At 49.9% G+C, this 142,609-nt stretch overlaps 1 protein-coding gene across 4 annotated transcripts; it reads left to right on the top strand.

Moving 5' to 3' along the window:
- The first annotated feature begins 35,052 nt into the window (after positions 1-35,052).
- On the top strand, positions 35,053-108,086 carry CNPY1 (canopy FGF signaling regulator 1). 4 transcript variants are annotated; one of them, XM_077995226.1, is made up of 5 exons: positions 35,053-35,274; positions 59,975-60,087; positions 97,430-97,633; positions 99,421-99,517; positions 103,389-108,086. In XM_077995226.1, exons 1-5 carry the CDS (start codon positions 35,181-35,183, stop codon positions 103,424-103,426), a joined length of 546 nt encoding a protein of 181 aa, XP_077851352.1. In that variant the 5' UTR covers positions 35,053-35,180; the 3' UTR covers positions 103,427-108,086. The 4 variants fall into 4 exon arrangements, 3 of the variants coding, with proteins under 3 accessions (XP_077851352.1, XP_077851351.1, NP_001180311.1); XM_077995225.1 differs by lacking the exons at positions 35,053-35,274; positions 59,975-60,087 and adding an exon at positions 71,935-72,135; NM_001193382.1 differs by lacking the exons at positions 35,053-35,274; positions 59,975-60,087 and having other exon boundaries at positions 97,490-97,633; positions 103,389-103,426.
- The last annotated feature ends 34,523 nt before the right edge of the window (positions 108,087-142,609 follow it).

The following is a 142,609-nucleotide window of genomic DNA, read 5'->3' as shown; positions in this document are numbered from 1 at the left end:
GTCTGATATGGGGGAAAGGTAAAAGATTAGACAGCTGGTCAGCCCACGTGGCCTGAGCTGTGATGCCTGGGCTCTCTTTCTCCAGTAGCAGAGGCGGGTGCCATGGGGTGATTCCAGGGATAGAGGTGGGTGCCAAGGGGTGATTCGAGGCTCCCAGGCCTCCAGAGGCCTCGGCTCAGAACTGGCTTGCTGTCCTGACCACCAGTCACAGGAACCACCCACATTTAAGGGATGGGGAACAGGGGCATGGATCCAAGAGAAGGGTGGAACATTGAGCCTCCTTTTGGCGATGAATCTAGTGCACACCCATGAGTTTCCCACCCCTGCCGTAACAAGTCACCACAGTGCACTTGCTTAAACAACACAGACCCATTCCCTTACAGCTCTGGAGGCCAGAAGTCTACAGTGAAGGTGTTGGGAGGTCGTGGAGGCTGGAGGCTGCCTGTGTTCCTGAGGCCCGGAACCCCTCCTCGCATCACTCCACCCTCTCACTTCCATCCTCACAGCTCGCAGTACTGACTCCTGCCTCTCTCCTAAAAGGACCCCCGAGATCACCTGGGATGATCTGCCCATGCCCAGATCCTTCACTTAGTCACGTTGCAAAGTCCCTTCTTCTGCCACGTAAGGTAACATATTCACAGGTTCTGGGGATTAGGAGGCGAACATCTTGGGCGGGGGCGGGGGCCCACGATTCAGGCTACCTCAAAACATGAAAAGTTAATTTTTCCTTTTTGTAGGTCCAAAGAGGCCAGATACAGCTCAGCCCAACACTAACATTCACACCCTGGCTGTCCATTGGAACACTGGGATGTCAACCCTCTCCCCTGTCCCTTGCAGTTTTTGGACTGCAGCATGACCCTGGGGTGGGTGGAGGGGTTCCTAGAGGAGTCAGGGTGACCTTGAGTGGGTGGGCCGAGAAGCCAGGGTGCCCCCAAGGGGACAGCTGCCTTTGGCTGGTGTTTCTGAGTTAAGGCCAAGTATACACAGAGGAGGATTCTGGCTCCCACGAGCAAAGTAGGAATTCCACCCAATTCGTTTGTTTGATGACATTGTTCTGCATTTTGAAAACCTGTGGTGGTAGTTTCTTTCCCTTAACTATGGAGCCATCACCAGGAGATGAGACTGGGGTGGATTCCCATTGGATGCCCCTTATGTTTCGCTGGGTATTTTCTTTTCCTTAACTGTGGAGCTATCACGTGGAGATGAATCTAGTGCAGGCAGATGAGTTTCCCACCGCTGCAGTAGCAAGACTGGGGTGGATTCCCATTGGATGCCCCTTATGTTTCGCTGGTGTCCTGTGTTATTGTGCACCCAGGACCTTTCCCATTTTCCCTCCTGGGCACGTGACAGCCTGGGTGGTTGATGCTTCTCCAGCTCCTTCCTTTGCTGCTGTCAGCTCAGCTCACGTTTGGAGCACAGAGCTCCCGGGAACTCACAAGCCATAGTGGGCAATTTCCTGGCTGGGGTTCCTATTTACCTAGGGGTGCTCCAAACAGTGGCGTGAATGTCTCCCATGATCTGGGAAGCTCTGCCACAGAACGAGAGAAGCAGACGGTCCCTGGGCAGCGTCAGACACACCCTCCCTCTCAGTCTGCCCTGGACACCGTGGTCACAATTCCATGCTGTTAGCAGGCCAAGGCTGCAGGCCATGTGCCCTGCTTGAATGCGAAGAAACAAGCTGGGAGATAACGTCTTCGAAGGAAGGTGGAAGAGAGACGGCTACTGGAATTTTAACCCCACGCTTTAAAGGTGTCCCTCAAAAAACATCCACATCACCAGGGGTGGTCTCCGGAGAGTGGAGGGGAGGAGGACATGGTTTCCCTCCCCCAGTAAGCAGGAAGTGCCAGGAGGCAGCAAGAAGGTGCTTCTGTCAGTCAAGGAAAGCCGCATCTTGGGGAATTTGGAAATTACCATTGCCTGGGAAGTGAGTCCGTGGAGCTCCTGGGGGCTCCCGAGTGTGGAGCACCAGCACGGGCATCCTGGAGGGCTGCTTCCAGACTTGAGCCATGGGGGCAACTCTCCCAGGAACCAGGAGACTCAAGCCACCTGCAGTGCAGCCTCCCCTGGGGCTTCCCAGACAGAAGGGAGGAAGTGCAGGGAAACCCAAACCTGCTCTGTGCAGTCAACGGAAACTTAACAAAATCCATCCCCTTGATGAATTCCTACTTGATTTCATTTGACCTAGTTGCAGATTTTTTTTTTTTTTTGGTCTAATGATGAGAAAAATAAGATTTTTTTTTTTTTTTTTTTTTTTTTTGAGACGGAGTTTCACTCTTGTTGCTCAGGCTGGAGTGCAACGGTGCGATCTCGGCTCACTGCAACTTCCTCCTCCCAGGTTCAAGCAATTCTCCTGCCTCAGCCTCCCAAGTAGCTGGAATTACAGGCGCCCACCATGATGCTGAGCTAATGTTCTGTATTTTTAGTAGAGATGGGGTTTCAGCATGTTGTCCAGGCTGGTCTTGAACTCCTGACCTCAGGTGATCCACCTGCCTCGGACTCCCAAAGTGCTGGAATTACAGGCGTGAGCCACTGTGGCCAGCCAGATTATTTTTTATTTGAAAGAAACAGCAGTTTGAATCACACTGAAGGCCATGAACAGAATGACGTGAAGTAGCAGTGTGGTCAGGAAAGCCGCCAGCTACCACTGGCTGCCGGAAGCCCATGGCCTCAGGGAGCCACAGTCGGTAATGAGGCTTTGAAGCGTTGTGCGGCCAGGCTCACTGGGTTGTGGTTTTCACATCATGGATCACTCTACTCCTTCTTGAGGGATGGAGTTTTTAGAGGGTCTCGACCAGCGCTTTAATAAATGAAACGTGCGGTAGAGAACAGAATGAAAACTAGCAGAAGACACTGCACCTGCTCAAGTGTTTCCCCAGGAAATTTTGTTCCCTATGTGTAGAGCGTACGTGTTCCATGTCACCAGGCAAAGTGTAAAAGTCCTTGGAAGTCACAGTTTGAAGAAAAAGAAGGCGACTGTGCTAGAGTTGCTTGGAAGTTTGTTGGGAGGGCAATTTGTACTTCAGCTCATCATTACTGGGCATAGTAAAAAGGGAAACCCAGAGTTTAGGGAAGCAGAGGCTTTCTGAGAATGCAAACTTGAGCAGCATCTTTAAAAAATGCAATTCATTTCACTCTTTCCACAGAGCTCTGTATATTCTGTTGTCTGTATGCAGGAAGGACCATTGATTGTACCAAATCACTTTGGATGGAAAGTAATTTCCAATATTGCTGTCATTCTACTTCCTGGTTCCTTCCTGGGACACTGGGGATAAAGGAGAATTCCTTTGTTGCTAGGGCAGCAACAAAGCCTAAAAAAGATCCTCAAATAACAAGATAAAGGCACACTTTTCTTCTCCATATGGGGGACCTGAAATGAAAATTAATGAAACAGAGGTATGTATTAAAAGTAAGTTTTAAATCTGATTGACTGGAACCTCTGCTTGCGCTACTAAATGAAATTAATTAGTGACCTAATTGGCCTTGTTTCCAAAAATCCACACCTAGATTCAGGCAACAACCCTGTGTTGCTCAAGCACGAGAATCGCTTGAACCTGAGTGGCAAATTTTGCAGTGAGCCGAGATTGCGCCAGTTCGCTCCAGCCTGGGCGACAGAGAGAGACTCGGTCTCAAAATACATACATACATACCTACATACATAAGTGCTATAAACCTTTGTATATGGGTTTCGTGTGGACCTAAGTTTTCATTTTTCTTGGGTGAATACCGAGCAGTGAAATTTGTGGGTAATAAGGAAGCTTATGTTTACCGATAAAAAGCTGCCAGTCGGTTTCCAAGGTGCCTGTGCCACTTGCACCAGCAGAATGTGGCAGAAGCTGCTCTAAATCCCTGTCAGTACTTGGTATTGCCAGGTTTTTAAAAAAATTAGCCTGGTGCAGTGGCTCACGTCTGTAATCCCAGCATTTTGGGAGGCCAAGGCGGGCAGATTGCCTGATCTCAGGAGTTCGAGACTAGCCTGGGCAACACAGTAAAACCCCGTCTCTATTAAAATGCAGAAAAAAAAAAAAAAAAAAGCCTGGCATGGCAGCGGGTGCCTGTAGTCCCAGCTATTCGGGAGGCTGAGGCAGAAGAACTGCTTGAACCTGGGAGGCGGAGATTGCTGTGAGTCGAGATTGTGCCACTGCATTCCAGCCTGGGCAACAGAGCGAGACTCCAAAAAAAAAATCAGCCATTCTAATAGATGGGTTGCAGTATTTCATTGTGGCTCAATTTGTTTCTCCCGAATGATAACTGGGACGTTGAGCTCTTCCATGAGCGCTGTTGCCCTCCATATACTCTCTTTGGTGACAAGTCTGTTCGAACCTTCTGCCCATTTTTTAAATTGGGTTTTCTTATGATCAAGTTTTCATCATTCTTTTTATAAAGTGAATACAAGTCCTTATCAGATCTGTGCTTTGCAAATTATTTCCTTCCAGTCCCTGGCTTGTCTGTTCGTATTCCTAAGTGTCTTTCAAAAGCAGAAGTTTTAAATTTCGATGAAGTCCAGGTTTTCAATTTCTCGTGTGGGTTGTATTTTTAGTGTCCTGAGTAATCTTTGTCTAACCCAAGGTTGCCAAGATTTTTTTCTATGTTTCCTTCAAGAAGTTTTATGATTTTAGGTTTTACATTTAAGTATGGATGATCTATTTTGAGTTAATTTTTATTATGGATCACAGTTCAAATTTTCATTAAAATTATTATTTTCTGACATAAAAGATAATGTAGGCTCATTGTAGAAAACATAAAATGGAGAAAGTAATAAAATTACCCATAGCCCCACCGTAAGTGAGAACCACTTTTGGTTTATCTCCCTCTTTTATGTACAGTGTATGGTCTCACATAGTTCAGACCAGACTGTGTAGACAATTTGTATCTCCCTTTTATCCACTTAATACTTTATTATAAATACTTGCTCCTATGCTGTCAGTAAACTGATTTTTTAAATGAAGTCTCTTTTACTGGTTTTCTTCCTCCTAAAACAGGTTTGTTGCATAAAACTTAAAAACATAGAAGAGCAAAAGAATAGCATGAAACGATCATTAATCCTACTATTTAGAGGCAGCTTGTCTATATCCTTTCAGATGCTTAGCTCTGAAAGTATGTATGGGCATTACTTCATTGACTAAATATATACAGACATATAAATATAATTGAGTTACTATTCTGTTGCAATATTTAGAATGCGTCCTGCGTTTTACTGTTACACGTACCGTTAGAGTGAAAAATCTTGACTCCGTATTTTGGATTTCAGATTTTTTTCTTGGGCTAGAGTCCCAAGACGGTTGCTAATAAAGTCAAAGACTATGAATATTTTTAAAGCTCCTGAGTCTCTGGCTCCAATTCCCTCCAGAAAGGTTGGATCAATTTATTTTCTCTCATGTAGGACTCATTATTAATACATTTTGATGTGCAATAATTTGATAGTGAATCATGATATCTTGGTGGGTTTTTTTTTTTTTTTGAATTTGATTGCTAGTGAGGTTAAACATTTTTTCCAATGTTTACTATCCTTGTGATGACTTATTTTGTGATTTCTCTGCTCTTCCTTTTACTTATAAGTGAGCATCTCTATCGGGGCACACTCAGGCATATTCACCTTTAGAGAGAAAACATCAGAAAGTCCTGGCAGTTTGACATTACCACTTAGTATAATATGCGGAAGAGACAAGGAAAATGTATTTCCATCAATCTTGGCGTTGTTGGCTTCTTGATTTTCTGAAAAATAAGAGAGACAAAGTAGATTTTTTGACCTTTGAATTCTTCAATTATCATGCCAAGCTTTCAAGACAATTAAGACATAAAAATTCTTTATATAGGATCTTAGCCTTCTTAATCCCCGATTGAGACCTTGTGCTGCAGGAGCGTGGTGGTGTGCAAAAGCATTTTCTCAGAGGATGCAGACGTGTTAATAAAAGGTGGGTTGTCAAATGTGTTTAGAAAGAAAATAAGGGAGAAAGAACATAATTTGCCTTTCTCAGGTGTCCTGACGATATCACAGTGGGCATCGAACGCCCCTTGAGCTCCCGCTTGGTTTCCGCTCTGTCTGAGCCTTGGTGCTGCCATCTGCTGGCCGTCCTCGGCACTGCGTGTGAACGGCTCCTGAGAAAGGACCAGTCTTAGAGTATGGGGCTGAAATGGTTGAGGGTTTAAGCCTGTTTTATATTTCTGGATAATATGTAATATGAGCATGTGTTGTTTAATATGGCCTGTCAATTCATTCAAAATTGAACACATGCTCCGAAACAATCCAGATTTACAGTTTGATGCTCCCATATTGGCTCTCATTTGATGGTGATGGAGATGGTGATGGTGATGGTGGTGGTGACGATAAGGAAACGCTAGAGATCTTGTTGACGTTATATAAAGGGTCCTTGAACAGCAGAGTTGCTATAGGATTTTAGAGAATGCGTGAGTAACTGGAACTCCTTAGGGAAGCCATCGCATTGAAGGTTGCAGACTTTCTTTGTTTCGTCTGCTCAAAGGGAAATCGGGGCGGGGGATAGGACATTCAAACCAGGCTGGGTAGGTCTATTCTGCTTTAGAAAAATGAGATTTTCAAAACTCGAATTCATAAGGTGAATAATTTAAAAGTAGCACTTGATTAATTGCATTACAAAGGAATTCTTCTGTTTGGGAAAATATGCTATTTCTTTCAAATATATTTTATTCACTTAAAATACTTGGGTTAACACATTATTCATAACATCATTCATTTTGGGGGGTGCAGAAACACCAGTACCTTAAAACTACTAAATCTTGAAATGCGAGATCTTATTCATCTTTATTACGCTTAGATGCAAATTTTGCATGGGTTACATGGTAAGAGTAAAAGAAGACTCATCTGCAAGTCAGTTTCAAACTGAAATATGACTCATCAAATAACTTTTAGTATTTGATGAAAGACGCCCTTTTTTCTTTTCCTTTTGAGTCAGAACATTTTCTTTCACAATCAATTTCCTGCTGGGAGAGCATGAGGACTGATCTATGGGAGCAGAACAAACCCATTTAGGCCACTTCAAAAATGCAGTGCACTTGGCAAGGCCAGACTGAGACCCAGGTAATGACTCACAGTTTAGGAAGATATGCCTGCTGGTCGATCCAAGTTCTCAACTTAGCAGTTTATTTAGTCTAAGTTTGTGTTCTCATTTGGAGCTCTCAGTCCATCAGATGGCTATTAGGAAAGAAAACAGAACAAAATCAAAGTGAGTTTTGGGAACCAAACCTCAATGCAGGTCTGGGTTGTCACTCTCCACCCCACATTGCCATGTTTATGTGTTTTTAATGAGTGAGGAGCCTTTCTCATAGGGGCCAGCCCCAGACAGCTTGGATGGGACACTGAGACACAGGATGTTCAGCACAGACACCCTCCATCTGCTCAGTGCTGAGGAGGCATTTGTGAGCTTGCTGCTGTGGTTTGGAAGAACCCCAAAGCTAGACACCCTGTTGGTAGACGGTTGTGTGATGTGTCCAGTTGGGCGAGGCTTGGGACTAAGGTGATCCAGGTGGCCTTTAAGAGATTTGCAGTTGAGGAATATTTTTGGCTGATGAGTAAGTCTCAGGAATCCTGCCTGCTTTGGGCAGCAAAAAGAACATTCCCCGCCTTCCAGGTCAGGTGGATGGCTCACACCTGTAATCCCAGCACTTTGGGAGGCCGAGGTGGGAGGCCAATCATGAGGTCAGGAAATGGAGACCATCCTGGCTAAAACGGTGAAACCCCATCTCTACTAAAAATACAAAATAGTAGCCGGATGTGGTGACACATGCCTGTAGTCGCAGCTACTCGGGAGGCTGAGGTGGGAGAACCTGGGAGGCAGAGGTTGCAGTGAGCCGAGATTGTGCCACTGCACTCCAGCCTGGGTGACAGAGCAAGACTCCATCTAAAAAAACAAAAACAAAACAAAACATTCCCCACCTTCTGGAGATGAGGCATCAACACTGCAAACCGAAGGGAAAACTGGCAACTTCAGAAGGCATCATTTTAGCAATTTGAAGGTAAATGAATATGTACGTATTTCCAGATGCAAAATGTGTTTGGATGATTTGAGAACCGTTTTGCATCTCCACTGCTTTTGAAGCTCCCACAGGTACAAAATGCAGCCGTTTTCCTAAACACCTGCTTAGTTTCTTGATCTAGTTGGATAAAAGAGCAGAACTATGAAAAATTACTCCGACAAGCATTCCTTTCATCTTCAGGCAGTAAACCATCTTTAAAATCTGATGAAAACACTTTGAAACAAATAAAATAGCTGGATGTGGGATTCCCTGGAGAGAAACTAGGCATTTTCCCATATTCCTCAGATGTTTTGGAGTCAGAACACTGTGGTTTTAAAATCTAAAGCCTAAATTCTTGAATTCTCTGCCCTCCTGTAACCATTGTTTTAATGTATGCAATTTATTTCTAATAATTAATCGTTTCTCTTGTTTCCCCTCCTAGGTTCTGTGGTTTTTCTGGGGTCCAGGCACAGGTTGCTCTGGGGCTCCCAGGCATCTCTGCAATCAAGGAAATTGGTGCCAATTGTGAGCAGACAGGGTGGAGCGGGACAGGGACCAGGTGAAAGGGAGGGAGGGCTGGGGATGTTGATACAGGAGTTAGAAAGAAATTATTTTAGGTAGGTAGTGACGGTAAAGGAGTCCTTGGCAAGGTTTTCTTTTTAACAAGAAGCAGTCCCCAGATCATTTCTTTTCTTTTCTTTTCTTTTTTTTTTTTTTTTGAGACAGAGTCTCACTCTGTTGCCCAGGCTGGAGTGCAGTGGCCGGATCTCAGCTCACTGCAAGCTCCGCCTCCCGGGTTCACGCCATTCTCCTGCCTCAGCCTCCCGAGTAGCTGGGACTACAGGTGCCCGCCACCTCGCCCAGCTAGTTTTTTGTATTTTTTTAGTAGAGACGGGGTTTCACCGTGTTAGCCAGGATGGTCTCGATTTCCTGACCTCGTGATCCGCCCATCTCGGCCTCCCAAAGTGCTGGGATTACAGGCTTGAGCCACCGCGCCCGGCCAATTTCTTTTCTAACAAACAAAGAGCAGCCTGAAAAATAGAGCTGAAAACATGAATAAGCAAGCTGGAAGTTTTCGTGGGTGAATGCCAGCAGTTGTGCCAACAGAAAAGGGCTTCCTGAGGGCCGGGCATGTTCAGCATGGAGGCGCCATCTTCCCTTCCTTTGTCACCACTTGTACAGTAACGAAGCAGGCAACATGGCGCCAGCCAGGTAGAGAACCCACCTACATAATAAAAGATTGGGGTGGCAGGCCAGGAGCGGTGGCTCACACCTGTAGTGCCAGCACTTTGGGAGGCCAAGGCAGGTGGATCACTTGAGATCAGGAGTTCAAGACTGGCCTGGCCAACATGGTGAAACCCCATCTCTACTAAAAGTGCAAAAATTGGTCAGGTGTGGTGGTGGGCACCTGTAATCCCAGCTACTTGGGAGGCTGAGGCAGGAGAATCGCTTGATCCCGAGAGGCGGAGGCTGCAGTGAGCTGAGATGGCACCCACTGCCCTCCAGCCTGGGTGACAGAGACTCTGTGTCTCAAAGAAAAAAAAAAAAAAAAAAAGACTGGGGCGGTCAGCTTCTTCATGAGCGATGCAAATGGCACACATGGTCCTAACCAGTTATTTGCACACCATGCATATGGTACACCTGAGCGACCAATCTTTTGTGCTTTATGTACATCAGACAGTGCTGCCTCAAGTTCATTTAAAAAACCTCCTGCACTTCACCTCAGACCAGAAGACCAGCTTAGGACCCTCCCTCTCTTCAGGAGAGTGCTTTTCTCTTCCTTTTGCCTATTACACTTTCGCTCTTAACCTCACTCCTTATGTGTCCACGTCCTTGATTTCCTTGGCATGAGGCAGTGAACCTCAGGTATTACCCCAGATGAACAACGCCACTTTCATGTCTCAGTTTGTTTGGGTTGCTGGAAGAATGTATCAGGCCGGGTGGCCAATAAACAACAGGCATTTATTGAGGCTGCAAGTCTGAGGCCAGGGTGGCAGCGCAGCATGGCCAGGTTCTGGGGAGGGCCCTATTCCGGGTTGCAGAGGGCCATCTTCTTGCTCTGACCTCAGTGGTGGAAAGGCTCCAAGGGTTCCATCCTCATGATCTCATCACCTCCCAAAGGCCCCACCTCCAAATACTTTCGTCTTGGGGGTTAGGGTTTCAACATAGGAAATCTGGGGTTACAACGTTCAGTCAAGCAAAGGGAACTGGTAGTGGATGGAAACAACACCCTTGCCCTCCAGGGAGTGTATCCACTGGTCTCCATGCCTTCCTCCTTCCCCTCCTGCCTCTGTGTGACTTCCCTTCCCTTTCAGCCATCCCAGATGTTAATTTAAACCTGATCTCTCCCATGTAGTTTAGTCTTTGAGCACGCTATTCTCCACCTGTTTGCTGGATTACAGCTTTTGTGGCGGGGGAGGGATTCATGGTGAAATATGAAGGGAGGTGGTCTCCGTTTCAATCTAAACAGTTGTGGGCATTGTGGCCTGACTGTGGAACAACAAAGGTGAGGGCACTAGCTGAAGAAGGAGCAGGAGTCCTAAGCCTGGCGTGATAAGGATGTCTTGGGTTGAGGGTCTTAACCTGGCTCACAGCAGAGTCTCCTGGGAGCTTTGAAAATGCCTGTGCAGGGGCCCAGCCCCCAGGGTGCTACTGCAGTTAGTCTGGGTGCTGCTGGTCTGGGTGCTGCTGGTCTGGGTGTAGCTGGTCTGGGTGCAGCAGCTGATCTGGGCACAGCTGGTCTGGGCACTGCTGGTCTGTTTGCCGCTGGTCTGGGTGCCACTGGTCTGGGTGCCGCTGGTCTGGTTATGGCAGCTGGTCTGGCTACAGCAGTTGATCTAGGTGCAGGAGCTGGTCTGGGCACTGCTAGTCTGGATGGTGCTGGTCTGGGTGGTTCTGGTCTGGGTGGTTCTGGTCTGGTTGGTTCTGGTCTGGATGGTGCTGGTCTGGGTGCTGCTGGTCTGGGTGCTGCTGGTCTGGGTGGTGCTGGTCTGGGTGGTGCTGGTCTGGATGGTGCTGGTCTGGGTGGTTCTGGTCTGGGTGGTTCTGGTCTGGATGGTGCTGGTCTGGATGGTGCTGGTCTGGGTGGTGCTGGTCTGGATGGTGCTGGTCTGGGTGCTGTTGGTCTGGGTGCTGCTGGTCTGGATGGTGCTGGTCTGGGTGGTGCTGGTCTGGGTGGTGCTGGTTTGGATGGTGCTGGTCTGGGTGGTTCTGGTCTGGGTGGTGCTGGTCTGGGTGGTTCTGGTCTGGGTGGTGCTGGTCTGGGTGCTGCTGGTCTGGGTGGTTCTGGTCTGGATGGTGCTGGTCTGGGTGCTGCTGGTCTGGGTGGTTCTGGTCTGGATGGTGCTGGTCTGGGTGGTTCTGGTCTGGGTGCTGCTGGTCTGGGTGGTTCTGGTCTGGGTGGTGCTGGTCTGGGTGCTGCTGGTCTGGGTGGTTCTGGTCTGGATGGTGCTGGTCTGGGTGCTGCTGGTCTGGGTGCTGCTGGTCTGGATGGTGCTGGTCTGGGTGGTGCTGGTCTGGATGGTTCTGGTCTGGATGGTTCTGGTCTGGATGGTGTTGGTCTGGGTGGTGCTGGTCTGGGTGCTGCTGGTCTGGGTGCTGCTGGTCTGGGCGCTGCTGGTCTGGGTGCTGCTGGTCTGGTTGGTTCTGGTCTGGATGGTGCTGGTCTGGGTGGTTCTGGTCTGGGTGGTTCTGGTCTGGATGGTTCTGGTCTGGGTGGTGCTGGTCTGGGTGGTGCTGGTCTGGGTGGTTCTGGTCTGGATGGTGCTGGTCTGGGTGCTGCTGGTCTGGGTGGTTCTGGTCTGGTTGATTCTGGTCTGGGTGCTGCTGCTCTGGGTGCTGCTGGTCTGGTTGGTTCTGGTCTGGATGGTGCTGGTCTGGGTGGTGCTGGTCTGGGTGGTTCTGGTCTGGGTGGTGCTGGTCTGGGTGCAGCTGGTCTGGGTGCTGCTGGTCTGGGTGGTGCTGGTCTGGGTGGTGCTGGTCTGGGTGGTTCTGGTCTGGATGGTGCTGGTCTGGGTGCTGCTGGTCTGGTTGGTTCTGGTCTGGGTGGTGCTGGTCTGGGTGCTGCTGGTCTGGATGGTTCTGGTCTGGGTGGTTCTGGTCTGGATGCTGCTGGTCTGGGTGCAGCTGGTCTGGGTGGTTCTGGTCTGGATGGTGCTGGTCTGGGTGGTGCTGGTCTGGGTGCTGCTGGTCTGGGTGGTTCTGGTCTGGTTGATTCTGGTCTGGGTGCTGCTGCTCTGGGTGCTGCTGGTCTGGTTGGTTCTGGTCTGGATGGTGCTGGTCTGGGTGGTGCTGGTCTGGGTGGTTCTGGTCTGGGTGGTGCTGGTCTGGGTGCAGCTGGTCTGGGTGCTGCTGGTCTGGGTGGTGCTGGTCTGGGTGGTGCTGGTCTGGGTGGTTCTGGTCTGGATGGTGCTGATCTGGGTGCAGCTGGTCTGGTTGGTTCTGGTCTGGGTGGTGCTGGTCTGGGTGCTGCTGGTCTGGATGGTTCTGGTCTGGGTGGTTCTGGTCTGGATGCTGCTGGTCTGGGTGCAGCTGGTCTGGGTGCTGCTGGTCTGGGTGGTTCTGGTCTGGATGGTGCTGGTCTGGGTGGTGCTGGTCTGGGTGCTGCTGGTCTGGATGGTGCTGGTCTGGGTGGTTCTGGTCTGGGTGGTGCTGGTCTGGGTGGTGCTGGTCTAGGTGCTGCTGGTCTGGTTGGTTCTGGTCTGGGTGGTGCTGGTCTGGGTGGTGCTGGTCTGGGTGCTGCTGGTCTGGGTGGTGCTGGTCTGGGTGGTTCTGGTCTGGGTGCAGCTGGTCTGGATGGTGCTGGTCTGGTTGGTTCTGGTCTGGATGGTGCTGGTCTGGGTGGTGCTGGTCTGGGTGCTGCTGGTCTGGATGGTGCTGGTCTGGGTGGTTCTGGTCTGGGTGGTGCTGGTCTGGGTGGTGCTGGTCTAGGTGCTGCTGGTCTGGTTGGTTCTGGTCTGGGTGGTGCTGGTCTGGGTGGTGCTGGTCTGGATGGTGCTGGTCTGGGTGCAGCTGGAATGTTTAAGCTTTGCAGGTAGTTCTCATGTATAGCGAGTCTGAGAGCCTGGCCTCAGTGTGGAAAGGGCAGGGGTGATCCTGGGGTCACCACGGTGTCTGTCCTTGGGGCTGGCTCTTGGCTCTGCCTTGGGTGGGCTCCCATGAGTCCTGTGGAGAGCCGGGCTCTTGGGAGGTGGAGGCAGCAGGTTGACACAGTACCACCAGAGAGCCTCGAGGAGCTGTGTTGTCTGGGGAGCCATTTGATCCCCACCCTGTGCTAGGTAGTGAGCGAGGTCTGAGAACACAACAGCCAGTGAGATGCAGGTCCGAGTGCCCTGCAGAAGGATGCGTTAAGCTGACCAGCTGCCCTTGGCCTAGTGGAAGCTCTGACTCTGCTGGCCACTGGTTGGTGCAGGAGTGGCCACACAAGTCGGGGAGCTGGGTGCACCCCAGAGCTGGCAGAGCAGTGGCAGCACCAGCCAGAGGCCTCAGGAGCTCAGCTTTGTGGGGACATTTTCCTTTAAGGGCAGGGCATAGGAAGAAGTGGCTGGATGGTGTAATACTAAGTTAGATTATGAAATATCCTGTGATTTGATGCTTTTTGTGGGGACACGGGACAGAGGTACTACAAACACCTCTGCACTTTCCTGCCTCATCAGTTCTCCTGGGGGCAAGCTCACGGGGCTTAGGGGGGTAAGGAGACTTCTAAGGTATTGGGTGGGGCTTGGCTGTGGTGAAGGGTGCTAGGAGCTGATGCAAACGATGACGCCCTCCCTCAGGCAAGTCTGCTGGCCACCAGGCCCTGTTTCCTCTTCTCCAGTGCTGCTTCATTTGCTTTCCTATTCAGCAGTCTCAGATGTTAATTTTAACCCGATGTCATGGATTGGGTGTGTTTTAAGGAGACTCTTTTTTTTTTTTTTTGAGATAGAGTTTTGCTCTTGTTGCCCAGGCTGGAGTGAAACGGCACAATCTCAGCTCACAGCAACCTCCACCTCCTGGGTTCAAGTGATTCTCCTGCCTCAGCCTCCTGAGTAGCTGGAATTACAGGCACCCGCCACCATACCCAGCTATTTATTTTTGTATTTTTAGTAGAGATGGGGTTTCACCATGTTGGCCAGGCTGGTCTTGAACTCCTGACCTCAAGTGATCCACCTGCCTCGGACTCCCAAAGTGCTGGGATTACAGGCATGAGCCACCGCACCCGGCCAAGGACATGTTTTATCCAGAGCACCCACGTGATTTGTTCCCATGCTTTGACAGTAGAGAAACAGCCAGTGGGTCTGTCTACGGTTCCTGGGTATTTCTGAAGAGTTCTTGACTTGAGATTGTCTGGCCTGCCCTCCCCTGGAGAAGGACCAGAGACCTAAGCTTCTGGGTTTTGCAAAGGCTCCAGTATTGAATCCAATCCCCTATTCCCCGGGCCTCACTTGAGAACCAGTGCTGTCATTCATAACAAACCTGAGTGCAAGTGTGTGCTTGGTAAGCTTCTCTTGCAGTGTGGGTTGTAGTGTGGCAGAGAAGGGAGCTATCAGTTTGGAAAACCAGGGTTCGCAGAGAGGAAGGCCAGTGTGCTGGGTGGGATGGAATTCCAAATGAGCAGGAGAAAAGCACTCCACATTCCCAGGAGTGCACCTGAGCCCAGCCGGACAACTGAGCTAGAAAAGGGTCATTCACGGGGGCAGGTGATTGGTCAGGATCAAAGTCAATCATCCTGTGCCCTCCTTCCCACGTTTCGGCTTTGCGGGGTGGCCACAGAGAACCCCCAAGTCCCTCGGATCGTGGGAACTTTCTCTCACAAATCACAATCAAAGTAGATGTTTTGTACTTTTTTTTTTCTTCCTCTGAGGTTCATTCCCTGAAATATCTGTTTTTAGGAGGAATTTGGGTTTAGGATTGTAAACTGCATTGTTTCTTTAAACCTGTTTTTCAATGGACCACATTGTAAACCTGGGGGAGTTTTCATATTAAAATGATGCGAAAGGTTTCTGCACCCATCTGACTTAGCTGAGTCAGTTGTGTTTTCGACTGTCACGCTGCACAGTGACTGAAAAAAGATTCAAACTAGGCACGGCCTCTCAGGGAATTTAACGTGTGCTTATGTCTGGGGATGTGCAACTGGAGTACAGAAACGCTCTTGAGGCATCTCAGCCTCCATGAGGAAACTGGGTGGCCAAACCCAGACCGTGCAGAGGTGGTAGGAGTCGGGCCCATTTTCGAATCTGTGTGACAGCAAGTAAGAGATGTGACCCCAAAATAGAGGCGGATGACTGTGGGTTCATGCAGCCGGCTAGTGCCATGTTAGAGAAAACAATTCTAGAAGTCTAGTGGTCAACTGATTGTCTGGGCCTTATAATGCATGTCACCAAAGGAACGTCGCGAAAACTGCCGGGGGCCTCCCAGCCGCCCTCTGAGGCCCAGTCACTAGCTAACAGCAGCCATGACTTACTTGTCAAAACTACCCATATTTTCCTTCTGGGCAGTGTGGCTATCGAGAGAGCTTGGCAAAAGGACCCAGAGGCCTGGCATCTAATCCCCGCTTCACTGCTGTGGGAACAACTGAAGACCAGGCAAGGGACAGTGAGCAGAGGGAAGGGACAGTGAGCACTGGGCTCATTGGAGAGGTACAGGAGGTGAGGCCACTGTCTCTAGCAGCCACTCAGGAAGCCAGACCATAACCCCTCTAACCATTGGCCCCAAATGGTCCGGGTTTGGTTCATAACTGCCGCTTCCCTAATTGTTGTCCCCACTAACAACTCAGGAACTTCTCCAGCAAGGGGGCCGCTCCCTCACCTGTATTTGGCAGAGTCCCCAATGTCGGCAGGGGATGGGTAGGCCTCAGTGTGAGAAAAGAAGGCTCCTGCCTGAGCACCAGGCCGGTTCCCTGGCTGAAGGCTGCTGTCGTGGGAACCTGGAGGTGGCTCAGAAGCAGCATGTCCCAGTGATACAGAAGGGCTGGGCTCCCGGCAAACCCCCACCCTTAAGCCTGGAACCGTGGCCCTAAGTGAAAACAGCTGACTCATTTTTCCACCTGAACGTTAACTTTTTGGCCTGCCCCGCCCCATGCTCTGCCCATAAAAGACTTCAGCTGGCAGAGCAACACAAGCAGCTGAGCATCAGAGACTGTGGCTAGATGTGGCTAACTTCAGACAGTGTGGCTTCAGAGAGGGCCGGGCTTCAGGGAGAGATCACCTTCCCACCCCCTTTCCAGCCTTCTTTTCTGCTGAGAGCCACCCACCACTTAGTAAAGTCTTCCGCATTCATCACCTTTCAAACAGCTCGCGTGGCCTGATCCTTCCTGGACACTGGACAAGAGCCCGGGTGTCGAGAGGGCAGGGGCTGCCACCCTGACCCTCCACTGAGCTGGTTGGTACTTGGCTGTCCCTGGACCGCAGAGCTAAAAGAGCTCTGGTTGTAACATGCTTGGACGCTGCTGCGGGGCCCTCCCAGAGCCAGCTCCTGCCAGAGAGGAGCCACGGGCAGCTTCAAGTGCTTGTTTGCTGCAGTTCCCTGACGCACTCACTTGCATGCTCCCTCCTGCAAGGAGTGGCCAGCTTCTTCGGCGGGGGCGGGGCGGTGCCAAACCAGGCACTCCAGTTGCCATCCTCAAAGGAGTCAAGAGATCATGTCCTGTCTCACCAGGAGATTGGCTGGGGGCACATTTGGCTTTCTCTGGTTGGTCCTGAGTTGCAAGTGGGGACAACAATTAGGGAAGCGGCAGTTATGAACCAAGCCCGGGCCATTTGGGGCCGATGGTTACAAGGGTTATGGTTTGGCTTCCTGAGTGGCTGTTAGAGACAGTGGCCTCACTTCCCGTACCTCTCCAAAGAGCCCAAGAGCCGGCCTGTAAATAGCAGGGCTGGTTGCTGTGGAGACAGTGCTCTCGCTTCTCACAAGCCTGGCTTATAGATAGCAGGCCGGCTCCCGGGCTGGTTGCTGTAGAGACAGCGGCCTCACTTCCCGTACCTCTCCAATGAGCCCAGGAGCTAACCTGTAAATAGCAGGGCTGGTTGCTGTAGAGACAGTGGCCTCACTTCCCACAGCCTGGCTTGTAGATAGCGGGCCGGCTCCCAGGCTGGGTCCTGTGGAGACAGTGCTCTCGCTTCTCACAAGCCTGGCTTGTAGAAAGTGGGCCGGCTCCTGGGTTGGTTGCTGCAGGGACAATGGCCTCACTTCCTGTACCCCTGACTTGTAGACAGTGGGCCAGCTCCCGGACTGGTGGCTGCAGCTTGTATCTCCAGGCTCTGTGTCCACAGCTGGTCTGGCTGTTGTCCATTTAGATATCCAGGCTCTCACCCCTGCCGATAGCTTCTCTGGCCTCCCATAAGCCACATGACCGATGTGGCCCTCCGTTCTTTCATATGTAAAAATCAAGGGTGCAATGTGCATGATCTCTGAGATATCTGCCAGTTCTAAAATTCTATAAAAAATTAAGTTGCAAGAAATCACAACTTTATGTCCACTTAGGTCCCGGGTGGGCCCCTGCACAGACACAAATGTTTGCAGGCTCTACTTACTCTGTTCGGAGCCTCCTTCAATTAATTGCAGACCGTCAGGGTCTGGGAAAACAGCTTGGACAGACTCTTACCTCCCACAGAAGGATGCTGAGATCCAGAGAGGGGAGGGGGTTGCAGGTGCACCCTGTGCCATGTGACTCCCAGCCCAGGGCCAGCACTTCCCAGACTGGAAGCTGTGTGCGAAGTCCAGGCCGGGCTCCTGTCTGTGCAGAACCTCCTACAGCGGGGCCTGCGCATCTGCATTTCTTGGTGCCCAGTCGATGCTGGTGCTGCTGGTGTCCCACCAGGCTTCGAGGAGCCAGAGACTGGTTGCTCTGGCAGGTCCTCACCCTGTGCCCCCATGGAGGCTGGTGCCAGGCAGTACGGGGCTCTGCAACCAAGGGGAGTACACCCCTCTGCGTGGAGGTAAACACTGTAAGGAAACAGACCCAGTTACTGAACTTGAAGCCACTGAGGACTAATTAAGCGCCTGTGTGAAGATTGTAAGCACAGTGGGAGTTAGAAGGATGCGGTCTGTGAGCTCATCGTCCCGCGGGAAGCACTGCCTGGCTGTGCTTGTGCCTCTGGACACCTGACTTTATCACAGACACTCTGACCTCTCAGAAACACGAGTGACACGTCACATGCCTGTGCTCACAGCACACACCGTGTCTCTGCATCATGAGGGCCGGTTCCAGGTGGAGTGGCGACTTTCCCACAGCCCTCCCACTCCCATGTCCCCTGCATCCCTGTCCCCATCTTCAGGCACTGGGAGTGAGCCACACCTGCCTGCCTCTCTGTGGCACCAACACAGGCTTTTCAGCCCTCTTTTCTTCCCCAGTCCCCTAAACTGCTTCCGCCACGATCCCCCCTTACTTTGGGGCCTTCTGACCCAGTGGCCGCTGGATCCCCAGGGGCCGATGAGGCTGATGTCCCGTGGTGAGCTGAGGCACGCTGCAGCTTGGCTCTGCTTCCATTCTGAGGTCCAGCACAGCCCCTGCGGCACTGGTGGTCGGTTGGATGTCATAGCCCCTGGGCTCTGCCCCACCTGCTCAGCAAATGGACCCAAAAGAGCTGCCCTCCTAAGTGAGGGAACACATATAAAACCATGCAGACAGGAACACCTAAAACACACACAGACACACGAACACATAAAACAGACAGGAACACATAAAACACACACAGACACGCATGTGAACACATAAAACACATGTGAAGACAAAACACAGGAACACACAAAACAGGAACACAAAACAGACATGTGTGAACACAACCGACAGGAACACACAAAACAAAACAGACACACATGTGAACACATAAAACACAGGAACACAAAAGAGACACACATGTGAACACATAAGACAAACGTAAAACAGACACACATGTGGACACAAAACAGGAACACACAAAACACAGGAACACAAAACAGACATGTGAACACATAAAACAGGAACATATAAAACAGACAGGAACACATAAAACACACAGGAACGGATATGAGCACACAGAAACAGATGTGAACACATATAGACAGGAATGGATAGATATGAACACACACAGAGGAACGCATACGAACACATGCAGACAGGAACATACAAAGCAGACAGACAGGAACGGATATGAACACATAGAAACAGATGTGAACACTTATAGACAGGAACACATAAAACATATACAGATAAAACAAAATAAAGCAAACAACCCCAGCAGGGGTCATAAAAAGGAAACCAACAAGGAGTCGGGATGGCTGAAACCTATCCCCTGTGGAGGTGAGAGTGGGGCTGGGTCCGAAACAAGCTCAGGATGCCCTGCCAGTGACAGCACAGGACGGCAGAGTGTTCACATTTCAATAGCTCCACACATGCTAAAGACATTTCCCAGCTAGCATGGTGGTGAGTGCCCCGAAATCCCAGCTACTCGGGGGGCCAAGGTGGGAGGATTGCTCAAGTCTAGGAGTTTGAGACCCTCACCTCTAAAAACAACGACAAAAAGATGTTTCCCAGGAAAAAAAGGACAAAGCATTTAAAAATACATGAAAAAGACGAGCACATCAGAAGCTCACTGTGGCAGCCCCACATCCAACAAGTGGGAACTCCCAAAAGTGAGGCTGGAGCCCACGGTGGGTGGAAGGACCTGAGTTTCCAAATCGAAGGGACCCTGGCATGTGTTGAATTGTGTCCCCTGCTCCACATTCATACACTGAAATGCTAACCCCAGGGTGACCTTATTAGGAAACAGGGTTTTGTAGATGTGATTAGTTAGGTTTAGATGAAGTCCTGCTGGAGCAGGGTGGGCCCCCAGTCTAATATGACTGGTATCCTTGTAAGGGGACATTTGGACAGAGATGGTTGCAGAGGGATAGCACCATGTGAAGATAGGAGTGAAGCAGCCACAAACCAGGGAGTGCCACGGCTGGACAGCCACCCGAGGCAGGAGGAGGCCCGGACAGATCCTCCCCAGGGACCTCCAAGAGGAGCCAACCTCGCTGGCACCTTGTTCTGGGACTCCCAGCCCCAGAGTTGGGAGGCAATGCATTTCGGATGTTTATGAGCCCCAGCCCACGGTGCTGCATTTCAGCAGCCACGGGAAATAAACACAGGCCCCTTGAATGCCCAGACCCATAAGGGAGGAAAAACTCACACGAAAGCATATTGTCACAACGTTTCAGGACACCAGTAATGAAGTGAAGCTTCTAAAAGCTGCCAGAGAAAAAGCACATCAAACAAATAATCAAAGGAAAATGACATTTTGACTTTTGGGTTCACCTGGTTCCTGTGAGAAGCAGATGAGAAGACAGAACTGCACGTGCACGGATCCCACAGGGCAACACGGCTGCAGGACAGAAATTGGAGGGGGCGGGAAAAGTTCTTGGGCCTCAGAGGAGGACACCCCAGTGATGGAGATGGGAGGAAGGATGGGGGAGAGCCGTGGCCTGCAGCAGCCCAAGGTCATGAGGATCCTCATGCCTTCACGGCCATCAGAGGAGACGAGGGTCCTCCAAGAACAGCGCTGCCTTGGAACCCTGTCATGTGCCTCCCTGGCTGCACAGATGTGGCCACAGATTTCAGAGCGGTGCAGCTGGGACTCTGAGCTATTCCATGCTCCTGATAGCTGGAAATGCGAGGTGCAGATGGAAGTGTGGGGGCAGAAGGAGGCATGTGTGGGAGGATGAAGGCGCAGGTGGTGGGTGGAGGAGCAGGTGTGGGGGTGGAGGCATTGGGGGACATTATCATGCCTCCACACCTTTTCAAGCACAAGCTAGAAGGTCACATTCCATGATAAGCATTTGGAATTTAGGAGGAACATGACTTCCCACCAGGAATCCCATACCCAGTAAATCATCAATCAGGTATGTGAGTGGAATAAAGATATTTATAATTTTATAAGGTCTCAAAAAGTGTCTTCACTGTGGTGTGGTGTTGCGTGCCTGTAGTCCCAGCTACTCGGGAGGCTGGGGCAGGAGGATTGCTTGAGCCCAGGAATTTGAGTCCAGCCTGCGCAACACAGTGAAACCTGCCTCAAAACAAAAACAAAAACAAAAACAAAAACAAAAAACAGCCTCAAAACACCCTCTTTTTGAAGCTCGTGGAGATTTTGTTCCATTTAAAGAGGGGAGTAAACAAGAAGGGAGGCATGGAATCCAGGACGTGGGGGAGCTGATAGGGAAGGGCCTGGTTCAGTTAATCAAGGGGTGCTTTACCACGCTGAGAGGGAGGTTGAGCTCTGCCCGAAAAGCTGGCTATGAATTTAAGGTGGGTGTAGAAAATTAAGTGAAAGAGGAAAAAAGTCAGTTAACTCCAAGATATGCAAAATTTGTACAAGAAAGGAAATACAATCAAGTGCAGGGGCTCGGTGGTGAGAGGCAGCTTCACAATAAGAATGTCAATGCTAGACACAGATTTAACAAAAACGACCACATGCCCAGGCTCGGGGAACGCACAGCGGGCATGAGAATATGTGTGTGCAACAGTGCATGTGTGTGCAGCTTCGTGTGTGTGCAGCTCTGTGTGTGTGTGCAGCTCTGTGTGTGTGCAACTCGGGGTATGTGTGTGCAACTCAGGGTGTGTGTGTGTGCAGCTCTGTGTGTGTGCGTCGGGGGCAGTTACTAAGCTAACTCCTCATCCTAAATAGGAAGTTCAGTGAGTGCAACATTGAAATGCTAAGAGATGGCAGTACATGGCTATTTGGAAATGTGGAACTCAGCAGGAAACAATTTGCAAAGCTGGAAGTGTTGCTTCTGGGGAGTGAGCCCTGCAGGTGTGATGGGGGCCAGGTTTACATGTGCTGCTTTGGGAAACATTGAAAGGAAACCTGATATCCCCCAAAAGCACTGCAGTATGAACACACACATACAAACACACATACATAAACACACACATAAACACACATGCATAAACACACACATAAACACACACATGTAAACACACATACACACAAACACACACAAACACACATAAACATACATGCATAAACACGTACACACATAAACACACATATACACATAAACACACACAAACATACATAAACACACACATAAACACACACATATACACATACACACACACACACACTCTCTCCCCTGTGTGTAGCCTGAAACGTCGAAGAATCGGCCGAGAGAAAAGGTGAGCCCCCTGGAGTGGAGGGTTGACGGGCCATGTTGCAGGAGGAGTCTGGCTGATCTGAAGTTCCTCGTTCCCGCCCTGGTCTGGGTGCTTGCAGTCATTTCTGAGGCATGTGCTTTTGACCGGAGCCCCAGGTACAGCTCGGATGTGCTCGGATTAACAGGGTCCATCAGACAGGAGGAGGTTTTTCTCACCGTGTGCTTCTGGAAAAACAGGCTGGATGTGTTTTGGGGAAGGATGAACCAAATGCATACAGCTTTTCTTATGATGAGAGGAAACAGGGAAAAACATTCACGATGCAAATGCAATATTGTTTATGATCCGTTGGAACATTATTTCCCTAGCGTGAGCCCTGTTAAACACAGCCTTACTGTGCCTCAGGCAACGAGGCACATATGGCTCTAAACTCCTATTACAACTGAGAGCAGAATTGAGGTCTGATCCGATCATCGCCCTGCTGCTGGGGAAGTTTAATGATAGCTAGACATGCTTAGTGTCTAATCTGTTGTGTCAGAATTGTGGTTCCCAAGGTCACAAATGCTGCAGCATTGCAGCCTGCAGAATATGGCGTGTCACGTGGCATGATAGATCATGAGAGCAGCTATGTTCCATCTAAGAAAGACCCTCTTATACCAGGCTTTGTTTTCAGTGGCTTTAGTTCAAGGACAATTGGTGCAATACTAGGGTTGGAAGTGGACTTGTAGGTCACTGCATAATATCCCCTCACTTGGTGGAAAAGTGGAGTCCTGGGGTCATTGTGACTTGCTTCACATCAGTCCGTTATTGATGTGTCAGACACACTTTTTACTGGCTGTCCACTGTGTGCCAGACTGGAAGTTATGTTCAGTGCCAAGGTCCACGGAGAGTGGTGCCCAACCCAGCCCAGGGAGCCCCTCTATGGAGGGTTGGTGGGTGCGGGGTTCCGATAGAGGCTGGAGGTGCTGGAGCAGGGCTCAGACTCACACAGAGGGGCAGGACAGCGCTCTGGGAAGTCTTCCTGGAGGAGCTAATCTTGACTGAGTCTTGAAGGACTAGGAACTGCTGGGAAGGGTGGCTCAGCCTTTCAGACTGAGGGCAGCCTGTGCGCAGAGGTGCAGTGCATGTATGGAGCTCTGAGCAAGGTGCCCAGAGGATGGTGCTGCTGTGCTGCAGCCAGGGGCCCCTCGTGCAGGGCTTTTTTGCCAATGCATAGGATAACCCTTGGGGTCCCTCTTCCACTGTCCTGGTAAGTAGCATTCGGCTTCCTTCTTTCCATATGAATCTCCTTTAACCTCAAGGCAATGTGGGAACCCTTGGTGGAACTTAGCCTTTGGATCTTTGGGTCACATTTGGGTTGGTTTTTAGCAGCATCACTGTGGAGAAAGTTCTGGAGAGTCTGGAGTGGGGAGAGGAGCCTGGAAGATGGGTCTGCAGTTGTTCAGAGGAGGGAGGAAGATGGGGGGTGAAGAGGAGGTGAGTTGGGAGGTATTGAAAGATTCAGTGGTTGAATGGAGGGGTCGCGGAGGGTGTGGTATATGGTCACTCCCGAAGCTCTCCCGGGTTGCAGCTCCATGCCTGCTGCCCTCCCAGGCTGGGGCTGCTGGCTCTACTGTACTGGAGTCTCGTGGGCACTCCTGCCCTCAGAACCCCACTGGACATTGCCCTGGTGGGAACTCTCTGAGGTGGCCCCACCTCTGTGTCAGTTCTCTCCCTGGGTGCTGGGGCTCTCCAGGTCATCCTGTGAAATCTGGATGGAGGGAGCCATGTCCCCACAGCTCCTATGGAGAGGGCACTGCATAGATGCTGCCAGAGTTTACTGCTTGTGACTTCCAGAGGGGTGGGCTGAGCCACCCCTGGGCCTGCTTGAGCCACACCTGGGGTGGCCAAGGAGCACTGCATTGGAGTGTGGGCAGCAGAGCCTTGAAATCATTCTATCCCCAAGGCCCTAGCACTCTGGGCCTGTGACAGGCAAAGCAGCCCTGAGGAGCTCAGAAGTTCTTGGGGTCACTCTTCCACTGTCTTGATGAGCAGCATCCAGCTTCCTTTTCTCCATACCAATCTCCTTATCAGTGGTTGTTTGGCTACACCCTTGATTTTTTCTCCTAAACATGCTTTTTTGCTCTGTACATGGCCAGGCTAATTTTCCAAATCTTTAGGTTCTCTTCCCTTTTGATTATAAACTTCATCTTTAATTCATTTCTCTCTTCTTTCATTTTACTATAAGCAAGTAAGAGAAGCCAGGCTGCACCTCCAACACTTTGCTTAGTTATTTCTTCTGCTGAATACCTTATTTCATTGTTCACAAATCCATCCTTCCACAAAGCACTAGGAATGAACACAATTCAGCCAAATTCTTTGCCACTTTATAGCAAAGATGGCCTTTCCTCCAGTTTCCAATAACACGTTCCTCACTTCCTTCTGAAACTGCACCAAAATGGCCTTTACTAACCGTATTCCTACCAACATTCTCATTCTGACCTCTTATCAATCTTGAGGAACATTGAGGTTTTCTCAGAGGCCCTCCTCCTCTTCTTCTGAGCTCATACCTGAATTGTCCTTAATGTTCTGTTCACAGCAATGTAGGCTTTTTCTAGCAGGCACCTCCAAACTCTTCCAGCCTCTACCCGTTACCTAGCTGCAAAGCAGCTTTCACATTTTTAGGTATTTGTTATAGCAATATCCCCACTCCTGGTACCAATTTCTTTCTTAGTCTCTTCAGGCTGCTATAACAACATACCTTAGATTGGGTAACTTAAAAACAATAGATATTTAATGCTCACTATTCTAGAGACTGGGAAGTCCAAGATCAAGAGCCATGAAGCTTCAGCATCTGGTGAGGGTTGGTTTCTCATAAATAACGTCTTCGATGTGCTCTCCCATGGTGGGAGGGGTGAATACGTTCTCTTGGGCCTCTTTCATAAGGGCACTAATTCCACCAGTGCTTTGCCCTCATGAGTAATCACCTCCCAAAGGCCCCACTTCTTAATACCATCACATTTGGGCTTAAGTTTCACCATGTGGATTTTGGGGGGATACAAACATTCAGACCCTCATAGTCACCTTCCCTGAAGTGCAGCCTTTTCTACACCTGTCCTCTGCAAGTGCCCGTTTCCTGGTCTGTCCCTCCTTATGCCAAAAGGGGAAGATTGCTCCTTCGCCTTCTCAGTTGAATTCATTCTCCAGGGCTTTGCTATTCCATGGGCCCCCTTCAAGCCTGGCCGTCACCTGTGCAAATGGGGCATGGTGAGACCTCCCTGCACTCTTCTTGGCCAGCCCAGGCACCCAATTTGCCTGAGGACCACCTCAGGAAAAGGGGCTCACTTCTTGTCCGCACAAGGAAGGCAACACGGAACAGAAGGGAGGCCGCGGCGTTTCTCTGCACTTGCACAGATGTTGGCGTAGCTACTAGACACACAGGCCTTCACTCTTACACTCATTTATTTAAAGCGAGTGATTATTGTTGGTTATGCTCGGGGGTAAAAGGGCCACGTGATCCTGCCCACGAGGTTTTCAATCTAAGTAAAAGAGACAAAACAATTCAATGAAAGAGAAATATATATCCCGGGAAATGAGCCGGTGGTTTAAACCTCAGAGGGGTGAGGTTATTGGCTTTTTCTCTTCTTATTCATTCTTTTTTGCCCGGAGGGTAAACTTTCAACACTGCCTTTCCTCAAAAACTCCTTAAATGTGAGATGCCACGTTAATACAAATTTACGGTATCCATTTAAGATGGGATCTAGCAACATCACGTGGAAAAGGCTGCCCAGCATTGAGACTGGTTTGGCCTGAGAATCTGAGGCTCTGGCCGCCCTGTCTTGGTGGATTTCAGGGGCCAGCTCTGAGGCTGCAGGTGGTTGTGGACTCTGGCCCGGTGCCGCTAGCGTGTCCAGTACCCACTGCCGCCCTTGCTGTCTGTTGCTTCTGGGCAGTTGTGACTCCTGCCCTGGGAAGCTGAGGCATCAGATTCTTTGCTTTGGAATTTCAGACCCTCCCTCTGTGTTGCCTCCTCCCACCCACAGGTTGCATCAGAATGTCGGGCTCTGCAGGTGCCAGCACACTGGAACACACGCTTGGGTTGGCGGGTGGTTGGAGGAGAGTGAGCTGTGCTTTTTCATCCCCGCATCCCCAGCGCCCAGCATGGAGAAGGGATGTGATCAATATCTGTTGGAAATGGAACAAGCCTCGGGATAAACAGCCACATCCTGGGATGCACCAGACAGTGGTCATTGTTCTAAAGGCTCAGTGAGTGCAGTCAGGTTATCCTTACCTTGAAAGTTACTTACCCAGTACAGAAAAGCAGACTTTCCCCCAGTACAGAAAAGCAGACTTTCCTTCCTGCGCCCCCTCCCAGAACAATAGGCAGGTGCCCGGTAGTGCAGTTAGCAGAAAGCAGTTCTGCGGTTCCCCAGGAGCGACCCATCTCTCTCCCCAAGTTAGCAGTTTTATCCTCACCAGCTCCTGGACATCTGGCCAGAATGACGCCCAGGAATTTTCATCTTGCACAATATTCAGGTCAATTATTTGGGGTCATGGGCTCTAATATGCCTCCAGACAAGCTTGCTGGAGTCTTTCCTTGGGTGGACAACTCAGGCTGAATGAAAGAGGCCTTCATTTAGCCTGTTCCCTGTGACTGCATGCACAGCAGAATGTGAGCAAATACCACCCCAGGAAAATGACTGCTGATGGCGGGTGTGGTCCTGGGCTCTCGTCTGGTGGATAGAGGACCCTGGCTTGTGTTTGTGTGTTGATCTCTGTGTTATGCAGTAGTTCTGGTACAGGATCCTAAGTACCCCTTGCACCACCCTGCAGATGGAAAGCGTTGTTAGTCCACTTACAGGTGAGCAAATGGAGGACTGTGGAGACTTGGTGACTTATCCTTGGCCGCACAGCCTACACACGGGTGGAGCTGAGTCTTGAGTCTTGGTCTTCTAATGCCAGATATTCCTCCCCTCTGAAACCACATGCATAGAATAACCATGATGATGACTGTAAATGTCATCGCAATGTGCCTGGGCCTCTTTGGAAGGGGTAGAGACTATAGTTTTATATTCAGGAACTTGAGTACATGAACAGTGCCCTTGTTTGAGATGTTTATGAAACTTTCTCCATGCATGAGTTCCTGTTCTCGACCCTGAAAGGCAGCTGGTCCCAGTGGCTTTTACCAAGCAGGTGCAAGAGCCCCAGGTCCGCCTGGAGGAGTCATCTCCATGGGAGTTTGGGTGTCTGAGGCTTTGCTGGGATGGGAGTGCAGACTGCAGGCCCCCCACCATCCTGGGAATCAGCCTTACAGTCTCTTCCTCTCTGTGCCACAGAGGATCGGGGCTTCCCCAGAGTTCCCAGCCCGACACATAACCTGATTCTGTTCTCCCAGGCTGCTCCTAAACATGCCTGGGACACAGGTGTCCCCTTGGGCTGCATCCTAAGCATCCCTGGGAGGAAGGCGCACTGGGCCTGGCTCTCTGCTTGGAACTTGGGAAAGGGAAAATGCAGAGAGCACAGGGTCCCTTCGCCCTCCACCACCTGCTCTGCTGCAGAGGTTGCAGCTCCACGTCGTGGAGCCTGGCAAAGTCATCGTGCGCCACCCAGCTCCACAAGTGTAGTTGAGAGTGGCAGTGGCTGGGGGCTCTCCACGGAGCCCCCAAACCAGGCCTTGTCACGGGACTGATGGGCGCCCCTTGGCTGCCACCTTACTTCCTGGCCCTGTTCTGCCCTGGCCTCCTCAGTCTCTCTCCTCTTCAAACCGCCTTTCAGTGGCCACCGCTCTTTCCTCCGCCCACTTTTGCCATTCAGCAGAGGCCCCGCCAACCCCAGGCAAGCTCGGGGTGGGGGTCCCAGAGCCCAAGAGCCAGAGAGCCTGGAGTGTGATGTCCGGAGGCAGGAGAAGGGGCCCCAGCCCAGGAGGGAGCGGGAGCAATACGCTTGTGCTCGGCCTTGTGTGCTATGGGCCCGCAGCGGCTGGGTGGCACCGGCCCAGGCTGGGGACTGAGCGTCCTTCCTCAGTCACTGATTCCAACGCCAGTCTCTCCTGGAAACACCCTCCAGACACACCCAGACCTGAGGCCTCACCAGCTACCCAGGCCTGCCTTCCCCAGTCAAGTCATCACCTAAAGTTCACCTTCACATCCTGTTTTACAGATCGGGGAAACTGAGTCTCAGAAGGGCTAAGTCACGGACCCAGTTGGTCTCTATCAGGAGCTGGCAGGCCTGCATGGCCAGGCGGCTGGGGCCAGGTGCTGCTTCTCCCTCCATCCTTATTGCAGGGAGTAGGTCAGAGGCGTTGGACCAGCCTCGTCGGGAACTGGGGCTCATGCTTATCTTGCTGGCAGGTGGGCTTGAGAGGAGGGATGTGAAGGGGACAGTCCAGCATTTTCCTCAGAGCTGGGTGCCCTGCCGGCCCCACCAGGCCCTGGAGTCACTATCGGCAGACAGAAGGGACCATGGCTATTTAAACTCTACGTTCATCCCGGCCCAAATGATGCTGCACTGATGCTCAGGTAAAGGGTTGGCTAAGAAGGGGGACAGGCCACTCACAGTGCCACATGGTGTGGCTTGGACGCACCTGTCATTCTGAGGACCCTGCCCCTCCTCAGCCCTGCAGAGCCTCATCATGCTGCCCCAAGCAGAGGAAGCAGCGGCCAGAGTCCCTAAGGGGCTGTTCAGTGGCGTCAGTGGATGCTGGGATGGGGTCTGTCTGGGCAGTATAGGGGTTCCCCTGGCCTTCCTGTGGTGTCTCAGCCTGGATCTGCCCAGGGGGCTGAAGCTTGGAACGGCCACCAGGGTAGGTGCTCCACAGTGCTGGGCAGGACTGAGCCTGTCTCTGGGGAGGACCACAGACAACCAGGGGACAGCGAAAGCCTAAAAGATTGGGCCAGCAGATGGGGAAGAGTCGGTGACACCAGTGCCTCCAGGTAGCGTCAGCTGTGCGACTCACTTGACGCAGGCCATGGACTTGGAGTGCCTGCCCAGGCTGACCCTGGTGAATTGCAGAGTTTTGTAGAATGCAAGCCCAGCCCAGCAGTTCACGCCTTCTTGCTAAGCTGCTCTGTACACCGAATGAGAGGGCTGGAGTCGCTCAGCTCCTTCCACATTTAGTCCCCTCTGATTTCCTGTGGCCACAGAATAAAACAATCTGTCAAAGTGTTTTTTTTTCTGTTTTGTGCAACAGAAAAGCCCAGAGGAGAAATGAGGATGCAAAGAGAAAGAAAACAAAACCCCAAAAACCCCAACCAGAGAGCTGCAAGGATGCCAGGGGGAGGGAGTGTCTGGGACAGAGCGGAGCGCACTTTTCCGAACGCCTTTCTCCGGGCTGAGGCCGTTTTCTGCAAGCCCGTGCAGTGCACGTGAGGAGGCTTTTCCTGCGGTGGTGAAATCAAACACACCTAAGGCGTGAGTCCTCCAGACTCTCCTCACCTGGGCAGCTTGGCACCGGCCACCTGTGCCTTGCCCGGAGAAACTCCAAGTGTTCCTGACTTCCAGGGTCGGAGGTCTGTTTGCTCAGGGCTGGTTGGTAAAATCGAACGGAGAACGAAACACATGAAGCAGGCGGAAAGCTTTAGACTCCCCTCTGGAAGGAGAGGGCTCCCTGTCCGCGGGAAGAAAGTCTTTTTCTAAGCTCTGTCAGTAGCTCAAAATTAGGCCATGTTTTAGTCGGCTTCATGTTTGCACCATGGCTTTCGTATAAAACTGTTTGTTTTTCCTACAATTAAAAATACCTTTCTTTTCATTTGTTTGTAAATAGGAAATATATTCAAAAAAGGTACAAAATGTCTATAGCAAAAATTCATTTCCCTTTTTTTGTTTCCACTTTGGAACTGCCACCCAATGAGCATCAGACCCCACAGGTTTAACCTATTTATGCCTAGTGTTCCATTATTGGAACGCTAAGCTTGTGGGACTTACTTATAGCCTACTGCTCAAAGTCATTGTCAAGGTCTGATTTTTCACACACACACACAAAAACCTCGTGACCTCTGGCATAAATGGGTTAAGGGTAGGGTCCCAACAAGATGGCCCCTGCTTCAGATGCCACCCCCAAGTGGGGTCCCCAGGCCACCTGCACCTCTGACCAACTTGCTACAAATCCGGGGGCTCCCCTGATGACCTCAGGTTTTATAATTTACTGGAACACTCCCAGAGCCTACGAAAGTGTTGCACTTACAATCCTTATTTTTTTTTTAGACTGAATCTGACTGGGTGCTTTGTCGCCCAGGCTAGAGTGCAGTGGCACGATCTCGGCTTGCTACAACCTTTGCCTGCTGGGTTCAAGCAATTCTCCCACCTCAGCCTCCTGAGGAGCTGGAATCCCAGCATGATGACACCAGCCATCATATCCAACTAATTTTTGTATTTTTGCAGAGACGGGGTTTCACTATGTTGGCCAGGTTGGTCTTGAATTCCTGACCTCAGGTGATCCACCCGCCTTGGCCTCCCAAAGTGCTGGGATTACAGGCATACGCCACTGTGCCTGGCCACAGTCCCATTTTCTTTCTTTTTTTTTGGAGACGGAGTCTCGCTCTGTCACCCAGGCTGGAGTGTAGTGGCCAGATCTCCGCTCACTGCAAGCTCCACCTCCTGGGTTTACGCCATTCTCCTGCCTCAGCCTCCCGAGTAGCTGGGAATACAGGCGCTTGCCACCTCGCCCGGCTAGTTTTTTGTATTTTTTATTAGACACGGGGTTTCACCATGTTAACCAGGATGGTCTCGATCTCCTGACCTCGTGATCTGCCCGTCTCGGCCTCCCAAAGTGCTGGGATTACAGGCTTGAACCACCGCGCCCAGCCACAATCCCATTTTCATAATAAAGAACACACATCAGACCAGCCAAATGAAGAGACACGTGGGGCAAGGGCTGGTTGGGTCCCGAATGCAGAGCTTCCATGTCCTGCCCTATGGATCAGCACACGTCATCTTCCAGGCACATTGGGGCCTTCCACGGAGCCCCACCGTCAGAGCTTTTATTGGCATCTCATTCCATAAACACGATTGGTTGAGTGATCGGCCAAGCTGGGGAAAACTCAGTCTCCAGCTCCTCCACCGCCTCCCAGAGGTCAGCAGGTTGGGCTGACAGCCCTGCGCCCAAAGTCTTAGTCCTCTAATCACATGATTGGGTTTGCTAGTGGCCACCTCCCATCCTGCAGGTATCCAGGGGCCACGCTGGCTCACCTCATCAGTACAAGCTACCAGGGCCCACCATGAGTCATGTGAACAATGAAGACAGTTTAACCACTTGGGAAGTTCCCAAGACTTAGAGTCTCCCACCCAGGAACCAGGGACAAAGGCCAGATTTTGTATTATCCAAGGGCCCTCAGCCACTAGGTTTTCTACCCAGAGGAGACTGATCTTGGTATCCTTCCAGAAATATTTTATTTTACTCAAAGAGTAGCATATTACATTACAGACGCTCCTCATCTTAGGATGACATCACATCCCAGTAAACCCATCATACGTCGGAAGTATTTTAAGTCAAAATGCATTTAATACACCCAACCAAGGGAACATCGCAGCGTAGCCTCGCCTACCTTAACCATGCTCAGAACACTCGCATCAGCCCACAGCTGGCAGCATCACTGGGCAGCACAGCCCACTGCAGAGGGCAGGTTGCTCACCCTCATGGTCTCAGGGCTGACTGGGGGCTGTGGCTGCCCCTGCCCAGGTTTGAGAGAGTTCGTGATGCATATCCTAGCCTGGGAAAGATCAAATCTCAAAATTTGAAGTATGGTTTCTATAGACTGCATGTCACTTTCACATCCTTATAAAGTCAAAAAATTACAAGTCAAACCATCACAAGTCAAGGACCTGCTATATACACACTGTTTGGAATCTTTTTTTTTTTTTTTTAAACTTAAAAATACGTTTTGGAGATTATACCATAGCATTCCATAAAGAAATTTCCCTTTCTTTTCCCTGACACGGTAGTTCATTGCACCATACTTTAAACACGTTTCCTACTGAAAGCAGATTTTTTTTTTTTTTTAAATCTCTGGCTGTTTCAAACAATGCTGCAATGAGTAACTTCAGACACAAACCACTGTGCACCTGTGCGAGTGTATGTGTGGAGTGAATTCCTGCAGGAGGAATCACTGGGTCACCCAGGATGCCTGCTTAGAATTTAAATGATTATTTGACTACTACCAGGTAACCCTCACTGGAGGCGGTACCCACTTACACTCCCACAAGTGATATGAGACTGATGTTTCATCAGACCACTACCAACTCCTTGTGTTATCAAATTCTTAATTTTGCTATTCTTTTTGCTCACATCCTTACTCAGTTTTCTTTTTTTTTTTGAGATGGAGTTTCACTCTTGTTGCCCAGGTCGGAGTGCAATGGCTCAATCTTGGCTCACTGCAACCTCCACCTCCTGGGTTCAAGTGCTTCTCCTGCCTCAGCCTCCTGAGTAGCTGGGATTACAGGCGCCTGCCACCACACCGGCTAATTTTTATATTTTTATTAGAGACAGGGTTTCACCATGTTAGCCAGGCTTGAACTCCTGACCTCAGGTGATCTGCCTGCCTCAGCCTCCCAAAGTGTTGGGATTACAGGCATGAACCACCACGCCCGGCCAGTCTTCCCACTTTCAACAAACTTTTCAGAGGCCCCACCAACAGCCTCTACTTACATCTCACAGGCCAGAGCTTCGTCTCCTAGACGTACCTAGGAGCAAGGTGACCAGGAACTGAGCACACTGCTGCCCTGGCTAAAAATAAAATGATGTCACTAACCATACGAGCAAGTGTACTTGAGCAAATGACTACATCTTCCTTAGGCTCGGTTTCCTATCTACAGGTTGGGGATATTGAGTGAATTAAAGATGAATCCCTGCATAAAGCACAGATCCTGGCATGCGGCAAACTGTCCATAAAGATCCCACAAGGCTGTTATTTATGGAGCCCATTCTTTGGGGCCTGGTAAATGACATAGCTTAGGGAGAGGAGCAAGTGACATGAGGAAGTGGCGGCGGCTGGGGAGATATGCAGAGAATGGAGCAAATACCCCTTTCCAGGAAGACAGGAGCCCGGTTTCTTGCTGTCGGAGAAGGGCCTACTAATGTTGGAAAGCGAGAAAATGAGAAAGAACCGGAGGTGGCCAGACTGGGGCTGGGGTCTCAGTGTCAACTGACAGGTTCAGTAAAATGTACACATAGACCCAACAACAGTCAGCGAGACATACACATGTGTGTTGGGGTGAGCATGTCTGTCTATATATACAGGTATTTCCTCCTTCTGTTCCCTGAGAACCTGGGAGCCATGACACCCCTGCAGCAATGAATGCAGTGAGCACCCCGGGCTTGGTTTCCAGATGCTGTTCTGCACTAAAAGGTGCCAGGGTCCTCAGAGGGATGCAGAGTCCGTATGGAACAGTGGTTACCAGGAGATCCTGGGGCATCTTCCCTCCCTTGCCTTCCCTCCCTTCCTCTCTCCTTCCTTCTTCCATCCTTCCTTCCTCCCTCCTTCCTCCCTTCCCCCACTCCTTCCTCCTTCCTCCCTTTCCCCCTCCCTCCTTCCTCCCTTCCCCCCTCCTTGCTTCCTCCCTCCCTCCTTCCTCCCTCCCTCCTCCCTTCCCCCTCCTTCCTTCCTCCCTTCTTCCTCCCTTCCTGCCTCCTTCTTTCCTCCCTCCCTCCTTTCTCCCTTCCTCCCTTCTTCCTTCCTCCCTCCCTCCTTCCTCTCTTTCTCCTTCTTTCCTCCCTTCTATCTTTCCTCCTTCCTTCCTTTCTCCCCACACCCCTGTTCTTCCTCACCTCCATTTTCTTCTAAATGTCACTCCCTGTTGTCATCTTCAATGGGGCCAGCATTATTTTAGGGACCAAGTGCTCAGAAGCAAACAGAGCACCATGGAAAATGCAGATGAGATGAATGTGGAGACAATCACTCAGAATAGCATTCTCCTCCCTGCACTAAACACTTAGCCTTCCCTCTCCACCACCTGTGCTCCACAGGGCCCTCTGGATCCACAGCAGGGTATTCTAGGGAGGTCACCAGTGCAGGCTCTGAGTCAACCCCCGTGGAGGCTCCGCCAGGGGAGGTGGCTGGGGGGCGCCCTGCTTTTTATGCCCTGCTCCTCTGCGAAGGGGCCGCTGCTTTCAAGGCAAGGTCCTGTCAGAGTGCACACGCATCCCCTCCTCCCACTCAGAGGCTTATGGGGTGTGCGGGGATAAAGTGGGGAAAGGGGGGCCATGGGAGGGTACAAAGGAGAAAGAGAGTGGCATGGGGGTGGGAAGGTCCCCAGGAAGATAAAGGCGGGGTCCCCGACAGGAGGAGCTTCTCAGAACCCTGGAGGATGTCCCCCCACCCAGAGGGGCCCAGGGACCTCACACCTTTACCTGCTGGGAGAGGGTTTGCCCTCAGGGCTTTGAGTGGCAGGGCCTGAGCTCCAGGGCTCATACCTGTGGTCCACAGAGGATGGTAAAATGACCCTGGCAGATGGGGGCTGCAGGGGGTGGGGACAGGACAGGGGTGGGTTGGAGACAGGGACATGGGTGTGAAGACCTCAGCTGGTTGTGGAGATCATGGGATAGGGCTGGGGACCGACCAAAGCGTGGGGACTTGGCCTTGGAGTGGGGACTAGGGATGGGGTGGGGATGTGAAGGGGTGAAGGAGGAGGGCCGGGATGGGGAACTAGGGGTGAGGGTAGGCACAGGGTGCTGACCAACTGGGCCGAGGCTGCTGAGCACCTGAAGTGGGCCCAGGTGCAGCACGAGCTGCTGCAGGGCAAGGTAGGGGCGGAGAGGGAGGCGAGGGTGGTGGGATGGGGATGAGGGTGTGGGAACCTGAGACAGGTGTGAGAACCTTAGACAGGTGTGGGGATGTGGGGTGGGGGTGATTGGGTACTGAGGGAAGGGCAGACAGGGCAGGTTTGGGGTGGGGGTGGGGGTGGGGGTGGGGGTGGGCGGGGACCAGGAGAGGACCAGCTGTGTGGTGCAGGTGCAGCTGGCTCACTGGGAAGGGGCCCAGGTGCAGCACCTGCAGGGTGGGGCAGGTATCTAGGGCAGTGCGGCCCAGGGACTTTGTATGCCATTTCTCTGCTGCATGCCCAGCACTGGCGGAAGGACCCAGGAGGGGCCTGGGAGGAGGCCAGTGTGAGGCAGCACAGTCGGTCGGCTGGCATGGGGCCCATGCTGCTGCCCCTGGCTCTGCTGGCCCTGCTGCTGGGGCCTGCGCTGGCCCGGGGTGCCCGGGACCCGGAGGTGTTCTGTGGAGGTGAGTGTGTATGAAGGGGGGTGCCACAGGGGTCCAGGGGCTTCCAGAGAGCCCAGCAAACCCTTCCCCAAGGGGGCCAGGCTGCTGGGCCACCGCCTTTCCCTGTTACCTGGCTCCTGGGTACTCAAAGAGAAGCCCTTTGGGGGTCCTTCTCAGCACCTCCAGTCCAGGCCCTGTGTCCAGTCTCGAGGGCAGCTGCTTTGGGGTCCCCTGGGTTCCAGCCTTGCCCCTGCTGTGCCCTGGCTCCGTGAACTTGGACAGGCATTTCACCTCTCTGAGCTCACTTGGGGTGGGCTGGGGTCATGGCTCAGCCTGGCGGCCAGGGAAGGCATGCACCTGTCCCTGAGCCTCGGATGACATCTCTCACACGCCTGCTGGTTACAAGACACCAGTTAGCTACAATTGATTTAAAAACACACTCTCAGGTCTCCTGGCTGAAGCTTGCCCTCTCAATGCAGGAATTCATGGGTGGCTTTTAGCTGATCAGAGAACAGAGGAAGAGCAGGCGGCCTCCATCGCGTCGGTTACAGTGGGCGGTGTAAGAGCCTTGAGAGAATCGGTGGCCCCAGCGAGGAGGACAGGGCCCGCTGTGGCAGGGACTGGGCACATGGGAAGAAGAGGCTCTGAAGGCTGGGACCGAGCCCCTGATGCCTCTGCTGGCTCTGACCTCGGCTGGGTCTGGGTTGGGGGGCCTCTGCTCTTTGCCTCTGCCTGTGCTTCTCCTGGACGGCTGCTGGCTCCATGGTTGCAGGCAGGAGTGAACGAGCTCTGCCTGGGCAGTTCGAGGCTGGCTCTCTTACTGGCGCTGGCTTCTCCAGCCTGGTTTTGGGACCAAGAGGGGGACAGGACAGGGGCGGTGGCTTCAGGTGTCCTGCTTGGGCACCAGGGGCTGGGGACAGGGTGTGGAGGGGAAGGCAGGGCTGGGAGCCCACAGAGACTGTCTGAAACAAGGGCCCATCCCATGGGAGCTGCTAGAGAGGGAGTGGGCTGGGGCTGAGGTGTGAGGGTGGAGGGACTGATGACGGAGGAGGTGTGAGTCAGGGTCTCCACAGGGGCTGTCGTGTCACTGGTGGGTGTCAGTTGAACCCTTTCCAAGAACCTTCCCAGAGTCAGTCCCCACGTCCACTCCACACACCATCAGCAGGCACCCCCTGGGGTTTGGGTGATTGGAGATGAAGTAGAAGATACCATCACCCAAAATACATTCTCTTTGTCCAGACCCAGGGCCTGCTTTTCACTCTAAGGAATTGTTTCCAGGAAGCTGCTGCTCAAATGCAAATGCGTAACCCAGGCTGGGGGCCCTAGCAGTGCCTCTGGAAGAGACCAAGATGAGCTTGTCAGCGCTCTGGGACAGACCAAGGCGAGCGCGCTGTGTGTTCTGGGACAGAGCAGGGCTCTGGGGGGATGAGCTTTAGGGAAGATGCTCTGGAAAGGCCTAAAAGGTTTTCAAAATCGTTCTGGCAATGGATCCCTCCCATACTTGAGAGTGGTGTGAAGAGCAGATGCAGGCAGGGCCGCTTGCTGGCCTCAGGTTTAGAGTGTGGTATGTGCATTGCAGGGTGCAAGCCAAGAGGAGGCCATGAGCCCCTGAGGGCTGAAATGTTAGAACTCCTGGTCATGTTTATCTCAAAACTGGACATAGTCCCTAATAGGGTTTTGCAGCATGTGCATGTAATTGCAAATAGACATGTATTCGGGCATTGGGACATTTTGACTTGCTGATGAGTTTTGAACAGACCAGGTGCAGGGCTGGAGCACATCAGGTGGGTGCAAAGGTGGAGCTTGGAGAAGTGGGGTGAGGAGTCAGGAAGCCAGCAAGCCCCAGGGCCAGGGCATGGGAGGTAGAGAGGACGAGCTGAACAGAGAAATGGAGACCCCCGGGAAAGGGGGTGCGGTGGCACGGGCCCCTCTTGGATCTCACTGTTTCACCTGGTCCAGCTCCAACTCCATGATGAGATCTCCTGTCTTAGGGGTTTCTTCTTCTCTTTTTCTGTCTCACTATGCATTGCTCTTTTACAATCTCTTTCAGTATTTTCTTCCACTTGAAGCCAACCCATTTGGGGAGACCTGGGCAGGGACATCTCGTCTCCTTCAATTTGGTTGAATTCTGTCTCTCTGGCACGAACGGCCCTGAGTACTCACGGTGAACGCAGAGGCGGCAGCGCTGCTGCTCCATGTCCTGAAGCGATTCTCCTGATTCTGCCTCGTAAAACAGAAAACCCAACCTACTCGGGGGAAGTGAGTGTCCTGCCTGCCCTCCTTCCAGGAGTCATATTAGTAATAAAATGCATGAAACCAGCATTCTTTCTCACCTTATTGCTAATCGTTGCTATGTTGTCAGAGGGAGGCTCTTGGCAAAGCACACAGCCCTGGACTTGGTTTCCCTTCCTGGAGGATTTGGGTAGTGACATTGCAGCTGAGCCCCTTCCGTGGGGTTCTGTGGTGTTGGGCTGTTCTTCGTAAGTCCTGTGGGAAGAGGCTAATGCTATTGAGAACTGAAATCATGCTAACGTTGGCACCTGCCATCTCTGAGCAGTGGTGAAGGGTTTTGTGTGGATTGCCTCCCTCCGAGGTAAAGGGGTCACCAGCCTGTTGGTGCCCTGCTGACACCTCCTAGCACCCACTTGCTGCCTGATGTGGGCACCTAAGAGCTTCCTCTGGCCTCCAGCAGATTACTGACCTCCTCTGCTGAATGCAAAGAAGGCTGGAAATGCCAGGGAGTTAGCGCCCCCAGGAACAGCCCTCAACAACCATGGGCCAACGTCCAAGTGGGTCACTAAAGCCCTGGCTCTCTCCCTACCACGCGTGGTATGACTCTGAACGTGGCTCTGTGGCCACCTGTTTTTGTGAAGGGTCAGCTGGTAAGTATTTCCATCTCCGCAGGCCGTGCCGTCTCTGTTGTAACTATTGAACTTTGTCGTTGGAGCACAACAACAGTCATAGAAAATCAGTAAACAACTCGGCATGTCTGTGTTCACCCTCCGCCACGACTGAAAGTTTCCTGAGGCCTCCCCAGCCGTGCTTCCTGTACAGCCTGCAGAACCATGAGCCAGTGACACCTCTTTTCTTCATAAATTACCCAGCCTCAGGTAGCTCTTTATAGCAATGTGAGAATGGACCAATACAGGCCAATGGGCCATCCGATTTAGCTGGGGCTGGCAGAGCCAACACTTCTTCTTTTAAAATTTTGTGTTAATTGACACCTAATCATTGTACCTATCTATGAGGTGCACTGTGACTTTTCAGTGTATCTCTTTGACATAGGGACTTCATTCCCTTTGGGTCTGTACTCGGTAGTGGGGTTGCTAGATCATAGGGAAGTTCTATTCTTAATTTTTTGAGGAACTTCCTTACTGTTTTCCATAATGGCTGTACCAATTAGCATTCCCACCAATGGTATACGGGGTCTGCTTTCCTCCTCAACCTCACCAACACTTGCCATCTTTGGTTTTGTTTGGTTTGAGTCATTCTAACAGGTGTGCAGTGCTCTCTCACTCTGGCTTTGATTTGCACTTCCCTGGTGATTAGTGATGTTGAGCATTTTTTCATATACCTGGTGGCCATTTTAAAATAGGATCATTTGATTTGTGCTGTTGAGTTGAGTTCCTTATTCACTTTGGTTATTAGTCCCTTATCAGATGTATGGCTTGCAAATACTTTCTCCCATTCCACAGGCTTTCCCTTCACTCTGTTGATTGCTTCCTTTGCTGTACAGAAGTTTTTTAGTTTGGTGGAATCCCGTTTGTCTATGTTTGCTTTTATTAACTGTGCTTTTGAGGTCTTACCCCCCAAATTCTTGCCCAGACCAATGTCATAAAGTGTTTCTCCTATGTTTTCTTCTTGTAGTTTTTATAGTTTCCAGTCTCACATTTAAGTCTTTAATCTGTTTTGAGTTGACCTTTGTATGTGGTGAGAGACGGGGGCCCAGCCTCATGGCCCTTGCCCCTCCAGGCGCCTCTTGCTTTCATGGCCAATCCTCGGGTCCTCCTTTCCAGCCTCCCCTGCTGGCTGCTCCACCTCTGCCCGCCCCTGCATGTTGGGCACCACCAACCACTGCCCATCCTCCACCAGGGCACCCCTGAGGGTGACCAGGGTCTCGGTATAAGGCCCCTGCTTAGACCCCCCCCGTCGTGGTACCTGACCCTGGAAGGACAAGACCCTTTGGACCTTGTTCCTTTGCTTTCCCGACACCAGCTATTGTGGTTTTACTGCCATCCCACAGTCTGGAGGGTCAAGGTGGGCTCTGACTGGGAAGTGTGCCCCATGCTGCAGGATTCTGCCTGTCGACCCTGGGGCTGGCACCTCCAGGGGCCCTTGCAGACCTCCAGTGATCTGCTGGTGGCCTCTGAAACGGGCCGGACCTGAGGCCGTTGTCAGTTCCCCTTTGGCAGGGTGTGGCAGGAACGGGCTAGGAAGGGGCACGACGGCCTTCAAGAACAAGCGGCCTCCTTCATGACCTCGCCACGGATGCTCATCGACCGGCCTCCGCCCTGTGGGCCGGGCTTGTCTCTAGGCCACCTGTCCCCCTAAAGGATCCACGTGGGACTGCTGAGGTGGTGCCATCTCCCTGCTGTGTCTCACTGTGTCTCCTCTGTGCCTGGCCCAGCGCTGGCATGCCTCGGGGCCCACACCCTAGTGATGGAATAAGCATGACAATGCTGGGAAGAGCATGTGGGTGCTACTCCTGGCCTCAAGCTCAGGAAATGCAGGCTCCGGCTCCCCAGGGAGGCTGCAGGGAGCAGGTGTGGACAGAGGGCTGCTGGAGCCTGCCCCAAGAGGGCCCTGCCCAGTGGTGGGGTCTCCGCTGAGTGTCATGCCTCGGTTGTGGGCTTTTTCCGGCTGCCGTTCCTCTCGCAGATGTCAGATCATTTTCTTCCTCCTTTTAAATTACGAAGAGTGGGCTGGGTGTGGCTGCTCACACTTGTAATCCCAGCACTTTGGGAGGCCAAGGCGGGCAGACCACCTGAAGTCAGGGGTTTGAGACCAGCCTGGCCAACATGGCAAAACCTCATCTCTACTAAAACTACAAAAATTAGTCAGGCGTGGTGGTGGACACCTGTAATCCCAGCTACTTGGGAGGCTGAGGCAGGAGAATCGCTTGAACGTGGGAGGTGGAGGTGGAAGTGCGCCGAGATTATGCCACTGCACTCTAGCCTGGGCGACAGAGCAAGACTCCATCTCAATGGTAATAATAATAATAACAATGACAAAATCTGTACATGCTTGCTGTGGAAAATGTAGGTGCCACTCCTCTCCACCCCTACTTGCCCACTCCTGGGCTTGAACCAAAGCTGCAGCCAGTTACACTTGCCCACCCCAGGGTAGGCGAACCTTGACAGTGTCTCTGGTGCAACTGTGTGAATGCTACCTGATCCGTGAGGCTCGGGTCTCATTTCTAATTGCAGTGACATGCACGTAACCTACAATTTTCCATCTTAACCGTCTAAACGTACAGTTAGTTCCATGGCGTTACGGGCAATCACATTCCTGAGCATCCATCACTTGCCTCCATCATCTCCAGAACTTTCCATCTTCCCAAACTGGAGTTCTGTCCCCATGAAGCACGAACTCCCCGCTCTGTCACCCCCCAGCCCCTGGCACCCATGGTTCTACTTTCTGTCTCTGTGGGTTTGACCACTTGAGGGATTTTAGGTAAGCGGAATCTGCTGTATTTGTCGTTTGGCAACTGGCTTATTTCACTCAGCAAAATATCCTTGAGGTCCATCAGGTTGTGTCACACATCGGGATTCCCTTCCTTTTTAAGGCTGAGTAATATCCCATCACACGTACAGACCACATTGTTTGTCCATTCATCTGTGGATGGGCGTTTGGTTTGCATCCATGTTTTAGCTGCTGTGAATCCTGCTGCTATGAACACAGGAGTGCAAATATCTCCTTGAGATCCTTCTTTCAATTCTCTGTCTATGTGCAGATGGGATGTGCTGGGTCCTGTGGGAGTTCTTATTTTAACTTGCTGGGAAACTGCCGCTCTGTATTTCACTGCAGCTGCCCCGTTTTACACCCCCAGCAGCAGCGTCCAGGAGTCCAGGTTCTCCACTTCCTCGCCAACATATGGTTTTCAGATATTTTGATAGTAGCTATCCTCTTACTAGTAAGGTCTGAGGTGCTGGGTTTTTGTTTTTTAAACATGAATTACATGCTATACACAGAATTACTTAACTGTATTTTTTACTAACAGGGTTTTAGAGCTCTTTTCTTGACAGTTTTTGTGGACTTCCTATCGTTTCTGCCAGTTCACTACCTAACACTTAGTATGTGATGGTTTGTGCACATTCTTCAATCAACTCTGCTTCAATCAACTCTGCATATTTTCAATTTTTGCCAATCTGATAAAAGAAAGTCATCACTTAATTTTATTAGCATTTCTTTTTTCTTCTCTTTTCTTTCTTTGTTTCTTTTTTTTTTTTTTGAGACAGAGTTTTGTTCTTGTTGCCCAAGCTGGAGTGCAATGGCACAATCTTGGTTCACTGCAACCTCTGCCTCCCCAGTTCAAGGCAGGATTCTCCTGCCTCAGCCTCCCGAGTCACTGGGATTACAGGCTCCCACAATCACGCCCGGCTAATTTTTGTATTTTTAGTAGAGACAGAGTTTCACCGTGTTGGCCAGGCTGGCCTCAAACTCCTGACCTCCGGTGATCTGCCCTCCTTGGCCTCCCAAAGTGCTGGGATTACAGGAGTGAGCCACCGCACCTGGCCCTAGCATTTCTAAAATTATGTGTAAGATTGATATGTTTTCACCTGACCATTCTTCTTAGAATAAAAAATAAATAGTATTTAATGAGCATAGTATAAATAGCATAAAATGAGCAAAGAGAAGAGGCAGGCTTATAATTATTTATTATTCTAAGCCTGTTTTGCTCATTTAAAAAAATTAGGCTGTTATTTTTTCCTTAATAATTTATAAGAGCCTTTTAAGCAAAATTAAAATAGTTCTTCTCATAGGTATTGCATGCTTCTGGGTTTTCATTTATCTTTTGAATTTGCTTTTGGTGCTTTTTCTCTACAAATTTTTGATGTAACATAATTTATTAATATTTTTCCTTATGACTTCTTGGTTTCATCTCATATTTATAAAAACAAGGCACACATTTTTGTTTGTTACTTTGTTTGTTTTCTTTTTGAGTCGGAGTTTCGCTCTTGTTGCCCAGGCTGGAGTGCAATGGCATGATCTCTGCTCACTGCAACCTCCGCCTCCTGGGTTCAAGCGATTCTTCTGCTTCACCCTCCTGAGCAGTTGGAATTACAGGCATGCACCACCACGACCAGCTAACTTTTGTATTTTTAGTAGAGTCAGGGTTTCTCCATATTGGTCAGGCTGGTCTCGAACTCCTGACCTCAGGCGATCTGCCCGCCTCGGCCTCCCAAAGTGCTGAGATTACAGGTGTGAGCCACCACGCCTGGCCTGTTTCTTTATTTTTAAGAGTTGGGGATTTTGCTCTGTCCCCCAGGCTGGAGTGTAGCAGAACTCCTGGGCTCAAGCCATCCTCCCACCTCAACTTTCCAAGTAGCTGTGACCACAGGCATGAACAATCCCACCTGGCAAAACTGAGCACACTTGAAGATTACCTCAAAGAATCATATTGAATCCACCTGGAATTAATTTTGGTGTAAAGGGTTGTGGTAGAAATTGAGGCTAATGAGTGGACCTTTGGCATACAATATACACTCATTAAGTCTTTGCTTAGTACCTTACTGTTATTATTTTAAATAATATCTTGTAATCAATTCCCATGCACATTAGAGTCTGGACTCCATGGAAGTTTCTAGACTCTTGGCTGTTTTTAACTATTTCTGCACCACTATTATAGATATTTCCTATTATACATTTATATTTTAATATCACATATTACTCATATTTTCTACTAACTTTCAGGTTATTTTATAAAGGTCCAAAAGGTTATTATTTGATCTTTATCTCATTAGATGTATATAGATGCATGTTTATATCTTTACCATGCTTAGCCTTCCTATCTAAGAACAATCTCCTTTGCTTGAATCTTTTTACTATTTCCCAGTAGAGTTCAAGGTTTTCTTCAAATGCATCCTGTAAATTTCCTCCTTTAACTAGACTTTATTCTGTTATGTGGTTTTAGCTATACAGTATAACTGAGTGGCAAGTGCAGAGATTTTCCATGGGCCCCTTGTTCCCCCCACCGTCCCCCACTATCAACGTTCCCCACCAGAGTGGCACAGTGGTCAGGATTGCTGACCCCACGTGGACGTCGTCTCCTCCCCTGAAGTCCAGCTCCACATGGGTGCCCGGCTTCCAGCACTGTGCGTTCTGTGGGCTGTCTAATATCTAACTAACCGCTCTCCTTACTGTAGAGGTGGACAAAGTCATTTCAATGCCCTAAGGCACCAGTGCTTCATTTATTTCTGGCTACCCTGTCTTGTTGGTGTTAACATAACATTTTCTTCTTTCATTTTCTTTTCTTTTCTTTTTTTTTTTTTTTTTTTTTTTTTTTTTGCGTGATCTTGGCTCACTGCAACCTCTGCCTCCCACGTTCAAGCAATTCTCCTGCCTCAGCCTCCCAGGTAGCTGGGATCACAGGCGCCCACCACCACGCCAAGCTAATTTTTTTTTTTTTTTTAAGTAGAGATGGGTTTTCACCATATTGGCCAGGTTGGTCTTAAACTCACCTTAGGTGATCCACCTGCCTCTGCCTCCCAAAGTGCTAGGATTACAGGCGTGAGCCACCACACCCGGCCTCTTCTTTTGTTTTCTAACTGGCTGTTGTCTGTACACTTCATCATCACTTGGCTGACTTCTCCAAGTGCTCTGCTGTCTTTTCTGTGGACTGTCTACATTCTCCAGGACTGTCTGCAGAAACCCACACTGGGCTCAACCTTGCCAGTGGCTTTCCTCTCTAGTGTGTTCTACTTCCCCAGCCGGATCTTTTCCCATGCTGACGGGGACCCCAGACTTTCACCCCCGCATCTGCCGGTTTCTGCAGGCCCCACAGCTGCTGGGCCCCCCAGGCTCACCCACAGAAGCCACACTGCTGAGCTCCTCTCCTTGTCCTCTGTGCTTCTGTCTAAGGTCTGGTGGTGAACTCAAGTCCATCTCAGATGCTGCCCACATGGCGTGTGTGTGCATGTGCATGAGCATGTGTGTGTGCATGTGCGTGTGTGTATGTGTGTGTGTCTGTGTCCACACATGTATATGCATATATTGGAGAGTTACGGTTATAATGCTTCTGGGTGCACACATCGGTGTGCTGAACAGCTGTTCTCATCGTCCCATCCCCGTTCCCCTTTCTCTTAGTACAGATCCCTTCTTAGAAAGCCGAAAACATGAGGCCACGAGGCTTCCAGGCCCAGTGTACGCATTCTCGAAACCCACACTTCCTGGGGGACGTGTTTAGCCGCTGCCTGCGGAGGCCTGTCCTGAGCGGCGGGGCCCCATGTTCCCTTTCCTGGCTTCCCATCGAGGTTACTCCCAGCGCTCACCCTGGGCGTCTTTTATAGGATTTACTTCTGCCCCTACTCTCCCCCTCTCCCCGTCCCTCTCTTTGGTCTGTGGGACTCATTTGGAGCGACGATGAAGGAGTGTGTAGTGGGAATCCTAGTGGTGCACGCACTGCAGACACTGTAAGAACCTGCTTGGTTCCTGCTGAAACAGCCACCCGTGCAGGTGCGCTCTCAGCGAGCCGCTGCCATGGTCACCCTGCTCTTCTCCAGGGCACCTGCAACCTTGACACAATCCTGTCTGTCCTCTCTTTTCAAGGTGCTTCAGATGGAGATTTTTATCTCTCCCGGCCCCCTCCCTCACCCCATCGCTGTGGAGGGCACTGTGTGACTCTCATTGTGAGCCGACCTTCCTGCGCGCGTCAGCTGTCAGCGTGATGGACCACCCGGGCTATCGATTTAATGACAACAGTCCCTGCTAGGGATTGATCTAATGTTTTCATTACACTAAAAATGCGTTAACAAGTTCATTGGGAATTAGGCGATGGTAAAGATCCTCTCGGTTCTGATGGTGTTCTTTACAGGAGAGAGCCCTTCGCAGGTAGAGGTGCCCCACGACTCCGGGACGCACAGCCTGACACTGTGGAGCCGCCTCCCGGAAGAAGCTCCTCTTCCAGCCCCTTGCCTCATCTGCCAGGGCTTTGGGCTCAGAAGCCCTGGGTGGCTGCTGTGACAAAGGGCTCCCCTGTTTCCAGGGCCCTACCTCCTCTTCACCACTCCTCCAGCACACGGCCCACAGCCATGCTGTGCAGAGTCTCAGCCTCTTCGTCTGTCCTTCTATATGTCTGTCCATTGGGAGCTCAGCCATTTCTACTAGGTTTCCCTCCATTTTCTAGAACTTTAACAAGTTCATTGGGAATTAGGCGGCGGTAAAGATCCTCTTGGTTCTAATGGTGTTCCCTACAGGAGGGTGACCACCTGAGCCCCAGCTGCTTCCTGGCTGTGGGTCCCCGGGCAAATGACTGACATTGTCTGTGCCTCAAGGCCCCATGTGTAAAGTACCGGTGATGCCGCTTATTCATAGGGAGCTGTGGATAATACACATGAAGCACTGTGGCTGGCACAGGGGCAGCACCCAGGCACTGATGTGGGAGGTCCTGCACGTGCCAGCTGTGGGGCTGTGGGTTACCTGCTGCTGCTCTCACGGAGTCAGGCTGCTCTGACTGAGCCAGGCCACCTGCACCTCAGCCTTGGCACCCCCTTTCCCCAGGCCCAGGTTCCCTGCATGCAGGTGCAGTGCAGGGGGCTAACTGCTGTGGTCCGAATGTTCATGTCCCCTCATATTCAGATGTTGAAGGCCTAGGGGATGGTGTTGGGAGGCGGGGCCTTTGGGAGGTGATTAGAACAGGAGGGTGGAGGCTCATGAATGGGGCTAGTGCCCTTAGAGCCTCCAGAGGGGCCCCCACCCCTCCTACCACGGGAGGACACAGTGAGACTTCTGTGAGCCAGGAACTGGTTCCTCCCCAGACACTGAATCTGCCAGCACCTGGATCTTGGGCTTCCAGTCTCCGGAATGGTGAGAAACACATTTCTGTTATTTCTGAGCCGCCCAGTCTTTGGTATTTTGTTATAGTGGCCAGGGTGGACTCAGACATTGCCGTGTTCTGAGCTGCTGGTCAGCTCTCAGTTACGTAGTCCCCCGTGACCAGACTGGCTGTATAATTGTTTGGGCCCAGTGCAAAATGAAAATGGTGTGAAGCATCAGTAAGAATTTCACGATGGCGATAGCAGAGTGCTGCCCCGGGCGCAGGGCCCTTCTGAGAGCGGGCTCTGGGCACAGGTCACTGGTCATGAAGCCGCCCCTTGCAAGTCTTTCCCAGGACGCAGACGGTCTGTGTGCCTGGACTTAGAAGTGTCTCCTTCCCTAATGACGGAACCACACGGTGCTTCGCAGGACCCTGACATGTGCCGTTTGCCCAGCCACACCTGGAGCCCCTCGTTCTGGGGGCTCTCTCTGCCTCCCATGGCTGGGTCCCTTCCATTGGCCAAGCCGAAAATCAAACCCAAAGGCCTCCTGCCAGCTCCACGCCACAGCGAACTCCGGGTCACATGATTGCTGGTTTGTTTCGTGTCTGCCTCTTGGGTTGATGGTTCTCACCATGATTTTTTCGTACAACAGGTGAAGTTATGTACCTCACTGTCCCTTCTACCACGCTCCCCTGGCAGGCCACATGGCCGAGCCCAATGTCAGTGGCAAGTTGGGAAGAACTGCAAAGTTACACAGCAAAGGCCTTGAGATGGAGGGGTAAAAAAAATTGGGGACATTTGGACAATAACCCAGTAGGCCACATGACTCACCCCTTTTCTTTAAATATCCTTCATAAATGGAGTTCAGCCCTCTCTGCCTCTGACAGTTAAGCCAGGCTTTGCAAGCAAGGGTGGCGTCTTCCCCACGGTCTCTTCCTCAGGGATGGCCTCTCTCCTTGGAAACCTGGCTCAGTCCCTCTCTAAGTAAAACAAGATCCTGGCTTGACGTGTACCTTCTGCACCCTTTGGTAAAGGCGAGGGCTGGCTTTGTGTTCGGGGAACCATCACTGCAGGTCCCCACTCGAACGGTGCCATGGATGGTGACGACCATGGTTCGGGTGGGCCTTTCCCCGAGTCCTCTGCACTTGATTTTAAAATGTAAACCATGCACAAAATGCCTGCTTTTCAAGTATTTTTTCTCTGAGATTCAAATCTGTACTCAGATGCATAGAGATGGCATTGAAAACATGGAGACAGGAGAATGGTTATTTACCTGCTTAAAAAGAATGCCACGGCTCTGCTTTGGCTTTGCTTTGTCCTCCGAGACGGGGGTTGTTGGGGGACTCGGCTGTTCCCCAGGCTCCTGTGTCAGGGGATGTCCTGGGAGGGGCTGGCTTGGTTGGTGCTTGGCTTTCGGCCTGTGTGTCCCTGTCATCTTTCACTCCCTGAATCCTTGTTTCAGCTCCGAGTGCCCGAGATTGGCCAACTTGTCCACAGTGGATGAGGGAGGCTTTGGACTGTCTTGGAGCACATGGTGGCCTTTGACCTGGAGCTGACCTGGAAATTAGTGGTTTGCCTGAACAGGCAGCAGACACCATGTGCCTCGCTGGCCTCGCCTGGGTTCTGCACTAGGACGTTGCCAGAGGCACAGCACTTGTTAGAGCCGGTGGCGCCACAGAGCAGTGAGCAGTATGGGGGCTGGGAGGGGCTTCTCCCATCATCCTTCTACAGGTGGGGCCCTTTCCATGGAGGATACCAAGCCGCCCCTTCTAAGAGGAGTTGATGCCACAGCTCTCAAAATGTGGTTTCCTAACAAAGCGACAGGAACTGTGTGACCTCATCCCAAGTGGGACTGGCTGTGTACACACCTGCCCCCCGGCTTCCTCAGCCCCAGGACAGGCTGGACAGCTGTGAGCTTAGCTAGAACTCACTCTGCTGTCTTTAGATGCTTTCTTGGGAAATTATTTTCCTCCTAGGCCAGCAAGTGCCTGAGTCTGCTGGGAAAGGTGGGATTCCTTTAGATGGGACTGAAGGGGCTGCGAGGTGGCAGAGGTGGCCGGGCTCACTGTATGAGAGATGAGGTCGGCCTCATCATTCCTCGTCAGTTTATCAGAACTCACACAAGTTGTACGTGTAAGGTTCTTTCTATAACAAAACTTTCCTCATTGGTAATGAGGGACCCTGTGATGTGCATGGAGCCTGGTGTGGGGTGCTCTGGCTTTAGAAACACGCCTCCACACTGCTCTCGGACCACACTCTCCTGCCAGCTCTCTCACCATCAGTGTTCGCTTCAGGGCCTCTCTATTGCACAGACGGCACCTGGGTGATGGGTGGCTGAGTTCTGGAGACAGACTTGCTTTTGAATCTTGGCTGTGCAGCCAGGGACAACCTGAAGCACTGTGCTTATCCGCTGTAAGCCTCAGTTTCCCCTGTCCATTAAATGGGCTCGATAAGAACAGTATCCGCCCCAGAGAGTCTACCCCTGACTTCACGATGGCACCCGCGGCATTCTCAGCGGGTGTCTGGTGTGTGTGCGGGAAGCATTGCTTCAGGGCCCCTGCTCCCCCGGCTCGCTGTAGACGTGACTGCCCCCAAGCCTCTTTAATCACATAGTGGGTAACTTTCACTGGCAAGAACCCAGGGGACAGGAGTCAACACAAAAATAGCTCTGCTGGGTGCCTTGGGAAAACAGTTAACAATAAGCAACTTGGTTTGCGTTTTTTTCTAGACTTTTCTTCACATTATCAAATATTGTACAGAAGATAAATTTGGTACTCAAGAAACTTGGCATAAAAACTTTAAAAGAGTAATCAGGCCTGTTAATCCCAGCACTTTGTGAGGCTGGGGCGGGTGGATCAGTTGAGGTCGGGAGTTCGAGATCAGCCTGGCCAAAATGGCAAAACCCTGTCTCTACTAAAAATACAAAAATTTAGCCCGGCGTGGTGGCTCATGCCTGTAGTCCCAGCTACTCGGGAGGGTGAGGCAGGAGAGTCATTTGAACCCCGGAAGTGAAGGCTGCAGTGAGTAGAGATTATGCCACCAAACTCCAGCCAGGGCAATAGAGTGAGACTCTGTCTCAAAAACAAACAAACAAACAAAAAAAGCAAAAAACAAACAAACAAAAAAGATTTACTGGAATAAAAGAAAGATAAAAAGTGAGATTTAAACAACGTGCATTCGGCCAGGTGCGATGGCTCACGCCTGTAATCCCAGCACTTTGGGAGGCCGAAGTGGGTGGATCACCTGAGGTCAGGAGTTCGAGACCAGCCTGACCAACATGGTGAAACCCCATCTCTACTAAAAATACACACATGCACACAAATTAGCTGGGTGTGGTGGCATGTGCCTGTAGTCCCAGCTACTTGGGAGGCTGAGGCAGGAGAATTGCTTGAACCCAGGAGGCAGAGGTTGCAGTGAGCTGAGATTGCACCATTGCACTCCAGCCTGGGAGACAGAGCAAGACTCTGTCTCAACAGATCAATCAATCAATCAATAAGATGTGGATTGGATTTCTGGTTGACAGAGCAAGATTCTGTCTCAATAAATAAATAAATAAACAAATAAATAAATAAGACATGGATTGGATTTCTGGTTACCTGGAGGCTAACCCAAGACCCTTTTCTGTTAGGATCAAAAATCTCTCCACTGTGGATTTGTCCGCATTTCCCCCAGAGGAAACAGCGTTTGCTGGTCACATGATTAAAGGCCATTCTCCTGCACGTCAAAGGTAACTGAGTAAGACCGTAGGTAAATAGAATTACACTGAAACTACAATATTCCCTGAAAACAAACAGCAACACCACAACCTCCTACGTTGCCTCTTTTCTCTAAAGGAGCACAGCAGCGCACTGCAGTTTGGGCCCCGAGCGGCCGGGGCTTGCTGCTCCATTTAAAATCCTGTTTCCCGGCTCTTGCTTCCCCGCTGGTCCTCACACGCAGAGCATCTCCAAACTGTTACCATGAGCACTTCCTTCCACAGTGGCTCTGATTTTAGACCTGGAAAATATAATTTGGGTTAAAACTCAATGGGGAGTCCCTCCTGCAGACGGGTTGCCGTGGAGATTGTGTTGGGGCGCGCGGCCTGAGGAGCCTCGGGGCTCGATCTGCCTCCGCGCCAGCTGGCCGCGCGCCCCTGCCCAGCACCCTCCCGCCGGCTGCCGCCCTGAATCGCTGCCCGGCGCTCTGAGCATCGTAGCATGTCCTGGGGTGTCTGGGCCAGGAGTAGTTTTGCTGAGAGAAACCCTGATTTTGTTCAGCTTTGCCAAGAGCTGCAGAGGACTGGTTGGGCCTTCCCAGCCCCCGAGAGTGCAGCTCCATCGGCCTCAGCCAAACACCATCATTGCGTCTCCACGCCAGGGCGGGGGCTGCGCCAGGCTGCGGGACAGCTTTGGCCAATGGAAGCGGGAAGGGGCTTGCGGGGGTGTCTGGCAACGTTTTCCTTACAAATGGAAGTTGACAGGTGAGGAGTGATCCTCCACACCTCCAGATGTAGGGCTCTGAGGGTTTGAAGCTTAGAACTGCGGACACCATCTGGCATCCCTGTGGGAAAACCAAGAACCTTGCAGAGAGGTGGAGCCAGAGTCAGGAGGTCCCTGGTGGGCTGAGGCCACCAACGCTGACCGGCCAACCTGTGGACGTCTTGCCATGTGGACATGAGATTTCCTGGTATTGCTAGTTATGGCTTAATCGTGTCCCCCAAAATTCATGTGGAAGCCCTAACCCCTAATGTGGCTGTATGTGGAGATGGGCCCAGTGACCTTTAAGGAGGCCATTAAGGTAACATGAGATTTTGGGCTGGACCCTTTAGACAAGGCCCATAGTAAACTTATGACTGGTGTCCTTATAAGAAGAGAAGATTAGGACACAGACACACACAGAGGGACGGCCATGCGAGGACACAGGGAAAAGACGGCCGTCTGCAAGTCAAGGAGGGACCTCAGAAGGAACCAACCCTCCTGACACCTTGATCTTGGACTTCGAGCAGCAGAACGGTGAGTAGTAAGTCTCTGTGGTTTAAACCCCCAGCTCTGGTACTTTGTTATGGTGGCCTGAGCAGGCCAATACCATGCTGAAGCCCACATAGGCTTAGGGAGTGAGGAACATAGTCCCTAACTCAAAATGGCTTAGACAATTAGGAGAAAACAGACAAAAGCACATGTATGAAGCCAGGAGGTCAAGCAGCCCATGGAGGTTCAGCAGTGTCACCAGAGCTCAAGTGTCATCCACATGTCCACCCTGCCCAACTCAGCCTGTTGCTGTGAACCTCAGGCCAACTCCCTCATGGTGCCAGAATGGCTGCCATATTTCCAGCGATCACTTGCAGATGATGTCATCCAGAGGCAGGAACGAGGTGTTAGGATGTTCCTACATGTCTCCACTTTGTAAAAGAGAAGAATGATGCCTGTCTAGAAGCCTGCCAACCACCCCTTCTCCCACCCGTCTCTGCAATTATGACACACACCCATCCCAAACCAGCAGTTGGCAAGATGCATGGAATTGCTGTGGTTGAATTGAACTTGGAATGAACCTGTTTCTTTGACACATACGGATGACAATCACTGGAAAGGGAGGGTACTTTATTAATTGAGAAGAGAGTGGGAGGGGGATGTTGGTTAGGAAGCAACCAGCAGTGTCCGCCCAAACCTTCACATCCAACCCATCACTAGTCTTATTGCTTTTACCTCCCCAAAAGCTTTGAATTCATCCACATCTCTGCGTCTCCTCCACCGTGCAGTAATCTCTTGCCTGGATCATTGCAGTTGCTCAATAACTGCCTTACCAGCATGCGTCCCTGTCCTCTCCTGTCTGCTGTCCTGGCTTGCAGCCTAAACGGTCTTTGAAAAATGCACATCTTGGGGCTGGGTGAGGTGGCTTATGCCTATAATTCGAGCACTTTGGGAGGCCAAGGTGGGCAGATTGCTTGAGCCTAGGAGTTGAGACCAGCCTGGGCAATATGGCAAAACCCTGTCTCTACAAAAAACGCAAACATTAGATAGGCATGCTGGGAGTCCCAGGTACTTGGGAGGCTCAGGTGGGAGGATCACTTGATCCCAGGAAGTCGAGGCTGCAGTAAGCTGACATCATACCACTGCACTCCAGCCTGGGAGACAGAGCAAGACCCTCTCAAAAACAAAACAAAACAAAACAACAACAAAAAAAAAGAAAGAAAAAACCAAAAATCCAATCTCATCAAATCTCACCTTACTCAAAATACTGCAGTAGTTCCACTTGGCTGAGAATAGATACATAATTCCCTACCTGTATCTTCAGGGCTCTGCCTGGCCCCCAACCTCTGTAACCTTAGCACAGAACACACTTCTCCCTCTCTTTTCTCCCCGGGTATCTGAGCTACTGGTTTCTTGTTTGTTTGTTTGTTTTTGTTTTGAGATGGAGTCTTGCTCTGTCACCCTGGTTGGAGCACAGTGGCATGATTTTGACTCACTGCAACTTCCACCTCCCGGGTTCAAGCAGATCTCCTGCTTTTTAGCCTCCTGAGTAGTTGGGATTACAGGCGCCCACCACCATGCCCGGCTAAGTTTTGTATTTTTACTAGAAACAGGGTTTCACCTTGTTGGCCAGGCTTGTCTGAAACTCCTGACCTCAAGTGATCTGCCCACCTCAGCCACCCAAAGTTCTGGGATTACAGGAGTGAGCCACCATGGGCTGCTGTTTTTTCTTGTGCATCAAACTCACCTTTCACTTTTCCACTAGGGTGTTTTTGCAAATACAGCTTCATCTGCTCTTCACCTGGTAAATGCCTGACCATCTTTCAGGTCTTACTTGTCATTCTGTTAGGGAAGCCTCCTGTGTTCTTTGACAAGGTCCAGCTCACTTGTGCTGAGTAACTCACCCCAAGCCAGAGGCTGAAGATATCAGCTGACTGTTTCTCCCAGGCTGAGAATAGACTGGGAGGTTCGTGGGCTGGTGATGCCTCCGGAGGCTGGCATGTCACTTCTGCCACAGGTACTGGCCAAAGCAGGTCTCAGGTCCAGCCCAGACTTGGGTGGGGCAATAGACACCACCTCTTCTTGGAAGATGGCAAAACGCTGCAGTCTTCTTTCGGTCTTTTTTTCTAACCTGCCACCCTATCCATGTAGGTTTGCTTAGCACATTGCATTTCTCCTTTCTGGAACTTGTAGATGCTACTCTTTCATCTGCAAACTCCATGAGTGATGGTGGCTCCTCCCACTCATCGTTACATCTCCAGCACCGTGGGACACAGTACTCAGAAGAGAAGCGTTTAAAGTTTGTTGAAATGACCAAATGAAATGCAACCATGCTCTAGGTTAACCTGAAAAGACAGCTATGTTTCAAATGAGGATGGGTTACAAGCCTAAATTATCCATCTTGTAAGCCTTTGAAACAACCTAACACGCACAAATAGAAAAGCTTAGGAAATGATGGTGCATCTGCTTGATTGGATGTTACGTAACAGTTTTTAAAATGGCAACAACCACACTCAAGTTGGGAAAATCCTTATGATAGAAAAATGAATAAGAAGCAGTGAGGAAGATGGAGCATAAAGAATGCATTCCCATGGCTCAGACACCCAGTGCTATGGCTGGGCCCTCCCGGGAGTGCACACTCTTTGCCCCAGGCGCTGTGCTCTCTGGTTTCCTTCCTGGAAACTCCTGCTTGTCCTTGGAGGCCTTACCCAGGACCCGAGTGACTGTGCATTCCTGTAACTTTCTCTTTCTCTGCAGCAATACTCAGCTCGCCGAGCTTGTTCATGGGGTCTTTGCGGCTGGGTTGGGACCCTCGAGGATGGGGCTGCGGCCTCCCTCACTGCTGCGCCTCCCACATCTGGCCCGGAGCAGCACAACGTTCAGAGAATGTGTGAGTGTCCTGAGCCTGCTGCGTAATCCCCACACACAACCCCCATTGTTATTGGCTTCAATAGCAGAAGTAGAGCCTCCCTGTTCTGGGGGCCCAAAGTCTATCATCAAGGCATGGGCAGGGCTGCGTCCCCTCTGAAACCTGGAGGGGTGGATCTATGCCTGACTCTTCCAGCTCTAGTGTTGCTGGTGGTCCTGGACCTTCCTTGGCTTGTAGACAGCAACGCAGTCCCTGCCTCTGTCATCATGTGGCCTTCTCCCGTGTTGTGAGGTCACCTCCCTGCATCTCTCCTCTTCTAGAAGGTCCCGTCCTTGGATTAAGGCCCTCCCTACTCCAGTATGACTTCATCTGAATCAATCCCATCTGCAAAGACCCTATTTCCAAATAAGGCCACATCCACAGGTACTGGGGGTTGGGATGTCAGCATATCTTTTTGGGGGACAGAAGCAGCCAACAGGGCAAGTAAGGAGAGGAGGAAGGTAGGAAGGAAGGAAGGAAGGAAAGAGGGAGGGAGGCAGGGAGGGAAGGAAGGAAGGAGGGAAGGAAGGAAGGAAAGAAAGAAGGAAGGAGGGAAGGGTAGCTGCTTTTGGGTGTGGTGAAGCTGAGATTGGATTCCAAAGCCCTGCCCCTTCCTGCACCTGCCTGAGCCACGGGCACCACGGCGGGCCTGGAGGATGCTGCGAGTCCATCGTGGGCCCTGATATTCTGTGGGTGGTGGGAGATGCTCTTGAGTTAGTCAGGCCTGAGGTGCCCAGGAGGCCGTGCACAGCTGCATCCAGCTCACCCCGGCCTCTGCGCGGGCGCAGCTCGCCATTGGGTTTCAGCCTCTTCTCATGGCTTCCTCGTAGCACAGAGCGGGGCCCGCCACGCTTTTGGATGTCTAGAGACCAGGCTTGAAGAAAGACTGTGGCATCAGTCATTTCTACTCTGGGGAGCAGGAGCTGGGGGAGGGCTCCTCCGGCACGTTTGCCTTGCTGGCCTCCTGCAACTGTGGGAGTCAGGGCTTCGTCTTCCCTCAAAGGAGTGTGGGCACAGCCATGCAGGAGATGCAATGTGGGTGGAAGGAATTGTGTGAGCACTTTAATCACCACCATCATAGTACCGGGGGCTCCTGCCTTGCTCATAGAAACTGCTAGAAAGTTGTTTGTTCTGGAGATGAGCCATGTTCTCTGAGGTACCAGAGAAAGTGGCCCCTGTACCCCTCTTTGCCGGCCAGCAGCACCCGCTCCAGAGAGGCTCAGGGTGCAGGAGAGCTGCTGCTAGCTGGTGCACCTTGGGACAGGGAGGCCCCCATTGCAGAGCACACTGACCTCTTGCATGTCAAAGACATTTGCAGATCTAAGGCCTAACCCAGACCCCGACTCAGAGTCTCCAAGGCTGGGACCTGGGTCTGTACTTCTAGCAGCTCCCCGCGTGGTTCTGACGTCACCTCTGCTTGTGGCGTAAAGGCCACTGGAGGAAAATCCACATTGCCCACAGCTCTTGATGGCTTGGTTCCCATAGCCACTCCTGCTGGTGGGGAGAGTGGCCCAGACACCCTGGAGGAATGGAGGCATGGCATCCATCACACATGAGCTCTCTGGGGCGCACGAGCTGGGACTTAGACCTCGGTGGCTTCCTGGCATCTTGCTCATAACCTTGAAAATGGCAAATGCTTGGACATTCATTGATCCCTTCACCTCTAGGGACATGCAGCCCCTGTGGGCATGTGCAGAGTGTGGGCAGGAGTGTTGTGGTGGCGGGGCCCTGATTTGTAGCATCTGCCTATTCCTGTTGTGTAAATGCTCCCACCCCTGTTGATCCGGGCTACCTGTGTGGTGTCACTAACTGTGGAGTTGGGAAGCAGCGCGCACGCCACCTGCTCTTGCAAGCCCCTTGAGATGGCTCTGGTTCCTGAGCCACCGGGGGCTCATCTGAATCTGTCGTGACATCTACCTCCATCTCTTTCCCATTTCCAAATCTTCCAAGACAGAAAGGGAGGGAGAAGGAAGGAGGCAGCCAGAAAGGCAGGGGCTGGTGGGCCCAGCGGGAGGGGGCTTGCCCTCTGGCAGGCAACGTGACCTGCCAATCCCCCCATGAGGCCCCACTCCCGCCGCCTGCTCTAATAAACTCTAAACTCCTGTGATTTAAGTGAAGGTTTCAGATTAACATTTAAATTAATGCCGGACTGGAAATCTGGAGCCCAGGTCGCTGATGTGACTCTGTTAACTTGTTCTGTGACCTGGGGCGGAAATTTAAAATGATCTTTTCTCGTGGAGCGGCCCCTCCGAGGGGAGGTCAGGGATGGCAGGCCTGGGGGCCCTCCTGTCCTGTTGGAAGCCCGGCACCTTCCCTTGCTGACGGGGCCACCCTGACCCCAAGAAGCCCTGCGTGGCCTGGGTGGGGGAGCGTGCCCTGGTCCTGCCACTGCCACACCTATGCTTAGGACATTAGGGGCTGCTGCATGACAGGTGTGCACTCCAAGGGGCTCTGCCTTTACATGGCCTGTCTTGGTGCTTGTGAAATGTGGGTCTGAAATGAAGGCAGCAGAACATTAAAATATGGACCCAGAGAGCCCTGCGAGCTGAGCCCACTCGCTGGCCCCTTTCCACTTCTGCCAGCAAGTCCAGCCTTGGGGGCTCCAGGGAGCCAAGGACACCCACAGTGATCACAGCACAGGGAGCATCCGGGCTCAGGCTGGGGCAGCTGGGCAGGAGCCTGGGCACAGGTCTGCAGGCACAGAAAGCAGAGAGATGCTGAGGAGAGACGGGGTCCCCAGCTTGTCACTGGGCCCAAGTTAGGGATTCCAAGCAGCCAGTGGGGTCAGGAAGGGGACAGCAGGCGTGGAGTGGCCATGTGTGGGGCCAGGAAGGCGACAGCAGGCGTGGAGTGGCCTACAGACTTGTGCAACCCCCTCCCTATGATGGGAGAGACTCTGGGTAAAGCCGGGTGATGCTCACCCACAGCCCAGCAGGGTTTGACGCTGGGCACTTGATGGCAAGGCCACATTCTTTCTGTTGGCCAGCACTGTCTTCTGCCAGCCAGGCGGTGAGGATGCACCATCTCCAGCTCCTGGGTCCACCAGGAAGGGCTGGAGGTGGCTGTCAGGGCAGAGGCCACCTGGGCCCCTGGAAATGCTGGACTGGGCCCACCCTGGTTCTCAGGGAACCTTCACACCTGGCTGACGGCCACCCTCTTGGGCTGTGCATGGCTCCTCTGAAGTTGGCCTGGAGGCCAGGGGCCACCCCTCCTTTGTGCTGACCGCTTTGGCCTCTACTTCCAAGACACCATTTCCCACCATCTTCCCTCTCCCAGGAGCCAGGGTAGAGGACATCAGACAATCCCATCCCTTCTCCTCCTACTCTCGTCTGAAAGCTGTGCTCCTGCTGTCCTCAGGGGTCCTAGGCGGCCCCATTCTCAGCAGTAACATGGTCACCACCGACTCTTCCTAGAGGACTCCTCATCTGAGCCTACTGGGCTGTCCACCACCTGCGGGCCCAGGATTCTGGGCCCACACTCCCCTGGCAGCCTTGGCCCTGCCTGGCTAAGATCCCCCACTGGGGAGCACTGGCCACGGAGGATCCTTTCTTTTTCCATCCCAGAGGTAGAAGGTGATGCTCGTCTGTGTGAGTGTAGTAAACTTAAAATAGCAGTGGCTTAGACAACCTGGACACTCGTCTCCCTCTCGTAAGGGTGGAGGGTGCTGTCCCAGTCAGCACAGAGTCTCCCCTTGCAGGACCCAGGACCCGCCTTTGAGTTCCTCACCCTGACATCTCCCAGGGCACCCTGGTTCTGGGGCCTGAGCTGAGATCCAACCTTTAGTGGGTCAGAGAGGGCGTAGGGCGAGCACTGGCTCTTCAGGAAGATTCCAGAACACATGGTTGTAGAACCAAGTTACAGGCCCTGGCCTAGCTGCAAGGGAGCCAGAAAGGAAGTGTTTATTCTTGGAGCTGTAAGTCCTGCTCCTAGAGAAGAGGGGCTTGGCTGTGGTCAGTAGCTTTGAGCCCCTGTGCACTGTGTCAAGTACAAACAGTAAGTGCTAATGGGGACACCTGAGACACAGGTTTTCATGCCTCTGCCATGAAAACTTCCTTCTCCTCCTAGAAGCCTCAGAGAGACAGGCTACTCTGTCAGAGACCTCCAGGCCCCAGAGGAGCCCAGTGACACTCGTTAGATGTACTGCTCAATAACAGGTAATCATAGTGATCAATGATCTCTCACATCGATTGAAGGTCACTGACCCCTAAGAGCAGGGTTGGGAGGGAACGCAGGCTGTGGGCCTCTGAGGACTGAGTGCCATCTGTGTCCTCAAACAGTGGCTCTGCTGACTTCTATAGCACACTGGGTAGGGGAGACACCTGGGAAAGTCCCTCCATCTCTCCAAGCCATGTCCGTGAAATGGGGATAGTGCTGGAATCACCACCACAACGTCCTGGAGTGTACCAGGGCATGACACGTGGAATGCAATACCCAGCAACTAAAGGCAGTGAGCATGCTGGTGTTCCAGCTTCACGCTCACAACTGGCCTTTGACCTCGTCCACACAGCCTGTGCCCTCAGTGCCAGCATTCGGACACAGGATGAGAAGGGAGCACTAAACGCGGTATCAACTGTGCCCAAGTCATGTGCTGGGCAGAGAAAGGCTATGCTGTTCTAACAGGGACCAAAACACAGACAGAGGGAGAGTGACTCAGATGGAAGCTTTGGGTCTCATTTCACAGCCAGGGGAGCGGTCCACACGGGCGGGCAGCCTCTGCTCGTGGCCGTCAGGACACTGACATCGCTGTCTCTTTTCTCCCACATCCCTTTGGGCTGGCTCTGACATGCTGACTTCCATCCACAGACAGGAAAGCCAGAATCCGTTTTTGGTTCAGCAAATGAGGCTGACGTTGGACACATCACTTCATTTATCTTTTATTTGTGAGAGTTCAGACCCAAGGGCACAGCTCAGCTGTCTCCACTGGGCAGCCATGGCCTGGGGAGAAGGGATTTTAGGGGACAAAGCCAGCTGCATTTCCCATAAAAATAAATTTCAGAGAGTCCCCTTTGACTTCAAATCCAGCAAAAATGTATCTTTTGGAGAAAGGCCTAGTTTCGACCAACTTTTCTCACAGTGCAGAAGCTACTTGGGTGTAATTATTGCAACCCAGAGGGGCTTCCAGGTCCCATGGACTCAGTGGATGAGCGTCTGCTGTATTTAAGGAAAGGACCTGTAGTCCCAGCTACTCGGGAAGCTGAGGCAGGAGAATTGCTTGAACCTGAGAGGCAGAGGTTGCAGTGAGCCAAGATTGTGCCACTGTACTCCAGCCTGGGTGACAGAGCGAGACTCTGTCTCAATAAATAAATAAATAGGAAAGCACATTTTAAGGCTGGACATGGTGGCTCATACTTGTAATCCCAGAACTTTAGGAGGCTGAGGTAGCAGGATGTCTTGAGTTCAAGACCTACCTAGGCAACATAGTGAGACCCTGTCTCTAAAAAAAAAAAAAAAAAAAAAAAAAATGAGCTGGGTATGGCAATGTGTGCCTGTAGTCCAAGCTACTCAGAGGTGGAAATGGGAGGATGGCTTGAGTGTGGGAGGTTGAGGCTGCAGTGAGCTGAGATAGTGCCACTGCACTCCAGCCTGGGCAACAGAGTGAGACCCTGTCTCAAAAACAAAAAAGCACATTTTAAATGTAAAAGTAGATTGTATATGGTTTTGAAAACACAAAATACAAAAGGGAACATAAAAAAAAGTCTGTCTTGCTGTGTTTGAAAACTCTGCAGAGGACGAGAGTCCTCCCCAGGTCCTGGGCACATCGGCACTGTCCCTGTTCTAGCTGGAGGATGGCACAGAGGAAGTCACTCTGCCCCTCCCAGAGAGGCCACCTGCACAGGCCTGGCTTCGGCTCTCTTCCTCCTCTGATCACAGCTGTTTTGTGTCTTGTTTAGCTTGCAGGGCCCTGATGGACGAGGTAGAGCACGACATCACCAAGGCTCGGCAAAAGAAGGCCAAGGTGGGCTCCTTCCGAATCAATCCTGATGGGACGCAGGAGAGGAGAAAGGTAGCGGAAAAGATATTATGTGCCAGTGTATAATTGCGGATATGGGCAATTACCAACCATTTATCCAAACAGCAGTTGGTCTTAATCTTCTAACCTTTCTCTTGTTCGGGGTATCAGCTCTAAATTGCTTCTGAGTCCTGGGGGACCCAAAGTAATCTTTAAGCTTGAAATTGAAGTATCTCTCTCAGCACCTAAATTTTGTGTCTCGTCAAGTCGAAAGACGTTTCGGCACTGTTCTTCATCAGAATAAAAATAGCGCATCCATGGTTCTTGGTGAGGCCAGCAGGGGGCCCAGAAGAGGCCAAAGGGGTGGCCTAGAGATGCTCGAAGCAGAACGGCCCCCTCCTGGGTACCACACTCCCTCCCCTTCCAAGAGCTGCAGATTTCTAGTTGGGGGTGCAGGTTGTAAGACCCACTTTCTGTAACAGATGGGACACTTGGCTATGGAGAAAGAAGAAATGTTCTTGCACAACCTAGAGAGGGGCTCCCCCTGAGGATCAGAGGTGGTGAGTGGGGTGCTGGAAGGATGGAATCTAAGACACCAGGAGGGACCCATTAGGGGACACCTTCCCCTCTGAGCCCTCAGGTACTAGGTGCCCAGAGCACATAAGCCAATTTCAGCATCATTCTAGGAGAAATATTAACAGAAAGGTGTTCCCCAATATATCCCAACTCACTCAAAGCTAAACAGAAGTGGGTCTGAATTTCTTGCAGCTTTCCTTTGTCCTGGTGCACTGCACCTGCCTTAAATAATGCAAGCCAGGCCGTCTGTGTGGGGTCCATGTCTTCCCGGAGCTGTGCGCCCAGCCAAAGAGGACAGGGCAGGAAAGGAGAGTCACCGACGGGTGCCGTGGTTGAACTGTGGGGCTGTGACAGGCAGCCCTTACCGAAAGTGCCTCAGGCTTCTAATGCGCCTCAGTTATGAATGAGGGAGGAATTTCCATCCACAGGTCAGTACCTCTAAAGGAGAGTGCTGGGCTCTCAGGGGTCCCTGTTGGGTTCGTTGCCTCCCCAAAGGCACACTCAAGGATGAATCCTTCAAGAGGCATGTCTGGCAAGTCCACCGGAGGGACCCCGTGCAGGCCCACTGGCTGCTCTGCTGCAGGTCTGACGCCTGCACCCAGGAATCTCAAGGTCCTTTGTGGTCACCTGAATGCAGGACATGTGCCTCCACAAAACCCAGAACAGTACTGGTCCCCGATACCCGGCCGGGAGCTGATTCCCACTGTCAAGCAGGGCCAGGGAAGATGTGAGTCCCTGTCCGTGTGTGCATTGTGTCCATATGTGTAGGTGTGGGGGTCTGTGCCAGCTAGCATGGCTTTGAAGATAAGTTGAGTCTCAATACTTCAATAACTCCAATCTGGGCTATCAGACCCATCATTAGTGCTCCTGGGCCAGCAGAAAGGAAGTCTTTCTCTACCGGGCCGACAAAGGAGAACCAAGGAAATGACTGCAGAGCCCTGAGGAAGGGGCTGGAAGGGGAGGAGCCGGGTAGCCCTTCTTTATTGACAGCTGCTGGGCGACAGTCTTTAAGTGATTTTCTAGTCCTGACACTGACCCTGCAGAAAGAATAGCGTCTCTGCATTACTGATGAGAACAGGGGGAATCAGGCTGAGTGGCCACAGCTCTCACAGTGGATGGAGGGCCATGTGGGGATTGGGATGGCACCAAATTGTACCTTCCACCCTCCTCGAATTCGCACCTCATCCTTGAGTGATGTGACCCAGGAGTCCACGTATGGGAGTCCTAAGCCTTTCCAATGTGTCTAATACCAGAATGGAATTAAATTTGCCTGGAGAAAATGGGCCACACCCTCCCCTGCTTTCTGTTGTCTTGAAGGATGTTCCACTTCAAGGCGATCAAGTTGAAATGACTTTTCTGATTTTGTCAGGAACACTCAGTCTGCAAAGCAATTTGAAAGCAGCTCGGCTGCTACATTCACCAGTGTGCCCAGGGCAATCTCAGAGTCGCAGCTACAAGGAGCTGGTGCTGATCTCAGGCGATCTTTCTGCCTGGGGCTCCTGCTCAGTCAGAAGTAGCCCAGGCCAGCATTACACACAGACTTCTCTCTGCAAACATGGCGCACCCTGTAGGCGTGCATGTGGGTTCCTCGTGCTGGAGAACTCGTCTTTAAAGCCCTCGTGTTGGGGAACAGCGTGGCCTGGCGGTGGGGGTGTGGCTCAGCAGTTCCTGCCTCTGGCTAACTCACAACGCAGTGACCCCATCACGTCCCACCACTCCCATGCTTCAAAGAGCTGCACCATCTTTCCCAGGAAACTTCTAGAAGGTCTCTCATCCTTCCCACTTAGAAAACCCTTCCTTGCTGTGATTGACATTCCTGTGGCATTGTTTTCTTCTGCCAGCAGGCTACTTGGCCAAACTCGAAAGCAGGGGATCTGGCAGTGTGAAGTCAGCTCTGCCCTTGCCCCGCTTGGACTGGGATGGGGGCCAGGCTGGTGTTACTGCGGGGGCCACTCTCTTCCTTCCACCCAGCACCTCACAGAGCCCGTGCTCAGCTTGGCCTTCAGTGAAGAACAAAAGAAGGTACACAGCTGCCAAATGAGAGGGTCTCGGGCCTCCGTCATCCTGCCTGGAGGAGCCTCGAAGCCAGAGGTGTTCCCAGCCCGGTCCGGCTGGCCACAGGGTGGCCGGACACCCTGCCTGCATTTTCCTCCTTTCTGGACTTCAGTCAGGATGGAATGAAACACAGGCCGTGTCCTCAGAGCTGAGGGTGCTGATGCCACAGGGTCCTTGGAGAGGCTGTTCCTCTGTGAGAGGGATGAGGCGGGTTCCCCCGAGAACCCGAGTTCCTAAGGGGAGTCAGGGGAAGAAGCAAAGCGAGTGAGTGGCCTCTCGGGCACTGTGCAGACCCTATGGGTGCAAAGTGGCCTGTGTCCATACCGGGCTATTCTCTCCGTCTAGCCTCAGGCTGGGGTGGCTCTGCGGAGGGCAGTGTGGACAGAGGAGATGTGCAAACCAGCTTCTCTCAGGTCAGGCATCCCTTGCTTAGAAGAAGAGTCAAAGGAGGCCCCCAGAGAGCGGCAAGTCAGAGGGCTGTGGCTGCAGGCAGGCCTCTGCCCACACTGGCTCAGTCCCCGGTGTGGATGTGGGGCTTGGACAGACACAGATGAGGGCCAGGTGCCCATGAGGGTCTGCGTGTCCTCCCAGCAGCAGGCGGGTCTTTGGGTCTGGCTGCGCCGCAGGAGCCCCGGGATATGTGGGGATCCCGCTTTTTTTCTACTCTGTGTACTTTGCTACTAGCCCCATTGCAGCTCAGACAGAAACCCCCCAGCCCCAGGGGTGTGCAGTGGCTCTTTCCACGTGAGGCCCAGCAGTGAGGCCCCAGCATCGGTCAGGAAGCTCAGGTGAGCCCCGAGGAGCAAGCAGAGGTCTCCACGAAGAGGATTTCCACGCCCACGTCCAGGGCTGCAGGAATCGCGCCCCCAGCCTCACCCCTGTTCTGACCTTCCTCACTTGGCTCCCTATGCCCGCCCATGGGCAAGAGGTGCCCTGACCATGGTTAGGGGGTCACTCCCTGGAGCCTGGTGACTCCCAGACCCCTAGGTCCAGAGAGCAGCTGGCAGAACCAAGCAGGACTTGCTCTCCCTCTGGCTCCCCTGACTCCCCTACCCAGCTCCGCCTTCCCTGCCTGACAGTACTCAGCCTGGCAGGGAGGGAGTCAGCTCTCAGGCCCTAGGGCAGGGGTTGTGAATACTCGCCAGGGAGCATCCCACTGCACGTTCCACACCGGCTTCTAGGATTTTCCCGGCAGAATTCTCTCCCCCCACCCTGCCCCCGCCACGGCAGCCGGCTTGCAAACGCAGCATTCATTGGCTGCCTTCCAGTAGAACTTCCCCTCCACTCCAGTGTTTCCAGAACCTTCCCGATAAACAGCCCTGGGAGAATCCCAACAAAGACAGTACTGAAAGGTCCCGTCAAGCAAAGCGTTCCCTCCGTAGGGCTGCCGTGGTTTCTGAGCACCAGGGCTGCTTACCTGCCTTTGAGTGACGGTTACGGAGGCCCATGTGAGGCTGGAAGACTTTCCTTCCTGGAAAGGACCTCAGGGCGTGTGGCTCCATCCACACTCTACTCCTGGCCAGCTAGGCAGCAAGACCCTCGAGGAACCGTGCCTCAGCTTCCCTTGAGTTAGACAGAGCAAGACCCACTGGACGGTCGCCCCACACTCAGCAGACTGGGGGTGCTCTGGGGAGCCTCAAAGCCAAGCCCGGTTGGCCTCCCTTCCCATCATCTGAGGCTGACCCTCCAAGCAGGCTAGAAGGGAGGAAGCTGTGGGTCGTATGGTGCGGGGAATGATTAGAAAATAATGCATATTATTCTAATCAACATCATTCTCAAGCTAGCTCAGAAGCCTTCAATGTTACCAACTTTATGGGACAGCCTGTAAAAGTACAGCGGACGGAAGCTGTTTAGTAATACACGATGTACATAGATCTCAGGGGATTGATTGCCTTGCTCCATTGGAAACATTCTCCCTAGTCAAGGATTTTAGTGCTGTTCTCCTTGAGAAACGAAATTCACGTGCCCCGTCTTGCTCGATGTTCGTGATACGCAGGGAGCGCGTGCTCCGCTCGCAGAGGTCTCCGTCTTCAGAACAGCGGGAACGGCGAGGCTCTCTCTGCGGGGGAGCGCTCACTAAAGTCGAGTTCAGAGAGCTGCCTCCTCGGGCCCCAGGCTGTTGGTGACAGGTGGGAGACCACCCCCGCTGCCACAGTAGGTGGGGCGTCTTCACTTGATAGCTCCTCAGCACTGGCACAAAGCCTCGTCTTTTCAGCAAAATGCAGCCAGCATCTCAGCACTGCGGTTATTTCCCTATTATTTATTTGTTTATTAAACAGATTGGATTAATGGCACTTTTTCCTGAAACAGAGCAACACAGCAGAAGACAATTTGGAGGCAGTTACTTCTCATTTGCTTACCCGCCTCCTTTCCCAGTGACGAAAGGCCGGCCTCCTGAATGAGGGTACGCACGCACTGCTGCTCTCAGGGCGGCACCCAGGGTCGGGGGGCACCCAGGGTCAGGGAGCTGGAGTCGAGGGGCTCACATTTGCTTTTAGATTTTGAGCCTCCGAACTCCAGTCACTGGATTCAGGATCACCAGCACAAGGTGTGTGTTACCCACAGGGACCCAGGAAATGTGTGTTCACCGAGGGTATCGTAAATGATGAAGCAGAGCTCAGGGGCATCCTCTGCCTTGGCTGAGTGTGAGAGCAAGGCCTCGCTCTCTACGAAAGTTGGAAAGTTCAATCAGAAAGCACCAACAGCAGCAGTGAGGACAAGGCCAATATCGGGTTTGTACCAACGCCTCATGCTTCTTTAACTGAAGTTTTAAAAAACAACTCTGGGAAGTAAACAGGGCCGCTATAATTAACTTCATTTTAGAAATGCAGATGAGGCCCAGAAAGCTTTAGTGACTCACTTCATTTCGACAAATTAGTATTAATTTAATTTGCTGATAAGTTAATTTAGACAAATTCCAATCCCATTTGCTAGCGCTAGGATGAGGAGAACGAGACCCCAACGCACGGTGCTTTGGCAAGCTGAGCACTTGAATTAAAGGACGTTGGAAGCCCTTTGAAGTTTTCTCAGAATCCTGAACTTTCTAACCTTGTTTCCTCCTCCAGCCCCCAAGTGCAGAGAGACTCTCCCTGAAATTTCCTTATCCGACTTAGGAAACTTCTTTCCAAAAGAAATACAATTGTCAAGATCTCTTCCCGAGCAATTTGATCAAATAACCAGGAAAGATTTAGCCACCAGAGGAGAGAAAAGCCTAAAGGTTGCCACCACCCCCAGACAGACTTTTCGTCTGTTCTTCTGAGGGCAGCTCAAAGTGATGACCTGGGAGGCTTTGTCACATGAGAAGCAAATCTTTGTTCACGGTGCAGTTCTACCCCTCACCTTCCCGTAACTTGTTGGTCCTATTCAGTTTCCTAAGAGAATCATTGACAAGATAATATCTGCCTCCTGGGTCCATTCATTTCTCCTAAGAATCACTGGCTATCCCTCTAAAATGGCCCATGGCCCCCCACTTCCTTCTCCTTCATGAAAAGGATATTTAAGTCTCAACCATCTTGCCCTTGTTGGAGTCTCATATTTCATATGGCTCCCATGCTAACACACATTAACGTTTGTCTGCTTTTTTCCCCTATTAATCTGTTTTTCAGTCATTTCAACAAACCTTCACAGGGAGCAGAAGGGAAGCTTTCCCACTGCCCCCACACTATTGACAGAGCTACCCCATCCCATTAGGTACTACGAAACAACAGGGTACTATAACATCCTGGAGCTGTGCAGTGCGCAACCTGCACAACTGTACATGGACAAAATGAGAGGGCGGGCTATTCTAACAGGCCAGTCAGGAGGTGCAGGGGAATTCAGCCCATCAGCAATTTTCCTACTCACTAGAGGGCCATGAAATCTGTGTAGTGGCATACAAGAATGTAGAAATATATGTTAAATATCAGAGTACATCTTATATAAAAGGAAAGTATGTTTTGTGACACTTTATGTAATGAGTTTTGGTGTAAGAAGTGGGTCATGTCCAAAAAATTGCAAGCTACTATAGCAGATGGCTGTCCCCAGCATGATACAGTAGCCTAAAGGTATTTCATTTGGGAAGATTATTAATACCCAAACAATGCTGCAACCATTCCTGACTCCTGCTGCAGAAAGAAAATCAGAACATCTCTGAATCCTGATAGTACAGCAGTGACAGCTTTGGTTTAGCGGCCTACACTTTCTATGGACCAAGGAACCACAGCTGGGCAGGATGGGGTGGGGAGGGGGACAAAGAAAGGCGCCTGAAGCCGGCTCCTGGACCCTGGTGGCAGCAGCCTTGGGGCTCAGATTCCTACCGATGTGCCCTGGCACTGGTCTCCTTTGGATCAGCACTCCGGGTCTGTGTGTGGTGTGGACTAGGGGAGGAATTCTTGCCCGATAGGAGCTAACACTCTGACCCAGAGACCTCAGCAACCGCCAGTGTGAACGCCACGTCTTAGAGAGTGAAGGGTGGATGGTGTGGGGTGGGCAGGAAGTGAATAGGCGGGGGCGCGAGTCAGCCCACAGTGGTGCTCAGAGCAAAAACGTGAGCAGCTTTGCATGGGGCCTCTTTTTTAACAAGGAGGATATTTGTCCAGCAGCCCCGACCCCAGCCCCCAGAACTCCCCCTCATAGCTCATGGGTCAGGAGGGCCTCTAACGCCTGTGGCTAGACCAACTGTGGGGCAAGTGGGGCATCCGCAGACGCCCCTCAGATCAGTCCAGACCCAAGCTTGGGGCCTTGTAGGGGCGCGACCTGTCCTGGGCACGTGAGGAGGGGCGGAGTCTGGGATTAGCAGGAAGCGGGTGGGAGGGCTCTTTGGTGGGCGGTCCCCAGATCTGCCACAGTTCAGGGTCACACGCGGGCGAAAGCAGAGAGCTCAGAAGACAGTGAGACCAGCCTGCAGTGTCTGAAAATTAGGTTGGTGACAACAGTCCCTAGTACTTACTTGCATTTTCTTGCAAGCACAAGAGAAAGGGATGGTGTGCAGATGGGCAGCAGGGCTGGAGGCCACACTTAGCAACCAGGAGTTTCAGGGACTACTCCTAAATTGTTTCACAAGGGTTGTTGGCCTATGGATACCACTGTAATATGTAAATTACTTCAGCAACAATTGAGAAACATGATGCTGCAAGAAAATGTTGTTCACAGGAACCTGTAAATTGCCATGTGAAAAAGTCAGAAGGGTATTTTCCTGTTATTAAGTGCAAAAAAGAGGTTATTAACCTGTACATACTGATGCCCTCTTACGTGTCTGTATCTGTTCGCTGCAGGAGGGAGCCTCAGGAAATACACTGCAGTAGTCACAGTTCTTGTCTCTCGGTATTACTGCTGAGCTTCTTTCTTTCTTTTTTTGTTTATCTTTAAAAATTTTTTCTATAATAAACATATTACTTATGAATTTTAAAACATAAAGTTTTGAAGTTGTTGTTGTTGTTTTTAGAAATCAAAAGAATTCCATGATAATGTAGAAATTCCTATTCTAAAAAGTAGCATTGTTCTTAATAAGATGGAAAGCTATGCACAGACACATGATTTTGTTTTGTTTAAAATATTCAACAGAGGCTGGACGCGGTGGCTTACGCCTGTAATCCTGGCACTTTGGGAGGCCAAGACGGGTAGATCATCTGAGGTCAGGAGTTTGAGATCAACCTGGACAACATGATGAAACCCTGTCTCTACTAAAAATACAAAAAAAAAAAGTAGTCGGGTGTGATGGCGCATGCCTGTAGCCCCAGCTACCTGGGATGCTGAGGCAGGAGAATCGCTTGAATTCGGGAGGCAGAGGTCGCAGTGAGCCAAGATCGTGCCACTGCTCTCCAGCCTGGGCAACAAGAGCGAAACTCCGTCTCAAACAAACAAACAAACAAACAAAAACCACAGAAAGCTGTGATGTGGCCCTCACTTGATTTGTCCAGCTTCACTCCTGGTGGTGTCACTGGCCCTGGAGCAACCTCAGGAACTGATGCAATCCTCTATTTTTGCTCCTTGCATGTGTCCTTTGATGCTTTGAGAGTCCTCGGAAGGAGGGGCTGGAGGGGAGGTAGCTTCCCCCTTTATCTCTGCTGCTACTCTCTCTTCTTTCCATAACTCTCATTGGCCAAGGACCTGCTCTTCTGAGACACGTGGGTCTCATCTCTCAGCCATGTAGAGGACATGAGCAGATGTTAGCATGCTGAGTAATAAATAGCCCTGGCTCCTTTACTTACAGTCCTCATGTTCCTTTCCTCTCAAAGAAGAGCAAGAAGCATGAACAGATGGATGCTCTGGTCCTTGTGTCCCTAGGACTCAGGGTTGTATACATTTTTAATTTGTTTGGTGGCTTTGATTGTGTACCATCTTCTATTTTATTTCTTTTTTATCTTGTTTAAAAAGAGAAACACCATCACTCATTTTTATTTAAATTGCTGGCATCATTCTTTACTGAGTGTGTTTGTCAGGATAGTTTAAGAACCATAACACCGCCTGGTGTCAGTGTCAACGAGAGTTGAGAGTTGACTTCTTGCTTATGTTGTAGTCTAGTGTCAGTTGGCAGGGGGCTCTGCTCCACTTGGTCATTCAGGGACCCAGGCTCTTCTGTCTTGTGGCTCCTCCTCCTGTAAGCCCCACAGTCCTCTTCATCCAGCAGGTAGATGGGGAGAGAGAGCATGGAGGATTCTGTGGGAAATGTTTACAGGCAGGGCCAACAATAAGGGGCCTTGCTTCTACCCACGTTCCATGGCTGGGACTCCAGCACATGTCCTCACTTAGTTGGAAGAGGGGCTGGAAACAGTTGAGCTGTGTCCAGGAGGAGGATGAAGTGGAGTGTGGTGACCATACAGCAGGTCACTGGTCACTGGAGAGAAGCCTGGTAGCATGGGACAAAGAAAGGCACCTCACTATGGCCCTGGATGCATTTGGTAATCTGAGAAGTTTCCTGAAACCTGTAACTATAGGTTTCAAGCACAGAGCAGCCCGTAGGCTTGCTAACCTCCCAGTACTGCAGAAATAACCTGCCCCACCCAGGACCTGTCTGCTGCAGTGGGTGATCAGTCATCCACAGCCTCCCCTTCCCTGGGGACTTCACTCCAGGTGACCACAGGTAATGCTGCAAGTCCCTGTTTTGCCACTGCATGCCATGGATTTACAGCATGCCATTTCAAATGGCACCTGGACCTCACTGCCTCTGACCCTTCCAGGTGAGGCCAGCCCAGCCCAGAATCTCATCCTGGAGGGTTTACTACCTACAGCCAAATCTTGCACCAAATAATGTACCTGCCAGCCTCCAGTTGCAAATCTCAGAAACACCTGAGCTCTTTTAAATGGAAAGGAATTTACCTGCCTCTTCATATCACAACACCCTCTCCATACTGATTCCCATGAGAAGATGTTGTAGACTTCTCCAGAAAATCCCGATGACCGTAAACCATGCTTACCAGAGAACAGCAGAATCGGTGAGAAGTCGGGCTCTCCGTCCACCACCTTCTAAATCACAGAGGAATGCATCCGACGACATGGCCCCAATCCTATAGAGCCCTCCAGGTGCAAACGAGTCTTGGAAGCGTAGGGTTTTGCTTTCCAGCCTCTGCAGCCCCGTGGAAGGCAGGATGGGCCCTGAATGTCACCTCCCTATTCGAAGCCTTCTGGGATTAAATCAGGCCCCGTCTGTGGGCAAGGAAGGGAGAAGGCGTTTTGGGGAGGCAGCCGGTTGGACCTGTCTCATGGTATGTGCTCTGCTCATTCCCGGCTTCCTTCATGTCCTTCAGTAAAGCTTTTCCGTCTTATTCCTGTGGATTCTGTACATTTCTTGAGTGTATCCTTATGCCTTATGTGTTTGGCTGCCATTGTGCCTGAGTGTGTGCACCTACCTGTAAGCTCTTGGCTTCTCCCATCTCTGGATCATGATTCATCTGCCGTTGAAATGCTCCCTTCCTCCTCTCCCAAGTGATCAAACATTAGCAGAGAGAAGGCTCTCCCCTGAAGCTTCTGCTGCTGGTCCGGCACAGCTCACCTTCCCGGAGGCAGGGCACATGGGAACAGCTGGCATTCATAGTCCATGATGATTGGAGCCCTGGCACCAATGCTGGGTCCATCCCAGAAGTATTTGCATGCTGACCAGGCACAAAGGCAGGAGCCCCACAGATGTTGGATTGACATTAGGGAATTCGGGATGCAGGAGTGTTTTGCCACTTGTTTGTTTTTGAGCGGAGCCTTCTCCCTGCCCTTTGCAATGTGCTGCGCATCCAGCCGCCTTTTCTGCTGAACACAGTCCCGCTCTCACATCAGCCAGGCCACCACTGGGCTGTCGCAACCTCCCTTTCCCCGAGCTGAGGTCCTGTGCCCACCAGAGCCACAGAACCACCGACCTCCTCAGTCATATCCTCCCAGGAAGATAGGTGATGCCCTCCAGTGTCCCTTGCCCATAGACACCGGGCCGAGGCCGAGCTCTGACTCCCCAGCCTGATCTTTCCTGCCCAGGAGCTGCCCAGTGCCCACTCCCTCAGTGCCCAGAAAGCCCTGTGCTCTGCATGTTAGTTGTGGCCTGACTGTGGCCTTCACTAGAGGCTGGCGTCCCATCACGTTCCAGTCTCCACGCCAGCCCCTTGCTGCTGTGGGGGCAGTAGGGGGCGTTCAGGACCCAATTCTATGAATTGCCCAGACCTGCCACCAGGGCTGCCTGGCTCAGCGCAGTTGGCCAACCCCCGACGCTGTGAGTGGAGCAGGCTGAGACAGCGGCCCCTGCCTGCGGCCGATCCGCCCCGCATGCTAAGGTCTGACGTCATCAGAAAGGCCAGGGTGGAAATTCAAACCTGGGGGAACAGGAGCAAGTGTTTGCATCGTGTGTGTGTGTCTGTGTGCACACAGGCAAGTGCACATGTGTGTTTGTGTCTGTGCACGTATGTACACTTGTCTGTGTGTCTATGCATGCACGGTGTGTGTGTGCACATGTGTGTGCATGTGTGTGTGTCTGTGTGCATGCGCGTGTGCGTGTGTGTTTGAGCTCAAAGAGCAGAGACAGGGAAGGCGTGGAGCAGCTGTGTGGCCGGCAGCCTATCTGGGCACCAGGGGAGGCACTTGAGGCCATCAGGAGACTGTGCCTGGGTCAGGGGAAAGGAAGGGCAGCTTCTCCTGTTTACCTGTTTCGGGCCCCTAACCCGCTGGCCTGGGCAGTGCACACACACGGCGGGCATCGTCAGAGTCCTGGGGGCACGCAGTGCTCTTCCCGGCGGGGCCAGCAGGGGGACCTTTCCCCCCGGGCTTCCAGGCCTCGGGCGCCACCTCCACAAGGGGTTAACACCCCCTCCCCCGCTCAAACCTCAGGGATTAAAAATTCATGCCGTCCCCAGGGGCTGTGGGGAGGAGGAGGGGATGTGGGGGACACAAAATTAAAAGGGAAAGAGATTATTTTTAATCCTCTTGGTGGGTGCTGAAACAATGCCGGGAGAGCAAAGCCGCCGAGGGTTTGTCCGGTTAGAGCCAGGCATGGAGGACGGACTGTGCCACGGGGAGCAGGTAATTACAAACTGCACGTCTTCCTCGTCTCCACGAGAAATTCGCCTTAATCCCATAGCTATGGCTTCCCCGGTCAGAGGCGCTCAGATTTTCATCATGCTCGGCGCTGTGGACGAGTGGAATCCACATTTGATGCCCACTTGGCCCCTCGGGGGTTTCACGCGGGACCAGGATGGAGCGAAGCGCTGGACCCTGCTGGTGCCGCGGGACTTCCCACGCACCGGGCGGCGGAGCTGGCCCCGCTCTGCGCTGGCCGGAGCGTCCGCCTCGCTGCCGTTCGGAGGCGCGCCCTGCACCCGCGGGGAGGTGGGTGTGCACGCCTCGCTTGGGCGTGTGCTTGAACACGTTAACTTTGCGTGGAGAGCCATCGGGAATGCGGCACAAGCTCGTTATGTTTCCCCTCCCTCTCTGGCGAACGGGCATGTTCGGAGCCGGAAGATCCGAGCAGACTCACTGATGTGCCAAGTTACAATGTCAGACCCTGAATGAGAGGTGCCCGGTTCGTTCCTCCCTCCAGCCGTTCCTGTCGGGCGCGGCCCGGGTTTGGAGGCTGAGCAAGGCCGCGCCGTTTGGGAGGCGCTGTTTCTGCGGCTGCCTGTGTGGTGTGAGCCACACGGAGGTTCTCACTGTAGGGCTTAAGCTTGGTTACTCTCACTGCAATAGAAGATTCTCGAGTGATGTGCAGAGCTTGTATCTGTTAGAAGGACACTGAGTGGGTATCGATTTGGGATTCTTTTGGTTGTAATACCGGTAAAGGAGAAATGAGCACGTTTTGTTTTCTGACTGTAGACTCAGACAGGTGGTGTGTGAGGGCATGCATTTTCCTGATTGATGAGATGAACTTTGTCCGTCGTGTTTCCCAGGGACTCCCAACACGCATGGCCAGGAGACGGTGAGGCACAAGCACGTGTGTGTTGCAGACCCAACTCTATGAGCGAGGCAGTTTTTCCATTGTAATAATATGGGAAGATATTGTAGAGGTATTATGGGATTTTAAAATTCAAGTTCTTTTCAGTTGGATTTGATTGAAAAAAATTCTCAGCAACATATTTTCAGAGGAGGTGGTAGGAACCATAAAATAGAGCAGTGGGTCATCTGGGGTCCTCCTTCTAAAGAGCTGGAGAACACTGTCCAAGAACAGGTGAGAAAGGCAGTGACCTACAGGAAGATACAGAGCCTGCAGGCACGCACAGAGACACAGCTCCCCTCTGGCAGCAGAAGCCACGAAGCTAGCTTTGTCATCCATCAGCTATAAAGCCAATCATGCTGAATTTTCAGAACCAATTTTTCCTCTCTAAATTTTAGTATCATTTTAATTTATGAAGTATCCTCCTAGACACTGATCTCCGCAAAATCTTATGTATCAGTTTGAGCAGATGTTGACGCATATCCTCTTTATTTGCTCAAGCTGTTAGTGTGGAATCCAGGTTGGTCTGGTTCTCACACTTTAACCCAATCCACGCAGGGAGAGTGACAGTGCGCACAGCAAGGGCCACTCATCTTGCTCAGGGCTTCTTGCTGTTGCTTTTGGGCTGACAGTGGCCAGAGGCCCAGGGCTTAGGTGGTTCTAGGGAACTGGTGAAGCAAAACAAGCCGTTTCCCCACTTCTGAGGCACCGCCCTGGAGCTCTGTCCAGGCTGTCTCTTAGGCGGGCACCCATTGGGCCTGACATTCTTGCTGGGATTCCCTGTTTGCTGTCTGCCCGGTGTGACTGTGTGAAGCTGAATGCAGAGAAAGCTCCCAGAGGGTCAACGTGGGGGGGGAGGGTCTTAGGAAACAGAAGTACAAATAAGGAATTATCCCCTCTCTGAATGCTGGCCGTGTCTCCGTGGGCACAGCCCCATTTGACAGGGAAGTGCCGATATCCTAAGCTGCGGAGAGAGGAAGAGAAGGACACGCTTTGACCAGCCTATAAATCAGGGCTGGCTGGTGGAAGGCTTGGTGGTGTCCAACACCAGACTACGCTGTCCAGACACTGTTTTAAAACTTCTAAGCTGGTTATTGAAGCCTCTCGAACTTAAATGTCATAGCTAGCCTAATTATCTACAGGTTATTTAGATTCCATTTCTTGAATTTCTGTTTCTAAGAACATCAACATTTAGCATAGAAGGCAATTATTTGCCAAGAATTTTGGCATAGTATGAGCCCAAATTTTCCTTTTAAAAAAGCCTTTCTGAAATGAGAAGCCTGTTAACACCTAGAAGAAAGGGTGAACGGTCACGCAGTTTGCAGCATCGGATCTCAGTCGAGGCCTGAGGACGCAGGGCACGCGTGCCTGTGGGAACTAGGCGGGTTGTGTCTGGGGACAATCAGATTGGTTCTGGGCTCAGTTTATAGCCAAGGATATCAAGTCAAACTGCACAAAGGGTTCCACCTGAACAAAACTATGTGGAAGCCAAGGCAGGGAGGCCATCAGACTGGAGAGCAGAGAGCCTTCATCTCAGCAGAATGACCGAGCCCAAGTTTCTACTTTTGGAGCGAGGTTCTATGCCAGTGGTTCTCAACTGGGGATGGTTTTGTTCCCCAAGGGACATTTGGCAGTGACTGGAGACATTCCTGGTTTTCACAGCTGGAGGGGAGGAGAGGCTCCTGGTATGCAGTGGGTGGGGGCCAGGGATGCCACTCAGCACCATAGTGCACAGGGCGGCCCCACAACACAGGATCACTGGGTCCCCCACGACAGTAGTGCCGAGGATGGAGAAACCCTGTTCTATAAAAGTCTGGAATTTTCTTCACTCAAATCCAGCTGCCAATGTTTAAAGAAAGATGTGGGGTTGTAACCATATAAAGAATGATCTAAGGCTGCCTGGCCTTAGGCAATGGTTCACACCTATAATCCCTGCACTTTGGGAGGCTAAGGTGGGAGGATCGCCTGAGGCCAGGAGTTCAAGACCCCTGGGCAACATAGCAAGACCCCAGTTGTAAAAAACTTTCTTAAAAAAATATAGCTGGGCATGGTGGTCTGTAGTCCTAGCTACTTGGGCAGGTGCAGGGGTCGTGGAGGGGAGAGGGGCTGAGGGAGGAAGATTGCTTGGGCCCAGGAGTTTAAGGCTATAGTAAGCTATAATTGTGCCACTGTGCTCCAGCCTGGGTAACAAAGTGAGACTCTGTCTCCAAAAAAACAAACAAACAAACAAAAAACCAAAACCAAAACAAAACAAAAAAACCCTGCTGGTGATGTGTGTTTATTTCCATTTAAAAACCTTTGCTGCCAGTTGTGGACCTCTGACTATAGTTGGGGCCAGTGTGGAGAGAGAGACACGTCAGCAGGACAGGAAGAGGCTAAGGTGGTTGTGGAACTATGCCCCAAATCCGATGAAGCAGTGCACTGGATTGAACAGTGCCCCCCAAATTTGCATCCACTCAGAAACTTGAAGGGTGGGCCAGGCACAGTGGGTCACGCCTGTAATACCAGCATTTTGGGAGGCTGAGGCGGGTGGATCACTTGAGGTTGGGAGTTCGAGACCAGCCTGGCCAACATGGTAAAACCCGTTTCTACTAAAAATACAATAAATTAGCTGGGCGTGGTGGTGGGCGCCTGTAATCTCAGCTACTCAGGAGGCTGAGGCATGAGAATCGCTTGAGCCAGGGAGGCAGAGGTTGCAGTGAGCCGAGATTGCACCACTGCACTCCAGCTTGTGCGACAGAATGAGACTCTGTCTCAAAAAAGAAAAAAAAGAAAAAAAAAAAGAAAAGAAACTTGAAGGGTGACCTTATTTGGAAATAGAACCTTTGTAGACGCTGTCAGTTAAGAAGAGGTCATACTGGAGCAGGGTGGGGTGGGGCAGGGCCTAATCCAGTGACCAGCATCCTCATAAGAAGATAAGATGGAGACACAAAGACACACACCGGGGAGAATGCCAAGGGCCTTGGGAGGCAGAGGTGCAGTGATGCGTCCACAAACAGAGGAATGTCGAGGGTTGCCAGCAGCCACTGGAACTATGAAGAGGGAAGGAAGGACCCTTCCCGGAGCCTGCAGGGAGGTCACGGCCCTGCTGGTGCCTCAGTCTTGGGCGCCTGGCCTCCAGAGCTGTGAGAGAGTGGATTTTTGTTGTTTCAAGGCCCTAGCTTGGGACACTTTGTTACAGCAGGTTAGGAAACAAACACAGGCCAGAGGTGTCTGAAGCTGTGATGGGTGAGGGTGATGGCGGAAGGACCCAGCCACATGGAAGGTTGGAGGCTCAGGGCCTCCAATGTGGATCAATATTTCATATAGAACATCAGACTTCTGGTTTCTCATGAAAGACTGGGAAACAGCCACTCCCAGCCTCTGGCTACTCACCAGGAGCCGACGGTCCAGTTCCCCTCCTGGGGTCTTCAACACCTCCAGGTTCTGAAGCCCAGAATACTCTTGGCTGGGACAAAGTTGTTTTTTCTTAGGTGGAGAAGCCTTGTGTATAAATAGGTCTCTAACAGAACAGGAAGTGCAGGAAGACCAAGATGGCCGTGCTTCAAAGAAGATGGGAATCTCTGATGCTTTGTGGCAGTGGAGACAGTGTCCTGTTCTTCAGCTGGCCCTGAAGAGCCACAGCCTTGCTGTCCTGCCTATGCAGGGCCAGGGGTCCGGCTGACGTTTCTGAATGTCACCGTCTACCCACCCACCCTCTGCTGGACTTGAACTTCCCTTCTCTCCAGTTGGAATGAAGAAGTGATCCCAGCTTGGCCTTCACGTTGGCAGCAGCTGATCCCCCCACAGGGTAGCTTAACCTGGGACAGAGAAGGGAGAGTGACAATGACCGAGAGCCAGCATTGTCAGAGCTCTGTGAACACACTTGCCTGGGAATGGGCGAGTCTGGGCTCCTGGGCCCGCCCGCCACAGTCCTACACGGCCAAGAAGACCAATTTAAAGCAATGAGAGAGAGCGCTGGTGAGGATAGGGCTCCGGTGGAGAGATTTTAATTTTATATTAAAAGGGGTCTTATTCTCCTGCCCATTGTTGAAGTCAAGTCAAAGTTAATTAGGCTCTTTGGGCCCTTCTCATGTCCTTTTTCCTGAAGTTTCTGAAAACATCAGAGGAAAGGAACCCTCTCCAGCCACATGGAGGCTGGGCGTGCGTGTCCTGGAGAGCTCTGCTGTCCCTTCTCTACGAAAATGCAGGATTAATGGTCATTTCTAATATTCGAGGGGGTTCCTGAGGTCCACTCATAAGCTCATCTATTTAGCAAAGGAGCTCTCAAGCTGCCTGAAGCTTTGGGGAAGGAGCCTGAACTCCTTTGGGGCCACCAGGGCACGCCTCAGGAGAGGCTCCTGGAGATCCCTGCACTGGCCCAGCAGTGGCCAGGACCCCTGTGTGTGGCTTTCCAGGCCTTGTGCAAATCAGGTAGGCCAAATACTCACGTGTCTCATGACTCTATGCGGGTTTTCAAATATTCCTTTGTTAAAAATTTTAAGGCCAGCTGCCGTGGCTCACCCCTCCCTGTAATCCTAGCACTTTGGGAGGCCAAGGTGGGAGGATAGCTTGAACTCAGGATTTTGAGACCAGCCTGGGCAACACAGGGAGATCCTGTCTCTACAAAAATACAAAAAAAAAAAAAAAAAAAAGTTAGCAGGGTGTGGTGGCGTGTACTTGTGGTCTCCAGTTACTCAGGAGGCTGAGGAGGGAGGGCCACCTAAGCCCAAGAGGGTGAGGCTGCAATAAGCTGCATGATCGCACCACTGCACTCCAGCCTGGGTGACAGTAAGACCTTGACCCCCCCCCAAAAAAAATTAATTATCAAAATAACACAAGATGATTTTAGCGAGAGATAAGAGAAAAGACGCATATCTACCTCCCCACCCTGCTCCATTCCCATTGAAGTCAAGAGCCTCGCCCTTGCCAACACTGCAGTTGCTCAGACACCAGGCAGCAGCTATGCAGGTTTCTGGCTTCGATGTTTTAAAATAATAGTGAAATCATGCTACGTATATTCCACTGAAGAATGTGGAAATGTTAAATAAGTTTAAATGTTTTCTGCACACAATGGCCTGGCGGTGCCCCCCAAAGTCATGATAAAGCCCTGCCTTCGCTGTGACTGTACTGGATGGAGACAGGGCCTTTATGGAGGTGATTAAGGTCCCCCGAGATCATGAGGCTGCAGCCCGGATCCAGTGGGACTGATGTTCTTACAAGACAGGAGGAGACGCTGGAGCACGCCCTGCCTCTGTGGATGCTTCCCCGGGAGGCCACTGTGAGCCGAGAAGACAGCCCTCGCCAGCAACAGAATCGTCCAGCACCTTGATCTTGGACTTCCAGCCTCCAGAACTATGAGAAAATACATATCTGTTTTATAAGAAAAAAATGCTGGGGCCAGGCATGGTGCTCACGCCTGTAATCTCAGCACTTTGGGAGGCCAAGGTGGGTGGATTCCTTGAGCTCAGGAGTTCGAGACCAGCCTGGGCAACATGGCAAAACCTCATCTCTACATAAAGTACAAAAATTAGCCAGGTATGGTGACTCACGCCGCCTATAGTCCCAGCCTCTCGGGAGGCTGAGGTAGGATCGCATGAACCCGGGAGGTGGAGGTTGCAGTGAGCCGGGATTGCACCATTGTACTCCAACCTGGGCGACAGAATGAGATCCTGTCTGTATTTTTTTTTTTTTTTTTTGAGATGGGGCTGGCTCTGTTGCCCAGGTTGGAGGGCAGTGGTGCTATCATAGCTCACTGTAACCTTCAACTCCTGTACTCAAGCAAGCCTCCCACCTCAGCCTCCCAGAGCACTGGGACTACAGGCAGGAGCCACCAAGTCCAGCCAAGTTTCTGCTGTTTAAGCCACCTAGTCTACGGTATTTTGTGATAGCAGTCTTAACAGACTCAGGCATTTGGCTTCCCACACACTGTCCGGGTCAACAGACAGAGATCTAACTTCTTTAATAGCATAGCTGCGTCCGGGAGCAGTGGCTCATGCCTGTAATCCCAACACTTTGGGAGGCAGAGGCAGGCGGATCACCTGAGGTCAGGAGTTCAAGACCAGCCTGGCCAATATGGTGAAACCCCATCCCCACTAAAAATACAAAAATTAGCTGGGCGTGGTGACAGGCGCCTGTAGTCCCAGCTACTCAGGAGGCTGAGGCAGGAGCATCGCTTGAACCTGTGAGGTGGAGGTTGCAGTGAGCTGAGATCACGCCAATGCACTCCAGCCTGGGTGACAGAGCAAGACTCTGCCTCAGAAAAAAAAAAAAAAAAAAAAAAAAAAGTGTAGCTGCCTGGGATATGGACGTTTTCCAGTTAAGAATACCATTCTACAGATGGACACACATTGTTTCTGGTGTTTTGCCACCAGCGACGTTGCAGCAAGCCCCCATGGTGATGCGTCCTTAAGTACTGTTGATTGGATTTCTCCAGGACAGATTCCTGAAAGGCAGGGGTCAAAAGGTAGGAAGATTCTAACCCGAACCTATGTTGTTGGACTGCTTCTCCGAAGGCTGCAGCGTGGATATTCCTGCCAGCAGTGGACGACAGAGGCTGCTTTCTTGCATTTTGCCAGCACTGGATAATAGCATTCTTTTAATTTTGGTAATCTGACCAGTGAAAGGTGGTATTTCGCTATTGCCTTCATTCCCCTTTCATTGACTACTAGTATAGTTAAGCATCTTTCCACCAGCGTGCTATTTGGATTTCTTATTTCCAGGTGTGCATTTGTAGCCTTTGTCCAGTATTCTGCTGGGTGGTTTGTCTTTTACACCATTGTGAATATGGGGATAGTAACTCTCCCTGGCCTGCCTGATGCGTGTCTCCTCCTGACTGTGATCCGTGTGTGGTGGCTCCTCTCCCCCATGGACACCTCCCCATCCACGAAGGCATTGGGCACCCCGTCTTGTTTGAGAATGTCCCCTGCCAGCCTTTTGTTATACAAATTGCTTTCTGAATGTTCTCCCATTAGTGCATGCTTTATCTTTTCCATCTACATGCAGAGTTGATATGGAGGGTGTTTCCTGGGTGAACATCACGGTGTGTACCAGCGCTGTTTATGAAATAAGCCTTGCTTCCCCCACACTGAGTTGGAATGACACTTTGTCACTTTTTCACAAAAATGAATTTGTGGAAAATTAAGATATCAGATATCCTCTCACAACTTTGGGATATCAAAAGTATTTTTATAGCATTTTTAGGATATTTGTTAAATTCTGCATTTTATTCTAGCTATGTATGTACTGTAACACATTTCTATCCTTAATTATGTTTTTAATCTTGTACCCCCATTCCCTAGCACAATATTTTGCTCATAATAGGTTCTCGATGTCTGGAAAATGAAAGAATAAGTAGTTGATTATAGCTTTGTTATGTTAATTCTATGAGGAGTTGGGGACCATTTCTGATATTTTGTGAAGACTCTAGGAGAGTGATACAATGTCAAGAAAAACAGAGGAGTTAGGCACCTGTTTACATACTGGGTATTTAATTTGATGTTAGGCACCTGTTCACTTACTGGGTATTTAATTTGATGACGTTGTGTCTGGGATGTCAGGTTTTAGCTGATCAAGACTAGCATGATATAAAAAGAGTCCACAAGACCAGAATTGGGGTTTCATAGAAAAGACACAAATAGTGTGGCTTTGGGGTCTAGGAAGTCCTGTTTATCCAGACAGTAGCTTTACAGTACAGTAAGACCTGTTGGGTGTGGGACTGAGATGGAGTCTGTGGTCTTACCAGTACTGGCTGGGATGAATTTGAAAATCTGTAGGAGAATATATTACATGAGTAGAAGCACAATGTTCTGATCAACCAAATATTCTGTTTAAGAAGGGGAAACATTGCATTTAGAATTTGGGAATAAAGAAAGATGAGCTGGGTGTGGTGGCTCACGCCTGTAATCCCAGCACTTTGGGAGGCCGAGGCGGGTGGATCACCTGAGGTTGGGAGTTTGAGACCAGCATGACCAACATGGAGAAACTAAAAATACAAAAATTAGCCAGGCATGGTGGCACATGCCTGTAATCCCAGCTACTCGGGAGGCTGAGGCAGGAGAATCACTTGAACCCAGGAGGTGGAGGTTTCGGTGAGCCGAGATTGCACAATTGCACTCCAGTCTGGGCAACAAAGAGTGAAACTATGTTTCAAAAAATAGAAAAAAAAAAAAAAGAAAGAAAGATGAAATGCTATACTATCCTCAGGGGGAAGAAATAAACAGGTGATTCAGTACTCCTGAACAAACCAAATAAAACCATCATCTGAGGGTGTGAAGTGCTGAGAGAGAGAGAGAGATGATAGTAGCATAGCACAGAGTTAGGGGTAATTCACCAGGTGCCAATGGCGTGTGTGTTCCATTTCATAAATACAAACAACAGGTGCAGCTGTGCCGCCAGGCGCTGAGGGCTGTGCTAGCCACCACCTAACAGACCTGAACCTTCCCTTGGGCCCCTTAGAACAGTGGTCCCCAACCTTTATGACACCAGGGATAGGTTTCGTGGATGACAATTTTTCCAATGATGAAGGTAGGGGGACGGTTTGGGGAAGATTCAAGTGCTTTATATTTATTGTGCATTTTATTTATATTATTACATTGCAATATATAAATAAATAATTATACAACTCACCATAATGTAGAATCAGTGGGAGCCCCTGAGCTTGTTTTCCTACAACTAGATGGTCCCATCTGGGGGGTGATGTGAGACAGTGACAGATCATCAGGCATTAGATTCTCATAGGGAGCGTGCAACCTAGATCCCTTGCATATGCCATTCACAATAGGGTTCATGCTCCTATGAGAATCTAATGCCGCTGCTGATCTGACAGCAGGTGGAGCTCAGGCGGTAATGTGAACTTTGGGGAGCGGCTGTAAATACAGCTGCCGTTCACTCCCTGCTGTGTGGCCTGACTCCTAACAGCCCATGGACTGGTACTGGTCCAAGGCCTGGGGGTTGGGGACCCCTGCCTTAGAGAAAAGTTCTTCTTTTGTCATTTGTATCTTGGAGGGAAAATGAATCTACCCTTTGGCAGGTGTAGCTTGTGCAGTGCCTCAGTTTACCACCCCACCTCTAGCCTTGAGACAGAAGTGGGGACCATTGGACTCCATTATTAATTCTTCACTTCTGAAATCAGACTTCCGTTAGTGACCTCAGGCTTCCATAACGAAGCACTCCAATCCAGGTGTCTCAAGCAGAAACGATTCCCTCACAGGTCAAAGGCCAGAAGTCCAAGACCGTGGTGTTGGCAGGCTCATATTTTTCTTGGGGGCTCAGAGGGAAAATCTAGTCCGTGACTCTTTCTAGTTTCTGGTGGTGGTGGCAACCCTTGGTGTTCCTGGGACTGGAGACCTATCACTCCAGCCGCTGCCTCTGTGGTCCCACGGCCTTCCTCCCCCGTGTGGTCTGGGTCTCTTCTTGTAAGGAACCAGTCATATGGGATTAGAACCCATCCTATCCTAATATGACCTCAACCTAACTGAGTATATCTGCAAAGACCCTTTTTCTGAATAAGGTCACATTCACAGGTACTGGGGTTAGGACTTGAGCGTCTCTCTGGGGACACAGCCCAACCCACTGAGGCTTTATGGCTGGGGGACCCTGGGGCCCTCCCCACTCTCCAAGTCCATGAGGCTGATGGGCTTTGTCCCCTCCCGCCTTCCGTGGGTTGTTCTTGGGCGGCAGGGGTGTTGGGGGCACTGGCCCAGCCCCCGTGTTGCTCCAGTCCCTCTGTGGCCTCTTCATGTTCGGTCACTGCTGAGTAGCTGCAGGGTGAGCATCAGCTCTCAGAGGCTGGAGCTTCCCACCCTCCCACACAGCCCTGGTGGCCGGCAGTGTGCCCTTCCCTCCAGATAATAATGAAGACGTTACGGGAAACAAACCCTAACACTGACCTTTGCAGCCCCTCGTGAAGCACCACTCCCTACCCCTGCCACGCCGACCCCCATCTGGGTGCATGGCTGAATGTCATTTATCCTTTGTCTCTGATCTTTGAGTCAGTTTCCGGTACATGAGACTGTTCTCATCCAGGCGGGTTCAGACCATTTGGCAAGAATAATTTCACAAGCCTGGTATTAGATGCTGCACAAAAACCTAAATACATAATGCATCTAGCCTCGGATTTTGTAATTCTGTCACACTCAAAACAAGCTGTCAAAACTGTCTGGCATGACTTATCCTTAATAAATCCCTAGTCCTGTTAATTGCTCCTTATTCCACTGAATAAGAATTGTTTGAATCCACAAATCGGGTAAAGAATGGAGGATAATGGGATGTGTTTAGAGGATTGCAGTGTTTTTCCCCCAGGACAAAAGGAGCCAGAACACACAGTGGGCACCGTGCGGCTCCCATAGAGGGAGGCTGGATTTAATGTGCTTTGGCTTTGAGTCTGGCTGTTTTCAAATGGTTCTTTCCATAGAATGTTCGGCAGGAAAGTGATGCATTGGTTGTCTTGGAAAAAGAGAGGGCAGGCTGAGTTCCATGACACTGATTGGTCTAGAACCCATTTGGGGGCACCTGCCTGGTGCTATTTGTGACTGGTGTGCTTGTAAGGAGCAACCCAGGGCAGTGTGCATGGTGGTGTGGATAGGTGCAGCATCTCTTATGAGGACTGCGGAGGTATCCCAGCACCTCCATGAAGATGAGGTGCTCACCCCCTCTGGCCCTGACACTCGGAGAAAGGCTTTGGCTCCAGATAGACCTGGTTTGTCTTCTGGCTTCAGCATCTAAACTGGTTTTGTGACCTTGAGCAAGAGACTCACCCTCTCGAAGGCTGTGTTTCCTCCTCTGTGAAATGGGGTGGGCCGCCAACCTCAGGGTAGGAACTGGAGCAGGGATGGAAGCCCCCAGCAGGAATACCCTAACGTGGCTACCACTCACCCACCTTAGGCCGAGAGGAAACCAGGTCAACGGGCACTTACAGAGTGTGCACCACATGGTGGCATAGGCAGAGACATGGCCTGGTGTGTCAGTCACACCCTCGGCCTCCCCCACTTTGAAGTGTGTCTCAGGGCCTCAGTTTCCTGGCCTACAACATGCGGTAGCGATACCCACCCCGCCAGGCTGTCACAGAGGACGGCACCTCTATCTGCAAAGCCCCGTTCATGGCTCCTGGCCCAGAAGGCATCCTCAGTCAAAGCCAACAGGTAGAAGATGCAGTGCCTGGGTGAGCGCAGCCCGACTCTCCAGTTGGTGCCACAGCTGTGTGTGTGGATGCATGTGGGCACATGCGCACATGCGTGTTTGGCATGTCTAGAGGAACCTCGGTTGTGCCCAGTAGGAGGAAAATGCCGTTGGCCTCCAGAGAAAAGACGACGATTTGGCAGGGGCATGAGCAGCTGGGGACCTGCCCTTGCGGAGGTAGGGTGACGTCAGCCACAGGGCAGGACGCAGGTTGCAAACTGCAGGTGCAAGGCCCCTGACGTGACGCTGGCATGCTGGAACCTGGCAAGCATCTTCTGTAAACACAGTCCAGAGCTCAGGGTGCTGGATGCTGGGCGCCTGCCACCACTCGGCTCAGTTGGGGACAGTATGCAAATGTGGGCGCAGCTGTGTCCCACGAAACTTTATGTATGGACAGTGCAATTTGCATTTCATATCATTTTCGTGTGTCATTAAATATTATTCTTTTGACCTTTTTTCAATCCTTTATAAATGTAAAAACCAATCTCAGCTCACGGGCTGTACATAAGCAAGGCGCCAGCCCAGGGACTCTGTATAAGAGGGAGGCTGCCGCCCGGTGATTTCAGGCCCAGACCACAAATGCTGGGAGGACAGGGAGCCCTTCACTTTGTCCACTGCTGTATCTGCATGTCCAGCAGGACCCTGGAGCAGAGGGGGTGCTCAGGGGCCATGAGCAAGCAAGCGGATCTCAGCGTTTGGCTTTGTGGCGTGCACTAGACTTTCTACTCCGGGGGGTTCTTTGCCATTCTTGGGTCGCCTGCATGTAAAGAAACCTGGTCCTGCCCATTAGAAACACCACTTGTTTTTGTTCATGTCAGTCCTTCGCACAGAGCTCCTGGGTGGAGTTTACGGAGTGCATGTGATCTCTGCAATCACAGAGTCCCATCTGCGACTTTCCTGGAAAGCTTGCTCCACCCTCAGCCAAGGATTCTTGGGCCTGGAAGAATATGGGACTAAGATTTCTTCTCTTCAGGAGCTTCGGAGGGGGAGCCAGCCAGCCAGCCAGCCTTCCTTCCTTCCTTCCTTCCTTCCTTCCTTCCTTCCTTCCTTCTTTCTTTTCTTTTCTTTTTTTTTTTTTTTTCATTCTCACGCCTCAGCCTTGCAAATAGCTGGGATTACAGATGTGTGCCACCACGCCCGGCTAATTTTTATATTTTTAGTGGATGTGGGGTTTTGCTGTGTTGGCCAGGCTCGTATTGAACTCCTGACCTCAAGTGATCCGCCTGCCTTGGCCTCCCAAAGTACTTGGATTATAGGCGTGAGCCCCCTCGCCCGGCCAAAGGGGAATGTTTCATACCCCAGATTTAGAAACATAACCCTCTTTCAAGAGGTGGGTATCAACGAACATAAAGATAACCTTTAGCCAAATGCACACAGTGTCAAGAGGGAAGACATTTAATGTAATCTCGAGATTATTAATTTTTAAATAGTGAAAACGTTTTGTTCAAATGGAACAAAATTATCTCACATCTATCTACTTTTTAAAAAATCAGCAGGGGCCAAAATGGAAACACATGACATGAAGGACTTAAAAGAGACAACTGCTGTAATCCCAGCTACTCGGGAGGCTGAGGCATGAGAATCGCTTGAACTGGGGAGGCGGAGGTTGCAGTGAGCCAAGATCGCACCATTACACTCCAGCCTGGGTGACAAGAGTGAAACTGTCTCAAAAAAATAAAAATAAAGAGAAAAAAGGAAAAGAGACAACTGTACATAAACAAGGCGGCGGCCCAGGGACTCTGTATAAGAGGGAAGCTGCCGCCCGGCGACTTCAGACCCAGACCACAAATGCTGGGAGGACAGGGAGCCCTTCACTTTGTCCACAGCTGTGTCTTCATGTCCAGCAGGGCCCTTGTGCAGAGTGGTCACTCCCAGCAGGCGCTAAGAAATACCCTGGGACCACCTGTGGGTCCTCTCAGCCGGCACGATGAAGCTCACACCATCTGTCCTTCTACCACGGGCTCTCGCCTCCAAGTGGACAGGATAAACGAGAGCCAGAGGTTTCAGAGGAATCCCAAACGATGAGCTGCCTGTTCCTCTTTCGAGAGGGGAGCCCACTACAGAAATTCACAGCGTGATTTGGTTTGCAGCTTATTTTATGGATGTCTCTGTCTTAGCTGAATGCTCTTCCATTCCTCGACCAGAAATATGAGCATATGGGAATATATACCTCCTTCGACCTAGTTACCCCAAATCTAGGAATATGTTCCGCAAAAATAATTCTACAGGAAAAAGGGATACCGAAATCCTCACAGCAGAGTTATTGACCATTTTTAAAATGTTGTCAATATCCCAAATGTCCCAAAGTCAAGAAGCTATGAATTCTTATTGAGCACTCTGTTACCACTAACTATGGATATGGAGGCTGTGTAATACCACGGAAATGTCTGAATTCAGTGTGAATATGTGGGATGGAGGATAAGAGAATGAGAGCTACATGTGGGTGAAGGCTGGAAAGAGACACTTCGATTTGTCAGGATGCTAAGATTGTGAGTTCATTGCTTCCCTTCAGGTTTGAATTTCACTACTTGAGTAAATAGGCAAACAAGACAAAAGATTTTATTTGACCAGAACAGTATTAACATATTAATAGTCTCTTTTTTGCCACTGATAACAGGTCAGGTTTGGATTCAACCTGTTCTTTATACTTTGCACTCATTTTTCTTCTTTCTTTCTTATTTATTTATTTGTTTGTGTGTTTGTTTTTGAGACAGGGCCTTGTTCCATCACCAGGTAGGAGTGCCATGGTGCGAAGTCGGTCCACTACAGCCTCCACCTCCTGGGTTCAGGTGATTCCCTCACTTCAGCCTCCCAAGTAGCTGGGACCACAGGTGCTTACCACCATGCCCAGCTAAGTTTGTTCATTTTTTGTAAAGATGAGCTCTCACTATGTTGCTCAGGCTAGTCTCAAACAAGAGGTCAAGGGATCCTCCTGTCTTGGCCTCTCTGGTGCGGGTTTACAGGCACGAGCCACCACACCCAGCCTGCATCCATTCTTTCCAGTCTGGCAAAGATGGTATGGACCTGGGATCCAGGAACCACTAGGCAAGCAGAAAGACACAGGTCGCCCCTTCCCCGGCCCCTGGGGTGTGGTGGCCTCTTCAAACACTCCAGGTGTTCGCTGATGACCTGCCCTGTCTCCACCTGAAGTGATGACAGGTCTGGTCACAGCCTATTCAAAACTGGATATTTCTTAAAAGATGAAAAATGTTGGAGCCAGGAGAAGATGCAGTGTCTGAAATGTTAAGTGTTGAAACCCATTTCTAAACTGAAATTGGATTTCGCTCTAGAATGATCTGAATTTGGTGGATCAGAGAAAACACAACCCCTTTTTCTTCCTGGATGGTCCGGCAGGTGTGTGCCTGCATGGGAGGAGCATTCCCCCAAACAGGCTGCCGGTTCCTGAGTAGTGGAACCCAGTCCCGCAGGGTGAGACCTCGGACACCACTCACCCGCCTGGGGAGTGTGCTGCAGATGACCAGAAATGCAGGAGAAAATAATGACACGAAGGATCTATACAATTTTGAGAAAATGTCCAGCCCTGTAATGTAGTAAAAGATCTTACTCTTAAGACGGGTGCCAGGAACCACTAAGATGCCATTTATCATCCTTCTCTGCTTCCTTGGTTCTCTTTTGAGTGCCAGTGAAAAGTTCATTCTAGAGATCTAATTGCTTTTGAATGCACAATACGGTGTCTTACTAAATTCAGCACTCAAGACACTGGGAGTGCCTGGCTCTCCCAAAGGTGCCGTCTTTGCACCTTTTGGGTCTGAGAATGGAGACATTTTCTTCAGTTCATCCCAACATTGTGTGGGACAGGACAAGCCTGTGAACCAGGGTCTCTCTGGACCAAATGGCCCTTCCTCCGATCTCTGCTGCATGCTTTCTAGATAAAGCACAAAAGCAGAACACAAAACAATCACCAGGTAGCTACCATCTTCCTCTTCCTCCTCATCTTCCTAAACCAGCACTGCTCACACTTGGCTGTGCACACAAATCACCTGGGACTCTGCATGACTGATGAGCTCCCACGGGAGCCATGCTACTGGTCCCTGGACCACACTTTGAGCACTGTGGATCTGGCCACCCCTCCTGGCAGCTCCCAGTTCCTGAGAGGATGGGAGGAGAAGGGTTTCGGCAGAAAGAGCTTCACGGGAAAGCTCTTCAATGCACACTGGTGTGAAGGGACCAGTCGGCCTTGCTTCTGGGCCATATGCAGGACGGTGTCCTTCCTCCTGCTCCCCGCCTGCAGGGAGAGGACAGAAATCACTGTGCACTGTGCTGCTTCAATGCGTGTCATTTTAAAGGTGTCTAAGACGATGATGGCTATCAGAGGTAAAGTAATAACACTGCACCTTTCTGTATCCCATCAAATGCTTTGAAGGATTTTCCAACCAATTACTTGACTACGGCAGATATCATCGCCCCGGTTCCACAGATGAGGACACTAGAAGACAAGAAGATGTGTGAATGTCCCCGCCCATGGCCAGTGAATAAAAGTGAAGCCAGGCTAGCATTCAGGTGTTTGGGCGGACCCCGAACCCCGTGCCCCCACTTTGCCGTGTTGCAGGGCAAATTCAGATGACCAACCATTTTTTGCGCATGCAGGTGCAGCCCTGCAGGGACCTTTGTGTTGCTCGGCGTGTGGGGTGGACCCGCTGGCCGCCTCTGCGTGGTGTCCGGGCTTCCTGGAGGTGGAGTCACCTGTTCTTGGTGAATGCTCAGATCCATGGGCGTGGGCTGCAGCTAGCAGAGTCTGAGGCAGGAGGATGTCACGCTCTGTGACTGTGGATACAGCCGCGGCTGCGTAACAAGTCCCCCACACAGGAGCCCCTAACAATGGAAATTCGTTCTTGCACGGCTCCGGAGGCTGGAAACCTAGGAGGATCAAGGTGTCTCAGGCCTGGTTTCCCCTGAGGCTTCTTCTTGGCTTGTAGATGGCGTCTTCCCTCTGCGTCCTCACATGGCTGTCCGTCTGTGCATGTCGGTTTCCTAATGTCCTCTTCCTGCAAGGACACAGGTCAGATTTGAAAAGGGACCACTCCAATGACCTGATCTGATCTTAATCCCCTCTTCAAAGATCCTATCTCCAGATACAGTCTCATTGACCACCCCAGTGACCTCATCTGCTCTTAATCCCGTCTTCAAAGTCCCTATCTCCAGATACAGTCCCCTTCTGAGGTCCCGGGATTTAGGGCTTCAACATATGGATTTTGGCGACATGATTCAGCCCACAGCTATGGCCCTACTTGGTCGTTTGTGGAAGGCATGGTACGTGCAGCAGCTGCTGCAGAAGTTGATTAGGAAATAGAATGCCCCAAGGACCAGCAGCCATGTTTCAGCTAAAGGCCAGGGTGGTGGAGACGCCAATCACAGCAGTTTCAGCCCATCTGCTGGCCCAGCAGAGGCAATGCCCGTGACAGCTCAGCCCAACCTAAGGGCTTCCAGGAGGGCTGCTGAGGATCTAGGAGGGCGAGGAGGCACCAGGAGGGAACAGAAGGTGGCCAGGCAGGACCAAGGGAATGGCCTGAGTGTCACCCTGGGCCCAGAACATTCCTGGATATGGCACACTGGGTCTGAGTCATTGTGACCCCAAGAAGTAGACTCCTGCTGGGCCATCCCCAGCTTCCCAGTCAGCTGAGGTAAGCGTTGCTCCTACTGGGTGACCAAGCATTCTAGAGGCACTGGGTGTGCCCCAGGCTGGGGTCAGAGTCTTCTGTGTGGGTTTCCGTCCAGCTTAGCCTGTGACTCCTTGGGGACACCGTGTTCCTCATCATACTTCAGCCTCCTCATCTGAGAGTTTCTATTGAGGTCCCCGCGGTTCTGCTCTGGCTGTCATCCTGTGCCAGCCCACTCCTCACTGGCCAACCCTGAAACCCTGGGGTCTGCACTTGGGAAGTGGGGTTAAAAACTCTCATCCTCTCTCACTGAGACTGTTGTTTTGGCATAGATTAAGGTAAATTTTATCCAAAAACTTCTCGAACACTGTTAGTGAAACAACATAACTGATTTTTCACAAATGTTCTAGCCATATTCTGCCATCGTTCAGAACTCTTGGGAGCACCCCACCTGAAACTGCCTTCCGGCTGGACGGCATTCTTTAACTCTTGTCTCCTATGGGGGTGGATTTGACTTTTGAGTCGCTTGTTTCAGGGAATGGTCAGTGGTCAGGGAATGAATCATCATCCAGCTCATTTGTCCCTTCGAATCCTGGACACAGAATGAGTCCTCTGAGCCCTGAGGTCTATCAAAGGACAAAGACACAGCAGCAGCTGAACAGGGTGCATGTTGTGCTTCAATCTGTGTCAAAGAGGAGGAGGGACACAGACATGCGTGGATGTTCATGTGCTCACACATGTGGACACACACCTGGAATGTTTCTCGGGGGAGGAGAGCTGGGGGCCTGAGGGGTCTGGGGGAGGGATGAGCCTTCGTTTTTACTCTACCCTTCTGTTCTTTTTGTTTTTGCTTTAAAGAAATCAATTGATGTATTACTTTTTTCCATTAACAGATGTTTTTAAAGAAAGAGCTGTCTTTCTAGCCCCTGGGAACCAGAAAATAAATGCTCATTGAAAAAAGGCTCTGCCCTCCCCACTACAGAAAGGCCTCACTTCATCCCAGTTCCAGACGACTTCTCCCTTTCCCCAGCATTCCTAGTCAGCAGCACAAACCTGCCGAGAGACACACCTCCCAGAAATCCCCGAATCCCCTCGTTTCCTCTAGTCGACTCCTCAGGCAGCCTGGTCTCTCCCTCCACCCTCTCAGTTTGTGATTGGACATCAGAGACTCACTTTGGGCATCTGGGATGCACAGACACCCTGCAGTCCCCAGGTCCCTCGGATGGGGGAGGTGAACTATGTCTGTTTCAGTGGGTGAGGCATCTCCCATGGGGGAAGCCCAGTGCCCTGCAGCAGCTCTCCAGGTGTGGCTTCAGACATGGCCTGGTGGTCTGGGAGGTGGAACAGCCTCTTGTTCGAATCACCAAGGCCTGTTCTTGGGATGTGAAAGAGTTCCTGGGGGGTGGGGCTTGAGACCAGGACGAGGGTGTGGAGACCAGATGAGCAGGGACTCCCCTGAGGTGTGGCCCTGTGCAGGGACCACAGGTCAGGAAGAGCAGAGGGTCAGGAAACCTTGAAGCCCCTCTGCTTGCAGTGGTCTCTGCCTCCCCGGAAGCCATACAATGTTTTCTGGTTTGCGTGCCAGAAGCCAGCTGGCCCCTTCTGCATAATCCATGTGTGTGTACACATCTGTGTGCCTGTATGCATGGCGTGGTGTGTGCGTATGTGCAGTATGTGTGTGCTTTCACATCTGTGAGATAAAGCATGCAGAATTTCCTGACTCATCATCCAGTTCATTTGTCCTTTTTCCTCTTAGATATCGAACATTTTATTATTTTATTTTATTTCTTGAGATAGAGTTTTGCTCTTGTTGCCCAGGCTGGAGTGCAATGGCGCGATCTCAGCTCAACACAACCTCCACCTCGCGGGTTCAAGCGATTCTCCCGCCTTAGCTTCCCGAGTAGCTGGGATTACAGGTATGTGCCACCACACCTTGCTAATTTTGTATTTTTAATAGAGACGGTATCTCTCCATGTTGGTCAGGCTGGTCTCGAACTCCCAACCTCAGGTGATGCACCCATCTTGGCCTTCCAAAGTGCTGGGATTACATGTGTAAGCCACCGCGCCCGGCCAGACGTCTAACATTTTATAAGGAAGTCTTGCCATATGCCTGCACGTATTCAGAAGGCCAAGTTGGGAAATGCCCCAACAGATTCCAAAAATAGGACTTTTCCCCTTTTCTAGGTTGGGGAAATGTTTTGCAGAGGTGGTTCCAAACAGATCATCACTCATCAACCATTATGTTCTCAGTAACAGGACGGTGAAGCATGCAGCTCTTTGTTGGGCGGAAAACTGTAAAATAAGGAAACAGATATTGAATTTCAGTGTTTAGCTCAATTGATGACAAAGGGTTATATTATCATTAATTCATGTTTATTGGACTTCCACTGGGCACATGTTCTTTTTCAAAAATTTTATTTTAATTTTTATGCAGAATCACGGAAGGGTCCTCTTTTTAAACGTTGGAATTACAGAAGTGTATTTGTCTGACATTAGACGGAGTTCAGTAAATATTTGTTGAACGAATGAACAAATTCGCATCATGCTCCATTTATGCTGCAATATTGTTACCTCTGCCCTTTTAGGTACTCTCACTTTCTCCTCTTAGGAGTTTTTTGAAACCAGTAGGAGCCCTCTGAGCGGTGCCCACTGGAGGGCACAGCCGAGAGGTGCAGTGTGAATTGGGCGCCCAAAGTCCTTGCTTAGAAGATTTTTTAACAGAGGTTAAGCTTATGGTATTTTTCGTGTGACAGATTGTATTTCTTTTCATTCTCCCTAAAATGTTCAAAAATTAAAGGGTTTATTTTTTAAACTGGCAGAATGCATTTTAAAATAGGAAAGCAAATGCTAGTACCAATTTTGCATTTAATAATAAAAGGAAAGTGTGTTTTTTAATTTCATAAAGAATCAAATTGTTAGATGATTCCCATTTGGAAAGATCATGAATGTTGATGTATTATGCCTTTTCCTTTTTTTTCTGTTTGGTCACTGTTAAGTTGAAAATAAGCTCCAAAAATAAAAAATAAAAAAAAGAATTCTGGAAAAATATCCCCCCAAAATCACGTTGTTCTTATTTTATTACTTTTTTTTTTTTTTGAAAAACCTAAGCATATATGTTATTGGTAAGTGTCTGTGAGTAACAAGAACAGGAACACTTACTTGCAAACTATTTTAAGTAAGAATGACTCATTTCACTCTAATTATTGCAGGCAACATTTAGGTATTATTTTCATTAAGTACACTATTATTTGTGGCAAATTGTGCTGAAACATTTGTGTTTCCCCCCCAAGGTCTTATGGACACCACAAATTCACCTGTTTAAATACGGAATTTACGGCGGCTGGAAGCACTCCTATTAATTCTGTTATATGTGGTTTTGGCTCCCTAAATAATGTCTAGCTAAAACCTCTCTTATTACGTCCAGATGCAATTCATTTGTTTCTGATATGCAGAACACTGGAAATGTATCAGCCTTTATTATTCCTCATCGAAATGAGCGCCTTTAGATTTCTAATTATATTGTCTAATAAAACTAAACAGTCAATGCTATTTGCATATTATATGAAGAAGTGTCATACAACAAACTCATAGCAGTCAATTAACATAAAAGCTAATTATATATCTCATCAGCTTACAAGAGTTTCTGAATTCATGCTTCCCCTGTTGTAGCCTAGAGCAAAGGAGCTTTGAATTTTCACTTCTAAATATTGACTTTTAACTAATATCAGCAGTGATTTCAATTTTTATGGATGAAAAGTTAGTGATTAAACTAGATGCAATATTGCTACAATGCAATTAAAATTTTACATTAACTAAACCTCCAGAAAGAAAATCTTTGCTACAATGTGAAATTAATTATCAGTCACTAAGCAGGTTAAGTACTGGTTTCATATCTGAAGGACACTCCAAAATAACGATAAAGATGAGTGAAATTTATTGGAGGTTGTCAGTGTAATGGCAGAGACAGATATACTACAACGACAGTTTCCACTGTAACATAATTGTATTCCTGCTGATTGTGACAGCTATCAAGCAAGAAATTTACTACAAGATTAACAGAGACACAGTAATGAACAAACATGGAGGCATGCTGTAATTGGCCGTTATTAAAGCGTTATCATAGCGGTCTGTAATAAACTCCCTAGCTCCGGTTTTCTAGAGAAGTCAAAGTCAGAACTTTCAAGTACTTTTTTCCATTCTAAAGTAGGGATGTGGGTATCCCCCCACCCCCATTCCATTGCTCACGTAACAAGCACAAGGTCAGAAGAAACGTAAAGGGGGAGAAATAGGCACTACATTTAGGAAGTATGATTAAGAGTTATAGGTGGGTTTAAAATTTAGGAAAAGTTAGGATTTACTTGGAGTGCTTGGGGTACTCTAAGATAGCAATGAAATTATCATGGATCATTTTTCTACTTATAACTTGTACCAAACAAGTCCATATGTAAAAGCAATGGCAGATAAGAAAACTGTGCCAGTGCGTGGGTTTTCTCTGGATACACAGGCCTTCTCATTCATATTTTAATGAGGTTAGTATCTCTGAGACAGTCCTTGGAGGGCAGAAGCAAGGCTCCCTAAGATTACAATAGGAGGTGCTTTATTGACAAGTACTATTCAAAATCTTCACAGTATAGAAAGACTTCGTTTTATTCCACTTGTCCCAATACTTATTGGCCTCTTATAATCAAAACACTTTGAAGTGGGAGGGGGGAAGCCCAGTTATTCTGTGAACAGTCTTTAAATGTACTCATCGTAGTTCAACTGCTTAGAATCATTTTAAACTCTAATCATGTACATTTGAATAAATGTATAAAGAGCTGTAATGCATAGCATCTTTTTCTTAAATATTTTCTCAAAAATATTGATGCTCTGGCATTTTAGGATCAAAATGTTTCTTAACCTTCTGCAAAAATGAGCTCCATTCGTGTCACACTGGCTGTTTTCCCTTTCCTTTTTTTAACCAACATCATAAGGTAGTGTCTCCGAGCTAGCTGCCAGCAAACATTTTCTAGTTTTAAAGGATGTTTACTTTAAAGGGCTAGTGAATCACATCAAAAAGCCAGTCAACCTTCATAGACTGACAAAATTATAGAAATTCACACGTTTGCACCTTGCCATAACATATTTGTGTTAAAATAGGCAAAACGGTAGTATATTCAAACAGGTCAAATTACACTTTCAAAATAAAAACAATCCACTGGGAGGTGGAAAGTTGTAACATGGGGAACTGTTTCCAAAAGGTGCAGCCTAGGAAGTGAATCAAATGGCCCGCAGAAGTGAGTTGTGGAAGGCCTTCCACACAAGCATCACAATTTTGCTCAAAACTTATATGCTCAGCAATTTTTGCAAATAGCTCACAATATTCTGTGAATTGAAAAATTAGTTTTCAGCGTGGTCTCTACTCAACATGAATTAGGTGGTGTATTAGGATGGAGTTTGGTGTTCTAATGGAAGAAAGGCCTAAGTTTCTGAAAGCCCCGGCGATCAGACCATAGTGCCTCCTGGCTCTGTCCCCATCCCCCCAAGCATCAAGTATGTTTACTTTTCAGATGGGAAACCAGACGGGGGGAGGGAGGAAGGGAAGAAGCGAGAGAATGAATTTCTTGATTACAGTTAGATATTTTTTAATGAAAGAGTCTACTCTTCACTTTCAGGTAAAATGCTACTCTGTTGACATCCAGAAGCTACTATGAATATATTGTATATGTATCAGCTAAGGAAATAATACTTAAAATACATGCATCACAGAAAACGAAAACCTCCATAATCTTTCCGCTAGTGATCTGTCCGGATTAAATTACATTTTAAAATCTGCCTCTGCATTTTATAGTTTTTCCAATGATTAGCATGTGTTTAATTATTTGTTTCTGTAAATTAATAAAACAGATTTTCAGTTTTGTTTGTTAATCTACGTATTGTGTGCATGTTTTACAACTTAATCAATGAAAATTAATGAACGGCATAATTAAAGCGTAAGTAGAACGCAACTTGTGTTTGAAATGTGCACTTTGAGCCGCTTAGGCTGCAGTTTTTGAGGGCAGACATTTTTAGAGATTAAAACATTCGTGAGTTTTAAAAACGTGGCATTTGAGTGATTAGATACATGTGGTGGTATATGCTATTAAATAGTCCATAAGCTATTGGACTTCCGATTCGAGTGCTTGGGCCTTGAGAGCAGCTCAAAATCAAGCTCCAGTGGAGTCGTGGGGGAGGAGGAGGGATGTTACCTGTGCACAGGGGAGGCGCAGCTGATAGTTAATCGGCGGCTGTATTTCTCTGGCGCGTCCTCTTCCCAAGTTTCTTTTAGAATGTTTTGACAAACTGGCTTCCTTATTGAAACGGGGGGCGCCGGTGGCGAGGCGGGGCGGTTTGTAATGGAACCTGGGTCTAAAGAACACAGGCGCACCCTCCGCCCGCGCTTTCAAGGGGACGCCGCCGCGCCGCTGATGAGATTTGTGGCCAGATGGCGGTGAAGCGCGGAGACCCTTTGTGCGCCCCGAGCGCGCCTGTGAATGTAGCGCGGTCGCTGGCACCGGAAGGGTTCATACTGCGCCTGAAAGGGGACAATGGAGGCTGGATAGATCAACACTGCAGAAATCGAGTTCATTTGTGATTCAGCCCCTTTCACTGCGGTTGTCATGCAAACTTCCTACTTTGATCAGCAGAGGGTGGAGAGGGAAAAAGCCCGCAAAGGCCGCGGGCTGCGGCGCGGTCCGGCGCCCTTGGCGGCTCCACGCCCCCTTCCGGAAGGAGCCGCGGGGACGCCGCATCCTGCACCTTGACCTGTCTAGACGGCCCCGAACGTTTTGTCTCCGTTACCAAGGGCGAGGGGTGCTCTTTGACCCGCGCCCGGGGCGGAGGTGGTGGCCAAAGGGTCCAGCTGAATCCTCGCCGAATTCCGGAGGGAGAGGGGCGAGCGGGGACGTGCACCAGCTGTTCCCAAAGAAAGCAGCCCAGGAGCCCGCCTGGGAGATGGGGCTCCCGTCCGTGAGCCCCTTCCTCTCCCAGCCCCGCGTCCACCCCAGCCCGGGCCATCGCGCGGCTGCAGCGCGGGGGACGCGCAGCCAAGGGCAGCCCCGGGGTGGGCCAGACTTTGGGCCTCCTCAACTTCTCCCCGACTAAGGGGGTCTGCAGCCAGCTGAGCGCGCGCTCTCTCTCCCTCTCTCTCCCTCCCTCTCTCTGTCTCTCCCTCCTTCTCTCTCTCCCTCTCTCTGTGTCTCTCCCCCTCCTCTCTCTCTCCTCTCTGTCTGACAAGTAGATGGATAATAACTGCCATTTTCTATGCGTCATGCTTTTTGCTACATGCTCAGTGACTTCTAAACATGATTCTATGTAGAGGTATAGTTTCCAGTTTGAATGTATTTTTTTCTGTACACTTTGAAATATATGCACTTTTTAAAAGCTAGAATTTACGCTAACCCCGTAATGATGTAAAGCAGGTTGTTGTTACATTGTAATAACAGTCTACGGTACCGTCTACTGTGTCTGTGCTGGGGAAGTGGCACACGTTTGCATTCATGGAGAGTGTGGCGTTTCCATGTGGACTCGCCGGAAGGTCTTTGAAGTAACATTAACATTAAGACAAGTTTCCTCGCCCTGTCTTTCTTCTTAGATCCCCCTAGCCCAGTCGGAGGCGTTCCTAACGGACCTTTTGGAGAAAGTCTGTGAGCGAATGAACGACTACAAGCTTGAGGAAGACCCTGTGACGAAGGAGAGAACTTTCAAGAGATTTGCTCCTAGGAAAGGAGACAGAATATACCAAGAATTTAAAAAATTATATTTTTATTCTGATGCTTACAGACCTTTGAAATTTGCGGTAAGCTCTCTTCCTTGCAGATGAATCGTATGATCCAGAAACGTGTTTTTGGAACTCTTTTTTGTTGTTTACTACTCTTGTTGTAGTTGAGTTTCAAGATATGGAACATCACAATGCACATTAAAATGTCACCTGCTGACTTTGTTATCTTGCTGCTTAAGTGCTCACTATACATTTGGTAACTTGACTTTTGAGACCCTAAGGGGTTGTGGCAATTTGTGGTGATCAATGGACACGTTTCAGTGATACTTTATGGAAGGTGCTGTTCACAAATCCTGGGGACTTGAAGACACAGTTTTGCACAATGTTTTGCTTAAAACATTTGTGTAGGGACTCCGGAGTGGTCTCCGTGCTGGTGCGAGGAAGGTTCTCTCACAGGTTTCCACGTAAGGAATCAGGGGCTGTGGTTTCCAGGTTAAAAGCCAAATTAAAACGAATGTCGCTTTCAAATATTTACAACCAAATGCTAGAGGGAGAGTGATGCAACCATCTCTTTTTTTCTAAGGCTTCACAGAGGAGGGAGAATTGTATCCTGAGTTAATTCAAGTATTCTAGCCCAAGCTAAGTTAAACAAAGGCTTAGGTATGATAGTGGGCTTGATGTCAAATTTCCTTCCAGTATAATGTTGATTTTTCATGAATGGTAGTCTCTGGCTTGCTAGAATATGCTTGGCAAAGTACATTGCAATATATTTCACTTTAGTCAATGCTGTTGAATCAGACAAAGTGATGGGCAGTCCTATTTTTAAAAATGTATTATTAAGTTCACACATTGGCCAGAATATCAGGCCTGCTGGATCCTTGAAATAAGGGCTTTAGCCGATTTTTAAAGATTTTATTTTAATTAGAAAGTAAAGGCAATTATCAGGGTTAAAAGTACCACAGAATAAGAATGGCAATGAATAAGTGCGTTTGTATTTCACAGGTTTTAAATAGGCAAAACCTGTGAAATTTAAATCTTTTAAAATGCCATTAAAAATTTTTAGAGTCTTGCTTAATGAACTCAGAAAATGATTTACAAGTCTCTAGTGAATACCGTTGGGTAACTTCACAGCTCCTAAAAGTATAACCTGGTAGTTCTTTAACAAAGAAACATACTTCAGTTAGAATTTAAGATTATCAAATGCGGGGGCATATTTGAGCACCCTCTTCTCTGAAAGGTCAGGGTTTTTTGTTTTGTTTTGTTTTGTTTTTCTTCTTTTTTAGTGAAGTGAAATTTTGGATGGATCTCTAAATAGTATGAAAAGACACTTCCCGAAGTGACTGTCAGGTGTGTTCTCCACAGTGAAACTGAAGATGAGTTTGTTTTGATTGCTGAGAAGTCTTAATTGTTTTCACACTTTCAAGCCACAAAATGGATTTTTATGTTAAATCTGAAGGAAACTGGTTTAACCATTTCGAGGAACTGTGGTCTTTTAATATTTTTTTTGGAATTTAAAAACCGTTAGACTTTTCAGCGCCTTAAATGGGAGGCCCGTTTCTTCCTATGGCTTCCATTCCAATTTAAGGAAGTGAAACATGCAAAGAATGATGTTCCTTCCTCAGCCTCCCACATCTTCCAACACAACTCATCATGTACTTAAGCCCCAGGAAAATGATGCAATTAACATTCTGGGAAGAGGGTTAATCCAATGCAATGATGTATTAAACCAAAAGGGCTAATAAAAATGGACCACCTTGGTTACATGATTTCCTATGTGTAGCTAATAAATTGTTGCAAAGTCCTTCCTAACAAAGTGCCCCGCCAGTGTGCGTCTATCCACATATGTTGTTATTATGTTTCTGCAGTGTGAAACTATAATAGAAGAGTATGAAGATGAAATATTCTCACTTATCGCCCAGGAGGCACACTATCTAGCTGACAAGCTGTGCAGTGAAAAATCAGGTACTGTGTCTGATGTAACATGTACTCGCTGCTCCCACACCCTCTGTCTCTCACTCAGCCTTGCAGCGTCTTGTTTGCAGACCGAGCCTCGCTGCCTCTCTGCGACCCACAGCTCTGACACAGGATCCCCCGTCTCCGCTGAATCAGAAACAACAGCATGTGAGAGAAAACAGATAAACAGAAACCACAGGGCTGTGTGGCCTTCCTCTTTCTACTTTCTTTCCTCTACATGTTAAGTGAATTCAAACATTCTTGATTTCCAGTTGTTAAGGAGAAAATTCTTGTTCAGCATTAGAAGACTCCAAAGTACTTTCTTTTTAAGAACTTTGAGAGAGAGGATTTTTCCATACTGGACCAGGGAAGGAGACCCTCACTTCATGGCTTGAGTATTTGCTACACCAGCAGAAGGTGCGATTTTTGTTTTGTAAGAACTTTCTAAAGTTTTTTTTGTTTGCTTGTTTGGGTGGGGGGGATGCTGGATTTTTTTTTTCCAGGTTCCATTCCTGTATCCACTTCTTAAAAAAATTTTTTTTCTGGCTCAGAGGATGGAAAATAAGTTAATTCTTAAGCATATCCACACACTCAGAAGCTGGAAAAAATTAGCAGAATTGTATTTATAACATACAGAGTTGAAAGTGGTCACTGACTCTCCACTCTGTTGGCTGTACGTAGACCTTCTAGTCCCCTAACTTGGATGCTTGTTTAATACATTTATAAGAATGGAGTACACAGTTGTGCATTCTTTTTGGATATCTTTGGGAAGAAATGAGTGAGTAGATATGAAGACAATGACTTAAAGCCAGTGGGGTACTTTCAAACAATGTGGAAGTTTGAGACAATTAGCATTCAGCAGTTGTTTACAGTAAAGTATAGAATACACCTACATCCATTATATCAAATGTAGTGCCAAAGTCCTTAAAATAACAGCTACTGCATATTTGTAGATAAATATTCATGTCATCAAAAGCCATTAAACAAGAAGTACACAAATCCCCCATTAACAGAACAAGTAAAGTTTTTTTTTTTTTACTCTGAGTAGATAATTGGGTTGTTTCCTGTTTAAAATCCAGTTTTAATGAAGCTTGCAAAAGAATACAGTGAGACGATGTAGTCAGGATTATTCAGGCATTTGGCGTAGTTTTCTTTGATGTTGGAGATATACTATAGAAATGTGTGATGTCCATAGCCACAACTTCCCACAGAAAATGTTTTTAAAGTGTTTAAAACAATTCAGAGATGTATGTAGGCATTCAGATATAAGCAAAAATGTGATGAACAATATTTGAAATGTTGATTTTCCGATTTTTTCCTCATAAAGGACGTGGTCTATGACAAACGCAGATCCACTGCTACATGGGCCCTCTCTCAGATGCTCCAGGAGGACTAGAGAGGGTTCCAGTAACTAGTCCCAGCAGTGGTCACCCCGAATAATAATATCCTGGGGAAAGACTACTCCCAAGTTTGTCAATTTGACTTAATTTCAATAATCTTAACTACCTTTCTTCATTCCTTCTGCCTATTTATAATTGGAATAAAAATTAACACTAACCTTGGGAAAATGCAAGCCTAAAGAATAAACCTAAGATAGGTGCAATTTTGCAAGGATAAAATGAAACCTGATTAGATAATTCTTAATTGGCATTTGATTTTTAAAACACTGATTAAGTCCTTACCACTATGAACAGCAGTGTTGGAAGTAAAAGGTGTGAAAGATACTCAAAGGTGCAAGCCATCATTGAACCACAACGTAGTGAAACAGGGTGAGTCCTTTCAGGTAACGTTTCTTCCTGAAACATATTTATGGATGTTCTGAACCACTCATAAGTTAAAAACCGAGAATAAATTACTCCTAGAAAGGGACTAGACTTCTCCCACCTACTCGAAAAGCCCTGCTGTTGAAGTGAGTTAATACCACAATAACAAGGAAGAGAGTTTCTTCAAACTGAACAATTTTTGATAGAAAAAGCTCAAGCAACACGTCAATGATAAAAACTGTGATAAGCGACTAAAGCAACAGAGAATTCATGCATCTTAACACATGAGGATGGTTTCAGACAACTGAAGGATGAGATGTTCGTATAGTAGAAAACTCCAGATGCACTGGTGCCTAATCGAAAACACAAGGACAGCCACTTTACAACCAAAATATGACAGTCACACTCTGCTTTGTGAAGGCGATACTTTGCCCTGTGATCTAGCACTACAGCTTTGCTGTGATAGATTCTCTAGAGTTTAAACAGTGTCTTAAAGATGTGACTCTGTGTGTGTGTGCGTGTGTGTGTGTTTTGGAGGATGTGGAACTGCACATTAAGCAATAACTATTTACTGAGTGTATACTAAGTGCAAAGACACTATGCTATTAAAATATTCACACGCTGCTTTTAGGAAGATAAATATTTAGAAAATAGACATTGGTAGAATTAGAGGTTTTATTGAAAGTTTAGTTCCTTTCTACACTTTACATACATCTTGTTTATATAAGAGTTTCACTTTTTTTCTTCTTAATGCAAATTATTTCACTTTATTTATAATAATCACATGTTGGCCAGTAAGGGCATGTTCACAGACTCTTCCAAATATTGAAGTTCTAACATTCACCCATACACAAAAATAAGTGGGGAAGAATGGAGAAAATATATATGTCAGATTTAAGATGATTGTGTTTGGATGAAAATATAACACATCACTGAGATTTTCATAAACATTGTGTGTCATTTTTTTGATGAGTGAAAAAAATCTCAATGAAAGGTTATAGGATTACAAGTGAATCTGTGGCTGCCACTGCAGTTTATATACTGGATAGAATAAAAGTCATCAAATGTACTCGGTTTTTGGAGTGTGAGACAGAGTAATAATAAGGGGTTATTCCTCAGATAATCTCTTTTTTTCCTAGGCAAGAAATAAAGGCAAGTTCATTAGATGTTCTTGGTGGAATATCTTGGGGCATATAGCCCAGACTTCTCTAGAATGTCATTTTGATGTCTTGGAGTCAAAATGATTAAAATCTTAATGTGCTATAGGGTTGTGATGAAAAGTGCAGCTCTTTGCCACTCAAGGTATGGAACAGAGTACTGTAGCTTAGAAATGAATGGATCTTCTAATACTCATGGAAGTATTTGTTAAATAGAGTATGTGATGGCATAAATAAATACACAAATATATTCTGTATGTATCACTTCTGCTTCCATATCAAACTTAACATTTAAAAGCATCATCACTGATGAATTTGCCCCATAACAATTTTGAATGCAGCGTATGAAGATGAGATCATGTATCTAGAAATGTTGAGCCTACATTTAAAGTAAAATATTTTTCCCTTTTTATGTAGACTTCTCAACACTAATGGAAATGTTAAATTCTAATACGTGAAATAATTACTTTCAAAGGCGAGCATATTTTTTTAAAGTTATGTAGCTAAAGTAATCCATAGCCTTTTTCAATAAAGTTTGCATTAATTGCTTCCAATTGGAAAAGTAGTATTACCAAAGTATCTAGTTGCTGCTGTGGTCCTTGGGTTAAACGCCAGATGTCCTGTGCCCCTTACAAGCTGTGAAATATCTCTGAGTGGAGCCATGGGTGAAATGACACAATATCTTGGCCTTGCTTTAAAATCCTCCAGCCAAAAAAGACTGGAATATGAGGCAAGAACAGCAGTGTTGATCTTTGTTGAAGTTGAGTTTGGGGTGCAGGGGAATAGATTATACCTTTCTTTCTGCTTTGGGGTAATTTCTATAATAACATTTTGGGAAAATTTCCATAATAAAAGTTTTAAAAATATGCTTCCACCAGAACGTCGTTTTTGCATAATGAAAATGACTTAATGGGCTGGTGTCTAAAGTAATAGTGATGCTATCTAATTTTTTTTTTCCAGATCTGTGTGAAACTTCTGCTAATCATACTGAGCTCTAGGAGTGCCGTGCTGCTAGTTGTAGAGAGGAGTAAAGTCACACCCAAAGGTCAATGTCTGCATTTTATGTTTGCATGTTATCTTTCATGATAAGAAATTTTGTCTCATACCATGTTTGTCTCCGTTTATGATTTATTTTGAAAATCTGTTGTTTGACATCATGACAAACCCTGAGTTTTTTAATAGGTGAAGCTGAGGAGTACATGAAACTTAATTTAACCTTTGCAGATTTTGATGAATCAAGCTTGACAAGAAAGAATTTAATTCTGTATGGGGGAAAAAGTGAAGACATTTCATAAACAAAATAGGGATTTCATAATGTATGCTGTTTATTTTATAACAGTGTATGTGCACGTATACAAGTGCAGTAGCTATCTGATAAGAACTGAATTTGAATTCTCAAATACTTGATTGCCTATAAATTTAAGGAAATACATGGCAACAAATTCAAAATGTGGTCTTCTGGGTGAGATATGGCTATTGATGAAAGAAACAAACTCACTTTTTGTCAGGAATGAAATTTAAATTTTTAGAAATCACAAGTTTAAAAATTCATCTCTAAAATTTAGTGGAGTGTGTAAAAACTAATGAATGCTTTAATTTATAGTAAACAATAATTATATTGGCCTCTCAAGCACCAATCTGAGTTTAAATGGTTTAGAAAGTTGAATTATTATTGCATCATGTGTTAAAAGATGACGCTAGTGATTGTGTTTTGTTTTACTCCAAACTCTTCTGGTTTGTTTGTTTTTCTTCTAAAGTTTTTTTATTTTTTTAAATTTTTTTGGCTCACATTTAGTGTGTTGAGTTTACTACTAAATAATCTTCCATTCTTCTACAGGAATGGAAAGAGAGTTGGGACCTGGTGGGAAATTATCCTTTGACCACACTTAATATACAAAGTCTAGTAACAATCACTCCCGGAAATTTATTTATCTCTGTTAAATTTGCATTCAATGGAATCTGACTTTAATGATGAAAAATGTCAGGGTATAGTCTACACCAGTTTCTACAAAGAGATTCTCATTGTCTTTGGTGACAATCAAGTGGGTAGGATGCTACACATTCTGCCCAGAAGACCTAAAACTCTTTGCCATATTATTACTCAGTTGCTTAAAAAGCACATTATGTGTTTAAATCATTCTCCTGACTCTTCAGCAGGAAACAATCCTTATATTTAGGAAAATTTAACAAAGCTAAGGGAAAGGGCTTTCCATGCCCCCTCCCCACCTCAACTCTGATTAAAAGTTAGTGAGTTAATATCACTTAATTATTTGGGTGCTTTTTTTTTGGTCTTGTCTGTAGCTGCTTAAGTATGATGGCTCCTTACATAAGCCAATGAACTCGCACTCTAGCTGACACAGGATGGAAATAGAACTGAATAATAATTAACACTATTTTCCAGTAGGGTAGGACAATTGTTATTTAAAACGTAGTCCCTATAGCTTTATTTAAATGTACCTAGTTAAGGTTAATTTGGCATTTAAAGTAGTAAATCAGGAACATTCTCCTAACTTGGGTTTTCTTGGGAAATGCACTAAACAGGAAAATTATTCCCAAAAACCTGGTGACCTTCACAGGAACATGGTGGGAACTGTGACTCTAAGTAAAGCTTCACTGAAAAATGTTAACAGTTGTAATTGTAGAAGTGTTGCCAAATTTGTTTTCATACTCTCATTGATCATCATTAAAAATTCTCAAATGTAGACAATACTAACACTAATTATAGAAATTAAGAAAATGTGGACTCCTGTTTGTGACTAAACGGACACGGGGAGGTGCACCTCCTGTCACTGAGGGGTGCCTTTCTTTGACAGTGATGCTTTGCTTTGAATATAGAGGGCCAGGAACCTTGACTTACAGCGAATAGCTAAGGTTTTGCTAAATATGGCATTTCAGGTTTTTTCTTGGATTTCCCATTAAAAATAGTCTTGTGTCTTGCAAATTTTTAATATCTCATGACTTGTGTATTTTTTCTTTCTAGAATTTTTTTCCAGATCAAACTTGCTAAACTCATGTAAATATTTGTAGCTTACGAAGTTACTGATTAAACCTGTATTTGAGTGATAACGCACAAACCACTGGATTTCTCATGGTTGCAGGAAGTCTTAGGTTTCCCTGTGGGTCACTGTTAGGTGGTGCTGCTTTTGCTCATGAACAATGAGATAGAGTAGCTACTCACTTTAGCATCCTTCTAGCCACCTCGGTGCCTTGTAAGTCACATTTATTGACCAAAACCGAAATAAAAACAAGTCATGGGGAGGAAACAAAAACAAAATAAAAGAAACAAGGCAATGTTATGCTGTGAGAGAAAAGTTTCTCAGAGTTGATGAAAAGCGACCTAATTCCATGTCCAAAAAAAATCCCTGCAAAAACACAGGGTAGGGTGTGTAATGCCTATTAAAATAATGAGGAGAGAAGACCTATTTGAGGCTGGACGGTTTCAGATTGTTGTCTTATGAGATGGTTGGTTTGGGTCTCCATGAAGACGTGTGAACCTGTTCTCATAAAAAAAAAAAAGACCAAATTGGCTGAGATGCCCAGTTTATTTTTTGTGATGTGGATTACTATTTGCTAAGAACAAGCCAAGGACAATGAATCCGTTTTGCTGAGGAGTGGAGAGTGGGATTGTGCTGAAGTCCCAAACGGGAAAGATCAATACTTTATTTACTAAGACAACCCTAAAAAAATAGAGTCAATAGCTGGCTGTGCTTTTTTATCTGTTTCTCGGCTTAGGTTGATATTTATTCACATACGTAATCACTTTATCTAAATAAAAAATGATAAACTATATATCAAGCTTAAAATTCAGATGGTCATGGAATATGAGAAAAGTCATTCTTTGATGTGATTTTGCGGTCTGTTTTAAAACTTGGTACAAGTCTGTGAGGTAATCTTAAATGTGCTGAAGCTCACGCAATAGGATATTGTATAGTTTGATACCAAGACGCAATTAACAATGATACGAAACCATCACACTATGAATGTCCCTGTGAGATACAAGTGTGTTTTTATTATGATTCCCTAGCTGTAATTTAACTCCCCTTTATACGTTGCTTAAATTCCTCAGATTAGTTGCTTTTAGACCAAGAAACCAAGTGGATAAAAAGATCAAATGCAGTAACTGACATGGAATTATGGAAGTCGTAAAAATGTATTGCCCTTACATGACCTGGGGAGAGATACAGTAAATGATATTGCTCTCACACGAAGTTTAACTTGTTGCCCCTTCCCCTAAACGTGTGTTTGCTGAGGAGAGAGGCTCTGCTCTTTGTAGCCCACTTTTCACGATCTGCTCCAAGGGCAGGAGCTGGTGATGAGATTTAGTATAATATTGGCTCGTTCACTTGTGGGGTCATCACCAGAAACGTGGGGCTTTGCTTCAGAAGGACAGTTTGTGGAAGAAGAGTCTTGGATGTCACCTATAGCTCTCTCCCTTCTGGATTCTTCAGGAAAGTCCAAAAATAGAGGGATGGATAAAGAGATAAACAGATAGATAGAAACATGGAAGTGTAGATACATGCCTACAAGCACACAGACACGGACATACATAATAGAGAGGACACAGGGAGATCGGCTAGAGCTTCAAATTTCCAGTGTGGAGCTCTCAGGGAAAAAATAAGGTCTTTATTTTTTTTAATTCCTTAATTAAAGAAACATTCCTGTGCTCCGTATCTTGGAGAATTATCTCCAGATTTTCATGAAAGAAAAAAAAATTACAGTGGACGTAAAAAAGATTCTACCCTCTACCACGGTAAGATATTCGTAAAACATATTTAATCTATTATGAAGTTGCTGGAAAACAAAAATGCCATGAGGCTGCACTGGAACTAGCATAGAATCTTATAGGGTGTGTCACTATATGGAACACGGATTTCAGTAAACCACAGATTAAACAATTTCCCTCTAAAGCATAGTAGCACAGAGTAAAAGCCCAACACAGTAAGGTGGGCAGTTTGATAGAGAGTCCTGCTCCCTCAAAACCACAGGGCAGGGGGAAGTTCGCAAATCATGAGCTTAGTGAATCCAAGATGTGACCCAGAGGGACATGGCCTTCCCATGGAGCTGATAAGGGCTCCAGTAACTTTCTTCTCCTTTTGGGATTGTTAACACACCAGCGTCTAGGGAAGGCAGGTTATGTACTGAAGCATCGGATGCCCAGGGTCAGCTGATTAAGCATGGCCAGGGCTCAGAAAGATCCGGTATACTGTAAGTAAGAATGTGAATAGCTGTCTCAAACTTTAGGAAAAACAAGAATAGCTGTCTCAGACTTTAGGAATAACAAGGTCGGCACCTGAAAAGTTAGACTGTACTCCTGACGTTTTATATTAAGGGTTTGCCTCATAGCAGCTTTCTGAATAAGTGGGAATTTCTCTACAGCGTATTCTCTGATATTGGCCGATAAAAGGTGACTGTAATCCACGAGACGACACCGTTGTCAACAGAGAGAGAGAAGATTTCAATCAGGTGATTTTCATTGTTTGATAGAAGTAATCTTCATGGCTCTGTTGTTCTTCATCAAAGGGCGCTGATGAAGCACCTTCATGCCCTGTGGTTTACAGAAGAAAGCGGAGAACCAAAAAATAGACTATTTGGTCCTTATTAAAAATGGACCCTATGTAAAGCAATGTGGTATTAAAACAGAGTGAAATCTAATACAAATGTGGCTTCAACAAGTGTTACTAAATTATTAGACCTTCAGGTAAAAATATACCCTTGAATCGCTTTTATATGCAATCAAAGCCATGATGAAATATTAAGGCCCTAAGATTAAAGGGTCACGGGTGCGTGCATGTTTTGAAGCAATGCCCCTAAATGATAAACAGAAAATGTTGCAGGTTAGCTCAGTTTTGCATATGCTGTGGATGCTGACACCTTGACCAATTTCGAGAGTGGAAGCCCCACTGGAAATCCTCACTCGATTCCAGGGATCTGGGTCAGCTGTGCCTGGTGGAGCTCGTGTGTGCCCATGGATGTGGTGTGGCTCTCTCTTTCCAAACTGCAAAAATCCCAGCCATTTTCTTGAGCATGCACTGGCCCTATGGCAAGCTCCCGCTGTAGAAAGATGGCTGTGTCGAGGTTGGAAGAGAGGGCTGATTGCAGCAAATCCCCTTCTGAAACAAAAGCCCAGTAAAAGATGCTGCTCTGCCTTCCTAACCGGTGTGATGCACTGGGGCTTCAGAAAGAAACACGTTTGGTTTTTTTGTTGTTGTTAAGAAATGCTTTCCTTTGTACCTGATAACTGAGTCTCAAGTCCAAGAAAACGATAGCATCTCTAGTTCTTGTGCTTCCCTTCTAGTAACTGGTGATTCGTTAACAGACCAGGGGTGTGTTCTCCTGTGCACGGCAGTGTTAAGTAAGGTACCATTGGCCTTATGCCTCAGCCCAGGCGGCAGCAGGCGCAGAGGCCCCAACTTGGGCCCTGCACAGGCCAGCTGGGTGACCTAGCCCAGGGCCGGCTGGCCCAGGCGGAGCCCCTGGGCACAGGCAGTGAGGGCAGAGAGCCCAGGCTGGCTGCTGCAGCATCTGTGCCTCGGGATCCCCTGGCTGTCCTGCATCCCTGCTCCGGGCAGTCCATGCCCTTGAGCGTAGGCTATCCTCACCCTGCCAGTGTGGATCCCAAAGGAGCAGACACCACAGCATAGGCTCAAACAAAGCTTTATCTCTGGGAGGAGGGTGAGCCTACTGCTTCCTGCCCATTCATTCTCACATTGATTTGTACCTAGGAAAGGCCCCAGCACAGCTCAGGGCCCTGCTCCCGGCTGGCAGAATGAGTCCGCGCTTCCGGTTAGTTGTGAGTTACCACTGTCCCCACTGGAGGAGCGCTTCCCCCTGGGCATGATCTGAATGGAACCTGTGGTGCAGAATCCTGAGAAAGGGCTGGAGGAGCCTCCTGGTGATCCAGTCCCGCACCCCTGGCTTGGGGGCAGTGCACCTCAGCCCCTCCAGGACTGTGGAACAGTTGGGTGGGGTCTTGCAGCTGAGCTTGGTAGCCGATGATGGTTTCCAAGTAACCACCGCTCCTCTCTGAAATTCCTCTTGGTTTAATCTTCCGCAGAGAACTCAGATGCCCAGTGGGCCCTTCTGAGTGCCCAGCCCCCTAAAACCTGCCGTGCTCACTGTTCTGAACACACTCACCCTTGCCCTTGGCCTTTTTGGGTTGGTGCTTAAATAAGCAAATACTCGGGAAGCCCTAGTGCACCTGAGGCCCCATGCTGGGTGCCGAGAAGGAGTGGTGCAGGGGGGGCACAGAGGTCCTCATGGGGAGAGGAGCCCCCGAGGTCAGACCAGCATAGCAGGAGGGCGACCTGTGGTGCGGCCTGGTGAGGACATTTAATGTGGAGGGTGGTGCTCTGCTTAGTTGGACAGGGCCTCCATCCTGAGCTGCGAGGAGAGCAGGGACCACGAAAGACTAGGCCGCGGGCTGTCTGGAAGCACTTACACAAAACACCAAAATTGGAGAACTTTAAGTCAAAAAACGTGTTCTTTGATTGGGTGGGCTGTGGTAGCCATGAGGGAAGGAGGCCAGGCCAAGAGCTCCAGTGACGTCGGGGAATAAGGGAGCCCCTTGGAGTCTCTCGCCTGAGAGTGAAGGAGTCAGATCAGGAGGACTCAGTACCTGCTGGGAGGACCCAGAAGGGGACTTCCCCCACACCCTCGATGGTGGCCCTGAACTCCTCATCCAGCTGGAAGGACCCAGGAGGGGACTTCCCCCCACCCCACCCCAATAGTGGCCTGGAATGCCTCACCCAGCTGGGAAGATCCAGAAGGGAACTTTCCCCCGCCCCCCACCCCATGGTGGCCCAGAATGCCTCACCCAGCCAGGCTTTGTCCTAGCCCAAAAACCAGGGCAAGTGCTCCCAGGCTGTGTGACAGAGAACTTCCTGATCTCAGGCAGGGACTTGGTTTTGCAGGAGGACTAAGAGTGTTGGGAATCTCCAGGCACTGCCCCCTGCCCACGCCACTGCGTAGACCCCAGGGGCCGTGCCTGGGACAGGATGTCCACAGGAAGTGCCCGCGGGTAGCCCGGAGACCTTGGAGGACAGGTGCTGTGAAATTTCAAGCTAAACACAGACTCTGACTGTAAGGTCGCTGCACCTGTCTCGGCACACATGGACTCGGTGGTGGGCCTGAAGCCAATTTGCATCCTGGTAGCTTCCCTTTGAAAGCCAGGCCTAGGGAGTGTGTCTCCAACACAGGCTGGTACCTGAGGGTCCTGGGTCGGGGGATTCTCTCCTTTCAAGATATCACTGCCACTGCGTGGAGCTCCTCACTGAGGCCTGCTTCGACAGCGGGCTTAGCCTCCTGCCTCGTGCCCACTGAGGGGATGTTTCTAATTCTTTCCACTGCATCCACTTTAGAGACCAACTCATGGTCATCTGAGCCTCCTCCCATGCTGCAGATGCAGCTGGACTGTCCCAGCTGCCCTCCCCAACCCTTCAGAGGAGCAGGGTGGGCCTGTGCCAGCCTTGCTCTGGGGAGCCTTGAGACTCTGCTCCTCTGGAGGGATATTTCGACCAGAGCAGGCCCAGCCTGGATGGGGCAGGCGGTCTCTACCACCTCAGGCTGCTCAGGCAGGAAAACTATGGAGGAAAAGGGCTGCCAACCTCTTTAGCTTGGGTTTCTTATTTAAAACCAGATAAAACAAAATGAAAATTGGAAAAATATATATTTTTTCTTATAAGAGAAATACAAACATTTAGAAAGCACATTTTAAAAACATGAAAATAAAAATTCTCAAAATTTCATCATCCAAATAATTGTTTACATCCTATGTATACACATGCAAATCTGTTAATACGTGTGTGTGTATATACACACATCTATAAATTAGATTATATCTTATCGACCGTATTATGACCTGGCCTTTTCACTTGATGTATTGTGAATCTGTCTTCATGTCACTCAAATTCTTCTACAGCATAAAATTTAATGGCTGCAAAGTGTTTATTTCACGTATTGCAAGCCACATTTATGTAACAGATCTCCTGTATTAGGCCGTTTCGATTATTTTCAAGTGTTTATTATTGAGAACAATGCAGAGATTAATTTTTGTAAGAGAATATTTAGCAAATTCAAGAACATTTCCGTCAGCTAAAATTGCAGAGGTGAAAGGCTCCCAGGGAAGTCGGTGCTGGGAAGCTGGTGATGGTGGGAGAGGCTGGCTTGGGGCAGGCCAGTGGTACCAGGTTTCTTGCTGCTCTAGGAAGGTCTAGGGAGATTTGGACCCACATTTCCAGCGACTCTGAGTCCTCCAGGGAGACCTGGCACCGGACAGGTGAGGAGGCAGAAGAGTCCTGCCCATGGGAAATTCCCATCTTCAGTTCCAGGACAGGGAACCCGGACGGACCCGAATCCCACCCGCCCACGCTCTGCGGCAGGACTGTTTGCTGAGCCTCGGCCAGGTGAGTCCAGCGCGCCACGGCTCCTGCTAGCACAGCAATGGTGGCGAGCTCAGCACTGCCCTTTACAGTTCATACGTCCCTCCCGAGGGCACTATTTTATTTCATCCTTGTACAAATTTTGTAGAGAAGTGCCATTTTCATCTCCACGTTGGAAAGAACAAACCAGGGTCTGGAGACTTACAAGTGGCCCAGATCAAAGGCCAGATTCCTGGCTCTGCAGCACGCCCGTGCCTCCCTTGAGGGGCCGCTCAGGCAGAGAAAGACCCCAGACCTGGGCTTCCTGCCCTCCCTGCTCTCATGGGCCAGACCCTGTAAAGGCAGTGGTTGGACCAGACAGTGCCTGCGGCCCTCGGCTCTGACGCAGGAGCAGGGTGTCAGGAGATCCAGGCTGCAGGGCTCTGCACTCGGATGTGGTGGGGTCACACATCAGCACCGAAGCATTTCCTTTGAGAAGACCATGACTTTCTGGGCAGCCCGGCGGCTGCTCATCAGGACAGGCTGGACGTGGGCTTGTCCGTGGTGACATCTCTCTTAAAGATCGTGGTGTGAACATGTATGCCAACGAGAGGCAGGAGGGCACCCTGAGGAACACATACCGCAAAGGTGTGCTGGGGGCCCAGCGTCGTGGCTGCAGCAGAGCAGACCACGGAACCAATGCTCATTCCCAGGCCTCCGTGGCAGCACAAGGCGTTTGGGGGTCCCTGAGGCCCCACATGGCCCAGTGGTGGGGAACAGAAACAGCACCCACATGTTACTGCTGACCCAGAGAGGAACACAGGACCAAGTGTGTCAGAAATCCTCCTTGCGGGGACTGACTCCTTTGAATACAAATAATTTTAGAGTGTGGCCACAGGGTCAAACCCTTTACCTGGCACAGCTATTGATTGTATGGATTCCTCAGCGTTGTAGCACTGATTTGTTGACCTTACTTTTCTTCCTTATTTTTGGCTCTAGAGAGCTGACGTCCTTTTAGTAAATATTCATTTCGCCTTTCCATATTCCTGTAAACCAGAGCTTCTTCACCTTTCTTAATGCCATGGATCTTTTGGGCAGCCATGGGAAGCCTACTGACATACCCTTCTGAGATGAATATATTTAAATGCATGCAATAACATACACAGGATTTCAAGGGAACCAGTCAGATTTAAATAGTTACAAAATGTATTTTCATTGTGATGCATCTTTCTTTACTAATATCTTTAATAACAAGATGTAGCAGCAGGTCTATTGGCAAATTTTGAAGTAGTGAGGAGCAGAAATGATATTCTGAGATATCTGTAGGTATAACATGATATGAAAATATCTGTGGTTTAAATCAGCCACAATGTCACAGGCACTGCTAAACCCTGCAAGGGTTTGATGTCTACTTCATAATGAAAAGAATCAGTGGATTCCAGTTAGAGATGGACTAGTAAAAACAAGGATGAACTTTTCCCATCCAAGTTCACAGGATCCAGATTTAAAACACCTGCTTTAAAGTAAACAGAAATAAGTAATCCTGTTTAGAGGAGCCCGAAACACAGAGAGGCTGAGTGTTTGGTCCAAGACAGCACAGCAAATTAGAGCTTCTGTTGAATACATTGCCTGGCTGGTGCCATCTCCAGCTTTTTCCTCATTAACTCTCGGTCTTAAAATGAATACTAATCTGGAAGTTTCATCCTAAAATGCTTCCAAAAAGACTAATTGACTATATTTACTACTCAAATGATGAAGACTACTGGTGAATTTATAAGACTTTTAAAGGAGCATTTTAGAAAATAGGAAAAGGGTTATAATTTACAATTCAAACCCAAATCACACACAGAATTGTTCAATTAGGGAGGATTAGAAGATTCATTTTTATCAGAGAAAATCTTGAAAATCCAATGTCCAGTGCTCAGTTTTGGTCACGTGATAAAATTAGTGACGAGACTGTTTGAAGAAATCCTTCAGACCAACATCCACACTTAAAGGAAATGGACATTTCTACAGAAGTCAGCTGTAAGCTCCATTTATTGTGGCAGAGGGGACCATGACCATTGGGTCCTCAGGGGCCAAAATAGTTCACAAAATAAAGCACTCTGGAGGCAGTGGTCTTCCCAAATACAGATTGATTTCATAGACTTCTAGAAATGTATGCCAAATAGAATGGAATGGTCTGCGGTTATGTCCTCATTTAACTAATAATCTAAATGAAAGCATGGGTAATGTAACTCTTTCACTCTATCGTAAATCAGAAGTATAAGTTCCCATAGCGATTTCTTTTCCACGACCGCCAAGGTTATTGCACGATACCACAGTCATCTTTCCATAATAAAGACGTCCTAACCCATTCATGGTGAACCTTCCCAGGAGACGAACTCTCCCTCTCCGCCATTTCCGGACTGGTTTCCTCTGTCTGTCCCCTGACTTTCATCTCGGCTCTATTTCTTTTTGCCTCCCCCCGTCCTCTGAGTCTCAGCCATGGATAACCCTACAGCCCCTTCTCCTGCTTCACGGAGACAGTTGAGAGAGGCCGATGTGAGCTTGAGTCTGGAGATTTGTCATGTACAGAGATGGCACCCAGAATGCCTAGGGGGTCCCTGCGCCCTCAGCCCCCCACGTCACCAGGTCCCTCTCCTCTCTGCCCCCAGCTTCCTCCTCCTTCCTGCTTCCTGCCCTGCTTGTTTCTTCCTTCTTGGATTAACCCTTCCCCCTCTCTCTGCATTTTCCTGTCTCCTTCCAGTTTTTTTATCCCGGTATTCAAGTACATCTGGGTATTTCCAAAGCAAGCCGGGTGGGCCCAGGAAAGGAGCTGGCCACGGAGACCTGGTGTGGTGAGGACACTGCTTCAGGCCAGAGGGATGGCCCTGGGCTGTGTGCTGGACCCCTTGGCTTCAGTTTCTGTGAAAACCCGGTAAAATCTAGGGTCGGCGGGATGGTTTCTGAGTTCCTTTGATGACTCCACGATTCCGTGAACTCCCAGCACCCACTCCCACGTGCTGTGGTGGTAGCCGTCTCTAGCCCTCCCCTCTCCAGCCTGGGTCATGTTTCTCAGCCTCAGCCCTGGAGGTCTGTCTGTCCACCTGTTTCCCATCTGGTGTCTCCCTGCCTGTCGGGTTCCCGCACCCTGGTCCCGGGAACCCCTCTGCCGCAGGCCCTGCCGCACCCTGGCCCCCTGCGGTCTCTACACCCGCTGCGGCCACACCCTTCCTCCCCCTGGTCGCCCTCGTAGCTGCGTCTTGTCACTGATGCTCTTCGCTCTAGTGGCTTTTGTTGGATCGTCTCCTTCTTTTTCCCTTTTGTTTCTGTGGGGTTCTCTAAACAGTTTGCTCATTTCAAAAAAAAAAAAAAAATCCATCTTCCTCATTACCCCATTCCCTCCTGCCCTAGCAAGTCCTATAAGCGTGTTTCCTGTAGGCCGAGCCGGATGCCTGAGGCCAACCATGGCAACAGCCGGGGTGCAGGGGGTGGAGCCCGGAGCCGGCCAGGGCAGCTCATCCAAGCCCCGTCTTCCCCTTCTCACGGAGGGAGGGCCGGACGGAGCAGCCCAGGACTCCCAGGGGATGAAAGAACATTCCAGAAACCCAGCCCCTTGTGGCAGGCTTTTAGGCAGCTCCAGTTTGCCGGGTGCTGCCGGGGGGCAGAGGGGAGTTTCCGATTCCTGGAGAAATCGCTCCTTGCTCCTTAGTGACACTTGCTGCTAATAATGTTAATTGTAAGTGTGTGAAGACAGTACCAGCAGAGAAACCAGACAACCTCTTGTAGCAGTCCTGGCGTAGAGGAAGAATTTCAGCCTCGCCCAAGGCCTGGTCTATTCCTGCGAGGACTTCTTCCCTGATCCTTTTCCTTCTGAAGCCATAGCCTTCTCCGATTTGCCTGCAAGGGCTACCCTGGAACAGTTGAGGAGCCTCATCGTCCCCCATCCCTGCGGGCACGAGGGCAGGACACTCCCTAGCCCAGGCTCCTGATTAGAAATGTAAAAGAGTTTCTCCTGCGGGAGCAGATGCCCCGCCACTTCCTGAGAGGTCCCTCCTTTTCTCTTCCTAGGGCACACAGAAGACGCAGCCATGCGTGCAGCTGGGCGGGCCATTCAGCGCCCTGCCCTTCCTGGGCTCTGCAGTGGCCAGGGCAGCCGCGTTCAGCCTCTGTTTCTGGTGGCTTCTGAAGCATGAAGGCCTGGGCAGTGGCTCTCAGGACAATCCTCCCTGGGCAGGGCAAGGCCGGGAGCTGGGCCCCTGTCCCCGTGGTTCTATGTCCTGAGTTCCCTCCTGTGATGGGAGGCTGTGACTGAGGGAGCCTCCCCTCCGCAGTGTGAAAGTGACCATACTCTTCTGTCCTGCCAGGGCAGCTTGGTGGTCCCATCCGGTGCCGCTCCCCTGGTATATGGGAAGGGGAGCCTGGATGCTGCCTCTCTCCCACTGCCTGGCAAGCTGGATACAGCCTGGGCCCAAAGAGGACAGACACAGAGCCCCAGGAGGAGCCAGCCTGCCCCACCGGCTCTGGGCACAGATTTGCTCCACAGCTCTGGCTTCCCTGGCTCTGCGTGTGGCTGCGATTGCCTTCATGCCCAGTGCAGGTCCTCACCCTTCTGTCCCAGCCTCAAAGTGGCGGCCTCCCTCCCACCTGCTGCCAGAGAAGTCTCGAGAAGCAGTCCTATGATCACACTGCCCTGCATGCCTCCACTGGCTCTCAATGCACCCACATGAGTCTGGGCCTCCACGCTGTCCCTCCAGCTTTGCCTTTGTGTACCTGGCATCACCGGGCAATGGCATGATTTTGCCCCTCCCTGGGCAGTGCCTATAGTCGCCCCTTCCCGGCCTTACCAGCCCCGGTCTCAATCCACACAAGCCTTGTCTACCCACAGAGTCCAGGCCCCTGGTCATGGAGGCCTGCCCTGGAGGGGCAGGACAGGGCAGCATCCCAAGGGTTGGCCTGAACAGCATCTCCAGGAGGCTGAGACCTGGCTGAAGCCAGGAGGAGGGCACCCAGGTTCCCTGAGAGCGTCCCTGCAGGAGTGTGTGTGCGGTGGGGGGTTCTCGCTCCCAGACCCCTATGCTCCTGAACTCTGGGAGGCCGGTCGTACCTGCCCCACCCAGCACGGTGCCTTGCTTGTCAGGAGGGAAACTCAGCCCTGAAGTCCCCGTGGAGGCTGGAGCCTCAGCGTCTCCTGCCGTAAGAAGGATGGAAGTCGCCGCTGCCTCGCAGAGCTGTGGTGAGGGGTTGCTGTAACTTCAAGCACACAGCACAACACCTGGCACATGGGACGCAGCCATGTCAGTTCTAAGACACACACGGAGCTTATCATTCAAAGGGAGCTGCTTGAGAAGTTGCGGGGAGTGGGTGGGGCAACAGACATGAGACGAGCCAGCCAGATTTGGGGGTCTCCAGCTCCTATTGTTATAGAAAACGCTCAGCAAATAGTATTTATAGACTGAGTAAAATTTTAAGCAGCCGGGTTTCTTACCAGACTAAATGGGAAGTGGCAGGGAGCGACCAAGTAACAAATGTGACATGCAAGCATCTGTGGGTGGTGAGAGGGTCCCAGACTGGGCCAGGGCTGGAAGATGGCTGTGGAGGCAGCGAAGGCAGAATCACTGCAGAGAGAAGAGCTCGCTGTGCAGGACATTTCCAAAGGGCGTGGCTGGCGTGGCTTGGGCAGTCACCTCACCCTGCCAGTGTCCCCCACAGGGAGGTGGTGACAGCCCTTTTATCCCTCTCAGGGTTGCAGGAGGAATGCGATGAAGGGCTCATCCTCACACTGCTTAGAGAATACAATGGGAGGATGCGGCCTTGCCCCACTGAGTCCAGGCCTGGGGTGGGGTGTCCCTTCGGCTGCAGGGATGGGTGTCAACAGCAGCTGAGCACCAAGGTGGGAGGGCCTGGGCTCAGAGGGCGAGGAACTGGCCCACACTGGGCTGAAGGATGGGGCCGGGGTGCTGGACAGAAGGACGATGGTTGAGGGTAGGCCAGGGGATCTCTGCCGCCTTCCTGCACACCTGGAGGGATGACTCCTGGACAAGAGCCACCAGGTGTCTGTCTTGGGCAAAAAGTTAATTTTCTGGCAAAAGGAGACTATTTTAGCTTGGAGACCAGTTTACCCTGCCCAAAACCAACCACCACCCAAATGCACACCTGCCCTCCCCCTCAGCTGGGAGCCTCCAGGGGCACAGACCTTTAAGCGGAGTGCAGTCTGACAGCCCAGTGCCCCATTAACGTGCGAGTGACCACAGCCTGCTGCTGCCTGAGTTCTTCCTGCCACCAGGCGCTGAGCGCTATTGGACTGTTAGCTCCCTTGTGAGTACAGAGGCTCGGGCCAAGATCACCCCACCCAGGTGATAGAGTTAGGAGGAAAGCCCAGCACGAGTCCAGACGGTAACGCAATGGGCTGGGGAGAGGGCAGGGCCGAAGAAGGGGTGATGGTTGCCCTGCAGCCCCCAGGCCACATCAGGGAGCAGGAGGAGGAGACACTGCTGCTGAGCAGCACCCAGGATGCCCTCGGGTTCCCCACGCTGGCTGGAGGACTTGGAGAGGTGTGGGCACAATAGGAGACAATGGCTTTGTATAAGCAGAGATGCCGACTTGTGCAACAGTAATAACCACAGCTCATGTTTCCCCAGCGCTTCACACGCCAGGGCTGTCCTAAGCTTTTCGTGAACATGATTTCCTTTAATCTTCATAATAGCCAGGCAAAGTAGGCACCATCTTCTCTCCTTTACAGAGGAGGAAACTGAGGTCCAGGGGCTGACGGCTGGACCCAGCCGGGGCTGGCTGTAAGCCTGTGTCCCTCCACGCCCTGTCCTGGGTAGAGGGCCCCACACCCGCTTCCTCCTCAGAGAAGTCACTGTTCCGGTGTGATCGGAGGGAGGGGCAGGACCTCTTACAACTCCTCGCTGTCCATAGTCCCTGGGTACCGATGGGCGCCTGCGGGAGATAGCATGGTGGGTGCCTGGGTGCCGAAGGAGAGAGGGAATGACCCGGGGTCTCCCGCTGCTGGGAGGACATCATGCCCTGCCGGGAGGCCCAGACCACGACTATGAAAACCAGCAAATAACAAGCACTGGTGAAGATGGGGAGGAGCTGGGGCCCTTGTACCCTGCAGGTGGGAGTGAAAAATGGCTCAGCCACCGTGGAATGCCAGACGACGGCTCCCCAAAAAACTAAACCTAGAATGACTATATGGCCCACATTTCCATGGCTGGGTGTATATACCCCAAATAACAGAAACACGATTTTTAAAAAGAGGGCCACACCACAGACGATGTCTTAGTGCCAGAGGCTGAAGGGGTCAGAGGAGGGCCAGCAGTAGGGGCCACGCCATCTCCTGGGAACTCCCCAGGGCTCCCTGTACCCCAAGAATAGCTGACACTCGCCTGTGGTGTTGAGTGAATGGGGACTTGAGTAGGCAGCTGAGCTGGGTAAGTGGTCTCCATCCTCTCACCACAGACCCCTGGGGGCGTACAGTCCTGATGAACAGCCTTCAGATCTGGAAGAAATAGCGGGCGTTGGGTTTAGATGGCCCGGCTCAGCTCACTGAGCGCCGGGATTCCTTCCCTCCTTCCTGAGTCCCGCACTTGGAGCCAGCAACTTGCTGCCTGGTCGGAGCACATTCCCTGCCTCCTCGTGCTTGAGTGTGATCACATGGTGACATGTTCTCAAGGAAGGTCAGGCCTGGCCTCTAGACGCCGGCCGTGCCACCTCTCCACACCTCCAGCAGCGGAGGCTGGACAGTGAGGCCACTCACAACTTCAGCTGGGCAGATGGCAGCGAGGCCCTGGGGACGAGGAGAGCCGTGTTCTCCAGCACAGTAGCCACGAGCCCCATGTGCCACTTTATTAAAACCAATTCAAATTAACTAAAATTTAAAATTCATTTCCTCAGTTGCACTAGCTCAATTCAAATGCCCAGTAGCCACAGGGACTGGTGGCCATAGTATGGGACAGCACCTGCTCAGGTCACTTCTGTCGTCACAGGAAGTCTGTCAGGCAGCACCCAGGAGGAGCCTGGGTTTCTTTTTCTTTTTTTGAGACGGAGCCTGGCTCTGTCACCCAGACGAGTGCAGTGGTGCAATCTCAGCTCGCTGCAAGCTCCGCCTACCGGGTTCGCGCCATTCTCCTGCCTCAGCCTCCTGCGTAGCTGGGACTACAGGTGCCCGCCACCACTCCCAGCTACTCTTTTGTATTTTTAGTACAGACAGGGTTTCACTGTGTTAGCCAGGATGATCTCGATCTCCTGACCTTGTGATCTGCCCGCCTCGGCCTCCCAAAGTGCTGGGATTACAGGCGTGAGCCACCGTGCCCGGCTGAGCCTGGGTTTCTAAATGACCCCTAGGAACACAGCTGCCCCATGGTCTGGGGCCCGTTAACAGCAGGAGGATGTCGTGACAGAAGTAAACTCCTGCGTTCCCTAGATCACTGTATTTTGGGGAGACTCTGTTAAGCCACCCAAGCTTTACATATGTGTATTTGTGGATGTATGTATTTATACATATGTATCGTGGATGTATGTATTTCTGAATGCATATGTGTTTGTTGTAGGCCTATTCGTGTGTATATAAATCAGGCCTCAAATGCATAGGTGGGTGCTATTGTGACTGAGAAAATGCAGAGCCTTTCAAAGGCCCTTTAGAACTCAGAGTTGTTTTTTTGACTTTGTATGTTTTCTCAGAAAGTACTAAAAATAAACTACCATCTGGTTACAGACCTCAAAGTCTGTGGATATTAAAATATATATATATATATATATTTTGAAATGGAGTCTTACTGTGTCCCCCAGGCTGGAGTGCAGTGGCGTGATCTCAGCTCACTGCAACCTCTGTCTCCTGGGTTCAAGCGATTCTCCTGCTTCAGCCTCCTGAGTGACTGGGATTACAGGCAACCGCCACCACCACACCTGGCGAATTTTTGTATTTTTAGTAGAGACAGGGTTTCACCATGTTGGCCACACTGGACTTGAACTCCTGACCTCAGGTGATCCACCTCAGCCTCCAAAAGTGCTGGGATTAGTCTTGAGCCACCGCGCCCAGCCAAAAAGAGATCTTTGTACCTGCAAAGTTTGGGAATCATGGAACCAGATGAGAGCGACAAGTAGGGTCTGTGGAGGAGACACAGGCCTCCCGGGTTGGCTTCTTGCACCCTGCTATGCCTGGAGCTGCCATGGGCACTGCTGGATTTTGCCCACTGGCCTGGGTACAAAGCAATAGGTGAAGCACATGATTTGAAGTGATTAAGGCACACAAGAGTCCCCAGCTGAAGAAAGCACTCAATTTCCCATCCCTGTTTTACAGATGCCAAACCTGAGGCGCAGAGAGGTTGAGTCCCATTCCCAGGGGCACACAGCTAGGAGAGGTACAGTCAAGCTTCAGAGCCAGGCACCCTGGCCCCAGCCCCACTCTGGACACCTCGGTGGTGGCTGGAGTGACACGTGGAGCTGCAGCAATGGAGGCGTGTCTTGCTTCTTGGAGGCCTCACCACTGAACTAGGAAAAATCTCCCTTTACCTCAGGTCTTCCCAGCCTGCCAGGCACCTGCTAGCCTTTGTTCAGGCTGTCAGATAACAGGCAATCGTGCGCTTAGTTCTCTCTGATGTGAACACCTCCACTGGGAATTCTCAGCGACAGTCAAGAAATTAATTTTGTATAGGTCAACAAGCACCTTGTGCTAAGTAAGAATGATTCTCTGTCCTTCCCGGGCCACCGCGACGGGGACGTGGTGAACAGAGCCACGTCTGTCCAGTGGGAGCTCAGTGTTGCTGTATCCCTGTATCGCCTCCTGGAGCCCTGGACCCCCTGTAGCCAATGAAGGCCGAAGGACCGAGTGAATAGCCTCCGGCCCTAGAATCCTCCCCCATGAAGAACACCCTTTTCTGACCCCCGCTTTGGGGTTCCACTGGACCTGACTGTGGACACAGCACGGGGACCCATAGAGGGGCCGGGGTTCGAGTCAGACATGCTAACCTTCCTGAGTAACTGTGACCTTAGGGAGGACAGAGAACTCAGCAGGAGTTGGGGAGGGGTGAGTGAGATGGGGAGGGGGCTTTGCGGTGGGAGGTGCAGCCTACAGAGAAGCAACAGAGCCAGGGCAGCAGTTTGGAAGAACCCAGGATGTGCTGTTGGCAAGGAAAAGCCGGCCTTGGGGGGATAGTGGAGGACCTGCTGGCTTCCTGAAGCCAAAGTTGCCCAGGTGCAGCCGCTGAGGGTGGGCGGCCGCTGGGGGTGGGGTGCAGATCTGATGGATGTCAGCAGGTGGATAATTGTTATTAAATCTGAGCCCAAAAGCAGGAGTTGGGCAGGTGGTAAAATCATCCCTCCTGGGATGGAAACAGGGCCCCAGGGAATTAGCAAAGGGACAGTGTCCTTTGGGTTAGGCCAGAGGAGGGGACAGTGACTGAACAGAAGGATAGAGGAGGCCCTGGCAGTCATGGGGGGCTGCCTCAGCCATGTGTCAGGCCAACCCAGTCCCTATATCCCTCCTTCTCAGCAGGGTCCTGGGCTGAGGTTCCAGGGCTGAGGTCTGCAAGGGTGGCCCTGCCCCCAGCTCCTTGGGGATGGGCCGTCCATGCATCATTCAAGTCATTGGCTCGGAAAAAGCATATGACCCCATGTGAGCCAATGAGGCATCCACAAATGTTCACTGGGAGCTGATGGAACCTGATGGGGGTTCCTCTCCTCCAGATACAAACCAGGAAGCTCACGGGCCGATTTCACTGGAGGCCAAGTTGTATCCATGCAGGGAGGAAGCCTCAGGATTAAGCCTAAACCATGGAAGGCAAAGGGAAGAGACCAAAAGAAACCAGCCTCTGGGGACATTGTTGAGCCTTGGTCAAACCCTACCTGAAGCCCGTCTGGCTGCAGGACTTTGGGGTTGGTGGATCGAGAATTCCCCTTTGTTGTCTAAGCCCATTTGGGTTGGTCTTTTCTGTGACTGTGACGCAGCTGGCCTGACAGCTGTAAGTCCGTTTTACATGAAGCAATGCCTACAAGGCTGGACAACATGCTCTCCCTCAAAGGCCTTAGGCGCTGGTGTGATCACTGTATTCCAAAGCGTCACTGAATTCATTGTTCTGCGTACTCATCATGGACTTCCTCAGTGAACAGGTGGCCAAGCACAGCTTCTGTCAGGCTGTGGCCCTCACATTTGGGCGCTTAAGGCCTCGTACTCAACGCAGGGAGCCAGCCACACCAAGGAAGACAACTATAGTGTGTGCAGGGAAAAAAGTGGGAGGTATTCCTGTTTGTTCAGAATTGTTCCCAAATTTGGTTTCTTCTCCCACCCTGAAAGCTGGAGGCTGGCCGGGTGCAGTTGGCGGGACTGAGGATCGTGCTGTGGCACCAGCCTGGCAAAAGTGCAGTGGGGGTTCCCTAGACCTTGGACCTCGTGTACCAGCCCTGAACTTCCCTAGGAGCCCTGCTGGCCTTGCAGGTCACCAGCCCCCTTCCTGGTCTTAGAGACTGGGAGTCCCCCACCCTCAACATCCTTTAAACAGCAGGGGATGGAAACTCAGAGGCTCTGAGTGGCTGCCCAGTTAGTTCCCCAAAAGCCTGTGGGAAGCTGTTTTGTCCTCTTTTTCACCGCATCACAGTTTGATTTCTGGTCCTCAAAGCAATTAACATTTGGCATCCAACACGGAAACAGACAGGGCCTCACCCCCACAAACGCCTCACTCACACGCTTGCATGGACATGCACACACCCACACGCGTGCACACGGCCGCTCGCCCGTGTGTCTGTCATGACAGGGAGCTGTCTTTCCTACTCCGGCGGTCATCCTGCTGGCAGATGACCAGGTCCCAGGCAGTGGCAATGCGGCACAGCTGCAGGAGACCCAGAGCTGCCTGGGCTGTCCACAGTGACCTGGGCCTCAGCTGCAGCTTCCAGCACAGCCACTTAGACAGGGCCAGACTTTTTTTTTTAAACAAACTTGAAGCTCACTGTGTGGTCAAAGATGTGGTTTGCGAGTGCCCAGGGCAGGATTCCCACTGCGGAGACTCCTGTACATCCGGTTTGAGGCAGCACATTGCGTGCAATGCATTCTGGTCTTTTTGTCTCCCTCCAGAGGAGGCTCCACTTATGTGCTAGGCTTTAAGAGGCGGGTGTACCAAAAGGAAGTCTCTGAGACGCAGCCCTGTCGAACACCTCTTGAGTTGATTCTTCACAGGAGTTCCTTCTATCACTGTGTACTGTTGGATGCCAGCCCCCAGTCCTTCTACGAGGAGGCAGTGGAAGGAACAGTTGAGCCTTTCGCACATACAGACCTGAGACTCCCCGGCTCTCTCTGTGGGCCACAGGATGGGCTTCAGTTATGGCAAGTAACAATTTTGTTATTGCGGTTTTTACATTGATTTGGAACATCGTGTTGCACACGATGCTGAAACTGAAAAAGACAGGATGAGTCACCTTTGCCCCGTCTCCTCTTCAAGTCTGATCCTAATTGAATGGAGAGTGCAAGCTGCACGCTAAGATTTGCAGAACAAAGGCCTCCCCGCGCACGAGATCCTCATGGCCTTGCCTCAGTCCCCGAAACCCCGCTATTAGCCTCCCTCACTGGAATAAGGCATTAGCACAGAAGCCCACGTTGGGGGAAAAGAAAATCAATACAGCGTGGAAGAGAAAGCAGGAAGCCATGGAGGGAGGGAGAGACTGAGGGTCCGGTTGGAAGGACTTCGTCTGTGATAAGAGCAGAGAGGAAAAGCAGCAAGAAGGAAAAGTTGCTGTACACTTTGGGTCTGGACATCAAAGAAACAAAATAAATGCTTAGATTCAGAGTGGCATGTGTGTAGGAAAAAGTCCTACTTTCCTGTCTTGGGGGACACCACTATCACCCCGTGTAAGTGACCAGTGCTCCCCAAGTGGCCCTCTCCTGGCATTTCACCGAGACACAAGCTCGCTGAAAGCTGGGGCTTACCTGATCGTGTGCCCCCTGCACTCCCAGGACTGAGACCTGTGTCCGGCCCCTGCTGGATACCCAGTGAAGGTTGATGGCATGAGTGAACGAGCTTCTCCGTCTGCCCGAAGTGTGACGGACACCTCCTAGAGCCACCCATTTCACACGTGAGGCAAGTCTGTCAAGTCTACTCCTAAAAATCCTGGCATTTTCTCTACTTCTCTATGGTATTTTTAATGTTTCCATGAGGCAGTATTCTTGCACTGGAAAGCAGCTTGAATGAGGACTTGGAAAGCCCCCACTTGCCTCTGAAGGCGTCACGGGTGGGGCTACTTAGGAAGCTGACACAGAGCAGAGCTGAGCATGTTCTGAGCATGTTCTGTGTTCTAAGCATTTTCTGAGCACGTTCTGCGCGTGCTCTGAGTGTGTTCTGAGTGTGTTCGGAGCATGTTCTGAACATGTTCTGAGCATGTTCCGAGCATCTTCTGTGTTCTGAGCCTGCTCTGTGTTCTAAGCATGTTTTGAGCATGTTCTGAGTGTGTTCTGAGCATGTTCCAAACATGTTCTGAGTGTTTTCTGAGAGTGTTCTGAGTGTTCTGAACATGTTCTGAGCATGTTCTGTGTTCTGAGCCTGTTCTGAGCATGTTCTGAACGTGTTCTGAGTGTGTTCTGAGCATGTTCTGAGCATGTTCTGGGTGTGTTCTGAGCCTGTTCTGAGCCTGTTCTGAGCATGTTCTGTGTTCTGAGTATGTTCTGAGTGTGTTCTGAGGGTGTTCTGAGCGTGTTCTGTGTTCTGAGTATGTTCTGAGCATGTTCTGTGTTCTGAGCATGTTCTGTGTTCTGAGTATGTTCTGAGTGTGTTCTGAGGGTGTTCTGAGAGTGTTGTGTGTTCCGAATGTGTTCTGAGCCTCTTCTGGGTGTGTTCTGAGCATGTTTTGAGCATGTTCTCAGTATGTTCCGAGCATGTTCTAAGTGTGTTCTGACATGTTCTAAGTGTGTTCCGAGTGTGTTCTGAGCCTGTTCTGAGCGTGTTCTGAGTATGTTCTGAGCATGTTCTGAGTGTGTTCCAAACCTGTTCTGCACGTGTTCTGAGCATGTTCTGAGTGTGTTCTGAGCCTGTTCTGAGCGTGTTCTGAGCATGTTCTGAGTGTGTTCCAAGCATGTTCTGAGCATGTTCCGAGTGTGCTCTGAGCATGTTCTGAGCATGTTCTGAGCATAGTCTGGCTTTCATGGGCCATGTGCATGAGGAAGAAGGATGTGGCATTGGGCAGGTGATGCAGTCACAGCCTCGCCCTAGTCCACTCCAGGTCTCTGCTGCCAGGCTACGGGGAGCAGAGAAACACAGGTCCTCTAGTGTAGGTGAGGAACTTTGGGAAATTATTTGATCTTGTCTTAGGGAATACCATGAGCAAAGCTTATTACACGGCTTGGGACAAATATATGGGCCAAAAAGCACCCCAAAACATGAAAGAACTTTATACAGAGAGAATCCACTTGGGAGGGCTTAGACCCAGCACCACGAGGTCCCCAGTTGTGTTCAGCTTCATTTCACATCTAATGACTGTTCTGAGACTGCATGTTAGCTTTACCATTGGAAGAGAACAATGGGAATCAGCACTTAATCATTTTGTAGTGGTGAATTGGGGAGATTTACAGGTAACTCTCAATGAGCAGTGAGTAGACACCACTAAGAGCCAAGAATTTAAATAGAAATCAGAAACTTTGAAATGTCAAGCTTAAACTTTACATGGAATTTAAAATCAAAGCTGGGTCAGGATGATTATTTTAAACCCTCCAAAAATCAGTCCCCAACTTCCATATGTGGACAAGGAGTTAATTTTGATAGAGGCCATTCGAGTCAGCTATCACCATCATCATCCTGCATCAGCAAATCAGGGCAGGATTTGGTGGCTGCTAAAAGCAGGCATTTCCCCCTATGCTCCTGGGTCTGCGGGTCCACTGCAGTAGACCTAAGCATGGGCTCAGTGGGGCTGTTTTGCTGCAGGGGCGCAGAGTGGATTCAGGTCTGCATTACATGTGTTCATCCTAGAGTCCAGGATACCTGGAGCATGCTCCCTTCATAGCCAATCACCAGAGAGTGAAAGTAAAGCCAAAGACATCTGCAAATGTTTCATTGACCAAAGCAAGTCACACAGCCAAGCTCAACATCAAAGAGCATGGGAAAGCATACTTCATCACACAGAAGGGGTCAAGGGGAGGAGAGAAGTGATTACTGGCTGAGAAATAGATACCCTGTATATAAATATATATAGGTATATCTCAGAGATATTGTGGGTTCAGTTCCAGATCACTTCAATAAAATGAATATTGCAGTAAATCGAGTCACTTGAATTTTTTAGTTTCTTATACTATGTTTACACTATATTGTAGTCTATTAGATATGCAATAACTTTTTTTTTTTTTTTTTTGAGACAAGATCTTACCCTGTTGCCCAGGCTGGAGTGCGGTGGTATGATCTCAGCTCACTGCAACCTCCACCTCCCAGTTCAAGCAATTCTCATGCCTCAGCCTCCCAAGTAGCTGGGACTACAGGTATGCACCACCATGCCTGGCTGATATTTGTATTTTTTTGGTAGAGATGCGGTTTCACCATGTTGGCCAGGCTGGTCTCAAACTCCTGACCTCTTGATCCACCTTCCTGGGCCTCCCAAATTGCTGGGATTGCAGGCATGAGCCACTGTGTTCGGCCTGCAATAACATTATTCTTAAAAAATACAATAATGCTATTGCATACTTAATAGACTACAGTATAGTGTAAACAACTCTAAGAAAACTTAATTAAAAATATGTTATTGCTAGAAAATGCTAACAATCATATGAATCTTAAATCATAATCTTTTTGCTGGTCGAGGGTCTTGTTGACTGATCAGGGTGCTGAAGGTTGGGGTGGTGGTGGCAATTTCTTAAAATAAGACAATGAATTTTGCCACATCAATGAACTCTTCCTTTCATGAAAGACTTCTCTAGCATGGGATGCTGTTTGATAGCATTTTACCCAGAGTAGAACTTCTTCCAATATTAGAGACAATTCTCTCAAACCCTGTTGCTATCAACTAAGTTGACGTGATATTCAGAATCCTTTGTTGTCATTCCAACAATGTTCACAGCCTCTTCACCAGGAATATTAGATTCCATCTCAATAAACCACTTTTTTTTTTTTTTTTTTTTTGAGATGGAGTCTCACTCTGTTGCCCAGGCTGGAGGGCAATGGCGTGATCTCGGCTAACTGCAACCTCCGCCTCCTGGGTTGAAGCAATTCTCCCACTTCAGCCTCCCAAGTAGCTGGGACTACAGGCATGTGCCACCACGAATGGCTAATTTTTGTATTTTTAGAAGAGATGGGGTTTCACCACATTGGTCAGACTGCTCTCGAACTCCTGACCTCAAGTGATCCACCTGTCTCGACCTCCCAAAGTGCTGGGATTACAGGCATGAGCCACCACGCCCAGCCTTTTTTTTTTTTTTTTTTTTTTTTTAAAGACGGAGTTTCACTATATTGCCCAGGCTGGAGTGCAGCAGCACGATCTTGGCTTACAGAAGTCCTGACTTGCCAGACTCAAGTGATCCTCCTGCCTCAGTCTCCCGAATAGCTGGGACTACCGATGTGCACCACCATGCCTGACTAATTTCTTTTATTTTTTGTAGAGATGGGGTCTCGCCATGTTGCCCAGGCTGGTCTCAAACTCCTAGGCTCAAGTTACCTGCCCACCTCAGTGTCCCAAAGTGCTGGGATTACAGGGGTGAGCCTGTAATCTGTGCCTGGCCAAGAAACCACTTTCTTTGTTAATCCATGAGAAGCAACTCCTTATCTGTTCAAGTCTGATTATGAGATTGCAGCAATTCAGTCCCATCTTCAGGCTTAACTTCTAATCCCATTTCTCTTGTTGTTTCCACCACATCTACAGATACTTTCTCCATGTAAGTCTTGAACTTCTGAAAGTCGTCCATGAGGGTTAAAATCAACTTCTTCCAAACTCCTGTGAATATTGATAATTGATCTTCTCTTAAGAATTATGAATGTTCTTAATGGCATCTCAAATGGTAAATCCTTTCCAAAAGGCTTTCAATTTACCTTGCCCAGCTCCATCAGAGGACTCACTATCTATGGCAGCTATTGCCTTATGAAATGTATTTCTCAAATAATAAGACTTGAAAGTAGAAATGACTCCATGATCCATGGGCTGTAGAATGGATGTTGTGTCACCAGGCATGAAAACAACATTCAGGCCAGCCATGGTGGCTCACACCTGTAATCCCAGTACTTTGGAAGGCCAAGGTAGGTGGATCACTTGAGGTCAGGAGTTCCAGACCAGCCTGGCCAGCATGGTGAAACCCTGTCTCTATCAAAAATACAAAAAACTAGCCAGGCGTGGTGATGCACACCTGTTATCCCAGCTACTCAGGAGGCTGAGGCAGGAGAATTGCTTGTAGCTGGGAGGTAGAGGTTGCAGTGAGCCAAGATCACGCCACGCCACTGCACTCCAGCCTGGGTGACAGAATGAGATTCCTTCTCAAAAACAAACAAACAAACAACAACATTCATCTCCTTGTACATCTCCAGTAGAGCTCTTGGATGACCAGGTGCATTGTCAGTAAGTAGTAATATTTTGGAAGGAATCGTTTTCCTAAGAAGTAAGTCTTAACAGTGGGCTTAAAGTATTCAGCAAACCATACTGTACACGGATGTGCCATCATCCAGGCTTTGTAAGTCCATTTACAGAGCACAGGCAGAGTAGGTTTAACACAATCCTTAAGAGCCTTAGGATGTTTGGATTGGTGTAATTGACTTCAACTTAAAGTCACCAGCTGCATTATCTCCCCACAAGAGAGTGAGCCTGATCTTTGAAGCTTTGAGGCCAGATATTGACTTCTCTCCAGCTATGAAAGTCCTAGAAGGCATCTTCTTCCAATAGAAGGCTGCTTGGTCTACATTGAGAGTCTGTTGTTTAGTGGCTCCATCTTGATTGCCGGTCTTCGCTAGATCTTCTGAAGAATTTGCTGTAGCTTCTCCATCAGCATTTGTTATTTCACCATGCACTTTTATGTTATGGAGACGGCTTCCTTCCCTAAACCTCATGAACCAACCTCTGCCAGCTTCAAACTCTTCTTTTGCAGCTTCCTTACCTCCCGCGGCCTTCACGGAATTGAAGAGAGTTAGGGCCTTGCTCAGGATTAGGCTGTGGCTGCAGGGAATGTTGTGGCTGGCTTAATCTTCTATCCAAAGCACTAAACCTCTCTCCACATCAGCAAGGAGCTTGTGTCACTTTCTTAGCAGTCGTGTGTTCACTGGCATAGCACTTTTAATTTCCTTCAAAAACTTTTCTTTTTATTCACAACTTGGCTAACTGGCACAAGAGGCCCAGCTTTCAGCCTATCTCAGCCTTCACCATGGCTTCCTCACTAAGCTTAATTGTTTCTAGCTTTTGATTGAAACTGAAAGATATGTGATTCTTCTTTTACTTGAACACTTACAGGCTGTGGTTGTGGTTGGGTTTCAAACTTGTTGAAACCCAACAATGTTGTTGTGTCTCAGGGAACGGGGAGGCCCCAGGAGAGGGAGGGAGACCAGAAACGGCCAATCAGTGGAGCAATCAGAACACACACTACATTTATGTATTAAGTTCATCATCTTATATGGTGTCGTTCATGGCACCCCACAACAGTTTCAAGAATAACATCAAAGATCACAGATCACCATGAGAGATATCATAACAATGACAAAGTTTGAAATATTGTGAAAATTGCCAAAGCGTGACACAGGACAAGAAGTGAGCAAGTGCTGGTGGGAAAATGGCGCCGATAGACTTGCTTGACACGGGGTTGCCACAAACCTTCAATTTGCAAAAACGCAGTCTCTGTGAAGCACGATAAAGGGGGTACAAGAAAATGAGGTCTGACTGCCTCTGTGCGCTGTATGTGAAAACAAGCCTAATTCTCAAGAGACCTTGGCAGTGGCTGTTTGCTTTTGCAGCTGTTGAGTTTTTTTTTTTTTTTTTTTTTTTTTTTTTTTGAGACGGAGTCTCGCTTTGTCGCCCAGGCTGGAGTGCAGTGGCCGGATCTCAGCTCACTGCAAGCTCCGCCTCCCGGGTTTACGCCATTCTCCTGCCTCAGCCTCCCGAGTAGCTGGGACTACAGGCGCCGCCACCTCGCCCGGCTAGTTTTTGTATTTTTAGTAGAGACAGGGTTTCACCATATTAGCCAGGATGGTCTCGATCTCCTGACCTCGTGATCCGCCCGTCTCGGCCTCCCAAAGTGCTGGGATTACAGGCTTGAGCCACCGCGCCCGGCCAGTTTTTTTGTTTTTGAGTTTCGTCTTGTTTTTAAATAAAAATAAGGTGCTGGCACTCCTGTCTTGATAGTGTGGTCACTGCCTCTTCTCCACCTCCTTTTTCTGTACTCCCTAGACCCCTCTCTACCAGGCTACTGGAACCCACTCATGTCTTTGTACCAATTAGAGGAATTCTCCCTCTTTGGGCAGTCACACCTTGGTGAGTGGGTGGTGCCTCTGTGCTTCCCAAGGTGGATGCTGCCCTATGCCAGGACACAAAGCTTAGCAAACAGAATCTAAGCCGGGTTTTAACTTGATCACCTCAGCAGGCTGCTCTGTGCAGTGAACAACCTGCTCAACTGTGCAGGGCAACCTATTTCTCCACGACCTTCTATCTCTATACTAGCAAATATGAAAATCCAAATGTAGGTTAATGAACACTGTGAAAAACAAGGAAAAAACATCTCACTGCTTATGGTATTCCGTAGTGTGTGCACACTTTATATTTTTGAGTGGAGGGGGGTCATACAAGTCTGCACAAATATAGGACTTTCTCCTACTAAGTGAGTAGAGATGAAAATGTAAGTGTATTTGAGTTAGGCAAGTGTCACCCAGAATCATGACCTTCCACAGGCAGCGGAAGGAGGCATTGGAAGAGCACTGAACTGTGTTAGCGTTTGCTTTTTACGATATCAAGATCACAAGAATGGTGCTAAAGTCAACATGTTCAAACAGTGTCACATCAGAACCCTGGGTGAGGGAAGGGTGTGTGGAATCACTCAAACGGCTTTAACACAGCAGCAGATGTAACACATACTAGGAAGACACGGTATGTCATTTAACTCATTCTCAGCTTTACATTCTCAGTCCTCAAGAAAAATTTTCAGATGGGCCGTCTTGCCATTTCCTAGTTGAACACTGAGTAGTTATAACAGTGGGAGCCAGTCATTATCATAAAGGGAACAACTTGGGCGCGATGTCCAAAACATAATCTTTCCCCTCAAGTCTAGTCTAGGTTAGGCACGCAGAGTAAGAAGTGGGAAAGAATAAGAATATAAATATAAAGAGTCAGGACAAGGAGTCTTCTGTCAGGACAGGGGCTGGCCCTAGTGCCAGGAGGGCCAGGCTGTTGTCACCTTGTCGTGTTGTGCCAGGGTTCCGGGTAGATCATGTATGGCCAGAGTGAGCTGGCCTTTGCTGCTCTAAGTTAACTGCGACATCTCATTGACCTAACTCTATATGTCCAAGGTGAGTTGGAGGCACTCTGCTTCACACAGTCATGCAGGGATCAAGGGGATGTGCACTTCAGTGTGCTGACCACATCGTCTAACTGGAGGCATCCAGAGTTGTAAAGGCAGGAAAAAAAAAAAAAGGACATGGAGAACCACATCCACTCTTAAGAGTCTTGGACCAAAGGGTGCTATTGGGTCACTTTTGCTCCCAGACCATTGGTCAGTACTAAGCTGATGTCCTCAACCTAACGACGAAGGAGGCTGGGAAACAGGCAGGTGCAGGTGGAATGTCTGGGGAGCACACTCCATGCCACGGTCTTCTTCACCGAATACTTGTCCTTGAGTGCCCATGCCCGCATTTCCATAGTGGACTAGCTATTCCTTGGGATTAGTGTCGCCCTTGCCCTCTCAGTGACTCTCTCTAAAATGCAGTGACTTGGGGAGGGATAGATCTCAGTTCTGTGACTTTGGGCCGCTTGCTCACCCTCTCAATGCCTCCCTAGGACTGTCCTGTACTAGTCCCAGGGCTCACCTCATTGGATGTGTGAGCGGACAGTGAGGTGACCTGTGAAGTGGCTGGCACAGCGCATCCCACTCCTGAGCACCTGGCAGATGCTCATGATTGTTGTTAATGGTGCCCCTTTGGTGGAGGCAAGCGCATCGCATCCCTGGTCTCTCAACACCCTGAGGCCAAGGCTTGGTGGAGCCCAGAAAGAGCCGAAGACAGAGGCCAGGCAAAGCCCCAGACAAGGGAGGCTCCTGCAGCTTTTTTCCACTGCAGATGTGCTCCGGGGGCCACTGAAGAAGCTGGGAAAGGGAGGGCTCCATCTTTAGCTTTTCCCCCAAATATTATAATCGAACATCTTCCTTTACTCTCTGCCGAAAACAACATGGTGCTTGATTTGGTGCAAAATTATATGTCCAGTCATTTTCAGTTTTATGTACCTGTATTTCACAGCCTCATACAAAGTTCTTTAGCTTCCGCTTTGAGAAGTTCAGCTCTAGACCTTATGGGTCTGCTCTATGGGAACCAGATTCCCTTGCATGGGAAGTCCGCCAAGCAGTAATAATAGCAGCAACAGTAACAGCTCCATGTTAATAGGTGGGTGAGTGCTCTCCATTTGCTCAGCACCTTACTGGGCACGTGCAACACAGAGCACCCGAGGGGATCCTGAGATGGTACGACCTGCAGAGGGCAGGGAGGATCCCAGCTGGCTCCTGCCTCCGTAAGAACAGTCACTGCCTTTGACCGGGCACTTATTCTGTGCTGGGCTTGTTACGTGTCTAAGTTCAACAGTCCTTCGAGGCAGATGAATTCCCCCATCTGGCATAGAGGAAACCAAGGCACAGCAGTTAAGGAGCAAGGGCAGGCTGTACGGCGTCTCCCTCTGGCCTGCTGGTTCCAGAGCCCTGAAGGTGGCATCAGGCTGCTGCAGAGCCTCAGATCTCTAGGAGGGAGGAAGAGAGAGGCGGGACTTACATGGAACTGAAACAACCGAAGGATAGCACACACGAGTTCATTATTTGCTATGTCTGCAGTTAGAAAATCACGGCCAGCCCTGGCAGACGCTTACTGAGTGCTCACTGTATACCAGGTGGGATCCCAGTGCTCATGGTCACTCTTTCATGTGATTGTCACTGCAGGCTTTCAAGTTAATTCTATTATCTGCAGGTTTCAGATGAGGAAACCAAGGCCCAGAGAGGAAAAGGTACAGCAGGCATGATACCAGTGCCATCAGTGTTTGCTTCACCCTTGAAGATTACGAGGCAAGTTCACATGCATTTCTTTGGTGCCAGGGGACAGTGTCTCCCTGGGGACACACACACACAATCTGGCCAGGCCTGAACCAAGTCAGGATTATGTTGTTGATGATGTAAACCAGCCAAGGTCACGGAGAGCAATGCCACACAGCAAATAAGAGCTCACCCAGCCCCACACACGTTGGCCAGCCCAGAAAGCTTTCCTTCCCTGATCTCAGTCCTCTTCCCCATAAAATGGTGTTAAGACCACTAGCCACCTGGTGGGGTGCATTAAGAGAGGGACTGAAGATAACCCACATACAATACTGAGTACTGGCTGTCCTGGGTTGAACAGTGTATCCCCAAATTCATGTCCTGGGAATATATGAACAGGACCTTATTTGGAAATAGGGCCATTCAGATGTGATCAGAGGAGGTCACATCAAATTAAGGGGGTCCCAAATCCAATATGACCAGTGTCCTTACAAGAAAAGGGAAATTTGGGTACAGACACAGGGCAGAAGGCCGTGTGATGGCAGAGACAGAGACTGGAGTGAGGGGCTGCCAGCCAAGGTTTGCCAGCCTCCAGGAAGAGGTGAGAAGGGGCTCCCCTGCAGCCTTCAGAGAGAGCCCTGCTGACACCTCGATTTTGGCCTTCTAGCCTCCAGGACTCAGAGAATAGACTTTTGTCGTGTGAACCCCTTAGTGTGTGCTGCTGTTACGGCAGCCCTCAGAAATTCCTACACCGGGACCTAGTAGGAACTCAATCAATATTGGGTGTTATTATTATTTGAGACAGGAAGAGACATTACACCAATGCCTGGCAAACGTGACTTCCAGAACAAGAACTACAACGGAAGTGCTAGAGTGTGTACTAAGCTGGCTACGGCTAAAGGGCAGAGCACTGAAGGGATTAGGAGAAATGGAAACACAGGAGACACTTCCCTTCTAGGGTCTTTGTCCAGCTTTTCTTCCTGGGAGTTTGAAAACCCATCATTTATCAATTGTGTGCTTACAGTAGTGAGTGTCTCTGCTTCTCACACAGACAGAAATATGGCAGGGATGGACATTCCCAAGTCCTGGAAACCAGGGACAGTCGGCGGTGGGTGGATTCCTCCCAACCTTCCAAGCTCTCTGTGGGGGAAGGGATAGTGCTGCCAGCTGCCCCTCCCCTCGAGCTGCCAGTTGCCTGGCCTGCCTGGGGGACTGTGTGTGTGTGTAGCCTCCTGCACCCCCCCGCACCCCCCCCCCAGGCCAGGGAGCTGGAAGGGCACAGACGGGCTTTGGAATGCAGGGCTGTGCAGCACACTTTAGTGAGAGTCAGGTTTTCTGCCTGAGGCAGAGGGAATTCTAACACACACTAGAGCAGAAAGACAGAAATTGCCTTTTAGACGGCTGCCATCAGCAATATTTAGCAGGCAGGCTCTGCAGGGCAGTTTAACCTTCTGTAACCTTACAGTTAAGTGCTGGCTCGCTGGCTGGCGCTCTCTCTCTCTCTCTCTCTCTCTCACACACACACACACACACACATTCTGCTGTGCAGATATATCGGTGGTTCCACTTAATATTTTACCACAGTGGTTTTATTTCAAGGGGAACTCTACAGGCTGATGTTTCTTCTTCTACGTGTGCACAACATTTTACATATATACACATGCCCAAACTTGCATATTCATATCTTCCAGGAATAGACACTTAAAGAGGCAAGAACCTGAGAGCTTCTTGCTCATCAGAGCAATGCCAAATGTACAGTTGGAGCTCGGCAAATAATTAATAGTAATGAAAATTGACATTGCAAAAATTAAAGTGAGAGGGCTGATAGAAAGGAATTGGTTTGGTTGTCAAACCTGAAGCCTAAAGGGAAACAGATTGCTTTGGAGAATCTTTTAATTAATTTCTGAGTTTCCCTGTTTCTTCTCTGCTGCGTGAGCTGAGTTCCTTCCTCGGCCATCAGGATGCTCTACAGAAGGGGACAGGTTGGAGAGGGGTGGATGGTGTTAGGGATACTCCCATCTTGGGAGCCTCTGGAATTCCCCAACCCCCAGCAAGGAGAGCTCAAGGTGGGGGTGACACAGCCCAAAGAGGGGTTCGTTTTGTAAATTTACTTTTATTACCGATGAATAAACCAAGAGGTCTAGCTCATTCATAGCTAAAATAAAAATGGATCTCTACAGTCTGACCAAGTTCAGCCACTGAGCTGCAGCATTAACTTGTATTCTAACAAGATTAAAATATATTTGTCCTGGGGATTAGCATACTTAAGTCCCCTTTTGCCTTTTTAGCGGTGGCAGGGCACTTTGATCTGCCTTGCGTGGCAAGAGCGCGGCTTGGGCCCAGCGATCCGACTGCCGAGTGTGAAATCAGCCTGATGTCATCCCATTCTTCAGCTTTTACATCTTTCCCCAGTTTAATTATATTTCCGCCACAAAGCTCCCGCGTCTCATTGCATATTCAAGTTTGACTAGGAAGCATTTAAAAAACAGCGTGGATGAAACACCCCTGTGGGGGGAAGGGACGGGGTGGGTTGGCGGGGGGCTGCAAATCTTCATGGAGCGAAAGCAGCGAGCCCCAACACCCTCATCGCCCCATAGATGGTCTCACCTGCGTGGAAATGTGTCCAACTTCCGCCTGCCCCGCCCGCGAGGCGCCCAACTCCTCCCCTCCGGTGGCGCCAGGCACAAAGGCCATTGTCACGCTGGGCGTTAGGTATGGGGGCTGTTTTGCCTTGTGACTCCAGCGGGTTTGTATGACATTCTTCCTCTGACGTGCTGTTTTTGTTTCCTTGGGGCTCTGAATCCACAGGGCGCGTTCCAGTCTCTACATATAAAAGATGTTTTTCTCCCGGTGATGAGTCACTGGTGGAATCGCCTGCTCTGAGGCAGTCACGAAAATAAATTCTAAGGCTCACTGAGTTCCCAGGGGCGATGGGCCCGGCTGGTCTTTGATCACCTTTAAAAGAATCAGAACATTTAACTGTCCATCCAGACCTGATGTTCTGGCCTTCGTTCAGAAAGGCGGACCCATCATGGGAATAGGCCTAGAGTGGCCCTGGAGTTGCACCTGCTAAAGCTACCTCACCTCGAAGGCCACCAGAAGCCTCTTCCTTTAAAGCTTAGTGGGTGGGGCAGGGGAGACACTATGACAGGTAGTTACAGGTACAAACTGATGACCAGTCCTGGTCCTGCTAGCTGTAGTGGCCACTGCCATCCGAGGGCACTAGTATTTGGGACAGGAAGTGAGCCACCTGTAGAGGTGGTGGGGCTTTGACCTTCACCCCAGCTTCTGGCCACAGATTCCATTCATACCTGATGAGAGACCAAAGCATCCTGCCTGGGGCTCCTGGAGTCAGGGACCCTAGGACATTACTTCCACATACAAGCCAGGCAGCACAGAAATGCAGATTGGCTGCTCCAGCGGATGACGGCAGGTTGATGCTGGAAAATGCTCTCCACAGACAGCCCCTTTCTTCTGGGAGTTTCCAATGTTTTCACTTTTTCAGAGGGAGGACTTGCAGGTAGAGGGACGGACCATGGATGGCTGAGTGATGCGCATTCTCTGCCATTTGAGGGAAAGGAGAGATGGCTCTGCTGGGTCCTTCAAAAGGTTCAGATTTGTGACTGTTTTTGTTTTGAATAATCACTTCTGTTAAAGTTGGAGGTTAGCAATACATTGGTTCTTAAATTGAATGATATAATTATAAAATTATCTCCATGTAATTAACTCAGGATTATGTTTCATTCTATTTAGCATGTAATCAAAGCCTGTTATGCTTTTAGCTATAGGAACAGCAATTAATTTAAAAGGGTTACTGAGACTCTTTGCTTTTTAGACAAAATAGATCATCCCACCATTAGGACGCCCACTCGTTCTTGGAGGAAGAGCTGGGATGGGGTGGCACGGTGCGTGGGGCGTGCACTGACCGACACACAGGCAAGGCTGGCTTTGCCTGTTGCCCTCTTGCCTGGTTTGGTGCCTGGTGACGGGAAACACTCCTGTCTGTGCTTTGAGTCCAATCCTCATTGTGATGGGCTCCTGCTTAGTGTGGCCATTATCACTTGCAATGGAAAAGAGAGTGGTGTGTAAAGTACTGGGTGTCTATAGAAACCCACGGCAGAACACCTTGCTTTTTTGGGGGTCAAGACAAGTGTGGAGAAAAAAATCTTGAAATGAAGATTTTGCCTGTCTGAGCCCTGCAACAAACAAGCACTCACACAGCAGTTTCCAACGAGCAGGAAAGTTCTGTTCCTGGAAGGGCTGGCCAGCATCCTGGGCCTCATGGACAGAATCCTGTCCCACTCTCCCGCACCTCCTGCCTCTGTCCAACTTTTTTCTCACTGTGTGGACACTGCCTCTTGCGTGCATTACATCCTTTCCCCTACTCCTAAGTAGCTACATGGATGCCTCATGGGTTGGGCGAAACAAGGAGGTGTAAGGGTTCTACTGAAAATCGTACCTGGGCTGTGGAGGGTGCCACTGCTGGGGGGTGCAGAGGCTCACCTGGGAGAGTTTCGCTTCCCTATCCCCTCTCTGTTCTATGCCAGGTGCTGTGTGTTCCTCACCTCCCAAAACAATGTCACCAGAAACTTATTAGGTAGATGAACTTTCTGAGTAAGAGGAGAATGGCTGGACTCTGGAGGAGTTAGTGAACAGTCAAGCTGTGATTTGAACACAGGGCTGTCTCATTTCAAAATTCTATGCTTTTCACCGAACCACACTTCTTTCAGTGCTAAGTGATGCTGTAGAAGTATTTGCATGAAAAACATGGTACCCAAGCTGTCCTAAGCCAGTGTGCAACAGCAAACTCCTGGACATCTGAAGAGCTCAACCTAAAGCTTTCTTTGCAGGCAGGCTACAGTCTTTCCACCATTCATTTGGGTGACTGGGAGTTTCTCAACTTTCACCAGCATTGGAAGGCATGGTGAGGCTGACCCAGGCAGCCTCTGTGTTATAATGGACATGACTTACTGGGGATCCTTACTTGCAGCCACATAGTAAGAGCTTTGTATGAGGCATTTAGAACAGTCACAGTTATAGAGGCAGAATGTGGAGTGGTGGGTGGCAGGGGCTGGGTGGGGGGTGGGGAGGTTGTGTTCATGGGTGCAGAGCTTCAGTTTTACAATATAAAACGAGTTCTGGAAATGCATGGTGGCAATGTTGCATTAAATAAACTGTGGGTTTATTTAATGCCACTGAAGTGTACACTTAAAATGGTTAAGATCAAATTTTGTCATGTGTATTTTACAACAACAACAACAACAAAAAAAAAATGGGAGAAAATATGCTAATAATACTCGCCTTGGCGAGCGTAGAATTCTGCAAACGGCTGGTGATTCTGCCATTTCCCTGACTGCCTGAATCTAAAGAAATACTGGTTTTCAGAATTTATATGTTGTTGTTGCTGTTGGAGTAGGAGAATAAAACCCTCTCAGAAAAACCTCGGCACAAAGTTTTGGTGTAAAGGAAAAACTCAGATGCAACATCCCATGGCCACTGAATGAAACCGAGCGCGGGGGCCAGGGATGTCCTGGGCAGGCTGGGCGGACGCGGCCAGGCTGCCACGGGGAGGGGGCACCGACGGGAACGGGCAGCAGCTCCTCGCAGCGCGCTTGGCAGCGGAGCCTGTGATTACCCATCCAGAGAGGGAAGAAAAGAGAAGGAAAGAAAGGAAAGTTAGTGGAGGGGGTAGAGGCTAGGGAAAGGAGGGGGGCACACCACGACGACAGAGCCTGCCAGTCCCCTTCCAGACAAAGGAATTGGCGGGAGGGGAGAACCCCGAATGCGCTGGCTGAAAGGAGGGAGGCAGCTCCTTCCGCGGAGGCAGCGCTCGCCAGGACCGCGAGGCCAAGTTTCACATCTCGACAGATGGGGTCGAGCGACTGGCCGCCCCGTTCCTTCCAGACAGTTGGTGCCAACAGTGATCTTCACCATTCCTCGTCCCCACAGAGGACCCTCGGCTGGGACAGGGTCCTTCCCGCCTGCGTCTCCCACCCAACCCCTCTGCGGCAGAGAAAGCCCCTCAGGGCTACCGGGTCCCGGCTCTTCTTCCCTCCTGGGTCTCCGTGAGGCTGGGGGTGGGGCCTCTCTGGGACGCCTTCCAGGCTGAGCGGGTGAAAAGGCGGCCCAGGAGGCAGATCTCGGCGACTCTTTGTTTCTGCTTCGGGCATTGCGCCGGGCTCAGCCCTGGAGGGGCGGAACAGTCAACGGGGCGGGGCCCCGGCTCAGGACCCGGAGTTCCTCCTCCTAGAAAGCCGGGTCGGGCGTCCCCTGGGGACACAGAGGGCCCCAAGGGTCTGGAGAAAGCCCTACCCTCGGCCTGGGAGAGTTGCCCAGGCCTTGCACAGGCCTGGGGCTGGGGCTGGGGCTGGGGCTGGGGCTGGAGAAGGGCAGCGGGCCTGGGCCGCGCCTGGTCTCCGGGACTTCGGAGTCGTTCCGGGGAACCCCACCCCTCAAAGTGGGACTCCTCGAGTCTCTCTGAGGAAACTGGGCCTGGACTGAAGAGCTGGCCGGCTGCTAGCACGAGGCCACTAACAACAGCAGTAATAATAACCGTCATCGCCAGCCTTTCCAGCGAGAGCCGCGAGCGCGGGCGCACCACGCTTGATTAAATCACATAATTAGGAGCCGCTTTAATGAATATTATTACATTTCAGGCGGGTTCAAGAATGGCCTTTTATTTTCTCTGGGCAGGCAGCATAAATATCATGAAGTGTTTGAGATTATTAATAGAAACATGAATGGTCTACTTGGGGTTCGCGCCGCGCGGCAGTGAGGCCATCGGCATCGCTCACAAATCAGTGCAACGGAGCTGCCCGCGCGCCGGGCCTGCCCGCCCCAGGGTCCAGGGGACCCCACTCTTCGTCCCGCCGGCGGCTTCCCTTCCCCACCACCCCTGTCCGCTCCCTATTCGGAGGCCTGGGGAGGGCCTAACTCTCCGCCGAATGGGGCCGCGACGCCTGGAAGAAGGATCCCCGCCCGGAGGCCCGGCGCCGGGCTGTAGTGGCGCGTCGGGAAGGGGGGACCCGTCTCCCTGGAGGCCGATTTCTGCCTCGCCCGGCGAATCCCCGCTTTCGGAATTGCACCTTGGCCCTTTGTCGTCAGTCGCTATTAACCTCCCAGCGCGCGGCGGCTCCGCCTGGCAGGCTGCAGTTTTCGGCGGAGCCGGGACCCTCCCGGGGGCGCTTGGGTAGCCGCCGAGGCGAGCGGAGACCGCAGAGGGCGGATATTAAACCAGCGGGAGACAGAATGACTTCTAGCAGAGCCCCAGCGAACAAACGCTGCCTCCCGGCCGGCCCCGCGGCGGCGGGCGTATTTGCATATAGAGTGTCTGGGCGTGTGTTGCGCGCACTGGACGCCCGGGCACACCTGTGTCCAGCGGCGTAGGAGCCCCCATCGATTTGACGTTTTCACTCTAGGAAAACAGAAACGCTGGCGCTCTCTTGGTGGTCAGGCTGGGGTCACCCGCAGGGCTGTTTCCCTCTCTCCTTAGGAGAAAGGCAGGGCGGGTCCGCATTGCGGCCGTCGGCGGGTGTGGACCCTGGGATTCTGACTCCAGCCCCCACTCATCCAGCCCCGTTGGCAGAGCTGGGTGCAGCGGAGAAGGAAGGCTCTGAGCGCCAAGGAGCCCCACCAGGCCCTCTCTGTCCCGCACTCTCTCGGGGGCGCCTGCTTGGGCAGGCCTGCGGGGCGGTGGGTCCTCTGAGGCGAGGACTCCCAGGCCCTCTCGGAGTCTCTGCCCTGCTATGGAGCAGTGTGGAGTGAGCTCCGCCTGGGCCCGGCGGGGACACAGCTAGGCCTCGGGCGTGGGGGTCGTTCAGTTCGAAGGAGCAAGGTCTTTCTTTATAAATGAACTTTCCTCTTCTGCACACTTAGGGAACCCTCCTCCTGTGGGGCAACAGTCTGGCCGGAGGCCCAGTCGTGGGGCGGTGTCTGCAGTCAGGGTCCAGATCCACGGCACGCAGAGTCCGGGAGGCCCGGGAGCAACCAGCTGGCAAAGGACTTGGGAAAGGCATACCTTCTTCCCCGCAGGCCTGACTCCGGTCTCCGTGGCCAAAGCAGGCAGGTGGCACAGCCGCGGCTCTCCGTGAGGGAGCAGTTTAGATTATATGCTGTTGGATTAAAATGTAATAAACATAGGAGTAAAAAAAAAAAACAAAAACAAAAACAAAAAAACTCGGCGTTTCAAGGGTCTGAGGGCTCATCCAGTTCCAAAGAGAAAGAACACTCTCCATGCCACTGTAAGCCTAGTGTCTGCTTGAACGCCTCTGAGGACGGGGAACTCATTACCTTACAAAGCTGTGCCTTGCCCCTTTTCGGTGTTATAATTTGAAAACAGATTTTTAAAAAATGATCGCTTCATGTTACCGTATTTTTATTAAGAGAGAGGCCAATACAGCAATAGAAGTTGTGCCAGTATTTTTTGTTTGGTTTTTAAACTACAAACTTTCTGAACTGTTCAGAAGTCGGGGGTCGTGGGGAATGCGTGGTCTTGCCCCATCAGTGATGACCCTGGGGCGCAGCTCGGGCCCAGGCAACGAGAACTCGGGAGTCTCCGCGGTTAGATCCCAGCTCTCTCTTTCCAGGGATCTGAAAATACCGAGGGGCCGCCCCCAGACCGCTTCCTGGCAGGGCAGAGGCCCAGCCCAGAGGCCCCGCTTCCGCCTGGGAACGCCAACGGCCCAGCT

This window comes from Macaca mulatta, chromosome 3 (genome assembly GCF_049350105.2).
Source record: "Macaca mulatta isolate MMU2019108-1 chromosome 3, T2T-MMU8v2.0, whole genome shotgun sequence".
In the NCBI taxonomy this organism is placed as follows: Eukaryota; Metazoa; Chordata; class Mammalia; order Primates; family Cercopithecidae; genus Macaca; species Macaca mulatta.
The sequence above is the reverse complement of the archived record's forward strand: the minus strand, read 5'-3'. Positions and strand labels throughout refer to the sequence as shown.

Excerpts from the sequence above, each read along its gene's own strand:
- CNPY1 (XM_077995226.1), top strand. The coding sequence starts at position 35,181 with ATGGGGCCCATGCTGCTGCCCCTGGCTCTGCTGGCCCTGCTGCTGGGG. Across the intron at positions 97,634-99,420 it reads ACAGACCTTTGAAATTTGCG|TGTGAAACTATAATAGAAGA; the intron begins GTAAGCTCTCTT and ends ATGTTTCTGCAG. Across the intron at positions 99,518-103,388 it reads GCTGTGCAGTGAAAAATCAG|ATCTGTGTGAAACTTCTGCT; the intron begins GTACTGTGTCTG and ends TTTTTTTTCCAG.